The sequence below is a fragment of the Hemiscyllium ocellatum genome, chromosome 6 (genome assembly GCF_020745735.1).
Source record: "Hemiscyllium ocellatum isolate sHemOce1 chromosome 6, sHemOce1.pat.X.cur, whole genome shotgun sequence".
In the NCBI taxonomy this organism is placed as follows: Eukaryota; Metazoa; Chordata; class Chondrichthyes; order Orectolobiformes; family Hemiscylliidae; genus Hemiscyllium; species Hemiscyllium ocellatum.
This window is the reverse complement of record NC_083406.1, coordinates 72,625,893-72,770,071: the sequence shown is the minus strand read 5'-3', so window position 1 is coordinate 72,770,071 and position 144,179 is coordinate 72,625,893. Positions and strand designations below refer to the sequence as shown.

The window sequence follows — 144,179 nt, the reverse complement described above, 5'->3', positions numbered from 1 at the left end:
TCTTGAAGCATCTGCAGCAGCACCTAACTTCCTTTTCACCAGCTTGTGGGACAACCATAAGTGAATTCTATATCTATTTACAGGCGCATGCAATGATGGTGTGGTTAACTTTAAAAATATCTGAACTATTTTACCTATCCCACACGAGCTCAGACAGTGATTAGGACATTCATTCGCTCAGCTCCTCAACAACAGTTTCAATTGTCCCATCTGAAAAAAATTGATTGTTTTTTTTGTCTTCATATTATGCAACAAAAACTAAGATGACTTTCCTTACCATTTCTTTTCTCAATCATCTTGCGCAATTTGTTCCCACTCAACCCATCTGAAAAAGGAAACACATTTAAGAGACCTAAGAGCCATGGACTGGAATTAATTGTTTTAAAAATGACAACTATGGACCTAAAATGGCTACCCTAATCATCTGACCATAAGTTGAGACAACTCCAGTGGACCCATGTGGAAAATAACGAAAATAACACTGAAATTACCATTTTATATAAAGAAATTGAAACCAGACAAAAGAATCAGCATCAAGAATCTGCCATCTCCTGTTTTTATATATATATTCATATTTTTATTTCACATATTTGGAGATGAAACTCCTGCCTTCCAGTCAGCCAGCTTGGAAAGACAATGTAGCCAGGTTATGACTTGTGCAAATCAAACATATTTCAGCAGCTATTTTTGAGCCGTAGAATAGAGAGGGAATGATGCATTTGTGACAGAAGCTGAAACTGTCTCTCTCCCTATTTGCCACACAGTTTCTGAATTTCACACCTGGTGAGAAAGCAACCTGGGGAAACAATTAAGGACTAAAAGATATTTAGAAACCTCACCATGCTGAGGATACCAGTCAGCAGTTAAACAGTCGTGCTCTCAGATTAAAGACCCAACACCTTAAGAATCCTAAGAAATTTCAAGTTGTGTAGTCTTTAGCCTTTCTGTCTTTATGGGACATTCTCTCCTTTTTAAAACGCATCTATATTTAATTATCAGAGTTAGGAAATAACAAAATACTTTACTCTTTCACTCAAGAAACAGCAAAGCAAAATCTCCCTCCTCGCAAGACAATTAAAATTGAAGAAAAAAAACCAAGCCAGCCCAGGGTGTTCTTAGAATGCTTTCCTATAAAGTACATGACAGTTTAAAAGTTACTTAATTAGGATAATTGTTTTAGACTTTTGTGATTTTGAGAAATCAAAGTGTTATATGTTTCCCAGGAAAATGTAGGCCAACACCGGAAAGAGTAGACAGTATTAATAACTCATCCATAAGCAAGAAAGGCCATCAATACTAAACAAGTTTCTTAACCCAATTAAGGCCCAGGCGCTTAAGACATCTACATTCTCCTTCCTTAATTGAGCAAGGATTGAGCAAGAGGGGAGGTGAAAGCTCAGTGATATTATTGCTGGGACTGTTAATCCAGAGACTCAGATTATGTTCTGGGAATCAGGGTTTGATGGTGGAATTTGAATCCAATGAAAAATAAAACAGGAATTAAAAGTCTAATGATGACCATGAATCCATTGTTGACTGTCAGAAGAAAATCCATCTGGTTCATTAATGTTCTTTAGTGAAGGAAACTGCCATCCTTACTTATGGCTCCAGACCCATAGCAATGTGGTTGACTCCCAACTGCCCTCTGGGCAATCAGGGATAGGCAATAAATGCTTCCTAGCCAGCGATGCCCTAATCCCGTCAATGAATAAAGGAAGAAACCTTAATGCTTTCTTTCTGCAATTAGAAGACATGGATGCAAGCTGCGTAAAGTATGACAAAACAACAAGCTGTGGGCAGCACAGTGGATCACTAGTTAGCACTGCTGCTTCACAGAGCCAGGGACCTGGGTTCAATTCCAACCATGGGTGGCTGTGTGGAGTTTGTACATTCTTCCTGTTTCTGCTAGGCGCTTCTGTTTCCTCCCACAGTCTAAAGCTGTGCAGGTTAAGTGGATTGATCATGGTAAAGGTGGGGTTACAGGGGTAGAATGGGGGGGAATATCTGTTAGGATAGGGGGTTATTGTTTCAGGTTCATTTTAGATTTGTTTTTCAAGTTATATCAAGATGTCTGGAAGTTGCTTTATATGTCTCTTTAGGTGGCTTTTCAACTTTGAAATAGAGATGAAGGTTAATAGGTCGCAACATTTTAGGTGGAAGAAATAACTTGTTGCCTAGGGTTGCAGGACCAGAACAATCCAGAATGTCAATGAGGGTGTGGCTGTGTTAAAGATTGGAGGCTGAAGTGTTAAGCTATCCAGTGTATTCTCGAAACATTAGCTCATTTTCTCTCCATGGACGCTGCCTGACCCATTGTGATCGCCAATATTTTTTGTTTTCAGTTCACATTCCAGCATCTGCAGTAATTTGCTCTGACTGGAAACTGAGTTTGAAATACATGTGTTTGCTCTGAAGTTAAAGTAACAGTGAGATTGTGTTAGGTATTCTGGGGAGAGATACGAGCTTCTAATAGATGTAAAAAAGGTTGCCAAAAAGGAAATTGGTTACAGCTATGACAACCTGAATGTGAGGCCTTAATGTGAAGATAATGATGACTTGCTGACGTTTGACTGATGGTAAGGATATTGTTGGGATAACACAATACTGGGGATTTGATTTTCTTTTTGCTCTGGTTTGCAATGATATCTTTCCAAACTTTTGTCCAGTGTAATGTATTTATTGTGCTTGCCCTTGATTAAAAAAAAATGCGTCATCCATTTTGTGTTAAAGGTACAGTGGCAGCCTCTGCTAAATGTGGTCAATAACCAACTTCCATGGTTCCAAACCAAATCAAAGTTAGATCTATCAAGACAGGTTTCATTTTGGGATCTGACTGGTTCAGAATCAACAATCAGCTAGGATCATAACAATGCCGCAAAATAAATAAATAACAGTACAGTACAAATATGATATGACTCTCAAAATGATGAATTTAAAATACTCTACACAGTATAAACTTGAATTTAAGCTTGGTTGACTTTTCTCCTCATTGTAGAGATAGGCAAATATTATATTGTGCATTAATTCATTCCAAATTCTTGAATCTATCCAGTGCAAAACAAAATACTATACAAATTAAGTGAATGAAAAATTTGAAATTCCATGGAAACATCTCATTGAACTTCTTTTGCCTACCTGGGAATGTTAAAATCACCAGGAGCACAGAAATAATCACAAGAGAAAATCGGAAGAACTGGAGAGACATCGTTTCAAATGAACGCTCACGATGGCTAAAAGAGAAGAGAATAATAATGAGACACAGCGATTACTGATCCAGTTAGCCTTGGTCTAGAAAACTGTTTAAACAATACCTGTGGTAAGCCTTATTATAAACTTCCACCACAACAGAAAATACTTCGCTATGTCTTATAATAACATAGAAGATAGGAGAAGGAGTAGGCCATTTGACCCCTTGAGCCTGCTCCACCATTCAAAGTAAACTTGCTGTAATTACGCTACACAGCAGAATGCAATTAAAGAAATACGTAATCATTTCGAAGAACTATATAGATTTGTGTTGATTTCCTTAGCAGAGACCTATGAATAAACAAAGATTAAAATTTTGTGGGACAAATTTCAATTGTTACACTTACAATGTCATGGTTAACATTGAACAAAGATTCATGATAGTATAGGTAATATCATTCTTAAGGAATTCCTTGTTATCAGGGATGCCCTCCTTCTACTGTGGCTTGATCAGTTCCAAGATGGCTAAGAGTTCAAAGTGTGATCTTCAGATTTGGCCACATGTCAAATAGATAGTGACTGATGGGTTGGGTAAGTAGGTTTAGATCAGACTAGATTCCCTACAGTGTGGAAACAGTCCCTTTAGCCTAACCAGTCCACACCGACCCTCCAAAGAGTTACCCACCCAGAACCATTTCCCTCTGACTAATTGACTTAACACTATGGGGCAATTTAGCACAACCAATTCACCTGATCTGCACATCTTTGGACTATGGAAGGAAATCCACACAGACACTGGGAGAAAGTGCAAACTCCACACAGACAGTCACCCGAGGCTGGAATCGAACCTGGTGCTATGAGGCAGCTGTGCTAACCATTGAGCCACTCTGGTTGTTGTGGCAAGTTATTTACAAGTTAATCCCAGGAGCTCTGAAGGACAAGTCAACTATTGTTTATTGAGCCAACAGTGGGAGAATCAACTCCAGAAATTATTCTGAGGGAGTGCCCTAACTTGACGAGGGTTCATCAGATATTTATACATTGCAAGTCATGTAGACTGTACATTACTCAAATTCTGAAATGGTCTGTTTTAGAGAAACACTTTGTTGTTCACACTTTCCAAACATGGCAAGGTGTCTGTTTATCCCAAGTCTCACCATTCCCTATCTTCTCAGGTGCCATCCTACCATCTCTCTGAGGCTGGTACTTCATTCTTATCTTTGACCGAACCCATTGCTTTGTCTTTCTTGGCATTTCACAGGGTCATCCTGACATTCCATTTCCAAATAAGGCCTTAGGGTTAATGCTGGTTCAGACACGTTAACCTTTCACAGAAACTGCTGCAATAGCATCTGAGCATATTTATACAGTTAAAGTAATTTTCTTTTTAATCTGACTACTTCCTTGAATAAGAATAAATGGAATCTTAAATGACTATGATTACGAAGTTAACTAAACTCGCTGCCTGATTCTAACCTCATTTCAAACTTCATGTGGATTTACAGGTTAAGTCGTGTCACATCCAAATTGTCCCATAACACATTCTCATCAATGATTTGACTCTGCCTCTGCTCATTTCCAAACTCTTCTGATATTTTCATCACATTGTTGAATGACCCTTCTCCACCTTGATTAGTCATGAGCCAGGGTGTGGTGTTACATTTGCCTCCTTCAGGGATGCTTTAAGGACGTCCCACAAGTGTTCCACTTGACTCCTGGGAGTTTCCTGCCCAACTGAGTCTCAAATGGACTAGTTGCTTTGGGACTCTGTAGTCATGCAAGTAATGACATGGTGTGTCCAGGGGAGCTGGTTATGAATGAGTAAGTAGCTTGATGCTGAGAAAGTTGGCGTTGGAGGGGAAGCTGCTGTTAGCTTCCCTTTCCTGCCACTGGATTGGAGGATCTTGTCAAGACATTGTTTTTATTCTCCAGTGTTTTGAGAAGGCTGTTGTAGATTGTGCAAGACTCCAAAGCATGGAGGATGGCCAGGGACCACTGCTGCCTGGTAAACCAGGGCCTTGATCTCAGAGAAATGTATGACTTAGGAGCAGCAGTAGGCTACTTATTCCTAGAGCTTGCTTCATCACCTTAGAAGGTCATAGCTGATCTGATTACTCCACCCATCTCGAACACCACTTCTCCACTTTGCCTTCAATATATCTGAAGACTCGGGAAGTCTCTTCTTCAAAAGGTTGTGAAAGCAAAGACTCTTGGACCTCTGGAAAAATATTGTCTCAGAAATGTGACCCTTCTTTTTAAGGAGAGACCCCTAGTTTTACATTCTGCCACAAGAAAAACATCATTTCCACATTGACCATATGAAGATCCCTCAGGATCTTGGGTTTCAATAAGTAACCTCTTGTTTTTCTAAATTCCACTGAGTACAGGCCTAGCCTGTCAAACATTTCCACCATTGCAGATATTTGTCTCAAACTTTCTCTAAACTTCCAATGTAATTATATCATTCCTTAAATAAAGGATACAAATACTCTAGGAGTAGCCCTATATAACTGAGGCATAACGCTCCAGATTTTGTATTCAATTTCCCTCGCAAAGTTGAGATTCATGCACTAAGATACCCAGATCCCACTGCATTTCAGAACTCCATGTTCTCTCAACATTTAGTTAATATTCTTCTTTTGTAATCTTCCAAAATAACAATTTCATATTTCCCAAATTATGCTTTTGTTGCCAGATTTTTGCTCAGTCACTTGAATGATTATATCCTTCTATAACCTTCTTGTCTCTATTTCACAATTTACTGTTGCACCTACATTGTGTCACCAGTAATCATATCTTCAGTCCCATCATCAAAGTCACTTATACAGGTAGACAATCTTTATCCGAAATTCCAAAATCCGAAAAGCTCCGAAATCCGAAGTTTATTTCCTGAAGTTTTTTTTCTCATTAACAAGGTTGTTTGCCATGCAGTTAACACAACTCCACATCCGCTCAACCCAAGTCACTCAGATGTGATGTAGGGGCGTGGCCCAGCATGGCCAATGTCAATTCTGTCTTAACACTCATAGTAATCACAGGGTCTGCTGTTCGGTAACTTTTAAAAAAAATAATTATGAAAATGCTATTTAATCCTTTATCCGAAAAATTCCAAAATCTGAAAGGCAGCTGGTTCTGAGGATTTCAGATAAAGGACTGTCTTACTTGTATAAAAATTATAAAAATGTAAGACTCCCAATGGCACAGTATTTGTTACACCTTGCCAATCAGAAATTTACCCATTCCTGTTTCCAGTTTACAGCCAATCTTCTGTCCATACTCATATTTTACTCCCTATCCCATGAGCATTTATTATCCGCAATAACCTTTGATATCACAACATATCAAAGGCCTCTGGAAATCTATATGCAGAATATTCATCAGCTCCTTTACCCATAATACATTACTTCCTTAAAAAGAGAGTTAAATTTGACCTCCTTTGCACAACAATGTTGACTCTGGCTGAATGCCTTGAGCTTTTCTACGTGTCCTGCTATAATTTTAATAGCAGCTTCTAATATCTTCCATTTGACAGATGTTTGGCTAACTGGTCTGTAGTTTTTCTGCTTTCTGTCTTCCTCCCTTTTTGAGTGAAGGAATTGCACTCACAATTTTCCAATCTATTGGAATGTTTCCTGAGTCTAAGGTTTTTTTGGGGACAATTAAAATCAACATATCAATCACCTTACCAGTCACTTCTTTTGAGATATAGGAGCAGAATTAGGCCATTTGGCCCATCGAGTCTGCTCCATCAAGACACTCTAATAAGGTCCATCAAGACCTTTTCAGCCCACACCTCCAATAATTTACTTGGCCCCATTTCCCCAGTGATTCTAATTTTCCTCAGTTCCTCCACCCGCCCTTCTCCTTCCTGATTTACAGCTATTTCTGGGGTGTTTCATGTATTCTCTGTAGGGCAGATGGATGCAAAATACCTAGTTCAATTCCTGCTATTCCTTATTTTCTATTAGCTCCCCAGATGAACATTTTATAGGACTATTGCTGACATTGTTAACTCTAATTTTAAATACCCATAGAAACTCTTGTGCTTCTATATTTCTACCCAGCTTTCCTTTGTACTTTAATTTTTCCTTCATTATTAATCTTTTAGTCATGTTTCACTGTTAATGTTCTGTCCAATCGTGGGATTGAGATCCCAGTCCTGTTTTCAGTCAGCCAAAAGCTGAGCTAGTATTTTTGAGGTGATTACAAATTTTGACTAAATCTGCCTTCATCAAAAGAAGGCTCCCTCAGGTAAAAAGGTAAAGTCACCGCAATTCTATTCTCTCATGAGAAGGAGACAACTGGTGGTTTAACTTGAGGGTCACCATATCACATGTGAGGGTAAAGATCAAGAGGGGAGACCTTCGTGGTAACCCCCACCAATGCAGGAATTGAACCCTTGCTGTTGGTATCACTCTGCATCACAAACCAGTCATCCAGCCATCTGATACGGAAAATGCTTCACATTATCCAAGATATCACTGTTCATTTTAACCAGTATTGGATGGTAAGGAATGTATTTTGTTGTGATAACTGCTTGCAAGGGAACTTTCATTTTCCAGTTATGTGAAAGGTGCATTTTCTCACAGGCTTCAGAGAAAGAGCTCACAATTAACCTGGAGCTCAATTTCTTAGCGAACAAACAGTTGCACACACACATACATACAAGAATCATTGCACACTCAAGTTCATTAATAAAGATTGGAGGAATTTGAGCTTTGGTTTGAAGGTGGCATAGATTGAACAGTTTTGTAAAATATCTCCATACCAGTGTGGAAATGGTTGGATGTGAGGTATAATGCATTCAGCAAGGAAAATATACAAAGGGGGTTGGTGCAAAGCCAAACCCTCTTTGACTGCAGTTATCCCTGAGAAAGGGTTTGTGGTGGTTCAGTATGGTGAGGATCATGGCTTGCATATCATCTTAGTCAAAGGATGGTGGCAGATTTCAGGGCAGCCAAATTTGAGGATAAAAATTGTATAATTCTTTACGATTGACGAAGGTATTATGGTTGGTAATGTTTTGATAAGGAGAGTCAATGTTTCGGGCATGAGCCCTTCTTCAGGAAGCCCTTCCTGAAGAAGGGCTCATGCCCGAAACGTCGACTCTCCTGCTCCTTGGATGCTGCCTGACATGCTGCGCTTTTCCAGCAACACATTTTCAGCTCTGATCTCCAGCATCTGCAGTCCTTACTTTCTCCTAGAATGTTTTGATAAGCATACTTCACAGTTGGGTTGATTAGCTCAATTGCATAACTGACTGATTTGCAATGCAAATAGCATCGGTTCAATTTCCACTGTGGCTGCGAGTAACAGAGACTCTCTTCCTCAACCTCTACCCTTGCCTGAGACATAGTCACCCTCGGGTTAGATTGCAGTCAGTCATCTTTCTAATGGGAGCACAGCCCTATCATCTTCTAGAGACTACCTTAAACTGCACAGTACAGATCATGTCTATTGTGCCATGAGATGGACAAAAGCTCTCCTGCAATTCTGGAAAGAATTGTTCTGCCACTAGGTGGTGATAGTTGTAATGATCTTCCTTGTGACTGGAAGTCTCCTACATAGTTACTATAAGGGGACTGACCCCTTTTTTGAATGTCTTCTGAGGAGCTTCTTAAAAAACACATATTAATTTCAGTTTATCCTTGTAAATTCCTTGGAAAATCTAGAATATTAATAGAAATGGGCCTGAATTGAGATCAAAATAATTTGTCTCAGTGCTACCATCAGGAAGCACTGTGCTGCCATCTGTTCATATTTAAACAGAAGTAATTGTTTAAATTAAGTTCCACTTGAAGAATGAATAGAATTAAGTGTGATTTCAGAAAATGCAATCTTAGTTAGAGGCGATGTTTAAAAAAGCACAACCAATTACTGTAATTGCAATCATTATCTTTTAAAGCTTGTTAAAACTGGTGCAAATGTCAAAATAATTGTTTCATGAGTTCCAGATTGCAAAACTTACAGAACCTCAGAATGACCCAATTTCAGCAATTAGACACTGCAAGCATTTTTGCAGCCTGCTCGGAACACTGGTGACAGAATTTTTATTAAGTAGCGATTCCACTTTCCTTTAAAAAGGTTCATTTTTTCAGGTGCCCACAGCTAAAGCATGCTTCAAGAGAATGCTCAATCCAGGGTCCTCATTTGCTTGAAAACTGCAATTAGAAAGAACTTTCCTGTGCGGTCCTACCAGGACAGAAAAGTTATTTTACAACCATACACATAAGTCCGTCATAAAGGCCATAATCTCATTCACTGGTATCTTCAAGTCAGCAAGTCTCTGAAATACTAAAGTAATGGAAATTAATGTAAACTGGGGTGAGTTTACAGAATACTAGATACAACAAAGGGGTGAAATGAGATACGCATCAAGAATTCAAGACGCATGCACTCTAATGTAGAGCTTAATGGCTGTAATAGGAAATCTTCCACAAATGCCACAACATTAACTATTCAGTATGTGTGCATAGCTACTATATATCACTACATAATCACTTTCTTCATTAATCTGGAAGCGAAAGACTGTATTTTGGATTATATGTACTGGGAAGAAAGAGGAGAAATGTAGATCTCAAAAATCGATTGTGTAATGGAGTGTCTTGAAGCAGTTGCTGAGGTAAAAACACTGACTGCAGATGCTGGAAACCAAATTCGGGATGAGTGGTGCTGGAAGAGCACAGCAGTTCAGGCAGCATCCAAAGTGCAGCGAAATCGACGTTTCGGGCAAAAGCTCTTCATCAGGAATAAAGGCAGTGAGCCTGAAGAGTAGAGAGATAAGCTAGAGGAGGGTGGGGGTAGGGAGAAAGTAGCATAGAGTACAATAGGTGAGTGGGGAGGTGATGAAGGTGATAGATCAGGGAGGAGAGGGTGGAGTGGATAGGTGGAAAAGGAGATAGGCAGGTAGGACAGGTCCAGACAAGTCATGGAGATAGTGCTGAGCTGGAAGTTTGGAACTAGGGTGAGGTGGGGGAAGGGGAAATGAGGAAACTGTTGAAGTTCACATTGATGTCCTGGGGTTGAAGTGTTCCGAGGCGGAAGATGAGGAGTTCTTGCTCCAGGCGTCTGGTGGTGAGGGAGTGACAGTGAAGGAGGCCCAGGACCTCCATGTCCTTGGCAGAGTGGGAGGGGGAGTTGAAATGTTGGGCCATGGGGCGGTGTGGTTGATTGGTGTAGGTGTCCCGGAGATGTTCCGTAAAGCGCTCTGCTAGGAGGCGCCCAGTCTCCCCAATGTAGAGGAGACCGCATCGGGAGCAACGGAAACAATAAATGATATTAGTGGATGTGCAGGTAAAACCTTAATGGATGTGGAAGGCTCCTTTAGGGCCATGGATAGAGGTGAGGGAGGAGGTGTGGGCACAGGCTTTACAATTCCTGCGGTGGCAGGGGAAAGTGCCAGGATGGGAGGGTGGGTTGTAGGGGGGACGTGGACCTGACCAGGTAGTCACAGAGGGAACGGTCTTTGCGGAAGGCACATTCTCCCTATGTCTGTGTGGGTTTCCTCCAGGTGCTCTGGTTTCTCCCACAGTCCAAAGATATGCAGGTCAAGAAAATCGGCCATGCTAAATTGCCCATAGTGTTAAGTACATTAGTCAGTGGGAAGTGGGTCTGGATGGGTTACTCGTTGGAGGCTTGGTGTGGATTTGTTGGGCCAATTGCCCTGTTTCCACACTGTAAGGAATCTAAAAATAAGGTAAAAAAAAATATTTGTTAGAAGAGTGACTTAAACTTGCACATTATCTGGTTCAGCTTGAACAAGCTTTTGGGGAAAGGTTTGGGTCAGCTGCTAAGAATACTTGATGGGAGTCAAACAGAATAACAGGAAACATTTTGTCCAAATGAAAGAAATGCTGTTTTATCCAGACTTATTATTGGCATAATAGTTAGATAGCAGAAAAAAAAGTGGTAAAGTTGAAGGGTTGCTGTCTGAGAATCAGAACTGCATGTTAATACCATGAGGATTTCATCAGCTTTACCAAATGGAATTTACCTGGATGAGCGCAGTTCCAAAAACATCTAAGGAGCTTGACGCCAACCAGAACAGAGTAGCCTGCGTGATTAGCATCCCATCCTGCCATCTTCAACATTCAGTCCCTTCACCATTGATGCATACTAGCAGCATCAAGATACCTTCAGCAAGACACAGTGAAGTAACTCCATTCAGCAGCACCTTCCAAATACATGAGGCTCTACTTAAAAGGACAAGGACAGTCGATACATGGGAATACCTCCACTTGCAAGATCCCTTCTCACCTGTAGCAATGTTCCCTCGTTGTTATGAAATCAAAATCCTGGAGCAATGTGGGAGTACCCACAGAGTCTGGATTACAATGGTTCATGGCTAGCTCACCACCGCCCTCTCCTGGCAATTCAGGATGGATAATAAAAGCTGGCATGACTAGTGATGCCCACATTCCCGCCAAAATTGAAAAAAAACTTGCAATAAACACCTCCTTTTCAGATGGTATATCTTGATATGGATCATATTAGCTGATTGTTGAGGTGACCAATTCTTGGGAGGTAGATTCTACTGGCAAGTGCTCACCTGAAACAATTGAGTATTGTGCGTTGTCAGTTTCTACCATTGGTTTAGAGTCATAGAGTCATAGAGATGTACAGCATGGAAACAGACCCTTCAGTCCAACTTGTCCATGCCGACCAGATATCCCAACCCAATCTAGTCCTACCTGCCAGCATCTTGGTTCTGTTGATGAGCTCCATAACCACTGATCACCATTGTGGTGCACACCAACTACAGAGGTATTGCCATTTCCCTCTGATTCCCAATTGTGATAAGCAATATCCAGGGACTTCATGTCATGCCTACAAGTGTCCTTGAAGCAAAAGTGAGCATCTTATCGGTTGCGTGGCTTATGTCACCTCACCATACAGTAATATGTGGCTGCCTTATATCCTGCAAATCCGCCCACACCAACAAAGTTACTTTTGTTTCATGAATGCTAACAGATGTGGGAGCTTTACCTCTGAGAGGACTGCTGAGTGATTTTGTTCTGCTGGACTATACATACAATGTACTGTAGACAGTGTTGTTGGAAATTGTTGAGCTTAATTTCTTCATATCTGCATGTTGTCCAGGTTTCACAACCATACAACGTGTTGAGTATACAGGACTTATAAACATTTTAAGGATTCAAATACATGATCAATATGCAGTAAAAAGTAAAGTATAACCAATTGAAATATCACAAATGGGTTACAACTGCAAGTATATCAAAGATTTGTTTCTTGTGATTTGAAAGGAAATACAAATCTTTGAATCACACCATTCTCTGATAAGTAATTAATCTAGGTCATCATTTGAACTTGTTAGATCCTTCTATCCAACCCTCTGTAAAAGGCTCATTACTTAAAGGCTAATGAACCCAGCTCAGAACCAGTGGGGAATTATGAGACAGCTATTGAATAAGCTGCAGGAAATGCAGACACATTCAAGGCTCTGGAAAATATAAATAAAACCCAAACAAACTAGCTGCAGTCTGTCTAAAACTAAAGCATCAAAATATAAATGTTTAACAATATTTTGGGTCATGATATTCTTATCCCAATGCTCAATTTAAATGGCATCACAATTTCTGTTGAATGGATTATTTGAAACAGAATTTTACAGTCTATTGTTAAATACTTTCACCATACTGACAAATTCTTGTTGTTTCTTCTTGTACTAACTTGGTCTAAACCACATACAAAGTTCTTCCAGTCAGAAATTCTTAACATTGGATATTCATTTGCAGCAGAATGCATAAGTGGAGCTGCTTGTGACTCAAGGTGTACACTTCATTGTTCAGTGTCTCTCAGAACTGCTGAACTGTTTTCTGATCTCACTGGATTGTATACCTTACCTCAGAATAATCTAATTATCATCCACCACTTGACAAATCAGAGATGTGGCAGGGTGATGGATTGAAAGCAGCAATGAAGGTTTTCTTTCCTAAAGGGGTCCCAACAATGGTAGCAGAGCACACATAGGAAGGTGGAGTTTAAAAAGTAGGAAAGAGCTGTAGTAAGAATTATAGACACAGACTGCCTCCTGGCTTATGGCATGACCCCAGAAATGGTTTTAGAAGCAATCAGACCATTCGGAGAGGTCCTCTTCCCTGAGGAAAGCACGATGACAGCAGCTCGCCTCACCAAGCAGGTAGAGCTGCAAATAGCCAAGGTGTGGCTACTAGAAACTGGATTCCATGCCATTGAACTGTCACTTATATTGATCAATGTCACTGTGTTGCACTATTCAGAAATTCAATGATCTCTTGATACATCTTACCTTGTCATCTATAAAATCTTCTCCCTCCTGCTTCTTCCTCAAAACATTCATTTCATCAGACATTATTTATAGTTAACTTAATGCTCCCTTGCTCTCATTCCTCAGTGACACTCCATAAATATTTACTGTCGAACAGCCACCTAACATTTCACACTCCCAACTCTCTGCCTATTCTCCTCGCAGGTGAAGACACTCCACAATCCACGACCAGACAAAGAAGCAGGATTGAAGCTGAAGTCTTGAACACAATGACGTTGATGGAGGAAGAACTCCTATTGGAAATATTGGTATGACAGTGCAGGTCATTGTCTATGTAGATTTGGGTGGCTCAGAGAGATCTTGATGGTATGTTCTATCACATTGCTGTTGGCATTGAACTATCACTCATATTGATCAATGTCACTGTGTTGCATTATTCAGAAGCTTCAAAGAAGCTTCCCAAGAATTCTGTGCCTTTTTACTGGGTATCTTTTATCCTTCCTGACTAACAATGGCTTTTAAATGATATAAGAGTTTTTGGGATAAAAGTACCAAACTCCTCAGAGCTCCTGAATTTATAACCAAAAGTGAAAATGCTGGAAAATCTCAGCAGGTCTGACAGCATCTGTAAGGAGAGAAAAGAGCTGTCGTTTCGAGTCTAACTGACCCTTTGTCAAAAGCTTTGACAAAAGGTCAGTTAGACTCGAAACGTCAGCTCTTTTCTCTCCTTACAGATGCTGTCAGACCTGCTGAGATTTTCCAGCATTTTCTCTTTTGGTTTCAGATTCCAGCTTCCGCAGTCATTTGCTTTTATCCTTAATTTATAATAATGGGATTCTTAGTTGAGCTCAACCAATGTATGAATAGCCAGTATTCAAATTAAGTCAAAGTTATGAAACAAATGTTTACATATACTTAACAGAAAACAGCAATTTATAAAATCATGAGGGAGCACAGCTAAAGTGGAACTGCAAAGGTCTTTTCCATGGGGTGAGGGAGTTCAAAACTAGTGCATAATTTTAAGGTGAGAGGAGGAAGATTCAAAAAAGATGTGAGGGGCAACTTTTGCGGAATGAATTGCCAGAGGAAGTGGTAGATGTGGGTGCAGTTATAACATTCAAAAGACATTTGGACAGGTATGAAAAGGAAAGGTATAGAGGGATACAGGTCAAAATGCAGGCAAGTGGAACTAGTTTAGTTTGGGAAAATTGGTTGGCATAGACGCATGGGACTGAAGGGTCTGTTTCTGTCCTGAATGATTCTCTGGCAGTGAAGACAGCATGTCAGTTTCTTATCCTTGAGGCTCAGGAAAATACTGCCATAAAGCAACTCAACTGGACAAATAACTAAAAATGTTTACATTTTATTTACTAGAAAAATATATTATTCCCTCTTTAATTTTTCAAATATTCCAATTTTGAAAAATGATTAAAATGACAGAAAATAATTTAATACAAAAATAAGCATAAAGTCCAGGTGTAAATACAGCTTACATGTTAAATTCTTGACATTTACTTTAAAATATATAAAGCCCACTTCTAATTACAGTGAGGCACAATTTCCAGTATTTTTCTGCAAATTGAAACAAAAATCATTTAAAAGGTTTAAAAGTGCAACCTTTAATGTTCTTGTGCCAAAAGAACTAGATTTTTTTTTAAAAAAGCATCCCATAAGATCTCAAACCAGAGCAATTCGTGGAAAAGTTCAATTATGAGTGATTTAATCTGTGGGGAGAATCTCCACCCAGTGTAGCTTTTATTAAGAACTATTACAAAGGACTGCAGAAATTCAAATTATGTTGTATGTAATTTGGACTTCAGTTCTGCAATCTTCTTTTAGTAGACAACAATGCAATTGGATGAAATCTCCAGCTCTAAATGTTTAAAATTTGAATGCTTATCTCACAAATGCTAAATAAATGAAGCCCTTCACATCTTAAGCAATGTCATACACACAACCAGGTTTTAAACCAAATACTAATTAATCCAGTAAAACTAACAATTAACTTTATATTCTCAACATGAATTTTACTGAGTCTCCACAAGGATTTAACGTGAACTATATCTAACAATCCTTTGAATTCATAAAGGCAGGCTGTTTTTTGGTAATAACAAGTTTCCTTGAATATCTAAGTAAATGGCATGGAGAGAGTAAATGGCATTCATTAGGCAAATGCAATTTCAGTAAATTTCCAACCCTTATTTAAATAGTTGAACAATATTAGTAGCACAATATAAAATGAAGAACTGCAGAAGTTTGAGAAACTCAGAAGGAAGAGAGAGAAAGAAAGAGTGAAGCAAAGAAAGGGATTGTTGATAGTAAGCCAAAGAAGAAGAGAAGCTAGATCAGTGATAATCGATCTATGTGGAGTAAAAAGTCGCTTGGCTGGTTAAAGTACTGAATACCATTTCCGTGGAGGACCTGGGGTCATAGGGGTAGTTAGTGAACATAAGGAAGGTGTTCATATTTTGAAACTGTTAAGCTCAATATTGAGTCATGAAGGCTGTTAGGTACCTAAGCCAAAGATGGGGTGTTGATTCTTCAGTATGCATTAAGCCTTGCTGAAGCACTACAATAGGCATGGGAAAATTAATGCCATGCTAATTTGAATTTCAGACTCATTTTAAGTTTGCTTTGGTACCATCGCCCAAGCCAGAACCTCTGGGTTTGAGGACCAATGTAAGGACTTGGTGACCCAAAAGATGCATTCATATATGGCCATGCAAGTTGCGTATCAAGACTGCAATACATCAATGGCAGGTGTCAAGGAACAGGAAGGAGACCTGGTCAGCTACGCTTGATGTGAAGTGGCACACATTATGCCACAACTCTAGCCTGGTCCCAGAAAAACTAGCCATAGAAACAGCCCTACGTATATACTTTGCCTGCCTTGTGTGCCTTTAGACATGGGAAAGGTTTAAGTCTACGGCTGCTTCACATCAGGACCCTGTGCAAAGTAGCCATTCTTAGCTAAATGAGGTTTCTTTTTCCATAAATCTTAGTAAATTCACATTGTGGATGAATAATATTTATTAGCTTTCTCTACTTAGAGGAAAGTTTGTTTGCACAAGGATGGATTTACCTTCACAAATGCGAAGATAAAATACTTTTTGTAAAGTAATGTATTCTGGGATATAGTCACTGTAGTAGCAACTATCCTTTGATTCACCATCATAAATATCCTTAACTTGTCATCCTGAATTACCATCTACAGGACCTGCATGTCAGAATTAAAGACAAGTGCAACCCAATCTAGTATTTAAACATATTCTGTCTGGCAGATTGGCAAGTTCTAGACACGGTGTTGAGGATTGTACAAGCTTAGTACAATTGCCACAATGGAGAAAAGGCTAATCTGAAAGGTCCTAGAGCACTGTCTGGAACTTGTGTGAAACATCTTGGGCTGTACATTTGACATGAAATGAATGTTGTAAATAAATAAAATAAAATGGTTGCAGCATCTCAGAGTGCCACATGCTACATAGGAATAAATTGATCTTGCTTGTACATTTTAGGTTTAAAATGCATGTTCTTTCAACACTGATTCTTGTCTACTATTTAGAAGCAAAACTATTGACTAAACTTTTCTCTCTGTAACTTACAAAGGACTTTAGGATGTTACATTTTAGTTTTTTTCTCCAGTGATGTCATTTAGTTGTTGAGGGACCGTAGTGGGGTAAGGTGCGAGAGCAGAACTAGAAGGTAAGAAGTTTAACCATGAAAGAATCCTTTCTAACCACTATGTCATCTTCAAATTCTTTTCAAGGTCTTTAACAGAAGCTGTTGCTTTCTAACGTTTTGCTGAATTCTCTCATAATCTCAAATTCGAAACTCTTGTATTCCCCAAATAATTTTCACATATTACACGTCACTTTAATGACATTAAACAATAAATGACATTCTCCATTGGTGAGAGTTTGTTGTCTCATTATTACCCATTGCCTTTGGTCACCCCACAGCAAACAGTGAACTTTGTCAGTTTTCTTCACATTTATCAATTATCAAGTTTCACAGGACTGTTCTTGCTGTGTTTCCCTTCCATCCTTTATATCTAGTGTCACAACCATATAGTTATAATGTTGTATATTTTATCAAGGCTAGCCTGGCATTTGAAATTGATAAAAGATCAAAAAACTGTTGCCGGAAGTCACCCGTTGATTTCTGTTTATTCATGTCAGTGAGAGGCTGATATGTAATTTCAAAAAAGGAAATGATTTAAAACTTAATTATTGTTTTGCCAACACAACAGGTCATAGTCAGTCATACAACACAGAAACAGACCCTTTGGTCCAACTCCATGCTGACCAGACATCCCAATCTGACCCAATCCCATTTGCCAGCTTTTTGCCCATATCCCTCTATACCCATCCTATTCATATACCATTCCAGATGCCTTTTAAATGTTATAATCGTAGCTGCCTCCACCATTTCCTCTGACAAATCATTCCACACTGTCACCACCCTCTGCAAGAAAAAGTTATTCCTCAGGCCTTTTAAAATATTTTCCCTCTCACCTTAAACCTACACCCTCTAGTTTTGGACCTGCCCAACCCTGGGAAAAAGACCTTAGCTATTCACCCTAATCATGCTGACATTTTACATACCTCTATAAGGCAACCCATCAGCGTCTGATGCTTCAGGAAAAAAGCCATGGCATATTCAGTCTGTTTCTATAATCAAACCTGCAAGGTCCTTCTAGGCTTGAGAATCAAATGGTTGAATTTTGCAGACCAACCCAAAAGCTTTAGAAGGGCGGGTGAGGAAATTAATTGAGCAGGAGGGAAATTCTCTGTTTCCTGAGCGTGGGTTAAACTTTTTTTAGTTTTCAGAAGGTGTCCAGGCTGCTCAGACAGAGTTAGGAACCACTTTTCTCATTCATCAGCATGTCATGAATACTCCAACACTCCAGCCCAATGAAATTACATGCATGGGCACAAACTTTATGGCCTAAAACTAGAAATACATATTCACAAACATTTCTATATAAATGACGTGTGTACCTGTAGTGTTTGTCTTCTTGTTCCAAGTTCTGGTGAATTCAAACACCTTCTCTAATTTGGCTCCTTTAGAAACAAATCATATTGTACACAAACACTTACCGTATTAGGGCTGAAGCCATTCCGTGCTCAATAGCTGATGAGAAATTTCATTCATATGCAATTCTCACCCGATACAACAATTTACTCGTCTGCAGGGAGCTGGAACTCACTCTACCTTTTCTTAACTGCCTGGCCGATGATGCTGAGAGCCTGGTGCACCTCTGGCCCACACAGTGCAGTCACCTACAGATGCAGCCCCTGGGACTTCATGTCTCAGATTCTGTTATTTTCTTTCCTTTTTCCTCAGTCTTAGTAAAGTGAAGACAATTGCTGGCTTAGCTAGATCAAATATCTGGCATGGATGTACTCATTTCTCAGTACGTATCAATAGGAGATGGAAGCATGACTATAGAAGCTGTCACATTGATCCATCACCTCCTGCAGATAGACAGTTAGTCAGCTGGGGAGGAAGCATGATGTTAGTGGTAATGAAGATCTGGCATGTAACTTTCCGGCCACTGACTCAACCAGGGACATTTGTTGCATCTGCTGATTAACATCTGCAGTGCATTCAGGGATTCCATGATGCCTCTTACACAAAAGCAATAGTGTACCCAGTTCATCATGGCCCCAGAGAGCCAAGGTGCCCAAGGCAATCAGATTTACAGTAATAGCTAAGTTCCTTCAGATACAAGGGGCCATTGATTTCCTGCATGTGATATTAAGAACTCCATGGCACCATCCAGCCAGATTCCTAAACAGGAAGGAATTTCACCCTCTCTATATCCATCTCATTTGTGACCACAAGCAACTCCTGCTGGAGTGTGATTGCCACCCAAGGAGCTATCACAACACTCAGATTCTGGACAGATTCTATATAGCTCAAATGTTTTCCCCCTGCATCATCTTCAGGGCTAGCTTGTGACTGACAAGGGTACCCCCAGCAGGCACAGCTAATGATCCCAGTCACCATTCTAAAGTCAAATCATTCATCCACTTGGAATATCATTGAACAGACAATTGGTCAGATGATGCTCAGGAGGAATGCTCCATCATTCATTGGACAGGATCTCCAAAACAATGATTGTGCAGTATGACGGGGTGTGCTTTTAGAAAAGTGGGAGATGAACCAATTGTCTGTCTTCTCAGATGAGGAAGAAGAAAGTCCTTGATAGAGATGCTGAGGAAGCCAAGGCTGATCACGAGAATGTAGAAGAATTCAGGGCAGTACTGAAACAGGCCTGAGAGAATCTGGTAGCAGTTGGATTTAAGGGGGTATGACTTTGCGTGAATATTTGGATACTCAGAAGTAAGAGTCAGTTGTGATGCAGAGGTATTCCTGTGCTCAAGGAATACCTCTGTTACAACTGTTAAATTTAACTGGAACCTGGAGGCCACAGAAAGAAAACAAAACAAAGTTTTTTTTAGTGTGGTGAGGCACTACCCTTACCCAAGGTCTCAATAAAACTTTGGTTCTTCACATGTGACTAGAAAGATTGAATAATTATGAGCTTCCACTTGGCACAGATACATTCCCCATGCTCCTGTAATCCCTTATTCAAAAGTAGTAAGAACCGTTTTGTTAGACATCCAACCCGCAGTGCCCCCAAACCCCTCTATGCATGCTCTTGCAGCATCTTCTCCTGAAGGAGAGAAGCATTGTGTGACATTAGCGTGGGTACACAAGCACAATGTCTGCATTGATAGAAACAGATAGTGATGTGAATACCCAAAGCTTGCACACATGATTGCACATAATACCTGTAAGAAAAACGCAATATAGGGGAAGTTCTGAGTGCAAGGGTCCTGAATGTAAGGCCTTTCATTATGGTCAAAGAGCTAGAGATGATAAAAATCAATAAAGCTTCATAAAATATGTATGCCCCCTACTTCTTTGAGGAGTTGATCCTGAAGCCACTTCTTGTGGTTCATCTGATCACTAATACTCTTTAAGAAAGGAAATCTGACAACCTACATGAAACTGCAGAGCCATAGACATAGATGATATGTAGCCTCTGAAATAGCAGTCAATCTATTCAGTGCAAGGGATTAGGGATGGGCAACAATAAGTGTCTAGACATAGTCAGCAGATTGTCTTCCCTAGAAGAGATTTATGAGCTAAATGCAATCTTACAAGATCAGGAAATTTCTGAGTCATCAGTACTTTTTTCCTCAGATTTAATTGATTGCACTTAAAATTTCCCAGCAACCACTTTGCCCTGTTTTATTAGCTCTGTAAGATTGTGACCATACTGTTACACTTACAGCTAGCATATCCACACCAACACTCAACAGTCTTTGAATTGTCCAAAGTTCACCTTCCTCCTGGTTCCATTATGGCTTACATTAGCATACCATTCCATAATGGACAATTCCTAAAATACACATACTTAAATCTCTCTAAGCGTCATCCAACTTTATCTCCTCAGAATCTTCTAGTCCGACATGTTACCCCAGCCTCCCCACTCTAAGCTTTCACTTCCAAACACATTTGTTGCTCAATGAATCCTCTGTATTCTTACCATTGACAGAACGTTTTGCTGCCAGACATCTGATCTCTCACAAAGTTACATGTTGCTGGGTCATAGATTTCGACAGGGTAGAAAGTAGGGAGGTTTAAGAAAGTATGCCATGACCCAGATCTGCTCCTGTACTCAATATTCATAGCAGCCATTTTTGCCCATCCTACCATCTAAACAAAGCTAAATAAAAGAAAACTATTGTGCAGAACATTGAAGCGATTGCGTGCCCAGACCAGTTTGAATCTTACAAATCACCATCAGATTTGGGTGAATTTAGATACAAGCTGACTATTGTTTCAATAAACCAAAGTGTAAGTCGAACAGAAACACCTGTACAGGAGACCAACTACAGTTCCTGACAGAAAAATCTGAAATGAGTAGAATTCACTGGAACAATGCCACCTCATCTATTTAAGATGCATTTCAACCACAAGTGAAGGGGAATCTTCACATACTGTTACAATCAAAAGGATATAGCATACATTCGGATATGTGTAATACAAAGAGAATGTGAATACAGAAAGTAATTTAATTGTAATATTATGTATGCTTGTAGCCTTTCAAGTTTCAGCAAGGAATTATGATTGTAAGGAAATTGATTAGTAGAGTTACATATTTTTATTAGAAATTAGAAAGGAAATTTATAAAGATAACAGGCTGTGGTAGTGAGCCATATAAATCAAGCCAACAGGTTATGTCCCTGGTTTACAATGGATGGCTGCCCCTTTATGATAGCAATTATATCTACTGACAGGTCAGGTATTGGCGGGGTGGGGGGGGGGGGGGGGTGCTTTTCTCTGACTCATTGACTACGAACTCCTGCTAGAAACTACACATATTGAAATCTACTGAACACAGGATCATAGTATCATACACACAAAGAATGGTTATGACATGCTGCAAGTGCTATTGATAGTACTTCAATATCCACAGGAGAAAACTAAAGAAAAAATATTAAATCAGTGATCTAAAAAGGCATTACTTCATTAGAATTAGAAAACACTGAGAATAACTTGAGAAGAAACAGGTTAAAAAAAAAGAATAGAGATGATAGAATGATTGAAGTACAAACTAGAACAGTATTTCCAAATAAATTGGATGGATGATCAAACCAAACTGGGATATAAAAATATGTGGAAACAGCATGGGCATTTGGGATTAGGACATATGCTCAGCACTGAACAGTATGGATTAATTGAGCTACTAAGTCTGTTTCAATGTTTCATCTCTCTAATTCAATGCAACTTCATTATCAATTATTTCATCACTTCCTGTTTGAAACCTGCAGAGTATGGCCACCACATTATCCACAACATGTTAATTGACGACGACTTTCTGTTTCTCATGTTCCTTCACCTCTCCATTGCTTTCTTTATTATCACCTTTTCTATTCAGCCCAATTTCTCAGTTCATTTTTGCAGCTCAGTTCCCTTAGTTTCATCATCTGTTGTACTGTTAAAAATGGCTAGAGTCACACGTTTTCAGTTTGTGTTAACATACCCAAGGTTTTATCCTTCGTCAAATCACATGCAAGCTGGCCACAAGACACTTCCAAACTATCTTGAACATGTATCCACTTCCTCCTTAAATAACAGAAATATATGATACCCAGTAAGTAGGCCAGACATTACAATAATGTGAGCTATGCTGGCACCATCAACATAAGATGGCACAACCCACCTCAAACCCAAAAGCTTCTTATCCATCACTGCCAATAGGGAATACTTTAGATTAGATTCCTACAGTGTGGAAACAGGCCCTTCGGCCCAATAAGTCTACACCGACTCTCCGAAGAGTAACCCACCCAGATCCATTTCCCTCTGACTAATGCACCTAACATTATGGGCAATTTAGCATGGTCAATTCATGTAACCTGCGCATCTTTAGACTTATACTGTGGGAGGAAACCCATGCAGACATGGGGAGGATATGCAAACTGCACACACACACAATCACCTAAGGCTGGAATTGAACCTGGCTCCCTGGCTCTGAGGCAGTAGTGCTAATCACTGAGCTACCATGAAATATTCAGAAGGAACAGAAGATTAAGATGGAAGTCATGCAAGATGCAATACCACAGAAAAGAACATATCGATGTAAACTGACATTTCATATCACAAAATAAAAGAGGTTATGAAGTCATTAAAATATAGTGAATTAAGACATCATTTAATTGGTTAGTGTACCTAAATGTAATTAACTTATTCCCCATCTCAATCTTAAGCTATCTTTTCACTCAATGTTTGGTTTATCTAGTATCACAAAACTTTGCACACAGCAGATAGATAAATAGCTGTTATAGAGTCATGGTGTCATACAGATATACAGCACAGAAACAGATCCTTTGGTCTAACTCATCCATGCCGACCAGTTTTCCTAAATAAATCTCGTCCCATTTGTCAGCATTTGACCCATATTCCTCTCAACCCTTCCTATTCATATACCCATCCAGACACTTTTTAACTATTGTAATTGTACCAGCTTCCTCTGGCAGCTCAATCCTTGAACTTTGAAAACTTAACTTTGGAAAAATTGCAACTTCCCTTTAATTTTAGCTTATCCCTGTTGCACAGTTATATTTCATGCTTTGAGTGTCCTGTCAATCTGAAAGCCAATATACGAATGCAAATTCTTGATCTTTTGCTGCTTTATTAGACACATATGCTAACTTTAGAAAAATAGAATGATATTCTCTCAACTGTAGATTCCACTCCAGACTTTGAAAGAAGTCAATATAAACAAGATTTAATACACAAAAAAAAAACTAATATTATATTCAGCTGCTGTTAGCTTCTGGAAATAATTTAATTGCACACTAACATTACAAACATACCAATTCTATATCTTGACATGTATATTTTGGAGCTGGATTTATTTAATCAAAATATTATCCCAACTAAAAGAAAAACAATCATGTTTGGCAAATTTGCAGCTGGGTCTTTTCGAATCAACTCAGTACAATGGTTCTTTTTACCCAAGTATTAGTTAAGAAAACCCATGAAGAATTAAGATTCAGCTGAGGTCAAATTTGAGTATAATATTTTTTATCATGCAATTTGAAGATATATTGTTAAACAATAGTGCATGTATGGATTTTTAAAAAAAATGACTCACAACCTCACAAAAGCAGAAAGGTAACGTATAAAGCTTTAGAACATTCAAGTCCTAGGGTTTTAGAATAACACTTCTATCTTCTGTATAAGTTTGCTACTGGTCTACCAGCTTTCTTGAAAGTGCAGCACACAGTATTTATCCCCAACAGATCATATTCTTTGTGATCTAAATAGAAGATAACTACACAACTCCATTACAGACAGAAAAAAAGAAAACAGACCACTGGTAAACTTAAATTACTAAAATCATCTTTGTTCTTCAATTCATTCAATTTACCTTGAGCAAAATAAATATTCTTTCTTTTCCCTTCCAAGTGTGTGGGGGAGAAAAATCAGATTATTCAGTCCACAGCAAAATCAAATATCCCTTATTTTGTAAAGCAGGGTCGAAGACAGCTTAGCCTGGCCTAACTTTGCAAGCAGATGCAGAAGTGAGCACTATCCAGATGCAGAACAAAGATTCAACAGTTGAATAAGTTAAACTAAAGATGAGTCACATAGAATGGAACTTCTGTTAGTCATCTAAGAAGTCTGATGTTAGGCTGTTGACAACAAGTATTAAAAAAGTCTGACAGAATTGCGAATGTTTTTAATTTAAACAGGGTACTTTGCAAGCTCCACTAGATTGCAAACAGATGTTTGTGTGATGTGAGCGATAAAGAATTTAATAACCCAACTGATGGTTTCCATTAAGCAAAATCATTGACGGATTTGCAATGTGAAACATATTTTCACTGAACATTTTAATTTCAGAAAAGTATTCAGTGTTTTATTACCAACTTTGTTGAACTGATGTCTTTCATTAACATTCATCGAAAAACACAGTTGCCTAAAAGTGCAGCTACATCAAGTTAAACACATGGGAAGAATATTTGTTCAAGAAGCAGCCAATGAACATATTTTCTCTTTTAACAGTCTGCACCTCTAATTCAACTTATCTAATAATTCAATTTTAACCTAGTTTCCATTTAGTCACAAAATGACTTTGCATTATCACGCATTAGCTCAAGTCAGAAAGCTATTTATTCATGTGATATTACTTTGAACAGAGAAGTCTCCAGCTTCTCAGGAAATGGAACATGCAAAATCTAATGCTTAATCAGCACTATAGATCAGAAGGTAATATGTTCATTCTTGTCACTAGGGTAACAACTTAACTGTAACAATTTAAGTTGGGTTAATTAGTATATCTTGTGTATTTAATAGACAAGTTGCAAAGATAGATAACTATTTCATAGGGTTTGGATTTTGTTGCTAATTAATATAGAATTAACTGGCTGCAGAATACAGCTACATTCGAAGATATGTTTTCACCATGTAGGAAGAGAAAAAGACTATATGTGATGCTTTTCAATTATGGTAATGTATATTTCTATAGCATTTTATCTGCAAACAGACTGTTAATATATATTTAAAAGTCAGGCATGACCACAGTAAAAAGAATGACATTTTGGCTTAATATGTTTGCTTTAGATTTAGAAATACATGAAAAAAATTAATAGAATAATTCACAAAAATGTTATGCACACATAATGCAACTACACACCTTATTGATTTAAACACAAGCAATGTATTGTGAAAGTGGGAAATCTGATTAAAACTGTGAATGTGGAAGCGTTCAGCAAGCATTATGGCATCTTTGGAAACTGAAACCAAATTAATATTTCAGGCCAATAATCTTGCATCAGAACTGGTAAAAGTTAGAGATGTAACAAGTTTTGGCCAAAACAGAGGGGTGAGAAGGAGAGGAAAGATCAAAAGAGAAGATCTATAATAGGATGAAAAACAAGGAGATTTAACATCGAAAAGGATCATGGTACAATGAGTAAATGATGCAGTAATGAGACAAGAAGCTAAATAGAGGTCTGTAGAGTCTTTATTAATTTCTTCTAATATTTCAACTTCCTCCACCCTCTTGTCTATCCTTGTATGTCTTTGAGAAGAATAAAGTATTCATTGATGACTGTGTTTATAACTTCTCATTCCATACACAGATTGCTTCAATAGTTCCTAATGCGCTCTGCTCTTTCCCTAATTATCCTCTTGCTCTTTATATATATTAAAATAGCCCTTTTGGGTTTTCCTTTATTCTACTCACTAATGCTCTCTCATACTTGCTACTGGCTTTCCTACTTTATCCTTTTTAAGATGCCCCCTGCACTTTTTATACTCACTTTGCCATATTGCGCTTTAGAAAGGAACTGACCTGGTTAGAGTTCCCAACCAGGTTGTGCTTACTCAGATCCTATGTGAACTAGCTGGTGGGGAGTATTCGGAGACATCTTTAACTTTTCCTTACCCCAAAGTGAGTTTCCACCTGCTTCAAGAAGACTACGATCACCCCGGTGCCAAAGAAAAATCAGGCAATGTGCCTCAATGACTAATGCCCAATGGCTCTGACATCCATCATTATGAAGTTATGAGAGGTTAGAAATGGCACACAGCAACTCCAGTCTCCCAGATTGGCTGATCCACTACAATTTGCCTACCACTGGAATCAGTCCACAGCAGATGCCATCTCCTTCACCCTACAACTTATCCCTGAAATATGTTGATAACAAGGACACCAAAGTCAAACTCCTATTTATTGACTTTAGCTCCCCCTTCAACACCGTAATTCCAAATGAACATATCTTCAAACTCCAAGAACCAGAACTCTGTTCCCCCCTCTGCAACTGGATCCTCAACTTCCTGATCTGCAGACCACAATCAATAAGAGTAGGTGACAAGACCTCCTCCATCCTCAGCACCAGTGCCCCACAAGGCTATATACTGAGCCTCTTACGAGACTCCTTATACACTCATGACTGTGTGGCCAAATTCATCTCTAATTCCATTTACAAATTTGCCGCTGACACTACTGTTGTGAGTTGGATCTCAAACAACAATGAGACAGAGTACAGGAAAGAGATACAGATCTTAGTAGCATGGTGTAAACACAACATTCTCTCACTCAATGTGAACAAAATTAAGGAGCTGGTCGTCAACTTCAAGAAGTGGAGTGGAGGACATGGCCCTGCCTGTATCAATAGTGCTGAGGTGGAGGTGGTCAAGACCTTCAAGTACCTAGTAGTAAATATCACTAACAATCTGTTCTGGTCTTTTCATGTTAACACTAGAGTCAAGAAAACACCCCAACATCCCTACTTACTCAGAAAGCAAAGGAAATTCAGTCTGTCCACAATGAGTCTTAACAATTTTTATAGATGCGCCATAGAAAGCATCCTTCTTGGATGCATCACAGCTTGAAATGGAAATTCCTCTGTCCAAGACTGCAATAAATTACAAAGAGTTGTGAATGTGGCCCAGTCTATCACTCAAACCAGCCTTCCTTCCAGTACTCTATCTTCACTTCTGCAGCCTCAGGAAAGCAGCCAACATAATCAAAGACACCTCCCACACTGGTTATACTCTCTTCGATCCTCTTTCATCAGGCTGAAGGTACAAAAAAATTAAAACGTGTGCCAACAGATTCAAGAACAGCTTCTTCCCTGCAGTTATCAGAGTTATAAATGGACTTCTCATATGTTAGAGTTGATCTTCATCTGCATCTTCTCTGTAGCTGTAAAACAATATTCTGCATTCTGTTCTATTACCTTAATGTACTTACATAAAGTATGAAATGTTGGGATAGCATGCAAAACAATACTTTTCATTGTACCTCAGTACCTGTGACAAAAATAATATCAAATCAAAAACAAAATCCCTACCTAACTCCCTAAGTCTGTTTCCAAGACCTCATTTCTCTTACTCACTGTACCATTGGTTCTAAAATGGACCACGACGTTTGCTGTTCATCCTCTCCATTCTGAATGCCTGCAGCTGCTCTCTGACGTCTTTGATCTTGGTACCAAGGATGCAGCATACCATCATGTTTAAAGGCACAAATGCACATGTCTACTTCCCTTAGTAATGAATACCCAACAATTGGTCCTGTTCCTCACATCTCCCTCCCTCCCCTGAGCAGCTGGACCACACACACAGTATCATGGACTTGGCTCGGGCTGGTTCCCACAGAGGTGCAGCCATTGTCTCCACTTCCAAGGCTGGAAAGTGGAAAGTGAAAGAGATGCACTTGTGTGATTCTCCCACTACCTGCCTAGTTCTCATTGTCTCTCTATGATTACCCAGTCCCTTTCTATCTACACGTCTTTAAGCTGCAGGGTGATCACATCCTGAAATATGTGATCCATGAACTTTGCAGTTTTATAAATGCACTCTGGAATATTCGGACTATGCTGCCACACCAGTAAACCCCATAGTTTGAGTTACTCCAGCCAGAGGCACTTTCTGCACTGACAGTCATCCAGATCAGCAAGAGTGTCTAGGATTTCCCACAGAGTGCAGGTTGTAACCAGTGTCCTTCTGTGTACTATTGTCTCTCACCCTTATATGGTAAGTTGCTCCACCCACTTTTTCACAACTTCTGTCTCCTCAGTACCTCAGCATGCTGCCTCCAGTCCCTACAGCTGACCTCCCCAGGTTTCTTACCACAGCAATGACCTCTGATAAATCTTTTGACTGAATTGAGCTGACCCCATAACTGACCATGGCTCATCACCCTGACTGACTTGGATAGACATCATTGACTGCTGAGTGACTAGAACCCAGATTGATCTCTGTGTAGTTCCCGCAATGAATCCCTGACTGGGCTTGCAGGGCTGCCATGGCCACTCCCCAAACTGTGATGATGCAGAACTCCTGATCCTTTACACCTTAAACAGCTGACTGACCATATCAAACCTCTGACTGAGATCAGATGTTGGCCCTGATGGATTGTGGTAAGATATCTACTGACAACAATCCCACTTGACTTAAGTGAGTATTCATCCCCATAGACTTGGAGACACGGTCATTTGGTTGAAGCACCTTCAGTGAATGAGCTGCAGTCATAGGCTTTGGTGTGAGATTGATTCAGCACCATACCATACAACAACATCCACCCATTTGACTGAAGACTAATGACAAACATGATAAGCTGTCCCAGCTAAATGGCATGGCAACACAGAAACATCATGACTCTTTAATTTCTGAATGAGGTGGCAAAACCTCACAAGAAGATCAGGTGAGGTGCCGGACGACTGGACGTTGGCTAACGTGGTGCCACTGTTTAAGAAGGGTAGTAAGACAAGCCAGGGAACTATAGACCAGTGAGCCTGACCTCGGTGATGGATAAGTTGTTGGAGAGAATCCTGAGGGACAGAATATACATGTATTTGGAGAGGCAAGGACTGATTCGGGATAGTCAACATGGCTTTGTGCGTGGGAAATCGTGTCTCACAAACTTGATTGAGTTTTTTGAAGAAGTAACAAAAGAAGATTGATGAGGGCAGAGCAGTAGATGTGAACTATATGGATTTCAGTAAGGCGTTCGACAAGGTTCCCCATGGGAGACTGATTAACAAGGTTAGATATCATGGAATACTGGGAGAACTAGCCATTTGGATACAGAACTGGCTCAAAGGTAGAAGACAGAGGGTGGTAGTGGAGGGTTGTTTTTCAGACTGGAGGCCTGTGATCAGTGGAGTGCCACAAGGATCAGTGCTGGGTCCGCTACTTTTTGTCATTTACATAAATGATTTGGATGCGAGCATAAGAGGTACAGTTAGTAGGTTTGCAGATGACACCAAAATTGGAGATGTAGTGGACAGCGAAGAAGGTTACCTCAGATTACAACAGGATCTTGATCAGATGGGTCAATGGGCTGAGAAGTGGCAGATGGAGTTTAATTCAGATAAATACAAGTTGCTGCATTTTGGGAAAGCAAATCTGAGCAGGACTTATACACTTAATAGTAAGGTCATGGGGAGTGTTGCTGAGTGTTGTTGGAGTGCAGGTTCATAGGTCCTTGAAAGTAGAGTCGCAGGTAGATAGGATAGTGAAGAAGGCATTTGGTTTGCTTTCCTTTATTGGTCAGAGTATTGAGTACAGGAGTTGGGAGGTCATATTGCGGCTGAACAGGACATTGGTTAGGCCACTGTTGGAATATTGTGTGCAATTCTGGTCTCAATTTGGAAAGATGTTGTGAACCTTGAAAGGGTTCAGAAAAGATTTACAAGGATGTTGCCAGGGTTGGAGGATTTGAGCTTATAGGAGGAGGCTGAACAGGCTGGGGCTGTTTTCCCTGGAGCGTCGGAGGCTGAGGAGTGACCTTATAGAAGTTTACAAAATTATGAGGGGCATGGATAAGGTAAATAGGCAAGGTCTTTGCCCTGGGGTCGGAGAGTCCAGAACTAGAGGTCATAGGTTTAGGATGAGAGGGGAAAGATATAAGAGACTTAAGGGGCAACTTTTTCACACAGTGGGTATGGAATGAGCTGCCAGAGGAAGTGGTGGAGGCTGGTACAATTGCAATATTCAAGAGGCATTTGGATGGATATATGAATAGGAAGGGTTTGGAGGGATATGGGCTAGGTGCTGGCAGGTGGGACTAGATTGGGTTGGGATATCTGGTCGGCATGGACGGGTTGGACCGAAGGTTCTGTTTCCATGCTGTCCATCTCTATGACTCTAAGATGAGGGAAGGAAAGGTAAAGGCACTGTAAGCATCCAAACATCTGCAAAGTGAGATTTGGGCTGAGGAAAAGCAAGGAGATTTGAGATGCACTCTGATCCAATCCATGATGTGGCTGTGTGTCACTGTGCACAAATCTGGCCTAGCAGCAGCATTACAATGAAAAGTACATTTGTGCTCCACAGTGCAGGACTGGATTCTACAGGAGTTAGTGTGACATGGTGAGGGGGCAGGGGCTGCATGTCTGATGCCAACCTCCATAAGTGGGATTGCATGCAGTCACTGCCCATGGAGTATACCCTGAGATCTTGGGGACAAGATGAGACCTCAAGGAACAAGCAGTGAGTTGGGGCCACCAGGTACCTACTCTGACTTTCATGTTGAGAATTCTCATTTACTTTCCATCTGGCATGTGAGAAAATAGGAAACTGCACTTAAATGAGATTAGATTTGATAACGCTTGCAAGTAGGCCTTGCTGCTGTTCAGTGAAATTATTCTCTCGCCATTCAAATGTGGTAGAAAAATCTGACTTCCTTTTCTACGTCAAGCATCTCATTTTTCTGAATTTGTCATATTTTCCTAATGGATTTGCCATTGCCCACATTGTCCAGAATATGGGAAACTTCCATCCTATGTCTACCTAGTCAATGTAACTTGCACCCATTGCTGTCATGAAATAAATTATCTCTTGGTGTCTAAGACAACTGTCTCTTCTTGATAAAACTTATTCATGGTTAATCCTTTACCACCAATAATTGGTAGGTCCTCAGATACAGTTTACAGACAGCGGTCTGTGGGGGGTATCATCGTGCTTGACTGCCTGCCCCTTTGCCATGGTTACATCCACATCCAGGGTGACAGGAAGCATACGGTGCCCACCAGCATGACAGATGGCTTTAGAGAACAATGGGCACCATAAGGACTGGCATGTATCATCACCCTGATAACGTCACTTTGTTGCTAAAAGTAGAGAATAATAGATGAATAAAGATATTGATCAGAAATAAAAAGGAGGCAAATGTTAGGTATACACAACTGGGACCAAGTGAATCTCTTTAAGTGTGTAAGGTATACACAGGGGAATCTCAATTATCCGAACATGATGGGTGGGCACTATTTCATTTGGGTAATCGATTATTCGGTTAATCGGTTAAATGCCTTTCCTCTGGGGCTCAGAGTTTCTAAAGTCTGCTCCTTGTTCAAGAGACTGCAGCAGCACACAGCAAGGCTCCCCCCCCCCCCCCCCCCCCCCCCCCACCCACCCCCCCAACCTCATGCAACACCGCCCCAACCCCGTCCAATACTGCCCCCCCACCCCCAAAACTGCCGTCCCCACTCCTGTGCAACACCACGCCCCCCCACCCTAACACCATTCCCAACACACCCGCCCTTAACCCTGTGCAACACTGCCCCACCCCTAACCCCATACAACACCGCCCCCTGTCCCCAACACCACCCCTACCCCCAAACCTGTCCAACACCGCCCCTGCCCCAACACCCCCCACCCCCAACCCCATCCAAGACCACACCCCTGTCCCCAAAACCATCCCCACCCCAAACCCTATCCAACACCGCCCCCCTGCCCCCAACCCCGTCACCCCCAACACTCCCCCATCCCCAACCCAGTCAAACACTGCCTGTCCCCCAACCCATCCACCCCTGCCCCCTCTCTGGGGCAGCCGGACTGTATACCAACAAGACTGCTGCAGTGAGGTAAGTCTCCAAATAGCGCACACACACACGCAGTCACAGCCACACACACAACTTTTTACTGTAACTTTTTGACAGGTTCCACCTTTGCCCTCTACAGGACAATTTGGAGAGATTATCTGGGGAAGGGGGGTTTAAGGCACATTCCTGTGTAAAACTCCAGGGAAAGTGTGGTGAGAGAGAGCGAGGGCGGGAGGTCAGTCATTTGGAGACGGTGCCTGTTTAATCACTGTAAACAAAAGATGCGATCCCTGTTGGAAACACGTCTTTGATGTAATGTTTCCATTGGAACCTCGAGATCTCCTTTGGATAATCCAATTTTCAGATAATTGGTATTCAGATAATCGAGGTTCCTCTGTAGGGACATTCTTAAGAGAGAAATCAGGAGGGCTAAAAGGGGATATGAGGTACCCTTGGCAGATAAGGTTAAAAATAATGCAAAGAGAACCTCTAAGTACAATAAGAGCAAAAGAGCAACTAGGGAGAGCATCGGGTGCATTAAAGATCAATTAGGTCATCTATGTCTGGAACTGCGGGAGGTGGGAGAGATACTAAAGAAACATGTCATGTTAGGTTTTATTGTGGGAAAGACATGGAGGATAGGGAACTAGAAATAAATATTGATGTCAATTCAATTAAGCCACTAATAGATTTTTCTAGCTGACTTTTTGTTTTGCAATTGAGGATATTATTATTGAACATCTTGAATCTTTTTTTAAATGATGACCATTTGGTTATTTACAGCCAAACCTTTTATTCTACTTAAACAAATAAACCTGACTCAGGCCTCATCTCATCTCCACGTAATTTATTTTGTTTAAGGTTAGGATTCTTATTTGCAATTGGAGTACATCTCTTTCAAATGTAACGTGGAATTCAATACAAGGTAAAATGCACCACTTCACAAAATTTATATACATAGAACACAAAAACATATTTCCTCAAATCCTGATCGGTGGAGGATTGGAGGAAATCTGGTTTATGCACACATCCAGGTTTTCAGTAAATCTTTTGCTGCCGTATTGGCCACCAAGTCGAGGAACCCCGAGGAACTTCGCAACTGCTAAATTTGCCAAGTTCAAAAGTACAAATTCCCTTTACATTCTGAAAGTTAATGACGGTTTTGTTTAGCTCCTCTCATTATTCAATGTCCCTAATATATGCGCAGAGCTAAACCCCAAGTGGAATTGAAATAGTAAGGATTTGAAGAAATGACAGAAAATTAAACTATCAACTGGTGAAAGAAGAATTATAGCTGAGAAAATAAAGAGATCAATTTGACCAGTCTCACTGCCTGCTGATGCTGTCAAAGCTCATTGAACTTTTGTACAATAAAGCCTTTACCAAACATAAAAGTTAACATTTTGTGTATATGACGTCAGCTTTGCACAACTAGAAATATATTTTCAAACTTCCAGGTGTGGATGAATCCTATCATTTGTTAGGTGCTTCAGAATTCAACTTGACACACTTCTAAATCAATGTGTGCGTTCATAGAATCCTTACAGTGTGGAAGCGGCAATATGGCCCAACGAGTCCACCCCAACCCACACCATCTTTGTTACTCTGCATTTCCCACAGCTAATCCACCTCACCTGCACAACCCGGGATGCCACAACTTGCACATCTTGGACTGAGAGCGCAAACCAGAGCATCCAGAAGAACTCCACGTAGACCCAGGGGAAAATTTGCAAACTCCACACAGACGGTTGCCTGATGATGGATTCAAACCTGGCGCTAAGAGCCACAACACCACCCAGATCGTAAATTAGCTTTTTGAAAATGGAAACTTACTCCCAGATGAAAAATGCATTTGTGTTCCCACAGACATAAAAAAACGTCCTTGCTTTACAGATTTTTCCAATATAAAATATAGTTTAGGAGTTGCAGATAATTACCGTTTTGCAGGGTTTTGTTGCATTTTTCTATCCAAGGTTTAATTTTAGGTCTTGTCTTAATAAGCAATACGGTTGCTATTAAAAGAATGTAACAAAGTCCTGATTCAGATTCCCTAGTCTAAGAGAAAGTAAGATGTAAACCTGACACCTCAGTGCAGAATAACTCAATGTGTACTGAATTGGGAATTGGCAAGGCAACCCAGGAAGAGTGGAGGAGCTGCAGGCTTCCAAGGTGGGCAGGGTGGAAGCCTGCAAGGGCACGCCAGCATTGTGTTCAAAGTTTAAAAATAAGGACTAACATCCACATACGACATCCATCCTGCCATCACCCTTGCTCTCCAGGTGCCATCCAGTTTAGTCCATGCCAATTTATATATGCTATCCACCCTCATGGCCCCTTCACAGTGCACGGTAACCTGTGCCCATGTAGTATCCCATGGCCCTTTTCAACCCACACGCCAACCTATTGTCATCTACTTATCTTCCTGTTAACCTCATCTCACCCAATTTGATCCACTCATCTCCCCTTGTGTTCCCTTTCATCCCCACAGCCACTTATAGCCCTACGGCAGCACATTAAACTCAGGAACAACTCCTCTCCGTCCCCATGTCTTCCTATGCCCACCACCATCCAAGGCACTTACAATACCATGTCAATCCCATCTAGCATCCAGTATGGGCATACCTCAGGAGGCTTGCTGACAAACAGTAACTGTCTGTCTATTGATGATGTCTCTACTGAAAAAAGTACTCTTGTTGATACATTAAAAATTATTACATTGAAATCCTTGTAAATAACAAACAATTTATTTAATTACTTAAGCCCTTTTTTCACAATATTTCTATTCTATAGCAGTTGGAGCTGTCCATCAAAATATTCACTTGCTAGACACCCATTATGAAAATAATTGTTTGGGGGATGTCACAGTCATGCAGCTCAAATCATATCATGGATTCTGCCAACAGAAATGCTGAATACCCAACACTTTATTTTTAAAGTGACATATTCTTTCAGACATTGTTATTAAGTGACATTTGCTCAGTAATAACTTGCTCACTGACGCTCAGCTTGTATTTCACGAGGGCTTTACAGCCCCTGACCTCAGTACTTCAGGAGATCTAATGGGCCGCACGGTGGCTCAGTGGTTAGCACTATCTCATAGCACCAGGGTCCCTGGTTCAATTCCAGCCTCAGGTCACTGACTGCGTGGGATTCCTCTGGGTACTCTGGTTTCCTCCCACAGTCCAAAGATGTGCAGATCAGGTGAATTGGCCAAGCTAAATTGCCCATAGTGTTAGGTGCATTAGTCAAAGGGAAATGGGTCTGGGTGGGTTACTCTTTGGAGGGTTGGTGTGGACTGGTTGGGCTGAAAAGGCCTATTTCCACACTGTAGGGAACCTCATCTAATCTAATCTAATCTCCTGTGCCAAACATGGACAAAAATGCTCATTTTGAACAGTAAGAGTGAATGTCCTCAACTTGAAGGCAGCATTTGACTGAATGAGACATCAAATAAACACAGCACAAATGAAAACAACAGCAATCATGAGGAAAGTCAAAGAAAAGGAAGATGTTTGTGGTTACTGAAGGTCATTATCTCAGTTCCAGGAAGCATTGCCAAAATCCAGGCTGTTGTCTCCTCGGTGCACCAATTTAGCACTTCGAGTCTAATCATTTCCAAGCTATCAGAATTAGTTAAATAACCTGGGACATTTTGCTGGCCCAAACATATGTTAATTTTGAATTTTACTGAACTGCTCAAATTACAAGTTGTGTGAGATCATTTTGGCATTCACATTGCCAATGTATTATCCAGCAACTCATGTCCAATCTGCCTCATTACTTCATAGCTCTGTGATTCCTTGGGTGATTATTCCCTCCGCACAGAGTTAATAAAAAGAAATTACATTTTTGTAAGTCTATTTTCAGCTGAATGATTTTAGGAGCAAAATGAAGATGAACTATATTATGTGCTGTTTCTAAATACACTTTACATACATATTTAATATTTGTGTGTGTGTGTAATCTAAACTAACATCAGTACTGCAGTTTAGAAAAATGAGAGGCGATTTTATTGCTGAATATAAGCGCTTGAGAGGATATGACAGAATGATCCTGAAATATTCCCTTGTGGGACAGACAACTACGGGATACAAATTCAAAATGAGGGGATCTCCCATTTAAGTTGTAGATAAGGAGAATGTATTTCTCTCAGTGTCATTGATTTGTGGTAATCTCTTCCCCAGACGGCAAAGTGAATTGGGTTGATGAACATTTTTAAGGCTGCGTTAAATTTCTGATTGAAAAGCACAGCAAGGGTATAGAAGGTAGACAGGAGCATGGAGTGGAGGCCACAAGCAGATCAGCCATGAGCTTTTGAAATGGTGGTGCAGGCTCAAGGGACAGAATAGGGTATTTCTGCTCCTAAATTCTATATTCGTATGTACTTACGTTGTACAATCCCCTTCTGAGTGGAAAAGGGCACATTAACCTCCTTTAAAAATTGGGTCAAACAATGATGACTCCTACTTAAATCAATTGCTTGCAGAGTTTAAGGATCAATTTCAAAATTCATTAGTGTTTCTATTTATTATTACATTTCAGATATATACTATTACTCTTTCTTGCTTACCCTAGATATTCTCTGCATATGGCTGTTTTCTCTGTTTACCTAAGTCCAAGGGTAATAGACTTGAAAGGATGTGGCACAACCAATTGGTATAGACATCCATTGACTGATTAACGAGTCATGATTTGGAGATGCCGGTGTTGGACTGGGGTGTACAAAGTTAAAAATCACACAACACCAGGTTATAGTCCAACAGGTTTAATTGGAAGCACACTAGCTTTCGGAGTGATGCTCCTTCATCAGGTGATTGTGGAGGGCTCGATCGTAACACAGAATTTATAGCAAAAATTCTCGGGTTAGCTACTAACAATGGTGATACCTACCGAGAATGCAACTTTAAAAAGGGCTTTGTGATTTACACATGACAGAAGTGAAACTATCACTGTATTCTAACAGATGAAAGGCTTAACAATCAATTTTTCAATGTATAATTTCAGTTACATCACACTGCAAATTTTTGCTATAAATTCTGTGTTACGATCGAGCCCTCCACAATCACCTGATGAAGGAGCGTCACTCCGAAAGCTAGTGTGCTTCCAATTAAACCTGTTGGACTATACCCTGGTGTTGTGTGATTTTTAACTGATTAATTAGGACTAGTTAATTTACTACTGGATCCTACTCTGATCTGCTAAAACTGTTCCCAACTTAGGATCATCCCAAAATCTAGGGATGAACCCTATTTCCTTTGCTTGACTGTATCTTTGCTTCTTGAATCCTTTTGCACAATCCTCCACCACTGTCACTTCCAACTGAAGACGAAGGACCTCATGGACTGCTTTGTCACTGAGATCCAATGCAATATCCTTCCCTTTCACCAGCCCAACGTTCTTTAATGTTACACCATGCCCTTGCACTGAAATTCCTTTTCTCTAGTACTCGGTTACTCCTCCATTACTCTGAACTCATCTTATCCATGAGACCCAGTTCCTATGCCTTCAACCCTATTCTCATTAATCTGAGAAGCACTGAAGTTCTTTCCTGATCCCTATGTTTGCCGGTATTTATAAATTGTTCCCTCTCTTCAGATTTTGTCTCTCTCTTTTACATCAGTTGTCATCACTCCTCTAGAAAAATCAGTGTATGACTCCTCTGTCCTTGCAAACTATTCTCCTAATATTGGAGAAATCCAATCTCTTTCCTCTCCAAAATCCTCGTAACTCATCTCCCAAATCAATTGTCCAGAATTCCAAGTTGAATCTCTGAAACTTGAATCAGACTTCGGTCCTCCCACAGTACTGAAGCAGCTCTTATCGAAGTCACAAATGGCATGCTGTTGTGATGGTGAAATATCACATATTCTCTCATGTCCTTTCCAATCTGGCTGCAGCTTTGAGACACCATCCTACTTCACTGTTCCTCCACGAATGTCCAACTGTCTGGGACTACCTGCCATGCCTCCATTCTCATCCATCAAAACCTATGCAAGAAACCACTTGTTATGGCTTCTCCTGCTGCTCTAGCATTGTCACTTTTGATGATACCAAAGGATCGATTGTTGTCACCGTCCTACTTCTCATCTTGCCTCTTGGCAGAATCATCCAGAGGCATGGCATTAGTTTTTACATGTAACTGATTACACCCCATCTCCATCACAATCACATCCCTCACAACTATTACACTTTTGCTAAAGTATTTGACCACATATTCAAGATCTAGAACTCGATGAGCAGAAGTTTATTTGAAGCAGGTGCAGTGAGGACTAAAGGCATTGATTCTAGTCCATGCTGTGAACTCTGGTCAGGGGCTGGTACTGCATTCTCACAAGTTACATCTTAACATTTCTCATCTACAAAAGTGAATGTTGGCAGTGATAACTGTTGAGTTTAACCTGAAGGTCACCACATCCCAGGTGAAGGATGAAGTTGAAAAGGGACAGGTTCATAGTGCCCTTAGCCAATATGGGAGGTGAAACTGTGCTATTGGTGCCAGCCTGCATTACAAAGTGATGTTCAGCCAACTGAACTACCCAAAATAATTTCTACTCCCTGGCTTCCTGAACTTTGGTCATCTATCTCTATTGTGCTATTATCATAATTAATTAACAAAACCACCACTGCAACTTTTCTGTGCTTCCCGCCCTTCCTAAATGCCACGTAACACTCAATATTCAGGTTCTGACTTGTGTTAGCTTGCAGTCAGGTCTCTGTAATGGCGATCAATTTATAATTATTTGATGTGTTGGAATACACCCCTTCCTGTTCCTTTCCATTACAAATATCTACATATCTACCAACACAAACAATGCAACAGATTTCATTTTAAATACTGAATTAACAATGCTTTTCATGTATATATCTGAACATACCATCTATATTAATTGAACAGAAAGGATTTGTCAGAATCACTGTGTTCAGAGTATTTAAATCAGTTGTTTTCTCTTCAAAAGTATTCATTAATTTAAAGTGCATATGGTACATAATGATAGGTAGTCGAGAAAGGCTTATGCCCGAAACATTGATTCTCCTCCTCCTCAGATGTTGCCTAACCTGCTGTGCTTTTCCAGCACCATACTGTCGCTTCTGATTTCCAGCATCGGCTGTCCTCAATTCCTTCTCCATAATGATAGGTAGCACATAGCTAAACAGCATCAGACAGAATTGAATACATTCCATTGGAAATGCTTGAATTTGTTGTTGGAATTCATGTCACATTCCTAACAAAGCTCGTGGCTGTGTGCCAGATTGAGACATGGAGAGTGAAATTTAAGTGCAGATTAGCTTGATGGGCTTGTTTTCCGCTGAAACGTTTAATGTTAGATTGATTGATACCCTTCAGTTATATAATTCTGCATAATTTGGAAAAAGAATTAGTTGGGTGCTTCAGATATGAAATGATACACTTGCACTTACCCTTCAAAACATTCATCATTCTGATTCTGAAATTCACACTTACTGAATACAAGAAGAAAGTTGGAACCTTGTTTATAAGTTGCATTGGCATAGGTAGAGACCATTGAATGCATCAAACTTTTATGTTTGTATTATTTATTTAACTGAATTTTATTTGGCTTTGCACTCAAGCTTTAAAATTAGTATATTTTAACAATTCCAGCTATACTACTCCACATTTAGGAAATAAATTACTTTGGGGGTGGAATTTATTGCCCACCCCCAATTGTCTGGAGTAGATGTCGTGGAGCTACATGATTCAATGACACTCCAAAATGAATATACATTTTCACATCACGTTTCAGTAACACAAGCAGATTTCTCTTCCAAGGTTAATGGAAGATAACATGAAAGAATCTCAGTGCTGAATATTTTCCACTTTTGTAACACAACCAGAGGCACAGTAGAACTCATCTATTTGAGACTAAGCCACCCCCTCAGAACACTTACTGCATCACTATAATTGTTCCCAATTTCTGATGAGTCTTCATATTTTGCAATTTACTGTGTGACTACAAGTGCACAGTGAATAGCTTTGTGTTGTCAAAACAGTAGAAATTGAATGAAAATTGATCAAAAGTATTTAATGTTCTTCACACATTTGATTAAAAATAAACTTTCTGTACAGGATGGGTTAGAATTGTTGATGGTATTTGACAGACGCATGACCTGAATAAGTCCTGTGATGGGTGATTCACATTCCTCTATATTCCGAAGCCAGCATAATCAATTTGTTTTCCTGTACTTGCAGTTCTTCACGTTGTATAAGACAGAGAGCTTTGTTCCAAACTGTTGAACTTCCCCTCAGACCGGGATCATGAACGATGCCAGGAACAAACCTAAGCCTCCAGATAAGCAGTCAATCGAGCAGGCCCCGATGGACAGAAGGGCATGAGCCAGCAGCTTACTTGGCATACACTCTGCATGGGTAGCACACTAGCCAGCAATGTCTCAAATTTATAGGGGAGTACTCCTCACTGATGTTCACAGAGGAACCATCCATTGGGGGCACCAGCGCAGTCAGTCCAGAGCAACCTCAGAAACCAATCCAAGGTATTGGATACAGTTAAGCATCTGGTCAGGCTGTTCTCGGGTCTGGGGGAGGGGGTTCCATGCCTCTGTGGATCGTGGGGAGTCCTGTGCCCCCATTATAGCTAGTATGGAGTAGGGCTAATATGGCCTGGGACATGCACAGCAATCAGTCAGGGGTTTGGACACTTCTCACTTGGAGCAATCAGCTAGCTGGGCCACATCAGTCCATCAAGTCTATCCAACAAAATTAAGTTACAAATCACACAACACCAGGTTATAGTCCAACAAGTTTAATTGGAAGCACTAGCTCCTTCACCAGGTAGTTGTGGTGTGCATAATTGTAAGACACAGAATTTATAGCAAAAGTTTACTGATGTAACAAATTATACATTGAAAAATACCTTGACTGTTTGTCAAGTCTCTCATCTGTCAGAATGACCATGATAGCTTCACTTCTTTCATACGTAAGTCATAAAACGTTTTTTTAAAAGTTACATTCTCAGGTTAACTGTAACAATTGTAACAAGTACAGCAGATAAGATGTTGAGATGTTAGCCCCCTGTGTTCCCTGTCTGTGCCATAATGTTTAGACTGATTCTAATCTAAAAAGTGAGTGAACAGAGTCTTACATGGATTCATGCAGTTTTTGAGCAAAGTACATTGTAACTCTGCAAGTACAAATTCACCCCACAAATTATGTGTGTGTCTGCGTGTGTGTGTGTGTAAAGTGGTCTAAGTCTGTGAGAGGGTGCACGTGAGAGTGTGTGTGTGTGTCTGGGTGGGGGGTTGTGAGTGTCTGTGAGAGAGTGTGCATATGTGTGTGTGAGTGTAAAGTGTCTAAGTCTGTGAGAGGGTGCAGGTGAGAGTGTGGGAGTGTGTGTGTGCGACTTTGTACACCCCAGTCTAACACCGGCATCTCCAAGTCAAGGAGATCGCACACATCGACACAGACATCAAGTTTCTACAGAAATGCAGGCAAGCAGGAAAGATCCCAAAAGGATTACGGTTCACGAACCCGCTCAAGTTGACCTACAACACAGACTACGCAGAGAAACTCTGCCAATGCACCTCTCGTGAACTCCTCAATCATCTCGTGCACCAACTCTACAGCAGGCGCCACAATCTTGAAATTCAGACAGAGTCCACACACTCATCCTGCGCTCAGGATACAGCAGTACAATTATGCCAAACTGACAAAGCTACAAAATTACATCATTTACATGCAAACCAAGAACAAAAAACTGGAGATACTTGGCATTCTCACCAGTAGTAGCGAAGCCCACCCTGGCACCACAGTGGATAACATTATCACTGCGGGGATGTCAATTATCAACTTATCGATCCACACCCTTCGACTGTAAGAGACTGAAGTCCTGAGCAGGGGTCTCAACTTCTGCCCCAACACCAAAATGGACCCCTTGGTTCTTTCAGCAGACACGGAGGAGCTCATCAGATGAATGAGACTCTGGGAATTCTTTCAAGGTGCCAGCAGTGATCCCAACAAGCCCACTGATGAACTGGAACAGTCATCACAGGGATCCGTAGAGGAGCGACCAAAGAAGGAATCAACTTGGACCCCACCGGAGATCCAAGATGGCAGCGACCCAGCAAGTCTGAGTTTATAGTCCTCCTCCCAAGACTTGGGCATTGTGGGCCACCCACCTCCACCACACTTACCAAATCATTTAGTTTTTACTTAATGTAATTAGTTGCTCAGTACTAAATTTAAACAGTCTAGTTTCCTGTAAAAATGACTAGGAGGAAAGGAGCCCACAGTTCTCAGCAGGCAGGAACCCCTCCCCCACCCTCCCCAGCTGCAGCAGAGGTGTCCGCAGCCGCCCCGGGGGACTTACCTACGATGGCGAACCTCATGGAAGTAATCTCCAAACTTGATGCGAAGATCGACGCCTTCATCGAAGAGTCCTGGAACAGATGGAATTCACTCTCAGCCACGCTACAAAAGCACGACAGAGACATCGAGGAAATCGAGTGCCGAGTCGGAGGGGCGGAGCTAAAGGCCGCAACCTCCGAGACTATAGCAGAATTGGCCGTAGACCGGGTCCGGATTCTCGAACAGCGAGTCTGGACCTTAGAAAATCACATCGACGACCTCGAGAATCGAGGTTGTCGAAAAAATATTCATTTGCTGGGCCTTCCCGAACGGGAAGAGGAAGGGCAACTTAAGCGTTCCTTGAGCAGGGGTTTCCACAGCTGTCAAATCTGGAGGCTGGATCAGGCCAGGTAAGGGTGGAATGGGCCTAACGGGTTGCAATACGCGGGCCCGGTTCGAACCAGCGCCCCCACCCGGTCCTGTTCCAGTCACAGAGCTACAAGGAGAGGCAGGTGCTCTTGGAAGCTTCCAGAAATCTTGGGAAAGATCCCCAAGCCATGATTTACAAAGGATCCAAGATTATGATATTCCAGGACTTTTCCCCAGCTTTGGTCCGAAAGAGGAAGGCGTTTGATGAAGCAAAGCAGCGTTTAAGGGACTTAAACATTCAGTCCTTCTTGCACTACCCAGCCACGCTATGCTTTAGCCATGAAGGGTCCGTGTACAACTTCGGATTGCCGAAGAAGGCCAAGGAATTTTTGGAGTCTCTTAGATAAATTGTAAGAGTTAATTGATGTTGCTTTGCCCTCCCCCCAACCTGGTTTAACCCCTTTTTTTTCCTTTCATGATCTTACTGTTTAATATTATCTTTGGGGGGGGGGGGGGGGGGGGGGGGGCGGAGATGGGTTTATTTATTTGTTCTTCACTTAGCGATTTTCTCCCCCTTTTAAAAAATATATACATAGGCTGGGGGGTCTAGTTAATGCAGATGGGGGGGGGGGGAAGGCTGTTACTTATCCTATTTTATCTCTGTCTTTTGGAGCAGGGTTGTTTTCCCCTGTTACTTTGTATTACTATATTTAATTATTATTTGTTGAGACTGTAATTTTATAGTCATATGTTCATATATGGTATTAATATTACCAAATATATCCTGGTGTTGGTGTGGGTGGGTGGGGGTAGGGGGCAGGTGAGGAGTAGGGTACTCACTGTTAACTTTAGCTCAGTAGTATATTTGAATTTTCTTTATCCTATCGAGGGGTGGCTGGGTCAAGGGTGGGGCACTAGTTGGGAGAGGATATGATGGGCTTTTGGAAAGGAAGCGATGCCCCCTGGGAACAAGGGGGAAAATCTCCGTTTAAATACGTTTTATATTTTTTTATTTAGAAATAGTTTTTTATTATATTGATTGGAGTGCATTAAAGAGCTTTTCTTTTTGTGAATTTTATATGCTCTATGCTCGGGATGTTCTGGATAGGGTTTCTTCTTCCAAGGGGTCTTGGACTTGCCCGGACAATTATGGTTAATCAGTCGATTACCTGGAATGTCAAGGGGAGTAATTCACTAATCAAAAGGAAGAAAATATTATCAACATCAAGAAAGAAAGGGTTGATGTAGCTCTCCTACAGGAGACACACTTATTGGATAAAGAACACTTGAAATTACGTCAGGGAAGAGATTATTTTCCATTATCTCTTTCTGTGCGAGGAAAAATATTTTGGTAAACTGGGTAGCTGCAGGCCCTTATGGACTTTCAAATTGGCACAGACTAATTATGGAATATTTTCCCCCTGACTTCCTTACAAATATGGTGCACCAAAAAACCGAATTATCCCATAAAATATCTTGAATTACACAAATGTTTGGTCATCCTAACAAGGACTTTTATTTAATTGAGATAGCGAACCTGCCTGGTCCGGGGATCCTTGGGAGAGGAATCCCGCACGAATATGGGACTTGTTAAGATCTGATGTTAACACATTCCAAGCATGTATTTCACTACTCAATTTCTGTGTTATCTGTCGTTTTTTTCTTGAATAATATAAGAGATTTAATCATACACTCTGCTTAGTTGTAGGTTAGATGAGTAGCTAGTTGAGTTTTGTCTTTTTTTTCTCTTGGTATCTTTTTTCTGTTTGATAGATTTTGGTTATTATTTATTTAAGATTTCATTGTATATCAATATTTATACTTGGGTTTTTTTGTAAACTTGTAAAAACATGTTAAATTTTCAATAAAAATATCTATTTAAAAAAAACTTGGAACCCACCAGAGGACCACTGCCCTGGGCTTGACATGTATGCTCAAACCATCAGGAAATATATAAATGCCAGGTTCATCAGCTGTACCCACAAGGTAGAGCAAAACATCAAGTGGACAGGGTTGTTAAGAAAGCATATGGTGTTTTGACTTTCATTAACAGGGCATTGAGTTTAAGAGCCGTGAGATCTTGTTGCAGCTCTATAAAACTTTGGTGAGACCGCAGTTGGAATACTGTGTTCAGTTCTGGTCGCCCTATTATAGGAAAGACGTGGATGCTGTGGAGAGGGTTCAGAGAAGGTTTACCAGGATGCTGCCTGGAATGGAGGGCTTATTTTACGGAGAGAGGTTAACTGAGCTCAGACTTTTTTCATTGGAAAAAAGAAGGAAGAGAGGGAACCTAATTGAGGTGTACAAGAAAATGAGAGGCATAGATAGAGTTGATAGGCAGAGACTTTTTCCCAGGGCAGAAATTGTTAACATGAGGAGTCATAGTTTTAAGCTGTTTGGTGGAAAGTATAGAGGGGATGTCAGAGGTGGGTTCTTTACGCAGAGAGTTGAGCGAGCATGGAATGTGTTGCCAACAGCAGTCGTGGAAGCGAGGTCATTGGGGATATTTAAGAGACTGCTGGACATGCATATGGTCACAGAAATTTGAGGGTTCGTACATTAGGTTTACCATACATGAGGATCAATGGTCGGCACAACATTGTGGGCTGAAAGGCCTGTTCTGTGCTGTACTGTTCTATGTTCTATCACCCGTTCACAACGCAACACCATCCATGCTCTCAAAACCAATCACAACATTGTCATCAAACCAGCAGATAAAGGAGGAGCCATCGTCATTCAGAATAGAACAAATTACTGCAAGGAAGTGTACTGACAACTGAACAACACTGAACAACCAGGAACACTACAGGCAACTACTAGCTGATCCGACCAAAGAACATACCTGTGAACTAAATGCATTGATCAGGACTTTGGATCCAGTCCTTCAGAGTTCCCTACTTGCCCTCATCCTATGTACTTCTCGTGTAGGCGACTTCTACTGCCTTCTAAAGATACACAAAGCCAATACACCAGGACGTTCAATCCTATCAGGCAATGGGACCCTGTGCCAGAATCTCTCCAGTTATGTTGAAGGCACCTCGAAACCCATTGTACAAGGGATCCCCAGCTTCTGTCGTGACACTACAAATTTCTTACAGAAACTCAGCACCCATGGACCAGTCGAACCGGGAACATTCCTCATTGGTGGGATGCAACTATCATGGTCATTCTAACAGATGAGAGACTTAACAAACAACCGAGGAATTTGTCAATGTATAATTTCAGTTACATCACATTGTAAACTTTTGCTGTAAATTCTGTGTCTTACAGAATTGTGCACGCCACAACCACCCGATGAAGGAGCGACGCTCCGAAAGCTAGTGCTTCCAATTAAACCTGTTGGACTATAACCTGGTGTTGTGTGATTTGTAACTTTGTACACCCCAGTCCAACACTGGCATCTCCAAATCACTGAAATTAAGGGGAAGTGAAGATGCGGGGGACAAGGGGTGGGGACGGGAGGTTCTGCTCGGGAAGTAGACTCCATTGCCGACTTTTCAGGATGGAGGTTGCATTCTGAGGAAGAGAAGACAATTGTGAAGGAGGCAGCTGTATTTGTAAGAGTACGGGAATTATGGAGCAGTTTTCTTGTTAAATCCATATTTCATTTGTGGTTCACTCAAACCAGAAATAAAACACAAGGTAGACAGTGGGTAAACCTGGACAGAATGTTATTTTCCATCCTCTCAGCTTCACAGTTGACCTTAGATTGCCCCTCGAGCTCCTGCTTTTGGGTCACCTGACCCACTCTTTTAAAGGGCAACACACAACCAAGTAATTCCCAAGTCCACCTTAACTGGAACAGGGCTCATTTTCTATTGGTGTTAATTTGTTCCAAATGCAAGTTGAAGTGAGCGAACCGGCCCACAAAACAATGTGGAAGCTTACTTAGACCGTAAAAGCTCTTGATAGTGTCATCTTTGAGTGTAAGTTTGATCGACATTCTTGATAAGCCAGTGACTACTCTTCTGGATCTGAAGCAGGAAAGTTAATTACACCTTCCACAACCCCAGGTACTGCAATGAGTGCTAATAACAGCCAGTCCAAGGTCTCGTCATTGAATTATCCAGTATATTGATAGCATGAACACCACTGTTGGATTACTAGTATTGCACCTGCTTGTTACCCTTAGCCACTGTTCTGCATTTCTTTGGGCACAAGTTCCAATGCCAAAGGGTTCAGAAATAGACAAGCATACAATTAATCCAGATTCTGGATTAGTGGTGCTGGAAGAGCACAGCTGTTCAGGCAGCATCCGAAAAGCAGTAAAATCGATGTTTCGGGAAAAAGCCCTTCATCAGGAATAAAGGCAGAGAGCCTGAAAGGTGGAGAGATAAGCTAGAGGCTTATCATTTTAAAATACAGTTGTGTCTTTGAATAAAAGCTGTGTCCCCTCAAAAGCATTTTCACATTTGTCAGCCCCAAGTTTATATTAATTTGAACCTAGTTGTACGATTCTGATGCTATTTTACCCTTTTTTTGTTAAATCAACGTTTTGGTTACTCTTAATAGGAGTGTTTTCGAAACCAACATTTAAACCAATTCTTTTTGCCTAATATTGTCCGTAACCTTCAGCAGAAAACACAGATGGATCTCTTTTGCTAACTTTTTGCTTTTCCATAGAATGCATTTTTGTTGAATATTTGGAAATTTTTCTTTAAAACATTTTGACTGTTATCATTTTGTCAATCTACCACAGGAACCTTAGCCATATCTCCCTTTATACTGTGGTATGGAGACTTAAATAGTTTTCACTTTTTTTGTACAAAATACAGGTGACAAAGATTACTATTCTATTTTAAATCTATGCAATTGGCTTTAAGATTCTTGTTTAAGACTGGCATGCACTCCATAGACATACAATTGTATAATGGCCAATATTTCTCAGATGTTTTATAGTAAAATTATTAATTAAACCCTTCCTCACTACACAATACTAGGTCTAAAATATCTGCTATTTGGTTTCATGATGTATTGCTCCAGGAAACAAAAGGATTCTACAAGCTCATCTTTCAGGTTGGACCAGTTGCAATGGAAGTCACAATTACTATGTTGTCTTTGTCACAGCAAAAATATTTTATTGTTCAATGCTCTGTACACGGGTATAATGATTGTTCGAGTGCCTACAAATTACGATCAATAATGTTCTGACAGTTGCTGATCAATTTTTGATCTTCAGGGCCAAGGTCCTTTCTCATTAATATTCCTTTGTAATTCTGTACTATCAAGGCAATTTTCCATTATTGTTTTATCTTTTCAAAACATATAGTACCTGGAACATTTATCTCCTAATGTTGTTTACTTTGCAACCATGTTTCTGCAATGCTGATTAGACCTAAACAATTCACCTCTGTGCAAGTAACTCCCCTTTCTTATGACAGTTTCTTAAGACACTTTATTGAAATGTATTAAAATTTTAAATCATTATTCCCTGCATGGACCGTAATCACTCATGATTTTTGTTAAAGTCTCTATTCATTTCTGTCCCACTCTACCAACTTTCTACACTATTCTATTACATAAGACCATTAAACATAGAAGGCCTTTCAGCCCATCAAGTCTGCTCCAACATGCAATGAGATCCTGCCCTTTTCCCATTACCATTAATTTTCTTACAGATTTAAAATCTGTCCATTTAGTCTTGAACATACGAATGACCCAGCCTCTACTGCCCTCTTTAATAAAGAAATCTTTAGATTCATTACTGTCAGAAAAAAGAATCCACATTAGTCTTAAATGGGCGATGTCTTACTCAGATTATGCCCTCTGATTCTAGCCTCTCCCTAAAAGAGAAACAGTCTTTCCACATCGACTGTCAAGTCTCCAAAGGATCTTGTTCATTTTAGTCAGGTCACCTCTCGTTCTTCTAAACTCCAATAAGCACAGGTCCAATTTACTGAATCTCACGTCATATGACAACTCCATTCCCAGGAACACCCTTGAGCACTTTCTCTGGACTGCTTCCAATGCTTGTATATCTTTCCTTAGATAAGGGGACCAAAATTCTTCACAGCAATCCAGGTGTGGTTTAACTAGCCCCTTGTATAATTTTAGCTCGATTTCCTTATTTTTCAACTCCACTCCTTTTTAATTAAAGGCCAAGACTCCTCTGTGTTTTCCCTTTGGATTCCTAAATCTTCCTGCACCTGAATTCCCTCAAGCCTGTGGTTTAAAGCTCTATCCATAGCCCTAGTCTTACAAATTATCACAACACTAGTCCCAGTTTAAGTGGAGCTGAAAATGTGTTGCTGGAAAAGCGCAGGTCAGGCAGCAGTATCCAAGGAGCAGGAGAATCGACGTTTCGGACATGAGCCTGAAGAAGGGCTCATGCCCGAAACGTCAATTCTCCTGCTCCTTGGATGCTGCCTGACCTGCTGTGCTTTTCCAGCAACACATTTTCAGCTCTGATCTCCAGCACCTGCAGTCCTCACTTTCTCCTAGTTTAAGTGGAGCCCATCTAAACAGCACAATTCCTGTTTTCTCCAATAATGTGCCACAGCCCATTAATCAAACCTTTTCCTTCCCATTTCACACACTGAGCCACATATTTACTTCTCATTTGATGCATGGCTTAAGAAATCATCCAGAGTTATCAGCTTTGATATTCAGCATTTTGACTAGGATCCCAAATCAAATCTTCTTTGCTGTAGATCATTCCTGGTTCTTCCTTTGTTGCAAGCTCCTACATTACAACTGGACCCTCCCTTTCCAAGTTTAGCTCCAGTCACAAGAAGTCCTTAATCCAGGTATCATATAGGTAACATAAGCTTCCAGTCAGAGCAGCTGAGACCAGTATCCATTCTTGATTGTATTGTCCTTCATCACTACTCACTTCCTTTGTATCTCATCAACTCCATCACTTGATTGGTTTAGTGGACCATGGCCAGTCTCCTCAACCACTCTGCGTCCTTGATCTCTGCCATACTGCAAGCAAGAAAAATGGATAACCGCTACTTCCTGGTGATTTCTGTTCACAGGGTTGCTTAATTAGCTTGCAGTTTTAAAAATTTAAACTTGTGTCTTTTAATCTAGATTACAGTTAGAAAAATAGTTAAGCGAGATCCCATCTGCATTAACTTTACCATGCAGCACTCAGTTCATGAAACATTCTGTTCTTTGATCACCATGTTTCCTCATTTTTTGCACCATTGTGACAAAATTAAGTACAACAATATAATGCTTCAAGTAGCAACAATGCTTTGCTCCAAGAATTCTTTTTATTTTTACAATGATCAAAAATCCAGCTGGAATCTCGGAACATATTGGTGATAAATGAAAACTGTTTGAACAATTTATCACATTAAATATGTTTTTTTAAGTAAAGCAAGTGTCAAAAGTTTTAAACTGCTGGATGAATGCATTTTACTTCAATTTATCTTTAAATATGAATGATACAGTCATGCAGCAGCTCAGATCTTTTGGGGGAATGGAAAAGAAGCAAAGTTAAGAACAGAGATAATCACACGTGCAAGTCTGTAGAGGACTGCTCCGAAAAACAGCATGATCTGAAATTCAAGAGATGACTCATAATCAAACTACTCAGAGGGTAGTTAACTTTCTGAAAAGGACAGCCTTCAATCAGTAAGTTTGAGGCATTTTCCACTGATTTACAATTCTAGGATGTAGTTAGTTATCAACAAAAATAAATCAATACATTCTCAAATTTTAATCTTTTCTTTTTTCACTTTCGACAGATAGTCCATTGATCTTTATGCTATTCGTAAGTAGTTAACAAAGGGGATTTTTGTCACAAAAATTGCAAATGTGTTCCTCTTCTGAGATATAACAAATTGCTGTAAGATACAACAGATCAATACTAGACCTAGCTACAAACTGAGAATTTACATTTCAGTTGTGCATGGAGAATTTTAAGTCACCTCAAAATATGAACTACAGAATACATTGAACCTGGACAACTCAAATTATTGTTGAAGATGCCTACCTGAGACTTGCTGGTATAGTTCCTGTTGAAATTTGAGCATTTCTCTACCTCTTGCACAGGATACATAAAAGACGCATCTTGTTTTTTGAACATATTCATTACCATTCCAATTGGTTTCTGACCCACTAACTTTGTCATTTATTTTGTTCTGCATTTCAATTTACCAAAATTCTTTCCTTATGATTATCTTTCTCTATTACACTCAAACTAGTTAATTGTTAGCTTTCCTCCATTCTGAAGTCATCGACTTGAAAGGTTATCGCTGTATGTCTCAACTAAACTGCTGAATAATTTGGCAATTTCTATCACTTTCAATTTTTCAGCAGTCTTATAACTTTGCTTTTGTAGATAAACATCAACACTAACTTGATAACCTTCTGTCTGTCATAATCTGCACCATTTGCTTTTGCCTAGTTTATACACAAAAATAATCATTAACAAAGTTCTGCTACAAGTATTCTTTGTGCACATCAATACATTCTTAGTGTCATGGAGTCATACAGTACAGAAACACACCCTTTGGTCCAATTAGTTCACGCCGAACATAATCCCAAATTAAATTAATCCCACCTGTCTGCTCCTGGCCCATACCTCTCCAAACCTTTCCTATTCATGTACTTATCCAAATGTCTTTTAAACAGTGTAATTGTACCCACATCCACCACTTCCTCAAGAAGTTTATTCCATATGCGGACTACTCTCTGTGTAAAAAAGATTGCCTCTCATGTGTTTTAAGTCTCTCTTCTCTCACCTGAAAAATATGCCCCCTAGTCTTGAAAACCCCCATCTTAGGGAGAAGACAACTACTATTAACACTGTCTATACCCTCATCATGTTATAAATTTCTATAAGATCGCCTCTCAACCTCCTATGCTCCAGTGAAAGAAGTCCCAGCTTTACAGCCTGTCCTTATAACTGAAATCTTCCATACTGTGGAACATCCTGGTAAATCTCTGCTGAACCCTCTCCAGCTTAATAGTATCCTTCCTATAACTGGACAACTAGAATTTGATACAGTATTCCAGACGAGGCCTCACCAATGCCCTGTACAACCTCAACATGACTTGCTGACTCCTATACTCAAAGCAGTGAGCAATGAAGGTAAGTGTGCTAAATGCCTTTTTAACCATGTCTATATGCGATTCAAACATCAAACAGTTATGTATCTTAACCACTTGGTCCCTCTGTTCAACTACACTACCCAAGCCCTACCCTTGCTTGTTGTACCAAAATGCAATACCTTGCATTTGTCCAGATTGAACTCTATCTGCCATTTTCAACCCAACAATCCATTTGATCAAGATCCCTTTATAATCTTAGAAAATCATCTTCACTGTCTACTATGCCACCTATTTTGGTGTCATTTGCAAACTTAGTAACCATGCCTTCTATATTTGCATCCAAATCATTTATATAAATGACAAATAAAAGAGGGCCCAGAACCAATCCCTGTGTAACACCACTGGTGACTGGCCTCCAGTTCAAACAACAACCCTCTATCACCACTGTCTGCCACCTGCTATTAAGCCAATTGTGTATCCAATTGGAAAGTAAATTCAAAGGCTGGAATAGTGGGTCTGCATTGACTTGAATAAAGAAATTGGCTTAACGACAGAAAACAACAATCTACGATAAACAGTTGTTCTTCAGACAGGAGAACGGTAGTCAGCGATGATCTCCAAGGTTTAGTCCAAGACCACTTTTTAAAAATGTATATAAATGGCTTGGATATTGGAAGACAGGATAAAGTTTTAAAAACTGCCAATAACACTAAACTTGAAAGTCTGGCAATGTGAAGATTATACCATTAAATTATAACAGGACACAGATAAACTAGCAGAATAGACAATTAAGTGAAAAATGATAGGTAGATTTTAAAAAGTAATGCATCTTGACAGAATCATAGAATTCCTACAGTGTGGAGGCAGGCCCTTCAGCCCATCAAGTTCACATCGATCCTCTGACCCAACCCCTACCTTATCCCTGTAACCCTGCATTTCGCACAGCTAACCCACCTAGCCTGCACAGTCCTGGACACCATGTGCAATTTATTATGGCCAATCCACCTAATCAGAGCAACAAAGGAACCCCACGCTGATGGGGGACATTGTGCAGACAACATCCAGACAGTCGTCCAAGGGTGGAATCAAACCTGCATCCCTGGCACTGAGAGGCAGAAGCACTGACCATAGTGCCACCATGCCAGATAAGAAAAGTCAATGCAAATTTAAAAAGTCAACGCAACTTAAATGGTAATGGTCTAAAATGTGCACGGTGACAAAGGGACTTCAGCTTATATGTATTAATCTTTGAAAGTGGAAGGATATAGTGTAAGAGTAGGTTTGTCATATTGGTCACCATACCTTTGAAGTCTTTGAGGGGGTTTTGGAGAAATTTACCAAAATGTGTAAGGTGGGATTATAGCTACAACACTGGAGAAGCAGGATTTGCTCTCCTTTGAGCAAAAGAGATTGAGGGGACATTTAATATAGTTGCACAAGATGACGACAGATTTGGAAAATGTAGACAGACAGAAGCTAATGGCACAAAGACTAGGAAACACAGATTCAAAGTTCGAGCAAGAAAGGGAGAGGATACCCGAATAAGAACTATGGGGATGATGCAAGCAAAAATGATGAATGAAAAATAAAATGGAGAACTAGAATTGCAGGACTATAGAGATAGAGTGAAAGAATGGGACTGACTGGATTGATCTAGCTGGACTTATTGGTCTACTGGCCTCCTTCAGTAATGTCAGAACTATAACTCAACCTAGTCAATACATCTCAATTTTCTTAATTCATCTCTTCTCCAACTTTAACAATCACAGCTTATTACCAATTGTAGACCTTCACCTATTTCTTGCAAGTGATTGTTTAATACATAGCATGCAGAGATTTTAATAATTTTTCTTCAAATTGTAAGTTCCAAATAACTGAAGAAGGTGGACCAAGATTAGGCTGATTGTTTTATTGTCAAATACTTCCGAACAAAGATCCCCTATGAATTTTAAAAAATATTGTCAAGTTGTATGCGACTGGCTACCTTGTGCTTCTAAAGATGGGTGCAGAAATGATTTTTTTTTAAATCAGACACAATTATGTTTCTATGCATTTGCATTAAACATGAAGCCAGCCATATCGCAGCTTAAAAATTTAAAAACAGTGCTGAAAGTATATTTTTGTGATAAAATTCTGTTCTTATTCATGATCTTCCTTTTCATTTTTGAAATGCAGAAAATGGTGCTCTTCAATATTAAGCCAAGGCTGTGATTTACTTCCTTTCTCTTTCCAAAAAGAGAAAAGAAATCATAAATGGGCAGATCGTACCCTCACCTAACCTCCACAAGCATACGTGTAGTATTGTGGAGTGTGAACCGCAACCCCTACGTACTCTTAAGGATCAATGAATCAACAGTAAAATCATATTTGTGACCGTCATTTTAATTCAGTCAGTAATTCCAAAAAAAAAGGTATCAGACGTGGTCCACATAGTTCAGCGAGTTACTGGATTAAATTTGCTGAATTATTGAGGCAGTCCTGAAATACTATCAAATGAGATGCTGTCTAGACTGCAAGGGTCTGAGGAATTGGATAAGCTCGGTTCGTTTTCCTTAGAAAAGGAAAAGGTTGAGAGAGGACCTGATGGAGCTGTGTAAGATTATTAATGGCATTGATAGGATTGATAGTCATAGAATTGTACAGCATGGAAACAGACTCTTCAGTCCAACTCGTCCATGTCAACCAGATATCCTAAATTAATCTAGTCCCATTTTCCAGCATTTGACCTATATCCCTCTGAACCCAATAGATGCCTTTTAAATGTTATAATTGTACCCACCTCCACCACTTCCTCTGCATCTCATTCCATACATGTAACACCCTTTGCATGAAAAGGATGCGCCTAAGATCCCTCTCCCTGAAATCCATGTGCTCTAGTTTTGGCTTCTCCTACCCTGGAAAAATGACCTTGACTATTCACTGTATCCATGCTCGTCATAATTTTATAAACCTCTGAGGCCAAAACCTCAGCCTCTAAAACTCTAGGGGGAAAATAAAATCCCCAAACTATTCAGCCTCTCCCCACAGCTCAAACCTTCCAACCACAGCAATTTCCTTGTAAATTTTTTCTGAACCTTTTCAAGTTTAACAACATTTTCCGATAGCAGGGAGACCAGGATTGAATGTAGTATTCTAAACATGACCTAACCAATGTCCTGTACAACCAAAACCTGACATCCCAACCCTATATTCAATGCAGTGACCAATAAAGACCAAATATCAAATGTTTTCCTCACTATCCTGTCTACCTGTGACTCTACTTTCAAGGAGCTATGAACCTGTACCCTAAGGTCTCTTTGTTCAACAACACATTCCAGGACATTACCATTAAGTGTCCAGTTCCAGCCTGATTTGCCTTACCAAAATGCAACACCTCACATTTGTCTAAATTAAAATCTACCTGCCACTCCTCAGACCATCTGATCAAGGCTCTGTTATATTCTGAGATAAGCTGTCCACTGCATCACTAATTTTGGAGCCATCTGCAAACTTACTCCTCTATGCACATCCAGTCAACAACTAGGAGTATGGCCTTCCACCTCACACTAAATCCAAGAGGAGAATTGAGAATTCACTTCACATAGAGGGTGACGAGAGTCTGGAACTCACTGCCTGAAAGTCATTAAGTCAGAAACTCTTGTAACATTTTAGTATTTAGATATTCATTTGCATTGTCATAGCCTCAGCCAAAGTGGGAAAACAGAATTAGTGTAGTCAGACCCTGTTGACTGCAAAGACATGATGGCCACCTTCTGTGCTGTAAATGTCTAGGAGTCTTGAGGAAATAACTGTTTGGAACTACAAGACTACTACTGTTGTAGTATCAAATCCTCTGCTGAGCTAAACTGAAATAAAATAGAGTATAATTTTACATTTTACTGTTCAAGACACCACACCCATAACTACTGAAATGTGGCCATCAGTTCATTTTGGATTTAATCCCTTTAACCAGTATTTCCACGTTTCTACACTATAATACATTTTTGTTAGATAGATCATTTATTGAATCAATTTCATGTGACAGGCTAGACAATTCTGTAAAAATATATATACAAAAGAGAAGTACACATGAACCTTGGGAATATGGAAAGTATTCTTCCCCCAAAAAGTATCTCTGGGGAAGTACAGACATAAATTCAGAAGGGGTATCAAATCTTTGAGATTCACATTGAAATTTGTCGGAAGACCCCAGTTCAATAATAAATGCACAACTGTGTGATAAAATGACACAAATCAGTTTTGGTAAATTAAAATAGAATAAAATTAATTTAAAAACAAACTACTTCTTACTATCTTCATCCAAAGGGTCCAATCTCTTCAGCTGGCTTGTGATGCTTGAAATCAATATACTGGGTCCTTATTACAAATTTTAAAAGCAACAATAAAAACACAACCTCAAGTGGAAACTATGAACTGCAGTTTGTTTAACATACTTCACAATAGGCTGACCATTAGACAAAGAAAATAAGCAACTTTACATAGTCAGTCAGTACAAAAATGCATATTGTGTGTGCAACTACACAACTGCATTATTAAAACAAGTTTTGTCATCATAAAATCGACATTAACTCATTTAACGATAATACTTTTATCTAGCTAACCAGCATTTTTCAGTACATTAAAGAGCACTCAATAAGTTCATGTTGTGTAAATATAGTGTGTAGAAAAATTCACAAATTACACGTTTAATGCCAGTAACCCCAAAATTATCAGTTTTATTAACCTCAATTATTAGTGTCAATGACCTGCTACATATTATGGTGAGAATTAAATATTTATTGTTTACTTGAAACAAGCATAAGGGCGCAAGAAACAAGCATGAGAGTGTCAGAGCTGTCTGCACAGGTAACATTGCCAAACATTCAACCTCACATTACGGACACCTGATTTCCATTGATCCAAAAAGTGTGTATTCTCCATTAGCTGCAAATTACAGATCAAAATTTGCTATACTGTTATTTCTACAATTTTATCATGGCAGTCTACTAAATTAAGTGTTAGCAGTTCCATTAGTGTACTCTTTGCATAAAATTTAAAAAAGTTTATATATCAGAATACAGTTTAGAGTACTTCTAGATTCTAGGAAATCTCCTCAACTACTTGGTAAGCAAAACTCTTACTGCCACATTTGTTATATCTACTTTTCTCTTAATTAGCTGTAGCTTCAGTGCATTTAAACTGTGCCCAATGTCTTTGTCAAAAGGAAAATAATTAGTGAGTATTTTAACTGGAATAATTAACACTGCATTTTCAAGGACAAAATCCCCCAATCATCCATAACTTCTAGCTAATTAAATGTACATCGGGGAAGTTCTAGCCCAAGCAAGTGCTAAAGTGATCACTGAGAAAAAGGTTCAACCTAATCTTCAGAAGGCAATGCAAATGTAATAAAAGACAGACAGGCAAAAGAACAAAAATAACAAGACAAAATATAAAGGGGAAAAATAATTAAAGACACACAACAGAGCAACAAATCTGTAGAGAATGAAGAAATTATCAGGTTCCCTTAACATTTTTGCTCTGCATTATTGTTCAGATCTAAGGCTTTTCTCCTCATCAAACCTGGTCATTTCCAGGTCTATAGCCTGCATCACTGCAAGGGTTTGATTAAATACAACTTCTCTCCATGTTCACTTGTGAAGATAGGTGCCTTTTTGTAGTGTTCTACCAATTCATCCATGGTGTTAAATCGACGTTGCCCAATACAGTACACTCCATCTACTAGTTGAACCTTGAAATGTTTGTTCTTCCCTGATGCTTTCAGTGATATTGAGAGGTCACTAGGCTGAAAGAAAAATAATTGACTATAAATATATTGATAATAGGAACAATCTTAAAATATTTATTTCAGTAAAAAGCTCAATTCTTTGCATCACAGTTACACTATTAAAACCTGATAAATTCATATACAATTACATAGAAATCTCTGTCGCGTGGAGATACAAAATGGACAGTACATTGCTGGTCCGTTATATGCAATATTCAGTTCCATCGCAGTTATTTACTCAATAGAAATTAATCTTCATTGCATGTAGGATCAATATTATGTAACAATTACAAGCTAATTTAATAATTATAAGCCCTTGGCATCAGTGTAAATTGTGCTAAACTTTGCACCTTTTCAGAGCATGAGCTCTTAATAAAAGTCTTATTTGGTTCAGTACACTGTTAACTCAAAAGTTCAGACATCTCAGAAATTATTTTTGCATGTTTGTAAATGTATACATTTGGGAAGCTGATCAAGCCAGGTTGTAACTGTCAGAGATAAGGTTTGAAAGTCAAAATTCAGAAGTCAAGCAAATATTGTACACTGTACTTTAGAAATTGTAACTAAGAACACATTTAAGATATTGAATTGTATTGCTGAGAAAAGACATTTTGTCAAAGCTTTTTACTAGTCAGAATAGTCCCAGAATACCAATGAAAATAATTCTTTGTACTGTAATAGAACAGCACCCTGATTGTTTGGTGCGTGCAATCTAATTGCCATGATAAACACACCAATAGATAATGACTGATAATTCACTATCAAGCTTCATTTGAATTAGACAGGTTGTCCATAATTGATCAAGGTATTGCCCTGAAGAATGAACCAGAGAATTGTGGTCATTTATGTTAAGTTAAAACATTTGTAATATGACTAAATATTCTCTCAGCAAAGAACAGCATTCAGGTGTATCGATTTATATGGCTTCCATGAGTGCAAGTGCACCACATTGCTAGTCCAAGTGATATTTTAAATTGGTGGTGAACATAATTATTACTCAGGATTATTTAGCAAATATTGTCCAATCTCAGCACCATATTTAATGTTGGACTGTTTTGATTTTTACAATCATGGGCTCATTAGGTGTGCTCAGTAACTTACCTTACAGTTGAAGGTAAGTTTAATATAATCTAGAAGTCTTTATGATATACATCTTACATACTTATCATCACACCAACAGTGAAATCCATATACCACATTACACACTTGTGTGATTCGTAGAACCTTACTGACTTGACAGCAACATTCTGCTAGTGATGAACATGACTCATATTGCTCCTGCATAGTAGCAGAGTGAAAGAGCTCACTTCACTTGTTCTCCATGTTTTTGAGATACTTTCCTTTCAGGTGTAAGCTGAGGTCGACCAGGTGCTTTTCAGGATCAAAAGTGGCAGCCGAGGGCCTGAACTGTCTGACCAAAGTTTTGTTTTGCACATTGTGTCAATATTGGTTAGCATGTCAAACAGGAAGAAGTACTTTCTGAATTTGAACTCCTTTAACATTGACTTTATCACCAAACACCAACAAACAATGAAGATATTGAATACTTAAAAGTGTACTAGCTAGTCTAGTGCATGTATATTGCAGGATTTCAAATTACCTGTCCAGTGTTTTATGTACAGTGCAAATACCCAGCCATATTGAGATCTCATGGTCAACTCAATCTCTCACATCTGTGACCTCAGCAAAAGGATGGGAATATTCATCCTTAATTGGTGTGACTATTCCAAGAAAGTGCATGCTTCCTTTGTGATGGGTCCAAATTCATGCTCATTGAATCTGTTACCCAGTTTAAACGGAAAGCCTTGTTAAAAAGTGGGCTAGGTACAGGTTCCCCTGGACACACAAAAGTAATGTCCCTTTGCATCCCATCTAATTGATGACAGATTTTGCACACAAACTGGCCAAGTGGTTGGACCATTTGTTGTAATCGATTTTGAACAAGCTTTCTACATACATGGTGAAGAATTCTTTCATCCTTCTGAAGACCATTTAGGACCAGCATATCAATAACAATGCTGTGTTCATGTGCTCATTTGACATTTCTAGCTATTCACCAAGGTAGACCTTGGGGAAACCATAGATACTTGCACTGCAGTACAATATCATGGTGATCTAGATTTGCTATCACTGTGTGAAGCAGTATTCATTGAAGGCATGAACTCAGCAACTTGAGCAGTTGAGTTTATTTTAACAACACCATGTATACCCACATAGATGTGGTTGGCATAGGATTCCCTTCAGGCTCAGCTCTTACAAACATCTATGTTTGTTTCCCTGAGGAACATCTCTGTGATGGAATAACACCTAACTTCCTAACCCTTGCATATTTCCAATGTACAGAATAACTTCCAAGCTTTGTTTTAATTTATTGTCAGTCACCCTCTTGGACAAAGCAGGCTGGTTGACTGGCACCAAATCCACTCCTCCTATCACTGATGTTCAGTAGCAGCAGTGTGTAACATCTAAAAAACACACTGCAGAAATTCACCAAGGCTCATTCGTCAGCACCTTTCAAACCCATGATTATTACTATCTAGAAGGCCAAGAGAAGACGACACATAGGAATACCGCCACCAGAGAGTTCCCCTCCAATCATCTCACCATTCAGAATTGGAAATATATTTCCATTGCTTCAATGTTATTGGATGAAGAATCTGGAACTCCCTTTCTAACAGCATTATGGGTCTACCTACAGCAAATGTACTGAAGGGGCACAAGAAGGCAGCTCACCAATACATTCTCAAGGGCATTGTTGCTGGCCCAGGCTAGTGAATGATTAAAAAACTACCATCTGGTGTATTCCATGTAAATTTATAATCCACTTGGCAATCAATGAGGATTCTCTCCATTTACATTTGTCTCCTTACAAATGCCATGGTGACTGCAAGACAGAAAAGCCTCCACAAAACGTCTTTTTTCAGCAATATTCACATTCTGAACCATAAGTTACTTTGAATGGTCATAAACTATCCATGCAAGTAGATATTTCCAGAGAAATCCATCATTTAAAATCCAGCTCAGAGGGAAACCCATGCTTTCCCCAACAAAACTTGCTACTTCATGAGCCTTTAAAGTGAAGTTTTGATTAAAAATCTCAATCTGGTGACAAAGGCTTGAATTTAATTCTAGTAACACAATTCATATAGCTTGACCGAGTCACAAAAAGGCGATCCTTTAACTTAATAGGCATTGCATGGTGTTCAAAAGAAGCATTCCTAAACAATTTTCACAAACAAGTAATCCAAAGTTAAAAGTTTCAAATAATATTTGTACATGCAAGTTTATCCAAAATCCTCGGAATTTACAAAATAGAATTCCCTTGAAGAACAACTCAACTAGAAATGTGGTCCAGTCGGGGTTAACAAGTTAAAGAGGTATAATGTTGTCAAAAGGGAAACCTAAAGATTGAGAGGGTTTTAGCATTCAGCAATGGGCAACTAATAAATAGACAAAAGAACAGAATATGACAGTAAACGTGGTAGACATATAAAAGCAGACTGTAAAAGCTTTATGTATGTAGAAGAAAGAGAGATTCCAAAAAGTAAGCATGGATCCCTTAAAGGCAGACAGGAAAAATTATAACTTTGCATTTGTCTTCACAGTAGAAAACACAACAGACAGTTTAAAAATAGTTAAGGCGGCTCTAGCGAGACTGGGGAATTTATGGTACTGGATAAATGGAACTAGATTTTCCAGTACTGAGGGTCTATATTTGAGGATTTTAGAGTATTACAAAGCTGCTGGAAGCATTGATTCTGATCATTTGGATCTTCTTAGATTTTCAAATAATCATAGTGAATTTCAAGGAAGGAAACACAACACTGCTATTCAACAATGAACAAAGAAAACAAAGAACATTAGGCTAGCTAACCTGTTATCAGTAGTATGGAAGATAGTATAATTTATCATTAATGTGCATTTAGAAAACTATCATGTGATTAAGCAAAGTCAATATGGATTTAAGAAATGGAAAATCTACTGTGGAGATCTTTCTTGAGTTGTTACCAGGAGGTCAGATAATGGAGAGCCAGTTGATACAGCAGTGTATTTGGATTTTCAAAAAACATTATACATGCCAAGTAAGTGCTTACTGTGTGCAAACTCAGGTACACGAATTGAGGGAAGGTTAGCAGTTTAATCTTTACAAGTGTGCTGACAATACAAAGTTACGTGGATAAATTAATCTGAGGACTCCAGGAGACTGCAAAGGAACACTTTTAGGTTAATTGAGCAAGTAAGAACATGGAAAATAATGCAGAAAAGTGTGATGTTATTTACTTTGATGGAAAATATTTCCTTAATCAAATCATTCGATAGATTTTTTGTCCATATCCAAGCTTTCTTCTCTACGAATGACAGAAAGGCTTAATATCATCATAGCAGGATTTTTATGGAAAGTGTAGCAGTTTATGTAATCAAAGGACAAAAGGAAAGTGAATGTCAGGTGGAAGATAAGCCACAATCCTATTCAATGGAGGGGAAAGCTTATTTCAATTTCTAAATCTTGTGTGGAAATTGTTGGCAACAAGAATAAAATGCAATTTAGGAAGAGACATAGAACAGTCATTATTGATGTTCGAATGATTTTATAGAGTTAAGCTGTTTAGCAGACTGGGAAAATGTAAGAAATAGGAGAATGAGTACATTCAGTACTTCAAGCCTACCCACCGTTCAACGAGATCACAACTGATCTTTCTACATCGACAGAATTCTGCCACATTCTTCCCATATCCATTGATTTTTTTTAAAAAGTAGAAATCCAACCATTTCAGAAAGGAACATCTTGTCCATACTCAACCACAGAGCCTCCAAAATCTTCTGGGGCAAAGCATTCCAAATATTCACACTGAGTGAAGAAATTCTTCCTCATCCAAATTAAATTAGATTACTTACAGTGTGGAAACAGGCCCTTCGGCCCAACAAGTCCACACCGACCCGCCGAAGCGCAACCCACCCATACCCCTACATTTACCTCTTACCTAAGACTACGGGCAATTTAGCATGGCCAATTCACCTGACCCGCACATCTTTGGACTGTGGGAGGAAACCGGAGCACCCGGAGGAAACCCACGCAGACACGGGGAGAACGTGCAAACTCCACACAGTCAGTCGCCTGAGACGGGAATTGAACACAGGTCTCTGGCGCTGTGAGGCAGCAGTGCTAACCACTGTGCCATCGTGCCGCCCATAATGGCCAGCACCCTTATTGTGAAACTTTGTCCTCTAGTTTTAGACCTTGCTAGCCAGGAGAAACACAGTTCCTGCATTAACCTGATTGATCCTGCAAGAATTGTGCATGTTTTAATGAGACCATCTCACGTTCTTCTAAGCTCCATTGAGAAAAGGCATAGTCTACTTAACCGTCCCTTGCAGGAAAATCCCTTCATCCCAGAAATTAGGTGAGTGAACTTTCACTGCACTCTTACTATAACAAGTACACTTTTCCATAGGAAAGTAGACCAAAATTGCATGTGGTCCGAGCAAGGTTCTATACAATTGCAATAAGAAATCTTCAACCACATTCTCAAATCTTATTGGAATAAAGGTCAACATACCATTGGACTTAATTGTTGCTGTACCTGCAATTTAATGTTAAGTGACTTGAGAACACAGACATCCAAGTAATTCAGTGATGTTCCCAGCACATTTCCTAGTCTCTCACCATTAAAAAACATTTGCCGTTTCTTCTTCCAGTTGATAAACTGGTACAGAATGAGATTTTATTGTCACCACTAGTGAAAGCAAATATGCAATCAAAAAACTAAAACTTCCTATTAACTTGAAATGGAAACCTCTGCATTTGTTAGGTATTATTAAGGATATATTGTGAATGCTGCTCCTTAGTCAAACCTTGGGATTTCCTAAATCTTAATTTATGCTCTCAATCTATTATCTCTTCCCTGAAATCCAGTAGCAAAAGTTTATTACACATAAAAGAATTGAGGAAGCAAAGAGCAACAAACAGATTTGTCAAATGCACAAAGCAGTTTTTGCATAACAGTTAACTGAGTTCAGTTCCAAATGGGCTTAAATTTATTTAGGTACTGAAATAGGAAATTAATTATTTTAATGGAGCTGCTTCCAAGTCAGAATTAATTAGATCTATAGGTACAAATAACAGATGTAATCTCAAAAGCATAGGTACACGTACATGAGTTTTGCTATCTGTGGTGCCTACTTAAACTACAAGGCCTTAAATGTAGCCTGAAAAGCCTCAGCATAATAAAGAACAAAGCCAAGGAACAACAGCAATATTGTTCTTCTACAGTGATATTGTTCTTCTACAGTGATTCTACAAATCTTCTACAGTGAATGCAAAGAGGAGAGGGGTGAATTGCTGTGACTCACAGATTCAAACTCTGAGTAAATCTGGAAGAGCAAATCTCATTTATTTCTTCAAAATTGCAACTTTTTCGATGGGGAATATTTATTGCGGCTAATACGAAGTGCAGAGATATGGTACTAACTAAATAACTCTTTCAAATAGCTTCTAAAAGAATGGACTGAGTGTGCTCCTTCTGATGCTGTATCACATCAAGAAACTGGGAAAAGGCCAGTTAATTTAAGTTTTCATGGCAACAAGTGGAAAAGTACATCCAAAGATGGAGGAGAAAGTAGAGCCAATATTTGCTTAAAAAATGAATAAAAGGAAATTACTAACAAAAGCAACACAACGTGATTTCTTATGAAGGTGCAAACATTTTATTCCCTGGACAGCGTTCCTTAAGGCAAAACTCAACATTCTTTTTTCTGGGAGAAAAACATTTTAAGTAAGTAATATGGTAAAATGCATATTTAAAAAAACATGCTACATTTTAGTGAGGGGAAGTAAAATAGTACTGGAACTTGCATACAAACTGTTACACAGTGCCATCTCTTGGCAGATACTGGCTGAATAATAACTTTTAAAAGCATACAAAGTTTTAAATTTAAAATAAAGAAATTATATCAGGAAAGGGATCCGTATTCACACTGGAAGTGCAGCTTTGGTATATGATTCATTTGTGTGCAGTTCAAATAACCAAAGTATGAAGATCATGCAAATAATAGTGTAAGTCTGATGGGATGAAGCCAAGACAATACAGGAAAAAGCGAAATCTGGGTTCATCATGCAAATCTACAACAAACCACGAACATATTTCAAGGAAGTTGGAAATGATCACCCTATGCCTTATTATATTAATATACGTAATAGCCACTTCTAGAAGATATTTCTGTATGTGCACTTAGGATTTGATCATTGCAAAAATTTGAGTTAGTGATACATAATGGGTGCGTACATAGAAAACCCATAAATTCCAATTACGTAGCTTTCAATGTTTGAGGAGTTATAATAGGACAGTAATAAAATATGGAATGTCAATGTAAAATTGGAACAATGTCAAAGGGAACTCATTTTGTATCTGCAAAAATGATAGCCGAAACATTACCAATCAACAAGCATTAAAAGAAAGTTTATGCAAAGGATAATTTGAAAACTAGACAATTAAATTTGTTAAAATAGTACAATTTATGAAATGATTCTTTTTAGCCAAACTGACAATCACCAAAACGACAGAGCAGAGTGTTTGATAAAATACTATATTTGACACTGACTTTTTTTGAATGAATAAACAGTAGCGATTAGCACAAGCAATTTTAGTATCCATTTATTATCTATAAATGTCTTCACTTATATGCATCTCCCATTAATCATCTCAGTTTCAATATACTATTAAGTTATTCCTTTGCAATGGTAAAAGCTATGCCAAAATTTAACATTGCTGACTAGGTGCAATATGTTACTTACCGATGATTCACTATCTCGGACAAGAAAGTCACCATCAATTCCTCTTTCATTGAGAACCATTTCAGCCTGGTGTCTTGTTACACTACCATAGTACCACCCTTTTCCAGCAAACTTTCCTGTTGAAGATGGGCCAGTATAGCTTATTTGAGGTGCATGTGAACTGCTCACAGCAGGTCCGTCATTTAAGATAACTACATAGTTTTTCGGAACAAGGCCAATTTGCCCTTTAGAATTTTGACACTTCCACCATTCTGGATCATTCTCTGGTTTCTCAATGACATCCATAATTTCTCCCTTTTCAAAATTTAGTTCTTCCTCTGTGACAGAGCTGAATGGGTAAAGAGTCTGCACAATATGGAGGATTTTTGTAGTTTGCCCATTACTCACTGCTGCTCCAAGTCTGGAATTGAAGAAGCTAGGTGAATCTGCAGTTGCTTCGTCAACTTCTTCCACCACATAATTAGATGGAAACCAACCAACCTGTCCATTGTAGCCGCCTCTCCACCAACCATCACTACATTTTTCCATAACAGTAACACGTGACCCCTTCACAAGAGACAGCTCATCATCTCTCTCTGCCACGTATGCAAATTTAACATATGCTGGAATATTTAAGTCGTATATACGGTCAGAACTTCCACCATTTGATGAGAATTCTGCATCTGTACTTGGTGTAGGGGAAGCATCTCTTGCACAGGTTTTCCTTTTTGTTTTACCCAGACCTATGTAAAAATAGAAGGGGATTAAAAAAAATAAAACTGCAACATGTAACAATGTGGTAAACAATATTCAAAGAGCAATGTAAAATTAAGTATTTTAAGAAAAGTCAAATCATATGTTTAACAGAAAAAAAGGTGAGAAGCTGGCAATCAGTGAATTCTCAGAAACTTCACACATAATCCAAGTACTGAAAATTACTATTACAGTTGAAAGGACTACAATGTTAAAAAGTCCAGTCACTACCGAATACAATATACTGCTTACATTGCTTCCACAATCTGTCTTAATTTTAATTTTTGGTTTAGGTTCCTCTTTGGTTTTCAGATGTTTATTGAAAAACAATGCTAGTTCTTCATTCGCATGCAGTAATTCAACAATTTTACTTTTGTTCATTCATGGGACGTGGTGGCTGGCCCACCCCTAGTTACCCTCAAGGTGGTGATGGTGAGCTGCCTTTGTGAACCGCTGCAGTCTGTGTGCTGTAGGAATACCTGCATGTCTCTAGGGAGGGAATTCCAGGATTTGCACTGAGTGACACAGAAGAAATGGTGATTTATTTCCGAGTTGGATTGGTGAGTGGCTTGGAGGGGAATTTAAGAGGGGTGGCGTCCTCATGAACCTGCTGCTCCTGCCCGCCTAGATGCAAGTGGGCATACGTTTAGAAGGTACCATTTAAGGAGCCTTGGTGAATTTCCACAGTTCTTCTTTTGGATGGTACACATTGCTGCTACTCAGTGTCGACTGTGAAGGGAATGGATGTTGTGGATGTGGTGCCATCAAGCAGTATACACTACATCTGCAAACATCCAATCCAGCGACCATCAACACTTATAAAAAATTCCTATCACATGCTTAAGAATATATTTAATTTCAGGATCTGAGCATTAAACAATGCTTTAGTAAAATGCTAATTGTATTAAAGATTTATTTTCAAGTATTCCTTAAAAGAACATTTCCTTCTAACAAAGCATCTGGCAAACTACGTTTCTTCCTGTCCCAGTCACAAAAATTACTTTCTTTTCATAGCCCTGATTAAGTGGATTATCACACAACTGCAATGCAATAAATGTTCTTGCAAGAATTAATCCAAAAATCCCCTGTATTAACTTGGTTAGATTTATGATGTTAGAGGACCAATTCAATCAGCCAACTAATTTACTTCAGATTGTACAATAACGTGCATAAAATGTAGAACAATGAAATATATAGAAGATTCTAGATCTCAAGATCAAATATTGGAAATATGACTTCTCCTCTTAACTCAAACTATGGATCAAATTATATTATTTTTAGAACAGATAATCTGTAAAGTATATGCTTAAGAGCAAAAGGACAGCATAAAATAAAGCAATTTACAAACAAAATTCTTCCTTACAGAGAAGAGATGCCGAGGTTTGGCATGTCAGTAAAAAAATCTTTTTTCGGAAATGTTCTATAATTTAAACAATGGCTTTATCTTCCTAAACACCATTGTTGTGGGGAAGAACACCTGTCTTGAAGTCAGAATCGGGGTTCAATGACAGTGTTTATTGCACAAGGAAATACTGGAGCTCCAGGAAGAGAAAGACACCACCAACACAGTAGTCAGCTGCGAGTCTTCTCTCGAAACTGGAGCACATGTCAAGAAACTCTTATACATCTTGTGATACAATAGATCGGTGATGAGATTACTGGCTTTGCAATGTGGTTTGTTATGGCAATCATTGCAGAATTGTTGATAGTTTTGATACAGTCTTTGTCAGTTCCAGCGCAGCCTTTGTTAATTTCCGTGTGGTTGTTGTCAGTTTCAGTGTGGACATTGTCATTTTCAATGTCTGCATGGAAATCCATTGCTGTAGTAATGGGTACTAATTGCTCTTCCTGAGAAGGGCGAATACTGCAGCCCTGGCTATTAGCATTTCATATCGAGTCTGTGTCAAGCTGTTAGCATTTCTGTAAGAGGTGTTGGCTAGACCCAGACACTTTGACAGACACGGTTTGGTACTCATGAGTATTCTCTTCCCCCACCCGCCTTGAACGAATCAACTGAGTTGACAGTGCATTGAGCTGGCATTCTACTGGCCTCAGGCAGTATCTGTATCTACTCTGTTTCTCTCCATATTGTGATCTGGCAGCCATCTTACGTGTCAAGTTAGCCAACTGCTGGCTCAGCGGCCATCTTATGTGTCTGTGTGCCTAGTGTCACACTGCCCTGTGCCATCCCTCTCTTCACCAGCAAAACCATCACCATCTCTCATTTCTGTGGTACGACCAAAAACTCAAAAGATCATCCAGACTGGCAAATGACACTTCTCTCTCCAGCAACTTGGAATGTGATTGGTCATATAGTCTTTCAGCCCTGATGGTTGATGTGTTAAGTAACTTATCCATATTGTCGTTCTTAAATCAAGATTTTCCTAGTTTCCTCCACTACTTTTGTTCTGAATGGCAACAGCACCACTCCCCAAATAAGTCACCAACCAACCGAATACAATACCTAAATAGAATGGGAAAGAGGCCTTACGAGATTTCCTGAACCTACAATGCATTGTATTGCAAGTTTTTAGTTACCAGTCGCAGAAGCATTCAATGTTTTAGAATACTATTTGAAAATATTTTGGTGTTAACAACATAAAACAGAATGAAAGATATAGGGAATATTCCTCCGATCACCTAGAAATATCAGAAAGAACTCACAAAGCTAAAATAACAACAGTTATCATAGTTTAAGAGGTAATTGTGAAGTTTGAGAATTTCATTAAAACAAAATGCCACTTCAGCACACAAATGTTCTCAAAGTACTGTACTTAATTATGCCAGTTAACATTGTTGTTCTACACATTAGTGATTATGGCTGTTAGTTTGTAATACAACAGCATAAAAAGACTGCTGTTGCTGCTTCTGATACAATCATCGGAAACAGCTATAAATATCTTTGAATACATCCCAAAAGGAAACTGGCACAAATTCAATTATTTGATGGAGCTGAGAGAAAGGTCAAAAATCAAAATTAAAAACAATAAGCTAATTTGTTTTGCACACAAAGAATGAACAACGTTTGTGACTTACCTTTCATTATTAAATGACAACGTTAGTTTCCATCACTGGTATCTACAGAATTTACTACACATACCATCAAGAACATGAAAAACGTTAAGATACTGTGAGCTGAGAATTTAAATGTGTAATGAAATTGTGCAAGTTTTGATCATGGCCTTCAGCTTTAATGTTGTGTTCCTGCTCTTTCACATCTTTTTATCTTATCTAATTTCATGTTACTCATAACGACTGAAGACACTTACACTATTACCTCACATTTTCACTGTACTTTAAATACAGAAACGTTAATCCATATTAATGCTATTTTAAAAATATGTAACAGGAAAAGTAAGGATAATAAAATGAAAACTGCAATGTACATAAGCGCAAATTACTTCAAAAGTATGTTTGTGCAAAGGATATGCATTTTGTGTTCTAAAAGATTAGTTGACATCTTCATTATCTCCCAGTTGTCTAGTCAGGCACAGCACATCTTTAAATCCCTGCAACCTCCTCAATCCTCATGTATGAACCCTTAACTGCACAGGTGATTATTTTAAAACTCACAGTGGCCATTCTTTCTGCAAAAAGTAACATGGATTGGCACTAAACTGTCCAAATATGGAAAGTTGAAGCTGCTGAAAATCCAAGTGGGACTGCCAACCACATTTTATAACGAACTGTTATATACAATGAAGCAGCACTTTTGGTCCAATAATCTAGTCCAGGATTCAAACACAGATCCTAAAACTTAACTGGTCAGCCTCAGATTTACAGTTGTTGACCTCAATTTTTAAATCAATTTGGTCCCTTGAATTTTTCCAGGTGACTGCTACAACATCTCTCCAATTATAGTATTAAATCTATGCATTTTGTTTGTACATTTATTCACAAATGGTAATAATAACCTTCACAATACCCACGTACTGCTAACAGGAATAAGCATATAAAAATTTACCCGCCAGTGTGAAACCATCTGTGTCAAAACATTTTGGTTTAGTTATAGCGTCCTAGAGACATACAGCACGGAAACAGACCCTTCGGTCCAACACTTCCATGCCGACCAAATATTCCAACCCAATCTAGTCCCACCTTGCCAGCACCTGACCCACATCCCTCCAAACACTTCCTATTCATATACCCATATCTAGATGCCTTTTAAACTTTGTAATTGTACTAACCTCCACCACTTCCCCTGGCAACTCATTCCATATATGTATCACGCTCTACATGAAAAAGTTACACCTTAGGTCTCTTTTATATCTTTCCCTTCTCACCCTAAATCTATGCCCGCTAGTTCTGGACTCCCCCACCCAGGGAAAAGACTTGGTATATTTATCCCATCCACGCGACTCACGATTTTATAAACCTCAGCCTCAGACGGTCCAGGGAAAACAGCCCCAGCCTATTCAACCTCTCCGTTTGGCTCAAATCCTCCAACCCTGGCAACATCTTTGTAAATCTTTTCTGAACCCTTTCAAGTTTCACAACATCTTTCCAAAAGGAAGGAGACCAAAATTGCACACAATATTCCAGAAGTGGCCTAACCAATGCCCTGTACAGCTACAACATGACCTCCCAACTCCTATACTCAATACTCTGGCCAATAAAGGAAAACATATCAACAGCTTCTTCACTATCCTATCTACCTGCGGCTCCACTTTCAAGGAGCTATAAACTTGCATGCCAAGGTCTCTTTATTCAGCAACACCACCTAGGACCTTACCATTAAGTATATAAGTCCTGCTAAGATTTGCTTTCCTAAAATGAAGCACCTTGCTTTTATCTAAATTAAACTCCATCTGCCACTTCTCAGCCCATTGGCCCATCTGATCAAGATCCCTTTGTAATCGGAGGTAACCTTCTTCACTGTCCACAACACCTCCAATTTTGGTGTCATCTGCAAACTTATTAGCTATACCTCTAATGCTCACATCCAAATCATTTATGTAAACAATGAAAAGTAGTGGACCCAGCACCAATCCTTGTGTCCATATAGATCGCACTGACTACTCCGCCGTCATCATTCCTCTTTGTTACTTCTTCAAAAAGCTCAATCAAGTTTGTAAGACATAATTTCCCACGCACAAAGCCATATTGACTATCCCTAATCAGTCCTTGCCTTTCCAAATACATGTATGTTCTGTCCCTCAGGATTCCGTCCACGACTTGCTCACCACCAAGATCAGGCTCACTGGTCTATAGTTCCCTGCCTTGTCCTTACCATTTTTCTTAAACCATGGCACCATGTTAGCCAACCTCCAGTCTTCCGGCACCTCACCTGTGACTATTGATGATACAAATATCTCAGCAAGAGGCCCAGCAATCACTTCTCTAGTTTCCCACAGAGTTCTAGGTTACATCTGATCAGGTCATAGAGATGTACAACATGGAAACAGAGCCTTCAGTCCAACCCATCCATGCTGACTAGATATCCCAACCCAATCTAGTCCCACCTGCCAGCACCCTATATCCTTCCAAACACTTCCTATTCATATACCCATCCAAATTCCTCTTAAATGTTGCAATTGTACCAGCCTCCATACATCCTCTGGCAGCTCATTCCATACACATACCACCCTCTGCGTGAAAAAGCTGCCCCGTAGTTCTCTTTTATATCTTTCCCTTCTCACCCTAAACCTATGCCCTCTAGTTCTGGACTCCAGCACCCCAGGGAAAAGACTTAAGTAGACTTAAAAGTCTACTTATCCTAACCATGCCCCTCATAATTTTGTAAACCTCAATAAGGTCAATCCTCAGCCTCCGACGCTCCAGGGACCTGGGGATTTATCCATTTTTATGCATTTCAAGACATCAGCACTTCCTCCCCTATAATATGGACATTTTTCAAGGCGTCACCATCTATTTCCCTACACTCTATATCATCCATGCCCTTTTCCACAGTAAATACTAATGCAAAATACTCATTTAATATCTCTCCCATCTCCTGCAACTCCTCACAAAAGCTACCTTGCTGATCTTTGAGGGGCCCTATTTTCTCCCTAGTTATCCTTTTGTCCTTAATGTATTTGTAAAATCATTTGGATTCTCCTTAATTCTATTTGCCAAAGCTATCTCCTGTTCTCTTTTTGCCCTCCTGATTTCCCTCTTAAGTATACTCCTACTTTCTTTATACTCTTCTAAAGATTCACTCGATCTATCCTGTCTATACCTGACATATGCTTCCTTCTTTTTCTTAACCAAACCCTCAATTTCTTTAGTCATCAGCATTCTCTACAGCTACCAGCCTTTTTTTTCACCTTAACAGCACCGTCTCTTGACTCTCATTATCTCACATCTGAAGGCTTCCCATTTTCCAGTCGTCCCTTTATCTGCGAACATTTGCCCCCAATCAGCTTTTGGCCTTTCTCCAATTTTGAACTTCAACTTTTAGATCTGGTCTATCCTTCTCCATCACTGTTTTAAACTAATAGAATTATGGTCGCTGGACCCAAAGTGCTTCCCTTCTGACACCTGAGTCACCTGCCCTGCCTTATTTCCCAACAGTAGGTACATCCTCTTGAAGAAAAAAATAATCAGCAGTGGAAGACTTCCTTGCTCTGGTGAAGGAAAAAACACATGCATTGCTAGCAGGTGTGTATAGCCCACAAAGAAAATGAATGCTTCATATTTCATTCTGAGTGAGCCGTACAACGAAGCAACGAGAGTATAAAAACACTAACAGAGACCAAGACATTAGGCTCACAACTTTTAGATTAGATTACTTACAGTGTGGAAACAGGCCCTTCGGCCCAACAAGTCCACACCGACCCACCAAAGAGCAACCCACCCAGACCCATTCCCCTACGTTTACCCCTGCCCCTAACACTACGGGCAATTTAGCATGGCCAATTCACTAACCTGCACATTTCGGACTGTGGGAGGAAACCGGAGCACCGGGAGGAAACGCACGCAGACATGGGGAGTATGTACAAACTCCACACTGTCAGTGAATTGAACCCGGGTCGCTGGCACTGTGAGGCAGCAGTGCTAACCACTGTGCCACCATGCCGCACACAACTTTCTGTTGTTATAGTTTAATTTCCTGACAGGGGAACAATTTTAGTAAACATCTAGCTGTGTTGATTACAAGAAATTTGCATCCATTTTAATACCTATTTTAAAATCTTCCAGTTCATAATGTATCTTTCACGTCTCGATAAGCAAATTTATTTTTCAGTTAACGGCAAATGCACAGTACACCTCTAAATATCAGAAGGGCAGGGTTCTATATTCCAATTGTCCATTAATTGCCATTGAAAGATCATCTCTGGGTCCATTTCATTTGACAAAGTCATAATATGTTGCAAATACAATTATTCTAGATTGATTTCAAAGCACAAATGTCAATCTGAGATTTCAATTTGATAAAACCCTAATTACCATGCAAGGAGATTACATCAGATTCTGGGAGAGGGGTTTGAAAGATTATATTAACCAACACAATTAAACTTACTTAGAAAATCACACATGCAATTTCAAACTTCATCATTAACACCTATTAAAAACTTTGCACATTGGATGGGATAATTAATGATTCTTTATATCTTAAGTTTAATTAACTTGGTGAACTCCAGCAAATTGATCTGAACAAGAACTCAATACAGACATAATAAGCTGAGTAATTAAAATATTTAGTGATTACTTGATAAAATGTCTCTGTCAAGAATTATTACACTGAGGGGCATGCAATACACTAAAGTCACAACATATTTGTGTGTGCAAAGATAGAGGTGAGGATTTTTAAACTACTATGCTTAATTCAAAAACAAAATCAGATAGAAATGGCAATTTTGCTGAGTACTGTATAAAGATTAGATTTTAGATTAGATTAGATTACTTACAGTGTGGAAACAGGCCCTTCGGCCCAACAAATCCACACCGATCCGCCGAAGCGCAACCCACCCAAACCCCTACATTTACCCCTTACCTAACACTACAGGCAATTTAGCATGGCCAATTCACATGACCCGCACATCTTTGGACTGTGGGAGGAAACCGGAGCACCCGGAGGAAACCCACGCAGACACGGGGAGAACGTGCAAACTCCACACAGTCAGTTGCCTGAGTCGGGAATTGAACCCGGGTCTCAGGCGCTGTGAGGCAGCAGTGCTAACCACTGTGCCGCCCATAAAGTGGATATTTGGAATGATTGATAAAATTTGTTTGCTAAAAATAACTTCAGAAGAAACATGTTTGTAAATGTTGTTAGTGAGAATTTAATCTATCACTAGTTGCAGAAGTACTAGAGTGCAAATGTCTGCAGACAGAATAAATTCAACCGCAACAATTTATAGAGATGTACAGCTCAGTCCAACTTGTTTCCAAATACATTCTTATGCTGCCACTACAAAAATAGGTGATCCAGCAAAACATATTCATGTCAACTATGCCACTCGTGTGGTGGCGACCAAATCAGCGGGCAATATCAATTCACAAACTGGCTATACACCAGCACCCATAGAGATGACTCCTGGAGCAGTAATAACCCTCGATATATCACTTCTGGAACAGACCTGAAGTCCAGACAGGTTCCTGTTGTATATCCAGAGCACCCTTGGTCAAACAATTTAAAGCATCAATTTGCTATTTTTTTCCTTGCAAAGACCAAAGTAATATTTAGTTTCCTTCATCCATTTCATAAAGCCACAGAGTGCAAGTGTTGATTGTACTTAATTCTTACATTGACTGGTTCAGCATTCAAGAAGCTCTTTGTTGTCTATTGTATTGTTGAGGAACTTCAGTGTTAAATTTTTCATTCTCAGTTAAATTATGTTCTTGTACCACACCCAAAGGATGAATTATTTCTTTAACTATAATCACATCTTAGAGAAAGTTCAATCACACGCTCCTATTAAATGGTTAATTAGTCAGACTACATACCTAACAAATGTCTGAATGCAGTCCAGATAAACCCCAAGATTGCTTTCTAGTTACTGTTACCAGCGGAACAAAAAGGAATTAAATAAACATTCACAGCAACTAGTAATCCATGGATGACCAGAAAGATATTCCATTACAAAGAAGGCAAGGCCACTAATAGATTACTTGCAGTGTGGAAACAGGCACTTCGGCCCAACAAGTCCACACCGACCCTCCGAACAACAATCCACCCAGACCCATTCCCCTACATTTACCCCCTTCACCTAACACTACAGGCAATTTAGCATGGCCAATTCACCTAACCTGCACATTTTTGGACTGTGGGAGGAAACCAGAGCACCCGGAGGAAACCAACGCAGACACGGGGAGAATGTGCAAACTCCACACAGACAGTTGCCTGAGGTGGGAAATGAACCCAGGTCTCTGGCGCTGTGAGGCAGCAGTGCTAACCATGTGCCACCATGCCGCCCATAATAGTTAATAGAATGATTGTGAAGATCAGAGACTGACACTAATTTAATTTCTCAATGGATATAGGAATGCAATTTTTGCAACGGTCATTGAATCATGCAGTACAGAAGAGGCCCTTTGAAACATTGAGTCTGTACCACCAAAAATACACTACTAGAGTCATAGAGATGTACAACATGGAAACAGACTCTTCGGAGCAACCCATCCATGCTGACCAGATATCCCAACCCAATCTAGTCCCACCTGCCAGCACCCGGCCCATATCCCTCCAAACCTTTCCTATTCATATACCCATCCAAATGCCTCTTAAATGTTGCAATTGTACCAACCTCCACCACATCCTCTGGCTGCTCATTCCATACACGTACCACCCTCTGCATGAATAAGTTACCCCTTAGGTCTGTTTTTATATTTTTCCCCTCTCACCCTAAACTTACGCCCTCTAGTTCTGGACTCCCCAACACCAGGGAAAAGACTTTGTCTATTTATCCTATTCATGCTCCTCATAATTTTGTAAACCTCTATTAGGTCACCCCTCAGCCTCCGACGCTTCAGGGAAAACAGCCCCAGCCTGTTCAGCCTCTCCCGTAGTTCAAATCCTCCAACCCTGGCAACATCCTTGTAAATCTTTTCTGAACCCTTCCACGTTTCACAACATCTTTCCCATAGGAAGACCAAAATTGCATGCAATATTCCAACAGTGGCCCAACCAATGTCCTGTACAGCCACAACATGACCTCCCAACTCCTGTACTCAATACTCTGACCAATAAAGGAAAGCATACCAAATGCCTTCTTCACTATCCTATCTACCTGCAACTCCACTTTCAAGGATCTATGAACCTGCACTCCAAGGTCCCTTTGTTCAGCAACACTCCCTAGGACCTTACCATTAATTGTAAAGGCCTGCTAAGACTTGCTTTCTCAAAATGCAGCACCTTGCATTTATCTGAATTAAATTCCATCTGCCACTTCTCAGCCCATTGGCCCATCTGGCCCAATGTAATCTGAGGTAACCCTCTTCGATATCCACTACACCTCCAATTTTGGTGTCATCTGCAAACTTACTAACTTGTACCTCTTATGCTCGCATCCAAATCATTTATGTAAATAACAAAAGGTAGAGGGCCCAGCACCGATCTTTGTGGCACTCCACTGGTCACAGGCCTCCAGTTTGAAAAACAACCCTCCACCACCACCCTCTGTCTTCTAACTTTGAGCCAGTTCTGGATCCAAATGGCTAGTTCACCCTGTATTATATGAGTTCTAACCTTGCTAATCAGTCTCCCATGTGGAATTTTGTTGAATACCTTAGTGAAGTCCATATAGATCACATCTACTGCTCTGCCCTCATCAATAAACTCAATCAAGTTTGTGAGACATGATTTTCCATGCACAAAGCTACGTTGACTATCCCAAATCAGTCCTTGTCCTTCCAAACACATGTACATCCTGTCCCTCAGGATTCCCTCCAACAACTTGCCCACCATCAAGGTCAGGCTCACTGGTCTATAGTTCCCTGGCTTGTCCTTACCACCCTTCTTAAATAGTGGCACTATGTTTGCCAACCACCAGTCATCTGGCACCTCACCTGTGACTATACAAATATCTCAGCAAGAGGCCCAGCAATCACTTCTCTAGCTTCCCACAGAGTTCTCGGGTACACCTGATCAGGTCCTGGGGATTTATCCACCTTTAACCATTTCAAGACATCCAGCACTTCCTCCTCTGTAATCTGGACATTTTGCAAGATGTCATCATCTATTTCCCTACAGTCTGTATCTTCCATATCTTTTTCCACAGTAAATACAGATGCAAAATATTCATTTAGTATCTCCCCCATTTTCTGTGGCTCCACACAAAGGCCACCTTGATCTTCTCCGAGGGGCCCTATTCTCTCCCTAGTTACCCTTTTGTCCTTAATATATTTGTAAAATCCCTTTGGATTCTCCTTAATACTATTTGCCAAAGCTATCTCATGTCCCTGTTTTGCCCTCCTGATTTCCCTCTTAAGTATACTCCTATTTTCTTTATACTCTAAGGATTCACTCGATCTATCCTGTCTATACCTGACATATGCATTCTTTTTTTCTTAAGCAAACCCTGAATTTCTTTAGTCATCCAGCATTCCCTATACCTACCAGCCTTCCCTTTCACCCTGATAGGAATATACTTTCCCTGAATTCTTGTTATCTCATTTCCGAAGGCTTCCCATTTTCCAGCCGTCCCTTTACCTGTGAACATCTGCCTCCAATCAGCTTTCGAAAGTTCTAACCATACTGATTCCACTTTCCCACACTAGGCCCATAGCCTTGAATGTTATGACAGTGTTCATGTAAGTACTTTTTAAAGTTTGAGAGTTTTTCCACCTCAACTATCCACTCAGGTAGTGCATTACAGATTCCACTACACTCTGGGTGAAAAAACTTCTTCTGAAATTCCATCTAAATTGCCTGCCTTTTACTTTAAAGTTATGCTCTCTTTGGCAAAAGGGAACAGCTATTTTCTATTCACTCTGTCATTGAACATCAATCTTATGCACCTCTATCAGGTTCGGCTTCAATATTATCTGCTCCAAAGAAAATAACCCGAGCCTATGCATTCTTTCTTCATTGCTAAAGTGCTCCTGGTGATTCTCCTTTGCACCCCATCCATTGCAATCGCATCGCTCCTGAAGCACAGAGGAATGCATACAGTAGTCCAGCTGTGACCTAATAGAAGTTCTATACAACTCCAACGCAAGTTCCCTGCTCTTATAATGCATGCCATAATTGATAAAGGCAAGCATCCTGAATGCTTACGTAACTGCCCTAAGGTGTTATTTGGGTTGAACTCAGAAATAAGAAATGGATGATCACCTTATTGGGATAGTATTATAGACTCCCTAACAGTAAGCAGGAAATTGAAAAACAAATTTTTAAGGAGATTTTCGTTATTTGTAAGAATAAAAGGGTAGTTATGGTAGTGGATTTTAACTTTCCAAATACCGACTGGGACTGCCATAACGTTAAGGGTTTTAATGGAAAGGAATTTCTTAAGTGAACAAGAGAATTTTCTGATTCAGTATGTGGATGTACCTACTAGAGAAGGTTTAAACTTGTCCTACTCTTGGGAAATAAAGCAGGGCAGGTGACTGAGGTGTCACTGGGGGAGCACTTTGGGCCAGCGACCATAATTCTATTAGTTTCAAAACAGTGATGGAAAAGGATGTTCCTGTTCGGGTGAAAGGAAAGATTGGTAGGTGTTGGGAATGCTGGATGAGAAATTGAGGTTTTGGTTAAGAAAAAGGAAGCAGGCATTTATCAGGTACAGACAGCAGAGATCGAGTGAATCCTAAGAGTATAAAGGCAGTAGGAGTATATTTAAGAGGGAAATCTAGAGGGCAAAAAGAAGACATGAGAGCATTTTGGCAAATAGGGCTAAGGGGAATCCAAATGGATTTTATAAATAAAAGGCAAAAGGGTAATTAGGGATACAATAGGGCCCAAAATTGCCTGATGAAGGAATATTGCCCAAAACATCGATTCCCCTACTCCTTGGATGCTACCTGACCTGCTGTGCTTTTCCAGCACCAAACTCTCAACAGAATAGGGCCTTGCAAAGATCAGCAAGGCAGCCTTTGTGTGGAGCCGCAAGAGGTGGGGGAGATACTAAATGAGTAATTTGCAATAGTGTTTACTGTGGAGAAGGACATGGAAGATATAGAACGTGGGGAAATAGATGGTGACATCTTGAAAAATGTTCATTTAACAGAGGAGGTGGTGACAGATGTCATGAAATGCTTAAGTGGAAAAATCCCCAGGACCGGATCAGGTGTACCCTAGAACTCTGAGAAACGAGGGAAATGATTGCTGTGTCCCTTGCTGGGATATATGTATCAGCGACGGTCACAGGTGAGGTGCCAAAATACTGGAGGTTGGCAAACTTAAGAAAGGTGGTAAGGAAAAGCTAGGGAACTATCGACTGATGAGCTTGACATCGATGGTGGGCAAGTTGTTGGAGGAAATCCTGATTGACCGGATTTCCATGTATTTGGAAAGGCAAGGACTGATTAGGGATAGTCAGCATGATTGTGTGTGAGGGAAACCATGTCTCATGAACTTAATTGAGTTATTTGAAGTAACAAAGAGGATTTATGAGGATAGAGGTGTGGACGTGGTCTATATGGACCTCACTAAGCGTTCGACAAAGTTCCTTATGGTAGTCTGGTTAGCAAGTTTAGATCTCATGAATACAGAGAGAACTAGCCATTTGGATGCAGAACCGAGTTCGAAGGTAGAAGACAGAGAGTGGTGGTGAAGAGTTACTTTTCAGAGCAGGACTTATACACTTAGTGGTAAACTATTGGGGAGTGTTGCTGAACAAAGAGAACTTGGCATTCAGGTTCATAGCCCTTTGAAAGTGGAGTCACAGATAGATAGGATAGTGAAGGTGTTTGATATGCTTTCCTTTATTGGTCAGAACATTGAGTATAGGAGTTGGGAGGTCATGTTGCAGCTGTAAGGATATTGGTTAGGCTACTTTTGGAATATTGCATGCAATTCTGGTCTCCTTCCTATCAGAAGGATGGTGTCAAACTTGAAAGGGTTCAGAAAAGATTTACAAGGATGTTGCCAGGGTTGGAGGATTTAAGCTACAGGGAGAGGCTGAATAGACTGGGGCTGTTTTCCCTGGAGCATCAGAGGCTGAGGGGTAACCTTATGGAGGTTTTAAAAAATCATGAGGGGCATGGATATGATAAATAGACAAGGTCTTTTCCTTGGGGTGGGGGAGTCCAGAACTCAAGGACATAGGTTTAGGCTGAAAGGGGAAAGATTTGAAAGGGACCTGGAGATGTTAAAAGGTTAATTTGGTCTGCTGACATGTAAGAAATTTGATGCCCCGGGTTTGAGTAGGGTGGGTGGTGTTCTGTCTTACAGGCAGGATGTGACAATCTAATCATACTCTGTAACTACTGTTTTAAGGAATAATCTAATCTCACACAGTTTTAAGGAATAACCTAATCATACATTAGATTATTCCCAGAAATTATCACTTTACATTGTTTTTAGGTGGCATGTGACTATGGGGGAGTGGCAGGGGGTTGTGTCTTGCATGTATGACTGACAGCGATGTATAAAAAAAGGACAGTTCCCTTGTTCAGAAAACCTCGCAAGCATCGCAAAGAGCTTTAAGTGATCCTCCAAAAGCTTGTACTTGCTGAAATATACCTTGGCTGTTCACAGAAATTGGTATATTGCAGTTGCATCAAGCGTGAAGAATCTCAAGAGGATGGGATTCCAATATATATGGAACTTCTTGGCGGACTGAGTAAGTAATCACTTGCATGATAGTAATGTGAGACGGATGGGCCCATTAGGTAAGAATTTACCTTGATCTCTCTCACTAACCTATCACTCAGTCGACTCGGTCATCCTCAGGACTTTGTAGTGATGGAATTTCTGAGATAACTTATGCACTTGTACACCGACAAGTTTGTCCTAGGGAGGTTTGAATCCCCCTGGAATTCTAAGGTTAGAGTCCTCAGAGATAAAAGTTCTTGGAAAGGGAGGCTGGAGTTCCTGTAGAATTCGGAGGTTAGAGTACTCTAATAGCAGGAATTGAGGCCCCGGAACACAGTACATAAGATAAAGGATAACTACTGTCTGCCTCAATCACCCTGCCTTAGACCAGTAAGAAAGAGAGGAAATCCTCCACGCGAAGGTCAGGACCCTGAAGTGGGTGTGGAGACTGAGGACACTGAACTAGTATATAGAGATAAGTTAGGAAGCTGAGACTTTTTAAAAAAATGAGACAGATGTTGAATAAGTCAGGTGTTAGAACCCGTTTGCATCGGTTATGTCAGGCTGACCCCCAAAATGAGGAATGGTTCAGACGTCTGTCAGGATGCTTAAATTTTTTAAAATGGTAAATGAAATTAGGCTGATAGGAGTAACTTGAGACATAGATAAATGTTTAAAAGCAGAGGAGGCAATTTGGAAACGTAATATGGGAACTAAATGGAAAACTTTAATATCCACGTGGAGAAAGATTGCTGAGGAAATTATGAATAAATTGAAACTGGCCAGCTGGGAGAATAGCGTACATCAAAGAGGGTTTCATGTGTGTGATCATGAGGAAAACACTAAGTCTTGGGAGGTGCTGAACAGTCAATGTGAGGAGTACGATATGAGTAGAGAAAAACAGGAAAAATTGAGAAAGGGGAGGTAAAAAGAAAAGGCTCAAGGTTGAAACATCAAGCCGGACTATCAGGTGGGAATAAAATGGAGGTACCTACTAACATGTCTGGTCTGCCAATAATGTTTCAAAATAATGACACTGATGACCAGCTACGGGCACAATGCAGATTTCTTCAGAACTCACTATGCCCAAAATCTCCTCCTCCCCAAGCAACTGGCCATAATCAAATGTGCTGCCCATGTCATAGACAATATAGGCATCAACGCTAGCAATGCCAGAGCTGGTCGAGCTGCTAAAGATGCGACAAAAGCCTGTAATTCAATGGTGTCCTCTCTGAACCAGCAGGCGCTAAATTGATCACCTGTCTCAAAAGCAACGGGCGTACCAGACATGGTCACTTTGCAGCGTTTAGAGGGGGTCACCCTTGATCCAGAAAAACAAATATGAAGATGCATGGATGTCTCACTTGACACGCTCGGCAAGCATTGCAGAGTGTTAAGTGATCCCACCAAAGCTTGTACTAGCTAAAATAACTCATGGCTATTCAGAGAAATTGGCGTACTACAGTTGCATCAAGCATGTAAAAATCTGAAGAAGTGAACCTCACAATGTAAGGGGCAATTTTTTTCATGCAGAAGGTGGTGCACATATGGAAAGAGTATGAATTACAGGCTGATACAATTATATTTAAAAGGCATTTGGATGGGTACACGAATTGCAATAGTTTAGAGGGATTTGGGCCAAGTGCTGGCAAATAGGACTAGATTAGGTTAGGCTATCTGGTCAGCATGGATGAGTTAGTCCGAAGGGTCTGTTTCTGTGCTGTGCATCTCTATGACTCTATAACCTATCCTGCCATCTTCAGGGATCAGTGAACAAGACCCCAAGATCCCTGTTCCTCTGAGTTTCTTATGTCCTATCATTCATTGAATACTCCTGTGTCTTAATCTTCCTTCCAAAGTGCATCACCTAATTTATCAGGGTTAATATCCATTTGCCACTGATCTGCCCATCTGTTCAATCCATCAATATCCTCCTGTTATCTAACATCATCTTCCTCACTGTCAACCACTGGCTGGCCAATCTTTGTGTATCTGCATATTTATCTCGCCCTCCCCCCGCCGCTGACTCCATTATCTCATCTTCATCATTTATGAATACCACAGTAAAACAAAGGGGAGAAGTACACTGTACACAGGGCTCCAGTCACACTAACAACCATCTAGCCCACAGCCCGACCAGCACTGACAGATGGCTCGCAGAGCAGGGCTAGCCCCAGGTGTACCACTTTTGGAGCAGACTTGGAGTCCAGACAGGCTCCCATTGTACACTTAGAGCAAGACCAGCTCCAGAAAGATTACTCCTGGAGTACACCCAGAACCATTACGAATACCCAGACAGATTACTCTTGGAGTAAACCTGAGTAGGGCCAGCATCATTAATTTCCTTAGAATGTTTCCTGTGCTGATAGTCATTATAGTTATTTCCTCTCCCGCATTTGCCCTCAATTATTTAGTACTTTTGGAGCAACCAGCCCATATGGCATGCTCATTATAAATTTAACAGCTGTAACTGTTAACTTGATTAGGTTAGTCTCATCTAGAACATCATTGTGCAGGCTTTTGTTTGACCATTTCCTGTAGCAATAGCAGAGTTATATCACATTAATCATGTTACAGAATTTGGAATCAAGATAGCCAGACCAGAGGAGTTAAAGATCATTTAATTTAGTTCTCTGCAAACAAACTTCATGCCAGTTATTACAGATTCAGTACATTCCACACCATCCCCTGTCAGCCTCACATGTTTCTTTGGCTCAGTTATTTGTTTATGTACATCATTTCCCATTTAAATCAAGTGTCATACTTTTATGGAAACAATAAGTAAGTGGGATAAAATTGCTTAAACAATCTCCTTCGCAAGGGCAGTTGAAGGATGAATGATAAATCTCAGCCAGCCAGTGATGTCCATATCTGATTAATTTATTTCTAAATATCTTTAAAAGAAAAATGTGACTTTCTGAATGGTCATTTCGATTTTCTTAAATAATGGTATTACATTTACAATCTAAATAGATAAATCCCTGATTTGAGGGGCAAGTGGAAGTAACACAAGTACCAGGCAATGGCCATCTCCAACGAGAGAATTTAACCACCTCACCTCGAGATTCAGTAGCGTTACAATAATGGAACTGTTGTCTATCAACATTCTGTCGGCTATCATTGACCAGAAACAATTGAACTAGCCACATAAATATAAAAGGTTACAAAAGCAGGTCAGAGGCTGCTTTTGTACCTATCCACGTACCTATCCAACTGCTGCTTAAAGGTCACCAATGATTCCGACTCTGCCGCTCCATGCCCCCACCACTCTCTGGGTAAAGAACCTACCTCTGACATCCCCCCCATACCTTCCATCCTTCACCTTAAATTTATGTCCCCTTGTAACACTGTTGTAACCAGGAAAAACGTCTCTGACTGTCTACTCTATCTATTCCCCTGATCATCTTATAAACCTCTATCAAGTCACCCCTCATCCTTCGCCGTTCCAATGAGAAAAGGCCTAGCACTCTCAACCTATCCTCGTACGACCTATTCTCCATTCCAGACAACATCCTGGTAAATCTCCTCTGCACCCTCTCCAAAGCTTCCACATCTTTCCTAAAATGAGGCGACCCAGAACTGCACACAGTACTCCAAATGTGGCCTTATCAAGGTCCTATACAGCTGCATCACCACCTCACGACTCTGGAATTCAATCCCTCTGCTAATGAACGTGAATACACCATAGGCCTTCTTACAAGCTCTATCCACCTGAGTGGTAACTTTCAAAGATCTATGAACATAGACCTCAAGATCCCTCTGCCCCTCCACCTTACTAAGAACCCTACCATTAACCCGCATTCCGCATTCTTATTTGTCCATTCAAAATGGACAACCTCACACTTGACAGGGTTGAACTCCATCTGCCGCCACTCAGCCCAGCTGTGCATTATATCTAAGTCCCTTTGCAGCCGACAACAGCCCTCCTCACTATCCACAACTCCACCAATCCTCATATCGTCTGCAAATTTACTGACCCACCCTTCGACTCCCTCTTCCAAGTCATTAATAAAATTTACAAACAACAGAGGACCTAGAACTGATCCCTGTGGAACTCCACGCTGAATATTTACATCTACCACCACTCTCTGACTTCGACTGGTTAGCCAGTTCTCTATCCAACTGGCTAAACTTCCCACTATCCCATGTCTCCTGACTTTCCGCATAAGCCTACCATGGGGAACCTTATCAAATGCCTTACTAAAATCCATGTACACTACATCCACTGCTCTACCCTCATCCACATGCTTGGTCACCTCATCAAAGAATTCAATAAGACTTGTAAGGCAAGACCTACCCCTCACAAATCTGCGCTGACTGTCCCTAATCAAGCAGTGTCTTTCCAGATACTCATAAATCCTATCCCTCAGTACCCTTTCCATTACTTTGCCTACCACCGAAGTAAGACCAACTGGCCTGTAATTCCTGGGGTTATCCCTATTCCTTTTGAACAGGGGCACAACATTCGCCATTCTGCAGTCCCCTGGCACCACCCCCATTGACAGTGAAGACAAAAAGATCATTGCCAACGGTTCTGCAATTTCCTCTCTTGCTTCCCACATAATCCTAGGATACATCCCGTCAGGCCAAGGGGACTTGTCCATCCTCAAGTTTTTCAAAATGCCCAACACATCTTCCTTCCTAACAAGTATTTCCTCTAGCTTACCAGTCCATTTCATACTCTCCTCTTCAACAATACGGTCCCTCTCATTTGTAAATACTGAAGAAAAGTACTCATTCAAGACCTCTCCTATCTCTTCCGACTCAATACACAGTCTCCCACTACTGTCCTTGATCGGACCTACCCTCGTTCTCGTCATTCTCACATTTCTCATATACGCATTAAAGGCCTTGGGGTTATCCTTGATCCTACCCGCCAAAGATTTTTCATGCCCTCTCTTAGCTCTCTTAATCCCTTTCTTCAGCTCCCTCCTGGCTATCCTGTATCCCTCCAACGCTCTGTCTGAACCTTGTTTCCTCAACCTTATGTAAGCCTCCTTCTTCCTTCTTACAAGACAGTCAACCTCTCTCGTCAACCAAGGTCCCCTCACACGACCATCTCTTTCCTGCCCGACAGGTACATATATATCAAGGACATGTCGTATCTGTTCCTTGACGAAGTTCCACATTTCAACGACATCCTTCCCTGACAGCCTGTGCTCCCAATTTATGCTCCTCAGATCCTGTCTTGCAACATCGTATTTACCCTTCCCCCAAGTGTAAAACCTGCCCTGTTGCATGCACCTATCTCTCTCCATAATCAAGGTGAAAGTCACAGAATTGTGATCACCATCACCAAAATGCTCACCCACTAACAAGCTCGTCACTTGTCCTGGTTCGTTATCAAGTACCAAATCCAATATGGCCTCCCCTCTGGTCAGACAATCTACATACGGAGTTAGAAAAGCATCCTGGACACACTGCACAAACACCGCCACGTCCAATCTACTTGATCTAAAGAGCTTCCAATCAATATTTGGGAAGTTGAAATCACCCATGCCTACTACCCTGTGACTTCTGCACCTTTCCAAAATTTGTTTCCCAACTTGTCCATGCTGACCAGATATCCCAACCCAATCTAGTCCCACCTGCCAGCACCCGGCCATATCCCTCCAAACCCTTCCTATTCATATATCCATCCAAATACCTCTTAAATGTTGCAATTGTACCTGCCTCCACCACAACCTCTGGCAGCTCATTCCATACATGTACCACCCGCTGTGTGAAAACGTTGCCCTTAGATCTCTTTTATATCTTTCCCCTCTCACCCTAAACCTATGCCCTCTAGTTCTGGACTCCCGGACCCCAGGGAAAAGACTTTGTCTATTTATCCTATCCATGCTCCTCATAATTTTGTAAACCTCTATTAGGTACCCCTCAGCCTCCGATGCTCCAGGGAAAACAGCCCCAGCCTGTTCAGCCTCTCCCTGTAGCTCAAATCCTCCAACCCTGGCAACATCCTTTTCAATCTTTTCTGAACCCTTTCAAGTTTCACAGCATCTTTCCATTTTCCAAATTGTCCGTTTGTCCTAGATTCCCCAGCCGGGAACTTTGTACTATCTACTCCATCAAGTCTATTTCAGAATCTTGTATGTTTCAACAAAATCATCTTTTATTCTTATAAACTGCAGAGAATACTGAAACAATGTACTCATCCTCTCGTCAGTGACAACCTCAACCCACAAACTGATTTATTGCTATACCACATCCAAGTAAAATCGAAAACTGTTAAACCAAGTATGGTCTCACTACAGCCCCATACAATTGCTGCAAGATTTCCTTTTACATATACTCCATTACACTTGAAACAAAAGCCAACATACCATTTGCAATTGCGACTTCACACTATATGCCATTACAAAAAACATTAAACAATTTGTACAGGTAGCTTGTCCCTTCAAGATTTGTCCTTACCAATTAAAATGTTAAATTAAAATGTTAAATTATAAAGTTATAAAACTCTTTCAATTTCTTTGCAGCAATTTAGCACACAAACCAAAAGAAAAACGCTGATCTCCACAATTGCTTTTAAAAATTGTATTTGTAATAACGTTCCTGTACACAATCAATGGAATCTAATATTGTTCAGATCTTTAAGCTGCATCTGCAATACATTTTGTGTATTACATAATAGTATGTGTAGCAGATGAAGGAATGAAGAAGAGAGAATTAATTGAGGAGCGACAAAGAATCGGGGTACTGCTACGTAGACACATTTCTATTTTCTAGAACTGTCAAAATTTATATGATGTATGTTCAGTCACCATGTTGTTAAGGAGGGAGTATTTTGACTTTGTGAGACTGAAGAAACTGCAGTATATTTCCAAGTCAGCGTGGGAGATTCTTGGAGAGGAACTTTCAAGTGGTGGTGTTTTTAGATAACTGTTGCCCTTTTCTATATACATGGTTCAGTTCATGAGCTTTGCAAATGTCTGCACTGCACTTTGTAGAAGATTCACACTCCTGCTACTGAGTGTCAGTGGTGAAGTGAGTGAATCTTAGTGGATGACAATCACCCAGGCAAGTGAAAGTATTCCATCATACTCCTGAATTGTTTCTTGTTGGATGGTGGACAGGTTTTTGGAAAACGGGAGGTAAGTTTACTGTTGCAGGATTCCTAGCCTTTGACATGTTCTAGTAGCCATTGTATTAATCTAGCTAGATCAGCTCATATCTGGTCAATGGCAACACCCAAAATACGAATTGTGGAGATTCAGCCAGGTTGCATTGTCCTATTTTTGTATACAGTATATATCTATGCAATTTTCCATTATTGGGGAAATGCCAATGCTGTAGCTGTTCTGGAAATAGCTTGGCTAAAGGTATGGCAAGTTCTAGACCTGATGCTTTAAGAACTAGTACTTGAAATGTTGTCAGGGCCCATAACCTTGTAATATCCTGTGCCTCCAGCCATTTCTTGATATCACATGGAGTGAACTGAATTGACTGAATTGGCATCTGTGATGTTGGGGACTTCTGCAAAAGACAGAGATAGATCATTCACTTGGTACTTATGGTTTAAGATTGTCGCAAATGCACCAGCCTTATCTTTTGCCCTGATGTGAAAGGCTCCATCATTATTGGGAATAGTTTTAATTGTGTAACCTCTTCCTCTAGTGTGTTGTTTAATTGACTACCAGCATTCACAACTGTAGGTGGCAGGACAGCAGTTGATCTGTTGGTCATGCAATCACTTAGGTCTGTTTATTAGTTGTTACTAACACCACTTGATACACTAATAGTTCTATGTTGTAGCTTCACAAGGCTGACATTACTTCTGGGTGCCTGGTTCTGCTCCTGGAATATTCTCCTACACTCTTCACCGAACCAGGGTTGATCCTAAGCTTGATATTAATGGTAGAGTGAAGGATATGCTGTGCCATTAGGTTACAGATTATATTCTGATGCTGCTGACCTACGATGCCTTAGTTTTCACTTGCTGAACCTTTTCTAAATCTATCCCATTTGTACGGTGATGGGGTCAGTGAATTTAGTTGGCTGGACAACTGGTTTGTGATGTAGAATCACAACATCAACAGCATGGGTTAACACAATTCCCACTTTGGCCAAGATTACCAAGAGGCTGTGTTTTCTCAATTTTGCCCCTCACCAGAGGCAAAATTTTAATATCTAAATTTCAACTCACCACCAGTCAACTCTAATAACACAAGTCATTGGATGTATACAACAATAGGATTTTGTCTCCTCAAGGACTGTGCAGTGAACACTCTTATCAATACTGTCATACACAGATACACCTGGTGCAAGCAGACTGAGGAGAATGAGAGCAAATATGTTGTTCCCTCACCATCTGCTAATGACCCATTTTAGTAGCTATATCCTTTAGGCCAAAGCCAGCTTGGCTAGTAGTCATGCTACTAGTGATGGATATTGAAATACCCCACCCAGAGTACATCTGCCACAACTGACATTCTTGGTGCCTCCTCAAATGACGTGCAACATGAAGGACTACTGATTCACCAAGCCGAGCGTTTACGTGCAGGAAGTTTCCATGTAGCAGATGGGCACCACAAGACTTCATGGGATCTGGAGTCAATGTTGAAGACTCCTAGAGTAACTTCTTCTCAAATGCATACCACTGTGCAGCCACTCCACCTGGGTCTGTACTACTAATGGAAAATAGTGAACGCAGGTATGGTAATGTTGTTATCTGGGACATTGTTTCCAAGGCTTGATTCTGAGAATATTATGATGTCAGACAATTGCTCGACTAGACTTAGATGACTATTACAATTTTGGCACTTGTTCCCAGGTGTTAGTAAGGAGAACTTTGCAGGCTCAACAGAACAATGTGTAATTGAATGTGGAAGACCAGCCAGTTGTAAATTTTAGTAGACAACCAGATGTAACAAATGCATCGTTAAGGGCTTCATCAGCAAATGAGCTAAATAAATACATTGAATGTTATTTTTTCAGCAATGTATTTTTGATAAGCAATTATACCTCATGTTAAAAATTGTCAACTATCACTCAATGAGTAAAAAATGAGGTCTGCAGATGCTGGAGATCACAGCTGCAAATGTGTTGCTGGTCAAAGCACAGCAGGCCAGGCAGCATCTCAGGAATAGAGAATTCGACGTTTCGAGCATAAGCCCTTCATCAGGAATAAGAGAGAGAGAGAGCCAAGCAGGCTAAGATAAAGGGTAGGGAGGAGGGACTAGGGGGAGGGGCGATGGAGGTGGGATAGGTGGAAGGAGGTCAAGGTGAGGGTGATAGGCCGGAGTGGGGTGGGGGCGGAGAGGTCAGGAAGAGGATTGCAGGTTAGGAGGGCGGTGCTGAGTTGAGGGAACCGACTGAGACAAGGTGGGGGGAGGGGAAATGAGGAAACTGGAGAAATCTGAATTCATACCGGCAAACTGAGCTAGAAGGTCAGGAATTCAAGACTCACTTCAAGAGAATTGAATAATTAATTTAGGCTAAGTCTGCAATGCAATGGTGAGGGAACGCTGCACTATTGGAAGTGCTGTCTCCAGGATGAGGTGTGAATCTCAAGTAGTAGCTGTCTTCTCTGATGGATCCTCAAGATGACAAAGGGGTGTTCTTCTAAAACCTTTGGGAAGTATTTATCCTTCATTCAATAATAGTCAAAATAATTGATCTGGTCATGATTACACATTACTGTTTTACAGAAGCTTACCGCTTGCAGATTGACTTTTGCACTCTCTGCTTTACAATAGTGGTGTCAAAAGTGTTGAATTGAATTTGAAGTGCTTTGTGATGCACTGAAATCACACAATGAATACAAGTCTTTTTTTTTGGATGATATTTGTAATAGGGTAAGTCTAATAAAGTTAGGGGGAAAAGACTAAATTGAAAATCATTCTTGTTTGGTTATTGGGAGATGCAACCTGCAATTGTTATCGAAATTCATCCTATTAGTAAAGGAAAAGCATGTTTGTTCCATTACTCCATCAATACTTGAAAAGGTTAATTTCAAAAAATTGAGGATCATATCAGTGAGGCTGTTTGGGTCAGATCCACAATTCTTTGGGGATCAGAGTGGAGAAATATCCTGATCGATCGGGTTAATGAATCCTTAATTTAAGATTTTATACTTGCCTAATGTATCTTTGATGTTCTTTACAAGTGACCCTTTCTTTAAGCTGTTTTTCCTTTCTACATAGTTTGATGGAACATATCCAGTTTTGTTTGATGTGTTTCTTACTCTCCACCAAGTTTTAGAGTCATCAAGCAGCCACAATCGCTCATTTTTCTTGATGTCAAGTTCTTGATCCTGCTGTGCTGTGTAATCCCACTTTGCTATTACAATAACTTCTTCGGTCATTTTTCATGGAGTCCTTCCTGTCAGAGACAACATAGTTTAGCATTAAACAATGCATCATTCATCATTCAACACAATATCTCACCTTTGCCAATTCAATATTGAGAATCCATGTTCTAGCCAATAACTACTCCTCTGCTTTTCAAATAATACAGAATGAAAATAAAAAAATCATTTTTTAAGAACTCTTTTCTTAACACTGTCTTTTGGACTATTGTGAAAAAAACTAACATTAAACCTCACATCAAAACAAAAGCACTGATCTAATCTTGAATCTGTTTTTTCACTATTTTAATGCAACTCAGGTGAAATGCAAGGAGTTTTCGCTACTTTTTAACCATAGTGTAACTTTGAGTTGTACAGATTAACTAAGCAAGTTTCCTCAAAATTTAACCAGTTTGAAAATAAAACAATTTAACTTATATTGAGTCTGATCTGATTAAATGGTTTTTCCAACACCTTCTTCTGAAAGGCTAAAAGAGATTAAAAAAAAGAGAAAATGAATATCCAATTCCGATCTAAAGAAAATACTACTGTTACACAATTTGTTGACGGAATGATTCTATATAGGGTGGCATGCGCAGTACACAGATTGACTATGGCTGTGGCCAATACTTTACACAATATTAATGGTAAAATCATATTTTAAAATCCACCATTCAGTGTCCTGTGGTACAGGACAACGACTATAGCTGGCACTTCCATTGAGCAAATTGCTTAAGGTGGCATGAAAGTTGAGAAAGCGTTAGAATGAACTACAGAATTCTGGACTTTAGAGTACAATAGCAAAGAAATAATGATGAATGCTAAAAAAGTGATTCAGCTTTAACAGGAATGATTTGTCCAATCCTGGGCACCAGGCTTTAAAAAACACAGGAAGATGTTAGAGAAGAAGAAGAAAACATCATTGTTTTAGGGATAATGGACATCAGTCATGCGGATAGACTGCCAGAGTCATTCACGTCAAAGAAGACTGAGCTATGATTTGATGGAGGCTAGACAATCATTTGTGGCGAGACAAAGCAGATATAGGGAAATTGCTCCCATTGACAAAAATGGCTAAAAAAAAATCAGAGGATTGCAGCTTTTAAATGATTAACACAGAATCAAAGGTGAGGCAAAGAAAATTTTAATTATGTAGCAAAGAATTACAGTCTTAAATGATGTTCCCAAAAGGATGATAGAGGCAGATTTAATTTTGGCTTTCAAAGGAAATTAGATGAACAGATTAAAGGAAAAACCTTGCAGGGCAGATGAGAGGAACAAGGGTTGGCAGAAGGTTGGCACAGGTTCAATGAACGCAATGTGCTCCTTTTCTGCTGTAATCATTCTGTGATTTAATAAGGTACTGTTCAAAGCAAGACATAACACTAAGGGCAGCGTGACAGTACAGTCGTCAGACCTTACACCATGCACAAGTCACTCTAATAACTTCCGAAAGCTGGAGTCGCATTACAGATGCGCATGAACCTTGCGCACTGACACATTTTGGCTTTTGGATATTAAAAGAAAGACGTCCTGCCGGTATTATTTTTAAAAATACTTTAACTACACCACAATCTTTCATAAAGCAATCCATAAACAATCAACCTATCTCAAATCAACTTCAAAAGTAAAGAAATATTTTCTTCAATATTATCAGTCATTAAGGAAACCTTTCTCCTATTTTCAAATACATTCGAGTATTTTTAAAAAATCAAGTATGTTAGATTTTGTTGATAGGCCAGTGGTCACTATTTTGTAAAACTAATTAAACTGATGTTATAAATTTTTATTTTAAGCATTGAAAAGAGCAGCATGATGTCAAATTACATATTCTCATTATCCTTCCTTCATCCACCTGAATATACTAATATCCTAAATAGTTTCCATCATTTTTATCATGCCCATAGAGTCTAGAGTTTCAGTTCACTTTATTTAGATTTGCCATAAACCATGTTTCTGACTCCATTAAAAAATGACTTTTTTTGATCTCACTGAGTGTAAGTAATACTTATGTACACAAACAGCTCAGAAAATGAATACTGAAGACAAACATTTCCATTTTCCTCAATCGTTTTTTCAAACCTTATTTCCTTTTCTGTCACCTCTTTCCCTTTCACCAGTTTCTTAAAAGTCCAAACCAAACCAAGACAATTTTAAGAATTCCTTCCAGACTGAAACCCAACATACACAGTTCTTATAATAAAACATTTCACGCAACACATCCTTCTTGACATCATCCAAAAACATCAGACAATAAGAAGAAACCCAGCAGGACTGAAGAAGAATTAACTGTATTCAAAATATCAACTCTGTTTATCTCTCCACAGATGATGCCAGACCTGATGAGCTTCAGAAGCATTTTTGTTTTTCTTCTCATGGTTTCACTTGTTCCTACATCTACCACCTCTGATGCCCGGTAACACCCCAGAATTTTGTTTCTCTAGCTCGGACTTCTTGCTCATCCTTCCTGCTCTCCCTTCGTCCCACCAGTTCGAAATGCATTTTAAGAAATTTTCTTCTTAAAAACCCTCAGTTACTGACCTCCTCAATTAAGTTGCTGCTTAAACCCAACATTTTCAGCCAAGTATTTGGTCATGACTCCTTCAGCTTAGCATCCATTTTTATAGTTTACCTTTGGGATTTCTCTGTTTTAAATATGGTCTATAAATGTAAAGTGCCACAAATGTACCAAAATCAGTTTAATTTTATCAAATAGACCAATTTCTTTCTGCAAGGGGGTTTTAACAAACACAATTCAGCAATGAAAAGAATGCCTCAAGTCATTTAATTCTCCTAGAATCTTCTGGCTTTTAAAATACAAGTTTGGCTTAATATCCTTCACTGCTGTATACTTTTTTCCATTCTTTTCAAACTTGATTAGATTAGATTACCTACAGTGTGGAAACAGGCCCTTTGGCCCAACAAGTCCACACCAACCCTCCGAAGAGAAACCCACCCCCCTATATTTACCCCTGACTAATCCACCTAACACTACGGGCAATTTAGCATAGCCAATTCACCTAACCTGCACATCTTTGGACTGCGGAAGGAAACCGGAGCACCCACAGGAAACCCACGCAGACACGGGGAGAATGTGCAAACTCCACACAGACCGTTGCCTGAGGCAGGAATTGAACCTGGGTCTCTGCGCTGTGAGGCAGCAGTGCTAACCACTGAGCCACAGTGCGGTCCCTAATGATGTACCACAATATGTGCCTTAGCCTATTATCTTGATTCCTAACTTTAAAAAATAACATGGGTCTGAATAAAATTAGATAACATGAATTAGAATGATGGATATATAAACAATAGAAAGAAAGACTTGCATTTAAACATTGCCTTTCATAACTGCTGAATGTCTCAAAATGCTTTGTAATCAACTGCAATTACCATTGTATTTCTGCAATTCCTACATTACTTCTGACATTCAGGGTTACTGAACGTATGTGAAACAATATAAACAAGCAATGAATGAGACAGTGCATTTGTTAGCCTATGACCACACACACTTAAGTTCCTCTCCACCTAAACTTTCAACACTATGGCAGTCCCAGAAAGGTAAAATCCCGACCATTACCACCCTATTATTCTTACAGATAACTGAGATCTTCATACAAATTTATTTCTCAATTTCCCACTGACTATTTAGGGTTCTATATTACAGTTCCGATAAGGTAATTACCTCTTCCTTATTTCTCAGTTTCACCCAAATAACTTTCCTGGACATATTCCAGAAATATCCTCCCTAAGTACAGCCATAATGTTATCCCTTATCAAGGACACCACTTCCTCTCCTCTCTTGCCCCCACTTCTATCATTCCGAAACAGTTGAAAAATGTATTACTTTTCACCCTACACACCATTCTCTGCAGGACTTTATTTATTTGTCTAAATCCACACAGTTCAGGACAGATTCACAGAGTCAAAGCCTATGATCTCCAAGTCATAGAGTCATAGTGTCATAGAGATGTACATTATGGAAACAGCCCTTTCAGTCTAACTCATCCATGCCGACCAGATATCCTAAACTAATCTACTGCTATTTGCCAGCACTTGGCCCATATCCCTTTAAACCCTTCCTATTCATATACCTATCCAAAGGCCTTTCAATTGTATCAGTCTCCACCACTTCCTCTGGGAGGTCATTCCATATACACCATTCCACTCATTCTGCACCATCCTCTGCATGAAAAAGTTGCCCCTTAGGTCCCTTTTAAATTTTTCCCCTCACCCTAAACCTATGTTCTCTAGTTCTGGACTCCCGCAGAGTAACTATCTTGCTGAAGTTTAATCAGGAAATACAAAGTCTGACTGCAGAGCCCAAGTAGACCGTCTGCTTGTTGTCTAACCAGAATGACTAGATTTTTTTCATGGCATAGGTTCAAAAGCCAAATGTAGAAATGAGGATAAAGTTCCAGCCTCCAGCGCCAGCTTCTGTCAGTAAGCCAGACTGACTGATGAATCAGAAGTGGTCTGCATCATTGTCACTCTGCCTCACTCAGCTCTTTAGATTACAAAGTCTACTATAGAAGGTTGCCTTGGTCCAAACATCTAAAACCAGACATTTGAAATCTTGGAGGAGAAAGTGAGGACTGCAGATGCTGGAGATCAGAGCTGAAAATGTGTTGCTGGAAAAGCGCAGGTCAGGCAACATCCAAGGAGCACGAGAATCGACGTTTCGGGCATAAGCCCTTCTTTAGTTTCCTGAAGAAGGGCTTATGCCTGAAACGTCGATTCTCCTGCTCCTTGGATGCTGCCTGACTTGCTGAGCTTTTCCAGCAACACATTTTCAGCATTTGAAATCTTGGAGTCAGTTCAATCATGACAAGATGCTAATTATCTCTTCTGCCTTCAAGTATGAAAGATGTTTGATCTTCTAATAAGCAAAATGAGCTGCTGCATAATTAAACACAAGTAAGGAGCTTTCCTCCTTCTGATTGTAGGATAGATACATATCACACATCAGCACTTTCAGATGCAGGGCTTCAGTCACAGAAGCTTCTCTTTGGAACCTACACAAGCAATGCACTCGGATGTATGAGTGCATATTCTAATTCCTGACCTGCAAATATCTTTTCCCAGTAGCCGTCATCAGTTACCCATTTTTAGTGTGCAGGGACTAACACAAACCAGTCTGTGACATGCTAGCAACAATTATGCTCTGAATGTCCAAGTTCAATGCAACATAGCAGGTTTATCATTGACAGGTCACCTTTAGATAGAAAACTCAAAATCCATTCTGGACCTTAGAACTCAAGAGAGAACATCTGCCCTGTATGTGGATCCAAAGCATGCTCTAGGCATGTCTTCAGTGAACAAATAAAATGAAAATACAACTAGCCTTTAAGGTGTGTAAAACGGTGGAGTAAAGTTATTTTTAACTTGCAATTAAACGATAATTTTAGTCTTGATTCACCAAAGGGCAATAGCTGTCTCAAGATTTCACAAAGGCTAAAACTCTAGGACCATGGGTTCAAATCTCCCTACAGATGATGCTGAAATGCAATCTTATGGAAACATGCAAGATTTTGAGGGGGTTTGACTGAGTAGATGTTAAGAGGTTTCCACTAGTGGGGGAATCTCAAATTAGGCAGCATATTCTCAGAATAAGGAACATTTAGTTAAAACAGAGATGCAAAGGAATTTTCTTTTTCTCACAGCCATGAATGTCTGGAATGTTCTACCCCAGAGAGGCATGAGGTTAGATTATTGAAAGTATTTCAAGAGGAAGTAGATAGATTTTTGAAATGTTGAGGATTGAGAATTATGGAGATCAGGCATCAAGGAGGGGTTGAAGCATGGGGCAGATTAGCCATGATCTAATGGAATGGCTGGAAAGGTTCAAGGATTGGAGGGACTACGACTGCTCCTATTTCTTGAGGAGATCAGGAGCTCAGAGGCATCAGTAGCTGTTATGGAACTCTGATCAAGTTTAACAGTTGCAAGGAAATTTTGCTTCCTCAACTTTCTCCCCCTATGACACTATTTCAAGGCTGGAAAATCGTCACAGCCCAATGAGTGAGGGGAGAGGAGAACCTATGAGAGCAGGGGAGAGATGGTAGGAGTTTGGCTATTGCTGCCTATGGACACATTACTCCAAAATTTCACCTTGTAATCCCACATAAAGACCAGAGCCCTATTTTGAGAAGTTTCTATTTTAATTCTCACTCACTGTTCAAACTGTGGATGTGAGCCAAACAACACAACCTCAATTCCTGAATTGATTCCTCAAGAAGGGCTTATGCCTGAAACGTCGATTCTCCTGTTCCTTTGATGCTGCCTGACCTGATGCGCTTTTCCAGCTACACATTTTTAAACACAACCTCAAGACAAGCCTTTTTCAGCAAACGTGGACTTAACACACTAATAAAAACCACAAAAGCAAAATTTACTACTCTCGCTCCTCATTCAACCCTGCTGTTGCAGATCTCCTCCCCCTCCCAACACTACTCTTACAGGTCTGACTGCTTCCCCTGCTGCACCCACCCTTTCTACACTCTTACAGTTCTTATTGAAGGGTCATGACAATTTTCCTGGTTTGAAATAGGGTCCCAGTAGAAAAAATGCTTGGGAACATCTGTTTTTCTAATAAGAGTCCCAAACTTTTGACTATATGTTATTAATACATAGCTACAAGAGCAGCAAAATTAAACTGAGTAAATTAATGAAGTTCTGATTCATTCATTCATTGGAAAATGCACTTATCTTCTTTAACAGTAAAATTTCTTCCTGACTTTACAAATGCATCTAGTACATGGTGTTCTCCCCAGAAACTTAGTGAAGCACCATGGCCAATCTACTGTTTGATCATTTGGACACATATTATTAGTTTTGAAGAAATTAACTCACTTCATATATTCTAATATAATTGTGACTTCTGCAAAATATCAAGAATGAAAACATTAGTTAACAATAAATGTATCAAATGTACATTCATCTGAAAACAAAGGGCACTTAATGGGGGAAATTATAGTCATCTAAAGAACAATTGTCAGGTTTATCATGTACAGAACAAACTCAATTATCCGAACATCAATTATCTAAACAAGATCTCAAGATCCCATGAAAATGCTATCCAGTATCCGAACGATCCATTATCTGAACTCCTCGAATATTCCCCACCCATCTCAGACGATCGAGGTTGTTCTGTATATTTTACCCGAACCGGTTCTCCATTAAATGCTTCAATAAAATTGCAACTTTTAATACAAGCTAATGCTACATCTGCAACATTTTGCCTCAGAATTTCACAGCACATAATTAAAACTATGCAGTTATTTTGTACTGTGGGAACCATTAATTGCTTTGAGATATAATTCAAACTTTTGTCACAAGATGATGGTGGCAATGTTACACAATTTATAACTGCTGGCTGAAATACATGAAAAAGTATAAATTTAAACAAGGAGGGCCTTTACTTTTAAAATAAATTTCGTACGAAATAATCAAAAGCAGATATTTATGTATTCCTGATCATCTTGCTCTTCGAAAGCAGCAAGTGAGAAAAGGGTAGAAAATTATGAGCACATAAAAAGCTCCTAGGTCTCTGCAAGTTAAAGGCATAAGCCAAAGGAGTTACAGATAATGGCTACCAAAAGTAGATTAACCAAAAAATCTATAACCAATTTCTACATTATTAGCTTGCAATCAAGTTAACTAGAATTAACAGATAAATTGACAGGTAAATAGTTTGTGCATTTAAAATATACTGCAGAATACAACAAATTCACAGTCAATATTTGAGAGTTTGCTCAGAGAGTTTTTTTTTGCCACAGGGAGAGTCTAGAAGCAGAGAGCACAGTCTCAGAATGAAAGAGGTGCCTAGCTTAGTCTGACATGAGGAGGAATTTCTTCCCGCAGAGGATTGAGTGTCTTTGGAACTCCTTGCCACAGAGAGCTGTGGTGCAGATTGCTTGTGTAAATTTAAAGCTGCGATAGACAGATTCTTGATCAGTAGGGATATACAGGAAAAGGGCAGGAAGGTGGACATGAATGGCCTACTCCTGTTCTGTTTCTTATGATCTTAAAACCAATGATTTTTGGACAAAATAATAATCTCCAATCCCTCCCCTCCAAACAAAACCTTGCATTTCTAATTTTCTCTTTTAAGTTGCTAACTCATACTAGTCTTTAGCTCCCCAGACAATTCCATGGTATCTGACCCAAGTGCAATTCTTAACAGGACAGCCATCAGAATTGAACCTGTTTCTGTCCTTGACGGTTGACCCTGACATACAACTTCTAAAGAGAAACTGTAAAGCTGACTGATTGATAGCAACACTCTGACCACCAGCTATCCCGCACAACATTATCCAGCCAGCAGGTTGAGACATTGAGGTCAATTACTACCTTTCTGTTTTCTCTAACCTTGACCAGTTATTTCAGCTCAGAACAGAGACTGAAACAGGGTCCTTTCTGATCTGAACGGAAAAGCTTAGCACCATCAGATACATGTAGCTACTGACTTATCAGATGTTCAAAAAAATCCTGTCCCGGATAAAAGAATAATTACAATGAAGAATAGTAGCAATAGGTTTTACAGTAGTGAAAATGCAATGGCAAAATAGCACTTCAGGTTGAACAGTAGTCCATTTATCACTTTTTTAAAAATCAGACTTGACTGATAAGATAAGTGACTGAGAACTACTTTTAGTATAATTAAAGAAACAGGCACAATTCCAATTCTGTATTATGTGTTAATGCATGATAGTCTAAATACCTCACCATGTCCATAAACTGACTGATTACTGAGGCAAAACAGCAACATAAGCAGTTCAAGAACTGCACTAAGCGCAAGATTTTAAAATCTCTATTACAAAATATTGTTTCCTGGCATGGAGTTTCTAAAATTACTTTCTGCAAACATCTGTGATCAAGGGAAATCTGGCCAACTTTGCTTTGGGTCAAGGCTAGTTTAGTTGACCTTGCTGACTAGTTGCTTTAAAAGAATTCTAACAGAGGTAAATTAAAGAAAACACATGGCAATGAATGAAATATAAGCCAGGAGATTGTTTTTATTGCTAGATTTCAATTTTTTATTCATTTCAATACCTACTTTGCACAGGAAAACTAGTGTCAGCGCCAACACTGCAGGTTGGCAGCTCACAGTCAGGCTGATTGGAAGATCACTGTTATAATCCCCTTGCTCAAGAAAGAATCAAGACAAAAGATGGAAAATTACAGGCCAATTAGCCTAACCTCAGTTGTTGGTAATTCTAGAATCCATCATTAAGGAGGAGGTTTCTAAATTCTTGGAAGAGCAGGGTCAGATTAGAACAAGTCAACATGGATTTAGTAAGGGGAGGCCGTGCCTGACAAACCTGTTGGAATTCTTTGAAGAGGCGACAAGTAGGTTAGACCAGGGAAACCCAATGGATTTGGTCTATCGAGACTTCCAAAAGGCCTTTGATAAGGTGCCACATGGGAGGCTGCTGAACAAGGTGAGGGCCCATGGTGTTTGACGTGAGCTACTGATATGGATTGAGGATTGGCTGTCTGACAGAAGGCAGAGAGTTGGGATAAAAGGTACTTTATCGGAATGGCAGCCGGTGACAAGCGGTGTCCAGCAGGGTTCAGTGTTGGGGCCGCAGCTGTTCACGTTGTATATTAATGATCTGGATGAAGGGACTGGGGACATTCTAGCGAAGTTTGCCGATGATACGAAGTTAGGTGGACAGGTAGGTAGTACTGAGGAAGTGGGGAGGCTGCAGAAGGATCTAGACAGTTTGGGAGAGTGGTCTAGGAAATGGCTGATGGAATTCAATGTGAGCAAATGCGAGGTCTTGCACTTTGGAAAAAAGAATACAAGCATGGACTACTTTCTAAAAGGTGAGAAAAAGCCAAAGTACAGAGGGATCTGGGAATGCTAGTCGAGGATTCTCTAAAGGTAAACATGCAGGTTGAGTCCGTGATTAAGAAAGCGAATGCAATGTTGTCATTTATCTCAAGAGGGTTGGAATATAAAAGCACCATTGTGCTACTGAGACTTTATAAAGCTCTGGTTAGGCCCCATTTGGAGTAGTGTCCAGTTCTGGTCCCCACACCTCAGGAACGATATACTGGCACTGGAGTGTGTCCAGCGGAGATTCACACGGATAATTCCTGGAATGGTAGGTCTAACATACGAGGAACGGCTGAGGATCTTGGGATTGTGTTCATTGGAGTTTAGAAGATTAAGGGGAGATCTAATAAAATCTTACAAGATAATACATGGCTTGGAAAGGGTGGACGCTAGGAAATTGTTTCCGTTAGGCGAGGAGACTAAGACCTGTGGACACAGCCTGAGAATTAGAGGGGATAAATTCAGAACAGAAATGCGGAGACATTTCTTCAGCCAGAGAGTGGTGGGCCTGTGGAATTCATTGTCGCCGGATGCAGTGGAGGCCGGGACGCTAAATGTCTTCAAGACAGAGATTTATAAATTCTAGATGTCACGAGGAATTAAGGGCTACGGGGAGAATGTGTTAAGCTGAGTTGAAATGCCCATCAGCCATGATTGAATGGCGGAGTGGACTCGATGGGCCGAATGCCCTTACTTCCACTCCTATGTCTTATGGTCCCTTATAAAATCTAGGATCATGTTTTACGACGGCAACTTGCAACCCTGAACAGGTAGTTGGTTACCCGTGCTCCAATTCAGCGATAAGACTCAACGAATCATATTTTTCTCCTCCTTAAATAACACATTCCACTGTCAATGAAAAGTACATTTATTCTTTGTCTTCAATCCCAGACAGAAACTCTATTTCATAATCACTGAATTATCTTCTCCCTGGCAACTAACTGAGGCCGCTTCAGATCGTTTGCAACTCAATGTCATATTTGACCCCTGGATAAGGTTCCAATCATGTGTGTGCCTCACTAAGACTGCCTATTTACTTATCATCTGACTCAGTCAATGCCTCAAGCCATATCCTTATCCAAGCATTGACTAATTCTAGACTTGACATTTTCCAATACTCTCCAGGTAGCGTCCCATGTATCCTCCGTAAACATGAGGTCATCCAGAATTCTGATGTCCATTCCCTCATTTGAACTTGGTTCTGTTCACTGAACACCCTGTAAATTGTTCAAAGCAAGGGCAACAATGGATGGGCAATAAATGCTGACACAAACCAGCAACACATTCAATCCCATGAGTGAATTTTAAAATGCAATGCTTCAATTTTAACATTTCAATCTTGTTCTCAAAGCTCATCAAAAGTAGCCTACGTACTACTAACTGAGACAGAAGCTGAAGAAAGTATCAAATGGAAATAAGAAATACATTCAGTGTATAAAAAAAGGAATACATTGAAACAATTATTCAAAAGGACAACACGAATAAAAACTAGCAACGTCAGTAACGCCTGGGTGAAACCCAGTGGACTTGATTGAGTAACTGTAAATTAACAGGCTTTGCACTAGACCTTTCTTGCAAACTTTCAAATATTTCACAAAAAGAAATCATGCAACTTCAGTTTAAATAGACTTACCACACCATTCCCCACCAGAATACAATGGACATGACTCAGAATCCATCATTTAAACAGGGGAAGCTAGACACAACTCAATCTTAAATTCGCCAATAAAAATTCATTGAAAGTATGTCGAAAAACAGGAGTACTGTATCAGACACGGCTCTTTGACTGTCCACAGTAGGCAGCACACTATCTGCATTCAACAAGCTCGTGCTTGCAACTCACAGTGTCCAACCTCAGATGTAATTCTGCTATTAAATGCTTTCTAAATAACCCACGGTACGATAGTAAGTATTCCAGAAACAAATTTAAGGTCAGAATCACAGAATGATTTATTTCCACTTTTACTCATGCAGAAGGACCTTCTTTCCAGGCAAAAGTAATATGCCCACACACTGTACCCTTTATATTGAGTCAGAGGTTGTGAAGAGAGCCTATCCCTGCTCATCATGGGAACACCCTCAATCAAAGTCCGCTAGCCTGATTCGAATTGAATCAGTTAATTAAGACAGTTAATAGCTCTTCCTGCATCTCCACACCAACAACAGTCCAACCAATAAAAGCCACATTTTCTCACTGTGTATAAATTGTGGGCTCCTTTTCAAAACTGTTATCTTCCATTTCAGTCGTTACCACTGCAAGACTAAAATCCTTGAATTTTGCAAGGTTTGTAGTTCAGGTTGAGGTTTAGGGTGTAGGCTTGCTCGCTGAGCTGTAGGTTTGATATCCAGACGTTTCATTACCTGGCTCGATAACATCATCAGTGGCGACCTCCAAGTGAAGCGAAGCTGTTGTCTCCTGCTTTCTATTTATATCTTTCTCCTGGATGGGGTTCCTGGGGTCTGGATATCAAACCTTGATTTTATGTCTTTTTTTTAAACAATGTTCTGAATGATGAGCAAGAGGGTGAATTAGAGCAGATCAACAGAAGAAGAAAGAGGAAGAAAGTTACATTACATTACTAACAGTATGCATTGTTCATACACATTTTGGCCCAATAACAAAGATAAACCAAGGAGTAAGAACATTAATCACAGACCAAAAGAAGAGAATGATAATAGAACATGCTTTTCTTCCAGTGGCCAAGAAACAGTTAATTACATACTCATTGACTTCTTATAGAACTTTGCTTTAGATTTTACTGCAACTCAAAACCATTTCAGCACAGAACTGATAGGGCATCTGACTCATGTGAATGGAGACAGGCAAGCAAGCATATGTGTATTACCTTAAAAGAGCAGATGGAATAATCACAGAATCTGTATGAGGAAGTCGCAAGACTATTTAATTCAATGGCATACCAAGTACAGACATCAAAATAAAAGAGAATGGAAGATTATGGGATGAAGGGAGAAAGTTATGTAACATAAAACACAACTTCCAAAAATATGAAACTGCAACAATCATTAAAATGTGAAGGAATTAAATTGCATGCTGTAAAAGTAAATTTTGAGTGCCAGAAAGATTTTTTTTGTTACATTATTAAAAACGTACTATGAAAGGAACAGAGATATCCTAATTTTTCTTGTAAATTTACAGAGAAATTTATATAAAGACACAATGGTGGAGTAGGTATTATAGAATGTAATAACAAAATACATGCTAAAAATAAACCATGTGTTATGTAAGACTTAGTAATGAATAGCAAATTAGAATCAGTTAACAATCTGACCAGGGATAATCTTGCGAATAACAGCCACAATTTGATTTTAGGCATTGAGTGGGGAATAAAGAATGGGTAAGCACAATGTAATGAGAAGTTAACTTATCACAATAAACTGGATGAAAGTGTTATCCAAGATAAAATTACAAGCAGTGGGAAACATTTAAATTAGTATCTGAAACCAGTACAACCCCAAAGTGTCAGAAAATATTCAGTCATGTAACTGTGAGCAACAAACACAATAAAAAAGATTCACACAAAATGTAGGAAAGTGTATATGCACTTTGGTCAAACTGAACTTTGGGAGTAATAAAAACAATAAAGAGACATAAAGAAAAAGGCACAAATGGCGAATGAAGAAAAACTTGGTGAACAGATGAAAGCTTGCAGTAAAATTTCTTTGTAAATGTATTGACAAAGTTCAAGTAGAAATGTTCGGGTAAACTTAATGAATAATTTGCATCCATTTTCTGAATGGAGAAAGAAAGATCACAATACCAGTGACCAAATGATGTACAATCAAGTCCTCGAGGAAGTACTGGAATCCAACCTGGATGTATTTTCAGTTTCCACATCAAGGTTTTAATGGAAACAATTAATAAACAGGAGGGTCAATTGTCATAATTTACCAAGGTTTAGAAACTGACTGCTTAGACTGGAAAATTAAAAATGTCATTCTACTTAAAAGAGAAGGAAAAGCGAAACCAGGAAATTCTAGACCTGACATTTTAACACTGATTAACTTCAGAGAAAGTTACTGGAATCTATCAAGGACAGAGTGACTCAGTGTCTGAAGATGTGAGATAAACCAAAGATAGGATACAAAGATAAATTAGGTAGATGTCATTTGACTAATATAGTTGAATTTTCTTGGGACAGTTAAATGTCTATGGTTCTTGTCTGTGGTGAGTATTGCTCTCTCAAAGAATTGAAGGATGGAGGTGTGAACAAGAAAGTGGACTTGAAGATCCACATCAGTATTGAGTTGAGGAACGGGCCTGATGGGTTACTGCACCTGCTCCAATTTTGCATTACTTTGATATTGAGGTCTAACAATTCCACCATTTGAAGTGATCTAAACCACTTTAATTCTTGTCACACAAACTTTTCTGACATCTTTGTCTTCACTGACTAATTTTTAGACCTCCATATCTTTGGCTCGTTCAATTGCGGTTGTTCTCACTCTTAAATTGTAAACGTGACTTTAAACCATGTGCTTTTTAATGAAATGGCCTGACTTCCACAGATTTGCAGTACGTGCTTCTATGTGCTACAGCTTTTCAAAATGCAAAGCACACGAGCAGTGGTTACAGCAGAGAAGGAAAAAGTAACCAAAATGACCTCTGCAGTTCAGCATTCAATGCACTAGTGCATAAAATGCAGATTGAAGTCTATACTAACACCAGAACATGACGTTCCTGGAATACATAGATATGAATTGCAGCAAAGGACTTCATACAACAGTACTTTGCAAACCATTTTCCAATGCGATACTATTTTAGCTCTTCTTTCTCAAAGACGATGAGAGTTGGCAATTAGTGAGGGAATGAGGGGTTACAAATGATAAAATGTCTGATATCCTTCGCAAAGCCATCCCTTACCATATAAATAGTATCTGATCTTCTAATGCGTTCAGTGATCCTATCCTTGACTGGAGGTTTTCATCCTTGAAAAGGAATTCTCAATAAAATGACATGCATTCTTTAAAAAGGTGTTCACTACTAAATCATTGGAAGCTCGCCCGAGCTGGTATCATTATGTCAATGACATACCAGAATTGGAACTAGGGCTGGGGTCTCAAAGCTTTTAGGATTGATTGTGATTTGTCGAACAACATACAAAATACAACAGAAATTTTGATAATTAATAAAAGAAAAAGGTATGAATTTATGAAGCCATGCCACCATGACACAATTGGCTCATACTCCACTGCAGCCCAACCACTATCACCCCTGTCCCAGACATGCTGAATTCCAGCTCTACTGCTCCCCACCTAGTCCAACTTCACCCAGGTGCGCTGAACCAGAACTTAATTATTCTTTCCAAACCTTGTGTACTTTCCTGTTGCACCCGAGCACAGATTTGCCCCTTAATCATGTCCCACTCCTAGGGAACCCCAAATACTATTTCCATTACATCTTCAATACTCCAATCTAAGTGTGCTGATCCCTTGACCCTTCTGCTTCCTTTGATCTTGGGTTCACTGAACACCAGCTCTGCTGCTCTGTCTTGCTAAACGCTTTAGGACAGGATGACCACCTTCTGGACCACAACAACTCAGTGACTCTATCCCTCTTCCACAATGCCTGGTCTGCTGGACCCAGCGTTCTCTGCTCCCTCCCCTTATCTGGTCCACCCACCCCATTACATTGCCATCCACATCTTCTGAATTTATGCTCCCATTCATCCACCAGTACCAATTCCTACAACCACGGTAACACTAAGTGATGATCCCAAAAACAAAAGATTCACTCAACTGGTTCCTGGAAAAAAGGGGGGCCTATTTAATAAGGGAAGATTGAGCAGGTCAGCCATGATGTCCTATTTAGGCCTTGAGGTTCGTGGGAGGTGGGATGGGATGATTTCTGGTAGTTGCAAATCAACAGTCATCAAACATCAAAAAAAAATGGAACCTCTTGTCGTGTGGACTTTGCAGAGACCAGATGCTACTTGACCTTGACAATCCGCATGGCTTATTGACATTGACATTTTAGCCCTTGTTGAGATGAGCAACATGGGTGGTTGGCTCCATAAGTGTTAGACCTCAGTATGAACTGGCACTTTTTGGAGAACATAGGAAATAGGAGCAGGCAACATTCCCTTGAAGCTGGTGGGCACATGCTTATGCAGCTGCTCCAACATTCCACACACACACTGATTAGTGCCAGCAAGTCAATTACAGCAGCCTTCCGGAAGTTACTGCTGTGCATGTGTGACTTCACTGGACATCTGTTAAGAAAATTAGAGGGAATTTTGGAAGCAGGAGTTGGCCAGTAAACCCCTTGAAGCTGTTCTTTCATTCAACAAGATCATGACTGATCATCTACTTCTCCTGTTCTGTCCCTGTATTCCTAGATATCTTTAATATCTAGAAATGCAATGACCCATTACTTGATCATATTCGTGACAAAGTGTCCACATCCCTCTGGGGTTGAGGATTTCCAAGATTTATCATCCTAATTCTAGACTAGCAAAGATCTTTTTCCAAGGGTAGGGGAGTCCAAAGCTGGTGTGCATATATTTAAGGTGGGGGGGGAGAAGATTTGAAAGGGACCTGAGGAGCAACATCTTCACACAGAGGGTGATGCATATATGGGGCAAACTGCCAGGGAAGTCGCAGTGGCAAATACAATTACAACTACAACATTTAAATGACATTTGGACAGGTACATGGATAGGAAAGGTTTAGAGGGAAATGGGCCAAATGCAGGCAAATGGGATGAGTTCAATTTAGGATACCTGGTCAAGCATGGACAAGTTGGGCTGAAGGACCTGTTTCCATGCTGTATGACTCTATAAATTACATGTGGATTCTTCCGCTTCCACATCACAATCAACAGAATGATGATGGATCCAAGAGAAAGGAGTTTAGTGACAGCTCGCCTGGGACGGACAGTAAGCAGAAAGAATACAAAGGACAGAATGTGGTTTTCCATGTGTCAAAATTTCATAAATTTTGGAAATGTTTGATGTCTGGAATAGTAAAATGGATCAAGTGGAAGTTATGAATTTAAGACTGATAAAAACATCATATTAAAGTTGTAATAAGATCTGCCATAATTGCAAGATAAACTAGAAATGAATTCCAACAGTACATATTACTATCCAGGCTATCACAAAAGGCTGAAAGATCTTGACTTAAAGAACTAAAAACCTGTCAGTTTATCCAGGTTAAATGCTAATCCTGATGAATAAAGTTAGCAAACCTTTTAAAATTAAGTCACCTGAACATTTGAATTCGAGCCTGTATTTCTCTGTGCATTACTTATCATAATAATGACTATTGAGCAGAATTCTGAATCAGCAAGAATTTAGACATAACAGATTTTCTTTAGTATCAATAACTAAACTATACAAGTAGAGTCAATAATCAACATAGCATTCTTCTAGACTGACTGTAATCACATCTTTTACAATTCTTAACAGGGAATAATGCCAAGACAAGCGCAGAGTAAAATTCTTTGAGGTCTCAAATCAACAAAATAATAACTAAGCTGCACAAGGGTAACATTATGAAACCAATTAAAATAAATTGTTTCAGATGCATTTGCAGAAAATTCTAATCTACCAATCTTCAGTCAACATATTTTGGTCTACCTTACTGTACAATGTGGATCTTTGAAGTCACTTCAACATGGTGAATGCTGGTGTGTTGACTTCAAAAAATGAGTTAATTCAAAATATTCAGGAAGACTAAAGACTAATTTATCATGATATTGAACACACTGCCAGGATACAAATATTGTAACTGTATGAAACTTAGCATCAGAGGGTGAATTTATACAATTGTATGCAAAAGGTATGGCACAGATCATTTACAGTATATTGTACAAGTTTACATCCAAACCGTATCAAAGCAAAATATATTTTAGTATAAATGTAATGGTGGATATGGAGTGACAAATGTCTTGTCAAGAGGGAAGAGAATGGATTACGATTAGTATCTCTTTCCATTTTGTAGCATCTCTTTCTATTTTGTTTAACATTTTCTGTGTTAAAAGAATACTTCAGATCCTGAGCAAGTGGTGGATGCAGGTAAAATTACAACATTTAAATTTACAACATCTGGATAGATACATAAATAGGAAAAGTTTGGAGGTATATGGGTCAGGAGCTAGCAGGTGGGATTAGTTTAGTTTGGGATTATGCTCAGCATGAGCTAGTTGGACCAGAGGGTCTGTTTCAAAAAAAAATTCAGGATTACATGCAGACATAAATGGCGGTTAAGTGCCAAACAAAAAAAGAAGTTGCAACTACCAGAGAAATTGGAGAACTAACTGGTAACTTCCCTATAAATAATAATAAAGGACTAAATCTAATAAATCTAAATCTAATATACCTTTATAATTCTAAAAGTTGATCAGGTCAACAAAGCATAGAATGCTCTTTGAAAGAGTGATCCAATTCATGTCATTCTGCTGTCTTTTCAGAAATAGCGGAAAAACACAAAAAAGTCACTATCAAGGAACATAAGTAGATTAGTTCAAAACAAGTCCAGTTATTTTTCTTTCAATTTGAAATTATAAAAAGCATTACATATTGAAAGACATTAAACATATTTTATAATACATGGATTTAATTTGTCATTCCTCCAGAAAGTATAAATATTTTTACAATAAAACAAATCAAATTTGTATTTCATCTAGATTAGTCTCTCTTTAGATCAACTACAGAGACAGGTACAATAACCTGTGCATCATGTTTCCCTCAACAACACATACTGCCTGATAACTGGATCAGACTAGAAGCAGGGGAGAATATATAGAGAAACACAGTCTGTTCACAGCATAAACGGCTGTTTTAAAGGTTAACAGAAGCACTGGTGTCTTTCAAAATTTTTATTTTAACGCTTTAAATGCACATACTTACTGAAAGTATATAATCATTAATATATTCATAATTTTACTTTCAACAAAGTACAAAGGAAAAAACAGAAAATTATGTAGAGAGCTGAGGTTTCAGAAACAATAAACACTTGCGTTCCAGCAATATTAATCAACCATATGAGAGGTAGCAGTCTTTTAAAATAATGTTTAATTTGTCATTGTCTGCAGCACTATTAAAGCAACTCACAAAACAACTGCTGATAATAACCTAAATATTTTGCCATTGTTATCCTCCATTTCTTTCTGAGGTTACTCCAATCCCTGCAAAGTAAATCCTTTACTTGCGAAGAACATTAATAACCTTATGAAAATGAATACATCTAGTGAAGTTTGAAGAAACCTGGTATCGACTTGCATAATTGTATATTAATGACATATTTGAACTTGAAGGTCAATATTTCTGCTACTGCTCAATGGGAAACTCAGCGAAAAGTTTGGGATTTACTGATTTGAGACTCTGTGGCAAGAGACATACTGCCTGGTTTTTCTCTCTCTCTCTCTCTCTCTCTCTCTCTCTCTCTCTGTCATAATGAATGCACTGGTGAAAAACTATTGATTGCCATGTTGTTGTGGTCCCTGAAAATTGAGGCAAGAAAATTAACACAGCTTGGTCTAATTCAAAGCCAGCTGGTGAAGGATGATACTTCAGCCAATCATTATTCAGGCTTACAGTTATTTACAAAGTGAACCATCAGAAGAATAAATCTAACTCAACCACAACCAGTTTCACAGAATTTTTCTTGACAAGTGCTTAAGCGAAACTACAATTACTAAACATTAAAGTGATATACAATTAATATAGTTGACACATTGACTGAGGCTAACAGTCTTGCAGCAGGAACTCTAATCTGCCAAGAAAATGTCACACATGACCTGGAACTACCTACTCAACTAATATCAGCCTCTGAAAATAATGCTCCTCATTGGATTACGAAGGCACTCTTCAAGATGTCAAACTAATGGCACTATAGTCAGCATCCTTCTTCTGTGGCATCTCCTGTGCCATATCCAGAAAGCTGTCACTTTTCATAACCTAAGTATAAGGAAATCATAAATGGTTTCCTATTCTGCAGATCTCTTCATCCAGTAGACAACATTCCAGAAACCATTTACCAGTACATTCTGAAGCCAAGAGAAATCAGGCAAACTTGAGTGATGCAAAGAGAAATTTCTGCAAAGAGTTGTTTGATCTCCTTTAAAATACTGTACTGTTCAGATGCTGCCTTTGAAACCTCAACATCCACCTTGTTTGAGGGTTTCCACATTATGACCAAGGCTAATGAATGCAAGTAAAGCTGGCTTGGAGCAATTGTGGCGCCATGGTCCCCATTTGTATGTCCTTTTCAACAGAACCCCACCCATGTACAGAATCCTAACCCAAGAAGAAACTTGCAACTTCAATATCTCAAATAACCTAACTTCTCAGTAATAACATTAGCCCTACATAAAATTAGTTGTAATGTTTCTGCTTGATAATTCATGCAGAGAAATGAAATTCCTTTGAATACGTGTTTAGTGTAAGACTATTTCTCTGCAATTAAAGGAATTCACAGCTTGTTTACCTACCTTGCAGGAGTAATCTTCAAGGTTTATCCTATCTGTCCTATTAATAATTTTGTATGCATCAAAAAGTCTCCCTTTTCTTTAATGTATATTTTAAATCTTCTCATAGTTGGTCCTTTGGGTACAGCCACCTCAATATTTCCACGTCTGATTGAATTGAATTCAATATTCCAAATATATGCTGAACTGTCCATGGTAGATCTCCATCATAACTTTTGCAAACACATACTTCACTGGTTATATACCTCAATGTTCATTTGAGCACATTACATTCAGTGTTTCTGTAATGTGGCAATGAACAAAGCACGTTTTTCAGGTCCTCAACTTATAAATCCTCTGCTGCATCTTGTACTTTGAAGCTTTTCAGGTTGATTTGCATCAAACTGCAGAAATTGACATTAGTTTCTAGATTTGGTCACATCATTAGAATTCTGATGGACCAACAGTCAACTTCTGACATTCAACATTTTGACTTTATTAAATTTATTAGTTACAAAACCAGTACACAACTAGTCACTTTTTTTTAAACAATATTTGATCAAAGGGATCACATCCTTTGAATACCACTTCAAAGCAGAAAGAAAGCTGATGTCATCTTTAAGTGATGAGAAGCAGCTGTCTATCTAAAGGTAGTGGCTATAGGATGTAAACCAAAAGTAAAGTCATCTTAGTCCCACAGGACCATTGGACTCCTCTCTCATCAACAAGACACAACTGGTAGTGGTTTATCCTGAGGGTCACCATACCACAGGCAAAGTAAGAGGTTAAGGAGAATCCTTTATGGTTGTAGGAATTGAACTCATGCAGTTGGCATCACTACATTGCAAACCAGCTGCCCAACCAACACTGCATGAGATGCAGTGACATAATCAGAAGCAGATGTTACCTGCAATCTCTCCTCTCCGATGAAGTCACTGGCCACACTGGAAGTACAATGCCATTTTGTATCACAAATAACCAGATGATCAAAGCCTACATGATCCCCCAGGACAAGCATCCTCGGGGTCACCGCTGACCTGATAAATACTGTGGCTAAAAGAATATGTCAGTGGCTAGGAAGCCTACAGCGAGAAATTCACCTTCTGACTCGCCAAAGCCTGACCACAAGGCACAAGTCAGGGATGAGATAGAATGCTTCCTACTTGTCAGGATGAGTGCTGATCCAATAATGCTTAAGAAGCTTGAAACCAATCAGGCCAAAGAGCTTGCATGAGTGGCACCACATCCACAAAAAATTACTCCCTCCTCCACTGATGCTCAATAGCAGTTCTGTGTACGACGACAGGATGCATTACAAAAGCATCTTCCTAACCAACAGCCACTTCCATCTAGAAGGACAAGATACATGAGAACACTACCACCTGTTAATTTCCCCTCTCAAGACACTCACCATCCTGTGTTGGAAACAAATTTCCCTTCCTTCAGTCTTGCTGGGTCAAATTCCTAGAACTCCCTTCTTAATGGTATTTGGGAATGTCTATACTAAATGGACTGCAGCAATTCAAGAAGGCAGCTCACCTTCTCAAGGGAAACAGATACTAGGCCAGTGGAGAACGCCCACATGCCATAAAGGAACTTTTCTAAAAATTACCCAGATTTCTGAAATTTTTGATTTGAAAACTTCTGTGAAATTTACGAACTACATTAATCATCCACATTCATAATTATAACTAGCTAATGGTTAAGCCAGGTCACTTAATTTGTCACATAATAACCAGGTAAAAAATATTTTATTTTTCACAACTATTTATGACTGAATCACAATGTAAGCTAGAAGAAGTCCTAAAAAAATGTATTTTGTTTTACAAAGCACTTAATAGCTATGTAACATGGCAAAAAAATTCTTTGATTAGGTCTTCCCTATATCACAATTTGCTGCAATGCTTGCTAAAATATAATCTTCCAAAGTGGAGAACTGGAAACGCATATACTTTATCAATGGCTGCTCATTGCATCTCAGTCTTTAAAAATTGTGGTATTGTGAAATTGTTCTCTCCTAAGGATCTGATAAGGAGCAATAATTTTATATGAATTTCATTATAGGAAACAGCATTCACGTAAGATTTTCAGTTAAAGATCCTCTCAAAGTTCACGGTTGTCAACCTTGGCTCAGTGGTGGCATCAGAGGGTTGAGGGCTGAAACCTGCTCCAAAGACTGGAGCAAATAGTCTGGACTGGCATTTCATGAATGTAGCATTCAAGTGACTGAAAGCATTCGTAAATCATTACTAGGTTGTCTGACTTCTACAATTAGAATAAGCTCAACAAAAACCTGCTTGCATTCTATTTGAGAGTAAATTCCCTTTAAACTTTAGTGTGTACAATCTCCGTACATTGCACTCTGTTATGCTTCTTTGGAAGGGATACCTACACAGAAGTGCATAAGTTGGCAAGTAAGAAAATGAGAAGTGATGAAGAGTAAAACCGTGCAAGTGAGAAAGAAAAAAGGAGCAATTGAAATGAGTCTCAAGTTCGCATGGGAAGGAGGCACAAAATGAGTGTAATGCATACAATGGGTATAAGGTAACTTTATTATTCTTTCACAGAAGGTAAGTGTTACTGGTGAGGCCAGCATTTGTTGCCTATTCTTAAAGTGGTGGTGAACTGTTTAATTGTGCGCCTAAAGCCTATCAGGTGTAACAATGCTGTTTGCGTTCCAGGTTTTTCACCTAGCAACAGTGAAGGTGATATTGTCCCAAGGCAGGGTGTGCTTGGCTAGGATGCTTACATGTAATAGTGTTTCCTTTCCTTAAAAATGGTAGAGGCCACTGCTGTGAAAGATACAGTAGAAGGCTTGGCAAGTTACTACAGTGAATCTTAGCTGCCAATGTGCTAGAACAAGTGCCAGTCTAAGATGATGGATAGACTGCCAATTAGACTTTATTCTGGACAGTATTGAGCTTCTTGAATATGGTTGGAGCAGCATTCATCCAATTAAGTGGAGAACATTCCATTTCATTCCTGATTTGAGCCTTGTAGATGCTTGGCAAAATTTTCATAGTCAAGTGGCTAGTTAATTGCTACAAAATTCCTAATCTGTTTTTGTAGCCACCATATTTATACAATTGTTAAAGTTCAGGTTTTTATCAATAGTAACTCCCAAAGTGTGGATAGTTGGGAAATTAGAATTGGCATCATCATTGAATGTCATGGGTGGATAGTTTGATTCCATCTTGTTGGAAACTATCATCGCATGGCACTTGTCCAAAATAAATCTTGCTCGCCACTTACCAGTCCAAGCCTTAATACTGTCATGTTTCTGCTGCATACGGACACAGATGGATTCAGTACAAGTAATTCTCCTATAACGCCGTAGTTGTGTTCCAGTGAAACCTCGCTTAATAGACATAATGGGGCCTATAGGAAAAGTGAGGTTGGGGCTGACCTGTAAAAAATATCACTCACAATCACACAAAAATCACCCAGAAGTCTCATACAAAGTATAGCACAACTTGAAAGAAGGTTGAAATAATATTTATTAATGAAACAAAAGTAAATTTAACACAGTACATTTAATAAATGTAAGAAAGCTGCTTTCAGTACAGTATCTCTCACAGAAAGCTGCTCTGTCCAACACTGCACATGCACAGAACGGCATGAAGACAGACGCAGGTATCGTGCATGTTCAGGATGGCACAAAGATCAGCACCAAGATTGTGCATGCATGGAATGGCACAGACACGGCACATGCGCAGAACAGCACGGACATCAGTGCATGCACAGAACGGTATGGAGATTTCGGTACGGACATTGGCACATGTGCACAACCAAGTGCATGAATCAATCTCAGCTGGAATCATACTAATGCTAACGGAAGTAAGCGCTCTCAAAAAATACCACAATTCTTCAGCGATATTATAGCCAAATCACGCTGCCGAAACTCATGTGTTCTCTAGAACTACTTGTGTCTGATGAGTTCTGAATGGTTTTGAACATTCTGCAACCATGAGTGAATATGCTATATCTGACCTTTCATCAATGGGAATGTTACTGATTAAACAGCAGAAGATGATTGGGCCCAGGAACGACCCAGCGGAATTCCTGCAGAGATGTCCTGGAACTGAAGCAATTGGCCTACAACAACACAATGACTGTACAGACTTCTTACCCCAAAGCACACCAACCTGATTCCCAATGATTTCAATTTTGCTCAGGATTCCTGATATCAAAAAGTATTAAATTCTGTCTTGATGTCAGGCAGTCACTCTCACCTCTCCTTTTGAGGTTAGCCCTTACATCTGCGTTTGGACCAAAGCTGTAATGAGATAAGTGTCCCTGGCAGAATCCAAACTGAACACTGGTGAGGTTATTGGTGTGTTAGTGCCACTTGCTAACATTACACCATTTTGAAATACATACAAGACAACCAATGCCAATTGTCATGTTAATTAAAAACTGATGACACCACCATAGTCAGTCTATTCTCAGATGGTGACATAATTGACTACAGACAGAAAGTCGAAGACCTGGAAAAAAGTGCACGGGGAACAATCTAACTCTCAATGTCAGCAAAACCAAGGAACTCATCATTGACTTTTGGTGGGATATTACTCATTCCCCCCTAGACATTAACAGTGCAGAGGTGGAATGAGTAGAGTGTCAAACTACCAGGAGTGGTCATCCACAACAAGCTTTTTTGGACTCTTCCTATGGATGCACTGGTTACAAAGGCCCAACAACGTCTCTTCTTCCTCAGGCAGTTGAGGAACTTTGGCATGATGCCGAATACCCTTGCCAACTTTAATAGATGCGCCATCATGAGCATTCTGTCTGGATGCATTGCTACCTGGTTTGGCAACTGTACCATTCAAGATCAGAGACGGTTACAGAGAGTGGTGAACTTGGCCCGGACAATCACAAAGGCCAACCTCTCATCTACAGAATCCATCTACCAGGCCCGCTGTCAAGAAAAGATTGCCAGCATTCTCAAAAGATCCATCTCACCCTGGCAATGTTTTTCTACAACTTCTACCATCGGGGAGAAGGTACAGAAGCCTGAATACACGCACCAGCCAGTTTCGAAATAATTTCTACCCTACTGTTGTTGGAATACTGAAGGCTCTCAAACTCTTAACATTCGTCTGTATGCGTGTTTGTGTTTTTGCTGCTGTTTACATATTACTTACTTAACTATGCTACTTAACTATGTGATCTGCCTGTATTGCTCACAAGACAAAGCTTTTCACTGTGCTTCAGTACACGTGACAATAAATTCAATTCAATTTGCACTATTAATAATTGAATTCCATCATTCAATGTTGTGTCTGTAATCTTCTCTGCGGTGGCAAATTATAAAGTAAAAGAATTTACAAACTTTGGTGCCATCACCCAGAGGGTGGAGAGAGGGGAATGATACACCCTTCCTCACCTGGTCATAAAACATCATAGAATATAAACACAGCACAGATAAAATAATGAGAAATGGAAGGTCAGAGATACATGCAGGCCATCATGGTGTAGAAAGTATTTGCACGAAAATTAGTAAAAGAATGAAAGAAGAGGCATAAATTGTTACTTATAATACAATAAAAGTGGAGAGATAATATCATATTGCAAGAGTCCATGAAGACTGTTAAACATTTCCAGGGTGTAGTAGGAAAACAAAAGGTTGAGAGTTAACTGAAGCACCATAACTGGTGTCAGAATACTGGGCTATGGAAGAAAAACTATTTTGCATGGGTCTCGATTTTCACCTATTAATTCTTGCTAAAAAGCAAGTTTACATAGATATCAAGTAGAAGTAATATCAGATTAAACTGTGATGCTCCCTATAACTACCAATTTTCACTGTTGTAGACATTGCCAGTCCCCACAGAAGTATGCTCTAATAAGAGTCAGTCTTGCAGAAGAGGATAAAAAGTTTCAATTATTCATATTCTTAATATTTAAAGGTATTCAAGATGTTTTAGATGTGCATTTAGGATGCTGACGCATACAAGGATAATGGCCAAGTGCTGGAAAATTGGAATAAGTGTTTGCTATTGACTGAAAAGGGTTTTTTAATCTGTGCCTCCATGACTTTGTACCTCGTATCTCTAACTGCAGCTTCATAGAGGAATTGAAATGTATAAAATGTTACTAATTATTGCCTCCCGAAGTAGAATACAATTGCCACAGTCATAAAAGATCTACAGCACAGAAAAAGGTCCTTCAGTTCACTACATCCATACCAGTCAAAAACAACTCCCAAACTATTCTCATCAGATTTTACAGGTCCATACCAGAACTCTGGGACACCATTCATGCCTCTATATTTTTATACCTATTTTCTTTTCAAATAACAGACAAATCTCGAATAAACTTACTTTCACACTGTGCAAATCTATTTCCACTTTCAAGTACAGCAGTCACCACCACTGATTCATGACCAAACATATCTTTGGATAATTGTTTAAAATGTGTCAAAATGTCAACACTGGCAGAAAACTGGCATATGGAGACATGCGAGTGTGAGTGAGAGAACTTGAGAGAGCAGAAAGAAGAGAGAACGAGCGAGAGCATGAATTCGTCTGTGTGATTGACTCATAAATGACACCTTCAAAGGCTGAGGCTTTGTTAGCTATGCTAGCATTATGCCCATTCATTCTAAGTGAGAGGGAGTGTGTGGCAGGGAGGTTGGGAGACCATGCAAGGGATGGGGTAGTCAGCTGTACAAAAGATGGGCAGGCTACTTGGAGTACTTGCAAATGTCTGTCTACACTTTGGCAGCAGAATATGAATGAGTGATCATAGGCTAATAAAATGAATTTAAACTAGTAATTGTAAACTACAAACATTGGGAAATGCTTCCAACAGTATCACTGGATCCACAGTTGTCATTATTAAGGATGACCTTAACTCTTGTTTTCTCCCCTGAATTTCAAGCTACTACAATAGTTTAAACGTTCCTCTGTAACTCAGAGGGTAAGGAACCATGCAGAGGTGGTTAGGCGAATGTCTAGTATCTTACAGCCATGAAAGGTCTTTTTATATACAAAATTCCAAGCTTTTAACTGCACGTTGGCTATACTATTTGCAATTTTATAACATGTCCATCACAGCAAGAAATTTGGCAGCGAGAGCATGCATTTAAGCAAAGCTGTCTATCCTCAAAGTGACCAATTCATGCCAGAAAACAATTTTCTGAAGTTGCTCAGACAGGCACATTGGCTAGGACACCAAAAATGCCTTCTCTTCAAATACTGTCATGGAATATTTTGCTTCTACTTTGATTACCAAAACACAAAATTAATTCTGGTTTCACATTTCATTTGAAAGATGCAAGTTCCTAACTTTGGAAATATCTTGCCATTCTTTCACTGTCAATGGGTCAAAATCCTGGAATTCCTTCCCTAACGGGTCAAGCCACAGCATGTGGACTGCAGCAGTTCAAGAAGGTAGCTCATCACACCTTCACAAAGACAACTAGGGACAGGCAGTAAAAATGCTTGCTGGCCAGCGACACCCACGTCCCATGAATGAAGTTTAAAAACAGATATTTTTGACAAAGCAGAACTCTCTGGACATTCTACTTCAGTGCTCTCTAGGTTAAGCATTAATTAGAATTGCATAAGATACAGAGTTATCTGATACAGCTGGTCACTTCAGTCAATTGACCAAAGCACCTTATATTCAGGATTGAGTCCATAATGCCCAAATTCCCATTTCTAAAACTATGTTTGTAGAGAAACCTATTGTCATGTTAATTTATTATTCTGAGCTGTTATTATGTCTTTCACTTACCTGAACCTTCTAAGATAAACTGCCATGAAATGTCAAAGACACTTCATTAAACTAACAGCAGGTGAACATACAGAGCAACTGTCAAAGCAAATCACTCAATACCATCTCACTGCTCAAAAACAAATAAATAATTAACCATGCATCTTCTCTCTTTAGTGGCTTGACTTGTTATTGAGATTCCCTTTCTGTCAAACTGTGAAACTGATCACCTTCTATTCTGGGCCTCTGATCTATACCTTGCTATTGCTAGTTTAAAACCAAATCATCCATTGCCCTTTCATTCTCAGCTGCATACTGTGGTACATATTTCCTTCCATCAACATAAAATGTCTACTTCACATTCCTCTTGATTTCAAAGAAAACAACTGATTTGGATCTCAAAACTGATAAGGTCTATCCTTAATTATGAGTCGAAATCAGCCATCAGCTTATCTAGGTTTCAGACAACTGTGCAAATTCTCTATTTTAGAATAACACTTTTTCAGTCATTAAAGTCCCAAATTCCTTTCTGTAAAGGAGCATTAGTAAATAGCCCAAAATATGACAGCACTGAAGTCCTGCACTGACTCAGCTGAAACTGTTTCCAACTGTCACTTCAAAAATCTAAACTTCACAGCGCATTTTCCAGCCAGCACCACTGAAAAAAATACACATACTCATTAAAACAACTAATGCTCACCGGAATACTGGAAAATTTACAATTTTACTATCATCTGAATATTCGAAGCAAACATAAATGAGAATGTTCTTGACCTTGATTTTTGTTCACAGATAAACTTGAACTTCATGAGGTTGATTTAAAAGGCCTAGATTGTGCAGTGGCAGTGATGGTATAACTGTCAGTGTTCACCATGATTACTCAACTGAAGCTGACAGGAAACTCCCGGGTCCACAAAGACAAAGAATAAGGCAGAAAAACAGAGCTCAATGTTCTTATTGAATTCTTTTCAGTTAGTGCACTGTTGAGCTCACCACACGTTCCCCCAAAATGAAATGACAACTATTCATTTAACCTAGAATAGTTTTTTGTAAAGGAATAAGACGGTGCTATTTTCTGGGTCTGTAGATCGTGAAGGAGCAAAAATGGCTTTCAGTAGAGTGATATGGTCTTCTTGTCGGATGTGGGCGTTTAGGGAGAGTTTACGGGTTACTGAGAATAAAATCTGCAATAAATGCCGTTGGTTGCGAATCCTATCAGATCGAATGGATTGGTTGGAGACACAGTTAGAGGCAATGAGGAATTTACAAGAGTAAGGGGACGTGATGGATGCCAATTATAGGAAGGGGGAAAAGTCACAGATACAGTCACATAGATGGGTTAACTTCAGGAAAGGTAAGAGAGGTAGGCAGTTAGTGCACAAGTCTTCTGTGGCTATTCCCATTTCAAACAAGGCTGTTTTGGATGATGGATTCTTAGGACACGAACGTAGCACAAACAGCCAAGTTTCGGGTATTGACACTGGCTCTAGCGCAATGAGGAGTATGTCAGGTTTCAAGAGATCATTTGTGTTACGGGACTCTCTAGTCCAAGGTGCAGACAGACGTTTCTGTGGCCAGCAGCGAAAAATCAGAATGGTGAGCGGTTTCCCTAGTGCCAGAATCAAGGATGTCTCAGAGAGGGTGCAGAATGCTCTCAAGGAGGAGAGGGGCCAGCAGTATGCCATTGTACACATTGGAACTAACGACATAGGAACAGAGAAGAATGAGATTTTGAAGAGAGATTACAGAGTTAAGCAGGAATTTTTAAAAAAAGGTCCTTCAGAGCAGTCATATCTGGATTATTGCTGGTGCTACAAGCTGGTGAGGGCAGGAATAGGAGGATAGAGCAGATGAATGCATGGCTAAGGAGCTGGTGTTTTGGAGAAGGATTCACATTTTTGGATCAAATGGAATCTCTTCTGGGTAAAAGTGACCTGTACAAAAAGGACGGATTGCACCTAAATTGGAAGCGGACTAGTATACTGGCAGGGAGATTTGCTAGAGATGCTCGGGAGGATTTAAAATAGTAAGATGGGGGGGACCCAGGGAGATAGTGAGAAAAGAGATCAGTCTGAGACTGTACAGTTGAGAAAAGAAGTGAGTCAAACAGTCAGGACAGGCACGGACAAAGCAGAGAACAAGATAAGACTGATAAATTAAACTGCATTTATTTCAAAGCAAGAGGCCTAACAGGGAAGGCAGATGAACTCAGGGCATGGTTAGGAACATGGGACTGGGATATCATTGCAATTACAGAAACATGGCTTAGGGATGGGCGGGACTGGCAGCTTAATGTTCCAGGATACAAATGCTACAGGAAGGACAGAAAGGGAGGCAAGAGGAGGAGGATGAGTGGCGTTTTAGATATGGGATAGCATTACAGCTGTGCTGAAGAAGGAAATACATCCAGGGAAGTTATTTGAGTGGAACTGAGAAATAAGAAAGGGATCATCACCTTATTAGAACATAGAACACTACAGCACAGAACAGGCCCTTCAGCCCACGATGTTGTGCCGACCATTGATCCTCATGTATGCACCCTCAAATTTCTGTGACCATATGCATGTCCAGCAGTCTCTTAAATGTCCCCAATGACCTTGCTTCCACAACTGCTGCTGGCAATGCATTCCATGCTCTCACAACTCTGTGTAAAGAACCCGCCTCTGACATCCCCTCTATACTTTCCTCCAACCAACTTAAAACTATGACACCTCGTGTTAGCCATTTCTGCCCTGGGAAATAGTCTCTGGCTCTCGACTCTACCTATGCCTCTCATTATCTTGTACATCTCAATTAGGTCCTCTCTCTTCCTCCTTTTCTCCAATGAAAAAAGTCCGAGCTCAGTCAACCTCTCTTCGTAAGATAAGCCCTCCAGTCCAGGCAGTATCCCGGTAAACCTCCTCTGAACCCTCTCCAAAGCATCCACATCTTTCCTATAATAGGGCGACCAGAAATGAATGCAGTATTCCAAGTGCGGTCTAACCAAAGTTTTATACAGCTACAACAACATCTCATGACTCTTAAACTCAAGACCCCTGTTAATGAAAGCCAAAACCCTGTGGCCATTTTAAGGGATCTATGTACCTGCACACCAAGATCCCTCTGTTCCTCCACACTGCCAAGAATTCTATCCTTAATCCTGTACTCAGCTTTCAAATTCGACCTTCCAAAATGCATCACCTCGCATTTATCCAGGTTGAACTCCATCTGCCACCTCTCAGCCCATCTCTGCATCCTGTCAATGTCCCACTACAGCCTACAACAGCCCTCTATACTGTCAACAACACCTCCAACCTTTGTGTCGCCTGCAATCTTGCTGACCCATCCTTCAATCCCCTCATCCAAGTCATTAATAAAAGTTACAAACAGTAGAGGGCCAAGGACAGAGCCCTGTGGAACACCACTCACCACTGACTTCCAAGCAGAATAATTTCCTTCTACTACCACTTGCCGTCTTCTGTTGGCCAGCCAATTCTGTATCCAGACAGCTAAGTTCCCCTGTATCCCATTCTTCCTGACCTTCTGAATGAGCCTATCATGGGGAACCTTATCAAATGCCTTGCTGAAGTCCATATACACCACATCCACAGCTCAACCCTCATCAACTTTTCTTAGTCACATCCTCAAAGAACTCGATAAGGTTTGTGAGGCATGACCTGCCCCTCACAAAGTATTGGGATTGTATTATAGACGTCGCCTAATAATCAGAGGGAAATTGAGAAACAAATTTGTAAGGAGATCTCAGCCATCTGGAAGAATAATAGGGTGGTTATAGTAGGGGATTTTAACTTACCAAACATAGACTGGGACTGCCATAGTGTTGAGGGTTTAGATGGAGAGGAATTTGTTAAATGCGTACAACAAAATTTTCTGATTCAGTCTATGGATGTACCTACCAGAGAAGGTGCAAAACTTGACCTACTCTTAGGAAATAAGGCAGGGCAAATGACTGAGGTGTCAATAGGGGAGCACTTTGGAGCCTGAAACCATAATTCTATTAGTTTTAAAATAGTGATGGAAAAGGATAGATCAGATCTAAAAGCTGAAATTCTAAATTGGAGAAATTTTGATGGTATTAGGCAAGAACTTTCAAAAGCTCACTGGGGCAGATGTTCGCAGGTAAAGGAATGTCTGGAAAATAGGAAGCCTTCAGAAAGAAATAAGAATCCAGAGGAAGTATATTCCTGTTAGGATGAAAGGAAAGGCTGATAGGTAAAGGGAATGCTGGATGACTAAGAAAGTTGAGGATTTGCTTAAGGAAAAAAGAAGCATGTGGCAGATATAGACAAGATAGATCGAGTGAATCCTTAGAAGAGTATAAAGGCAGTAGGAGTATACTTAAGAGGTAAATCAGGAGGGCAAAACGGGGACATGAGATAGCTTTGGCAAATAGAGTCAAGGAGAATCCAAAGGGTTATTACAAATACACTAAGGACAAAAGAGTAACTAGGGAGAGAATAGAGCCCCTCAAAGATCAGCAAGGCAACCTTTGCTGGGGGAGATACTAAACAAGTATTTTGCATTAATATTTCCTATGGAAAAGGGCATGGAAGATATAGAATGTAGGGAAATAGATGGTGACATCTTGGAAAATGTCCATATTACAGAGGAGGAAGTGCTGGATGTCTTAAAATGCATAAAAGTGGATAAATTCCCAGGACCTGATCAGGTGTACACAAAAGCTCTGTGGGAAGCTAGGGAAGTGATTGCAGGGCCTCTTGCTGAGATATTTGTATCATCAACAGTCACAGGTGAGGTGCCGGAGGACTGGAGGTTGGCTAACATGGTGCCACTGTTTAAGAAGGGTGGTAAGGACAAGCCAGGGGACTATAGACCAGTGAGCCTGACGTCATTGGTGGGCAGCTTGTGGGAGGGAATCCTGAAGGACAGGATGCACATGTATTTGGAAAGGCAAGGACTGATTCGGGATAGTCAACAAGGCATTGTGCGTGGGAAATCATGTCTCACAAACTTGATTGAGCTTTCTGAAGAAGTAACAAAGAGGACTGATCAGGGCAGAGCGGTAGATGTGATCTATATGGACTTCAGTAAAGCGTTTGACAAGGTTCCCCACAGGAAACGGGTTAGCAAGGTTAGATCTCATGGAATACAGGGAGAACTGGCCATTTGGATACAGAGCTGAAAATGTGTTGCTGGTTAAAGCGCAGCAGGTCAGGCAGCATCCAAGGAACAGGAAATTCGACGTTTCGGGCATTAGCCCTTCATCAAGCTTGTGCCCGAAACGCCGAATTTCCTGTTCCTTGGATGCTGCTTGACCTGCTACGCTTTAACCAGCAACACATTTTCAGCTCTGATCTCCAGCATCTGCAGACCTCAGAGGGTGGTGGTGGAGGGTTGTGTTTCAGACTGGAGGCCTGTGACCAGTGGAGTGCCACAAGGATGGGTGCTGGGTCCACTACTTTTCATCATTTACGTAAATGATTTGGATGCGAGCATAAGAGGTATAGTTAGTAAGTTTGCAGATGACACCGAAATTGGATGTGTTGTGGACAGCGAAGAAGGTTACCTCAGATTACAACAGGATCTTAATCAGATGGGCCAATGGGCTGAGAAGTGGCAGATGAAGTTTAATTCAGCTAAATGCAAGTTGCTTCATTTTAGGAAAGCAAATCTTAGCAGGACTTATACACTTAATGGTAAGGTCCTAGGGAGTGTTGCTAAATAAAGAGACCTTGGCGTGCAGGTTCAAAGCTCCTTAAAAGTAGAGTCACAGGTAGATAGGATAGTGAGGGTGGCGTGTGGTATGCTTGCTAGTATTGGTCAGAGTATTGAGTACAGGAGTTGGGAGGTCATGTTGCAACTGTAAGGGCATTGGTTAGGCCACTTTTGGAATAATGCATGCAATTCTGGTCTCCTTCCTATTAAAAAGGTTTTGTGAAATTTGAAAGGGTTCAGAAATGATTTACAAGGATGTTGCCAGGGTTCGAGGATTTGAGCTATAGGGAGAGGCTGAACAGGCTGGGGCTGTTTTCCCTGGAGCGTCAAAGGCTGAGGAGCGACCTTAAAGAGGTTTACAAAATCATGAGGGGCATGGATGGGATAAATAGACAGTCTTTTCCCTGGCTGAAAATGTGTTGCTGGAAAAGCGCAGCAGGTCAGGCAGCATCCAAGGAACAGGAAATTCAACGTTTCGGGCATAAGCCCTTCTTCAGGAAACGTCGAATTTCCTGTTCCTTGGATGCTGCCTGACCTGCTGCGCTTTTCCAGCAACACATTTTCAGCTCTGATCTCCAACATCTGCAGACCTCACTTTCTCCTCGAGTCTTTTCCCTGGGGTGGGGAAGTCCAGAACTACAGGGCATAGGTTTAGGGTCAGAGGGAAAAGGTACAAAAGAGACCCGAGGGGCAACCTTTTCACATAAAGGGTGTATGTGTATGGAATGAGCTGCCAGAGAGTGTGGTGGAGGCTAGTACAATTGCAACATTTAAAAGGCATTTGGATGAGTATACTAATTTTAAGGGTTTGGAGGGCGCTGGCAGATGGGACTAGATTGGGTTGGGATATCTGGTAGGCATGGACGGGTTGGATTGAAGGGTCTGTTTCCGTGCTGTACATCTCTATGACTCTTGCGCTGTTCATTTTGCTTTAAAATCCCTTGAAAATTTTAAATGTTCTGTAACTGAATGTTAACAGTGTACAGGCTTCACAATTAATGCTGAAGACCTCAAGACCATGAAAAATCAATTTTATATTTTGTGATTGCCTGCCTTAATCCAATCATAACAATTAATTTCATAATCTGAACATTAAAGTTAAAAACGAAAAGACATTAAGTACTTTAAACTTCTTGATTTGCTCTGTGAGAGTATTGGCTGCATCCTCACTCACTAAGATCACCACTGCAGCATGTTATAACTTTTGTCTGGATGGAGAGAAATACACCTCATAAATCTGCAAATTGTCCTGATCAGTTTTCTTAGAGGTCAGCAGCAACTGTCTTTGCCACTGACCACAAAATTCAAGTCAAAATGTCTCCATTAATATAAAACAGAACCACAGGGAAAGCATTCAAATTCAAATCAAAACAGTCTCTTCGACACAGCATGAACCATCAATAATTTGATACTGTTTATTCAGACCGGTGGGCTGAGTTAGCCCAACTGTTTAAGACATTCTTTTCAAGCACGCTCTCCTCAAAAATACGTTGGCACCATTGTTCTAAAATCATAAGAAGAACAACAGTTTCTATTTCTAAGCATTTTCATCCTCCTTCAGAGCAGGTGATGAAGGAGCAAATGGCATTTGATAGAATTGATTCTGAAGTGCCAAACCACTCATTTACAATTTATTCCTACTTACCAAATTCTGGGTTTTATTATAATTTAAGATGGGAAGGCAAGTAGTGAGAATGACACAATGAATCTGAAGAGGGATAGAGACAGATTAAGTGCGCAAAAACTTGACAGATGGAATACAATGTGAGAAAATGAAAGGTTATGCATGCTCGCAAGAAGAATAGAAGATCTGAATATTATTTAAATGGAGAAGTCTTTGGAAAGCTGCAGCACGCAGGGATTTTGTGGACCTTCTGCATGAATCACAAAACACTAGCATTCAAATTCAGTGGGTTAACCAGGAATGCAAATGGACTGACATCAGAGGTAGTATCGTTACTCAGAGAGTAGTAGGGTTGTGGATCGCACTGTCTGCAACAGTTGTAGACTTACCAACTTTACAAGCATTTAAATGGTAATTGAATAGGCACATAGATGAGAATGGAATAGTATAGGTTAGATGGGCTTCAGATTGATTTCACAAGGCAGCACAACATCAAGGGCCGAAGGGCCCTGTACAAACTGTAACGTTCTATGACTCTTAGCTTTTAGTTCAAGGTGAATGGAGTATAAAAATAGGGAGATCTGGCTTATAGTCTATACAAGGTACAAATCAGATCACACCAGGAATACTGAGAAGAGTTTTGAGCTCCTTATCTAAAGAATGATATAATGGCATTGGAGACAATCTGTAAGAGAGCGGAATAGAATTTGGCTGTTTTGCCCATCTTATCTAGTCATCCAGTCCACAAAGTTGATTCCAGGTATGTAGGGATTTTCTCATGAGGGATTAAGTCAGTTGGGCCTGTATATGTTAAAGTTAGAAGAATGAGAGAAGACCTTATTAAAACATATCAGATTTTTGGGGTGGGCTTGACAGGGTAGACGCAGAGAGGTTGTTTCCATTTCTGGGAGTCTAGACCAGAGGACTTAATCTCAGAGTAAAGGATTGCCCATTTAAGAGCGTAGACAATGTGTGTAATTCTTTACCATAGAGAGCTGTTGATGCTGGTTCACTTAGTATGTTCAAGTTCAAGATCTCTAATCAGGAAGGGAAGCAAGAGTTATGGGAATCAGGAGTCCAGGATCATCAGAATTTCACTGAATGGTGAAACAAAGTTAATGAGCCAATTATACCTCTACTTTTGTAACTTATGGTGTTACGAATGTATATTTTACCTATGAGAAATTCCTATCTCATTTGTCAAAATTGAATTTGTTCTTCCTGAGAAAAATGCACATTTCTTGGGAATTATTACAAATTCTCAAGTCTTGAAAATACCAAAAAAGATCTGCTCACTGGATATTGTGGCTAAGATTTTCCAGTGTGCTCATCAGCCCACAGTTTCCTGTGCACTAAAATATAGGAAAACATGGGCTGGTCAGCAAACAAGCCAAAAGCTGCAAGCTATTTCCAGAACCACTGGGAAATTTTACACAAAAATTATATGATTTTTAAAAAAATAAACTTCAACAAATGAACAAATGTATAGGAGGCAATCATTACGGCACTATCCATTAAAACAAACTTCAGGGAATTAACTGGATCAGGTTTTATTAGCCGAAGTATACTCAGTATAAAGAAATGAATTAGTTGGAAACATTAAAATTATTTTCCAAATTAAGTCTCAAGTCTGAAACCTATATTTTCAAAATATATTCACATATAGGCGCCATGCTAAATATGAATTTGTCACTTCAAATGTTAACCACAAACTGCAAGGAGAAAGTCAATTTTCTCCTTCACTATTGCTGTTATGTTGCAGCTTTCCAAGCCATTGCATATAATTCAATTAATTTTTCCAGACAGGGAGCTATGACAGAAATAGAACAAATCAAATATTCACATCACTTCCCTAAGTCAACAGTGACAGCATTTTCAATTCAAGATGGATTCAGGAGTATACTACATGAACTGTTCAATGAGTTTTCAGAAATGAACAAGACAGAAAGAGATTTAAGCATTTCTATTAAAAAGATGAAGAATTTCACACCATCTTCTGAACTGATGTAAATTCTTTAACTAAAAAACTTTCCAACTACATTTATTTCACCCATGTTAGCCCAATTCAGGAGTAGACTTTTTGTTTTTTTTTCCCCCCATTCTAGCCAAGGAATTGAGGTCAATTTTAAAAGTAGCATGACTTTAATACTGGGATGGCTACAAATTCAATTGTTTCCTTTATATTTCAATAATATATTTCATTTAATGACACTGCATGCCATTAAAAATCATTTGACATCGACAAATTTTTAACAAATGGCATTACTGTTTTGTCCAAGTTTGTTTTAGAAATATAGAAACATAGAAAATAGGAACAGGGTAGACCACTCGGCCTTTGAGCCTGTTCTGTCATTCAATATGATCATGGTTGATCATCCAACACAGTACCCATTCCTGCTTTCTCCCTGCACCCTTCGATCATTTTAAACCTAATAACTATATTGGATTCATTCTTGAAAACATTCATCATTTTGGCCTCAACTATCTTCTGTGGCAGAGAATTGCACAGAATCATCATACTCTGGGTAAAGAAATCTCTCCCCTTCGCAGTCCTAAAAGATCTATCTCATGTCCTTAAACTGTGACCACTGGTTCTGGATTCCCAGTTCATCGCTAAAAATCCTTTCTGCATTTACTCTGTCGAGTCCTGTTAGAATTGTATAGGTTTCTGAGATTCCCCTCATTCTTCTAAACGCCAACGAATACAGCCCTTATAGTTTCTTCACACATCAGTCCTGCTATTCTAGGAATCAGTCTGGTTAACCTTCAGGGCTTTTGCCCGAAACGTCGATTTTGCTGCACTTTGGATGCTACCTGAACTGCTGATCCATAACCTTCATTGCACTCCATCAATTACTAAATCATCCTTCCTCAGATACGGAGACCAAAATTGCAAACTGTACTCCAGTTTTGATTAGAACTTACTTATAATCTTAAGATAATGTTTCGTTATTGTACATCATTTAATTCACTTTTATTAGGTATGTTTATGTTTTCATAAATTGTCTGTTAAGCTTTATTTATGAGAAGTCATAGACCTGAAACCTCAACTCTGTCTCTCTCCACAAATGCTGCCAGGCCCGAGTATTTCCTGCGCTTTCTGTTTTACTATCAGATTTCCAGTAACCATACCCAAATGCAAAACTGCTAACAACCAATACAAACAAGCGAATGATATCTAGCAGCATTAGCTAATACCATTAACATTTAGATTTTGAAAGAACTATTCGCAATCAATAACGAACATAACATTAAGAAACAAATGCAGAATTTTTCCTTCCACTTCTTATGGGAACTGCTACTACCTGCTACCTTTTTAAAACAACTGGTTGCGAGAACAACTGCCATTACCCAAATAGAATAAAATAATTTTGCCATTAAATTTCTCTCTTCCTCCATCCTCCTCAATGAGAAATTTAACTAAAGTTAAGAACAACATAAGGCAAAGGTAACCAGTTATTTCAATTTAAGGTCATACAAAGAAAACATACATCTCCAACCCTAAATTATATGTACAGTTCTATCAACAACATGAAACCATGGCAAGCCATGCTCAGTTCAAGAGATTCAAAGAATTTCAGTAGATTCAAATATATAACAGACATAAGATTATAACAAATATACCAGATTATAAACAAACACAGCTTCAGTACAAGCACAGTGTAATCATTTGCAGTTCAAAACTGATTTTGGAAGATTCATTTGCAATAAAACACAAACAAAGGGCCTGGATTTTGCAGGACTAATGACAATGAAACCCTCAACGTTCCCGTATATTATTTTGTGAAACTAACAGCAACTTCTGTCATCTGTCCATGGAACACTACAATTAATTGTCTGTGATTGGATGCTCGTCCACAGGATGCATTGATGTAGTCTTTACAGATAGAAATCTTGGAGAAAATGTGATGCAACAGGAATTTGACCTAAAAAAATTATAACTTGTTTAATGAAGTATAACTGGGTCTTTAATTAGGACAAGTTACTATTTCTGATGAATGACCTCTCCAGTCCAGAAAACGAATTTTATGTTCGCAGAATAGAATGTCAAATGGGTCTTCAAAATAATAAAAAAAATGAATATACTTTAATAATAAATGTGACATTTGTCAAAGAATTAATTAAATAATAGTCCTTTCTAAGGTATAGGAAAATTGGAGAATTTTTTAAAAATATCAGAATAACCTGCATCACGATCATTCATTTTGTGTTGATTTATAATTCCCTATTCAAACAAAATTGCATGTTTAGCATATTGACACCTGTCCACTGGTTGACTAACAGTCCAGATGTTATGTGGATATTGAACCAAATCCCTTAGCTATTTTGCATTAAAATACTCTCAAACACATGACCATACCAATTGATAGGTCTTGAATAAATTAAAGTTGCCTTCGCGCAGAGGACTCTCAGATTGTTCTCCCATTAGAAAGAGACAACTGATTTAACTGGACGGTTACCGCACTTCAGGCAAGGCTGAGACCCTGCGACCTCAAAGTGACCTTTGCCAGCATGAGAAATGAACCCACACTGCTGGCATTACTCTGCACCACAAACAATCTGTCCAGCCAACTGAGTAACCAGATGCAGTGGTTAGATTTAGATACTTATTGAAACATTTCTACCCAATAACAAGGAAATAATAGAAAAGCTTTCAAATTAAAGAATAAATAATTGTCTGTCTGTGCATAGGACAGATGATTAGAATTATAAAATGATACAGCATAGACTGAAGTCATTCAGGCCATCATGCTCATACTGACTACAGTGCAGCTACCCACTTAATCCCAGCACTGTACTCTTTCAAAACAGCTTTGTTTTATCCTTTTTCTTGTGTTACTACTGTAACTGCTTCTGACCTTGTGGTACCTACCAGATCCAAACCGTTTACTCAAAAATTTTGTTGCAACACAAATCAAAAAGCACAATAATACAAATGCTGGAAATCTGATAGAAAACACATAGTCAGCGGGTCAGGAAGCACTCAGTGTGAGCCAAAATTTCAGGATTCCAACCTTTAATCAGGGACTAGAATAAGATAGAAACGTAATTAATTTTGAACAAGGGTGGTGGGACAAAGACAAAGGAAAAGCTTTGATAAACTGGAAGACATGACAGACTGATTGACAGAAGAGTCAATCTTACAGCCAAAGGAAATGGTGAAAGGATGTGCAAGTAAATAAAGAAACAAAAGATGTAGTGGGAGCAAATGCACTGCAGTCTGAAAGCAAAAAGCAGGTTTAGGTCTAAAAAAAAATTAAATTCAGTGTTGATTCCAAAAGATTAGAAAGTGACTAATCAAAAGATGAGCTGTTATTGCTCAAGGTTACACAGAATCACAGGATAGCAGGCATGGACAGAGATGTTACCTTGAGCGAAGGATAAAGAATTAACATAATGAGTCATTAAGAGCTTGGGATAACGCTTATATACTGAATGGAGGAGTTCCACATAGCAGCCACCCAATCTCTTCACGAGGGAGAAACAACATGAAGCAATCAATACACTAGACTGAACTGAAAGTAGCACACTTAATGGCTTTAACAGGAGGAGGAATGTTGGGACCTTGTATGGTGAGGAGAGAGCTGATTAAAGGGTAGCTGTTACACGTTCTGCATTTGCGTGGAAAGTTACCATGAATAGGGGACAAGGTGCTAGAAATAGACTGGGGGGTCCACATAAAGTCATAGAGATGCACAGCATGGAAACAACCCTTCGGTCCAACCCATCCATGCCGACCAGACATCCCAACCCAATCTAGTCCCACCTGCCAGCATCCAGGCCATATCCTTCCAAACCCTTCCTATTCAAATACCCATCCAAATGCCTCTTAAATGTTGTACCAGCCTCCACCACTTCCTCTGGCAGCTCATTCCACACACGTATCACCCTCTGTGTGAAAACATTGCCCCTTAGGTCCCTTTTATATCTTTTCCCGCTCACCCTAAACCTATGCCCTCTAGTTCTGGACTTCCCCCACCCCAGGAAAAATCCTTTGTCTATTTATCCTATCAACGCCCCTCATAATTTTGTAAACCTCTATAAGACAGAGAAGAGGGTTACCTCAGATTACAACAGGATCTGGACCAGATGGGCCAATGGGCTGAGAAGTGGCAGATGGACTTTAATTCAGGTAAATGCGAGGTGCTGCATTTTGGGAAAGCAAATCTTAGCAGCACTTTTATACTTAATGGTAAGGTCCTAGGGAGTGTTGCTAAACAAAGAGACCTTGGAATGCAGGTTCATAGCTCCTTGAAAGTGGAGTCGCAGGTAGATAGGATAGTGAAGACACTGTTTGGTATACTTTCCTTTATTGGTCACAGTATTGAGTACAGGAGTTGGGAGGTCATGTTGCGGCTGTACAGGACATTGGTTAGGCCACTATTGGAATATTGCGCGCAATTCTGGTCTCCTTCCTATCGGAAAGATGTTATGAAACTTGAAAGGGTTCAGAAAAGATTTACAAGGATGTTGCCAGGGTTGGAGGATTTAAGCTACAGGGAGCAGCTGAACAGGCTGGGCTGTTTTCCTTGGAGCGCTGGAGGCTAAGTGGTGACCTTATAGAGATTTACAAAATTATGAGGGGCATGGATAGGATAAATAGACAAAGTCTATTCCCTGGGGTCGGGGAGTCCAGAACTAGAGGGCATAGGTTTAGGATGAGAGGGGAAAGACATAAAAGAGACCTAGGGGGCAACTGTTTCATGCAGAGGGTGGTACATGTATGGAATGAGCTGCCAAAGGATGTGGTGGAGGCTGGTACAATTGCAACATTTAAGAGGCATTTGGATGGGTATATGAATAGGAAGGGTTTGGAGGGATATGGGCCAGGTGCTGGCAGGTGGGACAAATTGGGTTGGGATATCTGGTCAGCATGGACAGGTCAGACCGAAGGATTTGTTTCCATGCTGTACATCTCTATGACTCTAAGGTCACCCCTCAGCCTCATGGAGAAACAGTTACCATGATTCAGGAAAGGGGTGGTTGCAGCAGTGCACGAAATGTGGCAGGCATGTTCAAGTGTCTGTGAATCATGGTGGGAGGGAATTCTCAGTTAAGAAATAAATAAGACATCTCAAAAATGCTAGTGTATAAGGTTGCATTAAATCAGGTTCCTCTGCCTCCATCACTTCTGTTCCAGCCTGAGATTATAAGACATAGCAGCAGATGTAAGCCATTCTGCCCTTTGGGTCTACTCTGACATTCAGTAAGATCATGGCTGCACTTTCCTGCCTTTTCCCTATAACCAATTCCATTACTGATCAAAGGTCTGTCTTTTTCAGCCTTGAATATACTTTACAAAGCAGCTTCTACAGCTCTCTGAAAAAGAATTTGATGGATTCACTACCCTCAAAGAATAAACTCCTCCTTATCTCTGTCCTGATTAAGATTTTACCCTCTGGTCATAGACTCTCCAAAGGGAACGACTTTTCCACATCAACTCTATCAAATCCCCTAACAATTTTTAATGTTTCACAAGGTCAGCTCATATTCTTCTAAATTCCAATAAGTACAGACCCACACTACTCAATCTGTGCTCACAAGACAGTCCCTACATATCACTATTAGTCTAGTAAATCTTCTATAGACAGCCTTCAATGCCAATATATCTTTCCCTAGATAAGGCGCACGAACTGTTCACAGCATTTCAGCTGTGGTCTTAGTTGTGTCTTGTATAGTTTTAGCAAAACCTTTTACACTTCACTTCCATTGAAACAGAGGCCAACATTACATTTTACTTGTTGAAATTGGATACCAGCTTTTTGTGATTTACGCATGAGGACTCCTAATTCCTTCTATTCTGTAACTTTCTGCAGTCTTTCTCTACTTAAATAATAATCAGCTCCTCTTTTCTTCCTGCCAAAGTACATAGAATATTTGGGAAAATGTGAGGCTATCTGCCAAGTTTTTGCTTTACTTGTCTACAGATCCCTACAGTCTCTGTTACATGTTTATCATTTACCTTCCGATTTATTTTTGTGCCATCCACAAACTTAGTTATAGTGCACTCACAGTCACTAATGTACATTCTAAACAATTATTTCACCAGTAATGATCCCAGTGGCACTCCACCAATTACAGGCTGCCATTCTGAAAATGCCCTCCTTTTCCCAACTCTGCATTCTAGTAGGTAGTCTATCCTTTATCAATGCTAGTGCACTATAACAAACCCTAAGGGCTCTTACTATTAAGTAGACTGATGCATGATACCTTATTTATTGCCTTCTGAAAATACAAATATGTTACATCCACTGCTGCCCCTTTACCTACCCTGTTTGTTAGTTCCTCAAAGCCTTCTAGGAAATTTGCCAGGCATGTTATCCTCTTCATTAAGTCACGCTGACTCTGGTTTGTGAAGAAGCTAGTTCTTTTAATACCTAAGGATGCATCCCATCAAGTCCAGGAAACTTCTCAGTCTTTAGCCCCATTAGTTTCCCTAGCATTAAATATTGTATATTTTCCCACTCCTCATTTTGCTCCTTGGTTACTTAGTTTAATTCTACATTTAGTTCATGTTGCCTTGCCTGATTCTTTCTACCAACTTGCAGACTAAATTTGGAGTGAGCAAAATTACCTTATGAGGAAACGCAAGAAAGTCTATGCCTGTAGTCAGAGATAACTTAATTAAACCAAAGAAGATTCTCAGGATATGGAATGGATGTTTCCTCTTACAGGAAAATTCAGAACGGGGGCTTATTTTTGAAAATAAGGGATAGCCCATTTAAAACTGAGATGAAATATAGTTTATTTGCTCAGAGGTCAAGAGCCTTTGCAATTCCCTTCCTCAAAAGGCAGTGGATGCAGAATCTTTAAGTATTTTTTAAGGTAGGGCAGACTGACTCTTGATTACCAAGGGGATGAAAGATATTTGGAGATTATGCAGGGATTTAGAGCAGAGGTTAAAACCAGATCAAACAAGACCTTATTGAATGGTAGAGCAGTTTCCAAGTGACCTACTCCTGTTCCTTGTTCATATTTAAATCTTATTGATATCAATGAATTGTCAAGTGCTGTTTCATCTGCCCATTTTGAAATGGTGTCCAATAAACATAAGGCAAGTCTGTTAATTAGTCACCTAATGACAACCTCTGGCAAACACTCCATAAATCTCTACAATCTGAAAAGCAATAATTCACCAGCACACTCTACTTTCTGGCAGGATGTATATAAATTGGTTAAAGAACAGTATACATATAGTCCTATGGGTGCTCACTTTGCTAAGAAACCTATAATGTTGTACTCTGTCAAATGTCAAAGTCCAGAGACAAAATTTTCAACTCTTGAAGTTACTTCAAAGAACTCAATTAAATTAATCAAGCATGATTTGCCTTTTGAATATATCCATGCCAAGTTTCCCTTTATTATTTAATCAATACTTCTCCACATACAGATTGTTATCTTTAAAAAAATCTCCTCACATCAATCTTAGACTGACGATCCTATAGTTGCTTGGTTTATCCCTCTCACCTACCATAAAGAGAAAAATGCAATGTTTCTTAACTGCCTACATTGACTGACCACACAAAAATATTTCTATTGCAACCTTATGTGTCATTAAGATTCAAATTAGATTAAATTCCTTTTCTTTAATAAGCAAGTATATTAAAATTATCGGGATGCAGCCAATGCAGAGCCAATGTTAGTAAAATAATATCACATTAATAAAATAATTCTGCTTTTCCTGAGCAGTTTAGCGTACTTTTATTTAAATAAAGAGTTAAAGACAACTATGGTTGATACTACATTACTTCAGTTAGTATCTCACAATGACTGGTTAAACATTTCAACAAAATTATGGAAAAGCAAACAGTCAACCAGCTCCCACATATTTTCCAGTGGAGGTGTGATCAATCACAAGAAGCTGCAAGCGACCATAGCTTGTTTATAGATGTTCCTTACTGATCTGCGTTAGCTCCATTTGGCATTTTATATCGATAGCTCCTTACTAATTTGGACTATGCTAAATAGGGAAATCACGTAATAAACTTGCAGTCTACTGCTCAATAACAAAATGCACTGAAAGATCACTATTATAATCAACATGTAGTTAACTGAGCTGCAGCTATAACATATAGGTAGACATTAATGTTGGCACACTATCTCAAAACTCAAATTTAACTTCCAACAGAATTAAAAGGTAAATGTAATGGTGAGCACTCACTAAAATTGAATATTTGAGTTAAATTCACATAAACCCAGAAGGTTTTTTTCACATCTACTGACTAGTAAATCCTGCAACTAGGTCAATGATCATTAAATTTTTAATTTTCTACTGTAGTTACATTCACCATAACTAAAAAAATGGTTCTTCAATGCAAGATTCATCAAAATGTACATGGTGATTAACAAAATTTTTTGTACCTACTCGCCATTTTAAAAGATTTAAGCCCCAAAGTTTTACCTTCTGGAACACAGTACTTCCCTCACAGTTATCTTTACTTCTGCACGGAAACTTTCGACTGCTACAATATATCACTTTGAATAATTCACATACTGCTGTAATAATCAAAAATGAAAAACTCACGTTTTGATATCTACATTAAATACTCAATGTTTGTTTTAATTCGAAGAATGTAGAAGTGATTGTTTATATTCATCACGAACAGTCACTGAATGCTGGTTTTTCCATAGGTTATCATGATAACTAAATCAATGGGGCATAATTTCTTTGCTGCATATTGCACATTTTCTTTTATCCATTCACGGGATGCGAGCGTTACTGGTTAGGCCGGCATTTAATGCCCAGCCCGAATTATCAAAAGATCAATTAAGATTCAATCATTGCTGTGGGGCAGGAGGTACGTCTAGGCTAGTTTGGGTAAAGATGGCAGATTTCCTTCCTGAAAGGTCATGACTGAACCAGATGGGTTTTTACAACAATGGACAATGGCTACATGGTTGACAATAGATTAGCTTTCTTTCAAATTTCAGATTTTTAAAATTGAATTTGAATTCCAGTATCTACCATGGTAGGATTTGAACCTATGTTCAGACCACATTAATGACACTGCCTCTAAGCCATTACCTCTAAAGTCCTCTAAAACGCAAAAACTATAAATAGATTTAAAGAAAACAAGGTTAAACAATAATTTTAAATTTATTTCTAATTTTGCTCTGCTGTTGATAAAATTCCCATTTTTGGCTCTGGATTTTTCTGTGCAGCACAGGAAAATACTATCAAAACACCAGGCTTATCTGGCTTCACAATAATCCCCAAACAAGCAGTGAAGTGGAACTCTCTCATGTTAATGTTTCAGCGCAAGAATGAAATGATTAATATGTTCTAATACATAGCGTCTTAATTCAAGACATAGTTAGAAGTAGATTTGATTGTCATATGCACTAAAGTATAGAAATACATGAATACAGTGAAAAGTGCACAAAGTCACCATCTTGGTTCCCCATTTGTTTACAAAATTGGAATTAAAATGCAGAAATAAAAGAAACAAAGCCAAAAGGAATGAAAAACATCCAATATCAAAGTGCAGAGGACAATTTCAAAGTTTGCAGATGACAGGAAACTTGAAAAAATTTTAAAAAACAAAGACAGAAATCACTGGGGGAACTGAACAGACCCAGCAACATCCGCATCAAAATGTCAAATATGAGAAGTGCTGCTGCATACAGGTGTACAAAAAGACATTTCCACATTTCAGTTATTAAAGGAGCCAAAGTACCACCAAGAATAGGTGGCAATGCTTATTGATTCCTAATGGTCCAAACTAAGTTTCTTCCTAAAAAGGCTGCTGAATTATCCTTTCAACTGCAATTCAGAAAAACAAAATCAGAAGGAACATCTGGCACCTTCAACATTTGGAATTATTTTTGACTCAAAACATGTAGGATGACAAACAGAAACTAATACATGCATTCTTTCACTCTTGCTTATTGTTGTAAATGGGGCATTATGTTTTTTTTAAATAGGTGCTCACTCTTGTTCAGCTTTAGGAAACTGTATATATCAAGCCACGACAAATCTTGACAAAAGTATGTGATAGTTCAAGTTAGGCTCAGAATCCAAAAAAAAAGAAATTTAAGAAGTATCTTGAACCAAAGCTGAGGATACAGACATTTGAAATTCAGCCAATGCTTCAGCTAAATCAAAACTTCTAATTTAGAAATGAATAATATTTTATCATAATTTCCATAATGAAGCATAATGTAATTTTTATTATATTACTACTGGACATTAAAAGGCAAACAATTAGGATATGGCAATTATGGTCTTAGTCTGATTTAGACATAATTATTCCTACAGATTATTAATACACTCATCCTTCCTTATCTATGAAATGTAGTCATACAGATGTCCCCTGGATACCAAAAGAAATGCAGATACTATTCATATGTACCACAAAGGATCATAATCAATTTTTAAGGTATATTAGACAAGACAAACAGGAAAAATAAAAGGTGAAGTCGGAGACTGACATCTCAAGTATGTAGATCCATAGGCAACAAGTCAGTAGATAACAATCACTGAGTATATTCACTTAAGACTTTGTACAGATAACAACGTTGTAACTTTTTACAATCAGTTGAAAAGCATTTGCATTCACTGCAGATTTCAATAAAAACTGCCCACAAAGATCTAGTAAAATCTATGGCATGAATTTATTGTTTCCTGTCACCAGTTGATTCTGGTGCCAAGCCAAGGGGACTTCTAGGTGTCCAACAACAATTATGTCATCAAACAGAGTAAGCACCAAGTAGACTAATATTCTCACAGACAGCAAACTCGAGAATATACTATATGATTTTACTTTTAAATAACATTTTAGACTTCAAAATAAATGACTGGCCTAGAAACATCTGATCAAAATAGAAGATCAACTTTAACCATTCAATATACTTTTTAAAAAAGCAGAATGAAGAAATTTAACATTCCTCAATACAGAATTATTTTTCCCCCAGGGCCAAGTTGCTCAGCAGTTGTTATGAAGTAAACTATTGAAAACCCAGTTATACCTCATTCAAAAAGGTATAACATTTTATACTGAAACTAACAGCACATCAAAAAAATGATTTTGTTAAATTAGTGATTATTACTTGGTTACAACCTGGGATCTCATGTGTTCTACAGAGAAGCATTGTGTCACGGGCAGCAATTTTGAGATTCTTGTATTTAACTGCATATATACACACACACACACACACACACACACCAGAAGTTGTTACTTTCAATATTATTATTATACTAAATCTGGGACAATGCAATTGAAATATAATACATCATTTTCATAATGTGCCTACAAGCCTTTGGATCAGCAAATAGTATTATGATATAATCCCTGTTAGATTGAGTAAAATAAAACAATTTTTAGAAATTTAAGATTTTATTCCAAACGATCCCAGTTTTAAAACTATGCATTAATAGGAGTTGTTGTTATTTTGACTATATGCTTCTCATTAACACTCAGATAGCTTCATGAAATAGAATTAAGATAAAAAACAATGGCATGCCATATAAATCTATAACCTCAAAATGAAGCTTTGATATTTTTGAGTGTTATTTGACCAAACATCTGATGATGCTTTTAATAGAAATCAAAATAGCAAACCTCTCCACAAAACTGCATTGCTTCAATATCTTCAATTTGAATATTAAATCCTGAAGGCATGTACACTCACGGAACCCCCTCAGGCTATGAGTAAAAAGAAACTCCTAAGATATCAGCACTCCTAGACTGCAAGAGTTTTCAATTTCTGAAATGTAAAATCTTTTATAAGTGGTTTGAGGAACTACCTACACACAAAGCATTTAACTGTCAGATGTCTACAAAATCTTATGTATCTCTCAAGGTTCAGCACACAAAACCACTAATTTAGTTGTTTCACTGGCTGAGAATACAAAAGAGGAATGACCACACAAGTCTGTGCTTAAGCAAACAGCTACACAGACCGGGACTACACAGGCTGAAGATCCAGTCTCTATGGAATTCATTTCAAGCTATGTTGGGAAAGGCAAATAGGGAATCATTGTTTAAATGGAGGAATTTGCGAGCAATTAGAAGACCAAGGGTATTGCTTTGGACCCCTCTACAAACTCCCTTCCCTCATTACCAACTGAACTTCCCCCTCTTCGGCAAGTATCTGATGCTGAACCAGTATCGGGATCTGTGTCCTATTTAACCCCAAGCGATAACCTCTTCACCATCAAGGCCATTTTACATGTACCTCTGTAACTCCTGCCTCAGCCCACAGCATGAAATGCTTATCCATGGTTTTATTACCTGCAAGCTCAATTATTCCAACATTCTCATATCCTGTTGACATTCTACCTCTTACCATAAACTCTAGCTATTGATCATATCCATACTTGCATTAAATTCTAAATTTCCCATCATCTCAATGCTTATTGACCAACAGTTCAGAATTTTAAATTCTGATTATGTTCTGATCCCTTCAGAATCATGCCCCTCCCCAACCTCAGTAACTTCCACCAATTTGATAGTGCTCCAAGAATTTCAGGCTGTTTGAACACTTTCCCCATTGACTTCATTCCACTATCAATAGTAATGACCTCAACTGAATAAATACTGCTTTCAAATTCCCCCTGCAAACCTCTCACTCTTCTTTAAATCTCTCCATAAGATCTACTCGTCTTAATGTCTGTTCTGCTCCTGTAAAACACTTTGGGAGATAGAGAAATGCTACTACTGGTTTGTCGATGCTGGGTGAAGACTGCACTGAGCTACATTGAGAATGACAGTGACCAATGTGATATCTTGCCAACTATCAACATCCAAACACAAACTCAGGAGAGTTTACACAGGCACTTGTGAAATTAGCTGTATCTCACCAAGAGAAAATAAAAGGCTGAGAAGAGGAAATTAAAAATTTTTAAAAAGAAGAAAATAGAGTATGCATGTGGTTAAAGAGGTTACGGTGGTTTCAAAAATGTAAATACTGGTACCTTACTTTCTACCAAAGCTGCAATCTGGAATTTAAAGTGGGTAGTGTTTGATGTATCAAAAAATTGGAAATCGCAGCCCAATAAATAATTTTAGAGCTCCGTTTCGTCGGGAAAAAATAGAAGTGGTACATGTGAAGGAAGTTGTACTTTTTGGAGGTGGTGTGTTGCTTTTGTCTTTTTATCCCCTGAGGATGCTCCTTTTTGCTCTGCTCCGCACCTGAACGGTTACTGGAAAGCGGAGAAGCGAGGTGGCTCCAGGTTTGCTCGGTGACAGTTGCTGCCCACCGCTTCTCCATTGATCCCCGGGCCCTGCGCCATCGTGTACCCCCGGGGGGGGGGGGGGCAGGCCCTGACACCGAGAGGCCGCCACCGCAGCGACGGAGCCGGCAGCCCGCAACCGCCAACACTCACCTCCGGCCTCTCCCGTCCCGCTCCTCCTCTCCACCGACTAGATATATCGCCCGTCCCTTCTTCCACTATCTCCTTTTCCTGCTCCCGACGCCGAGCAGCCTCAATTCCCTCCTTCACCCCTTCCTCCTCCTCTTCTCTCAATACCGATCCCGATTCCCAACCCACTCTCCTCCCCGGGATCACAGCAAATGGACTGCGCCAGGAATGGTCGAGTGCGCAGGAGCATTGCCGTCTCTCCTCCCTCTCCGACTCTGGGCAGAGTGCGCAAGCGCTTTGCCGTCCTTTTGCCCAACACTTGAACAAAAGAGAGAAAATGTTAGGAGTCAGGGATTTGTCATTGATCATTACTTTTTCCTGGTTTTTTTCGCAAGCATTCCCTGTATTGACATATTCCTAATGTCTGTGTGTGGGAACGCCACGTGTTGACCAAAATTTCACCCAATTTTCTTCGACAGAATTCACAAATGCCAATTGAACAGCTCTTCTGAGTGTATCCTATATTATGAAAGTTAAATTAATGTGTTGAAAGAAGCAAATGCGAGGTGAGGGAATGAACGTTTTCACTTAGAGGCTTGGAAGTCACTGTCTGAAAGTGTGGTGGAGGCAGTTTCAGTTGCCATACTCAAGAGAATTGTTATCTAAGTGTAAATAAAGTGCAGAGCTATGGGGAAAAGGTAGGAGTTTGGCAGTAACCTAAAATGCTCAGAGAGCTGGTGCAGACTGGATAGGTTTGATTGCCCTCCTGAATGGCATCGATTCTGTAATTCTGAATTGGACTTGGATTTTGTGTTCCCCTTATATTGTATAAGATTCAAAGAAGTCTCATTTGAACAAAGTTAGAGCTTCACCTAAAGTTCACAGAGCAATTGACTTAACAGAATTTTTTTAAAATTCTGAAATTTGACTGTTAATACTCAGAATGTGGGGAAGCATCACCAATCTGCATATTAAATGTAGTAGAACTGCCCCTGGTGCCAAGGAAACTTCTGAACGATTTAATGTAAAAGTTCACAGCTATTTGTCAATGGCTCAATAGTTAAGTGAATTTGTTCTACTGGGAACATAGAAGCAGGATTTGACCAATTTGCCACCATCAGCCTGTCTACCATGCAATTTGCCCACCACGAATTTGCATCTTAAGTCTATTGACCTGCATGTTTTTATAATTCTAAATGTATTTTCCTAAGAAAATCTAGAAATTTCAGTTTTAAATTTTTAACTTAATCTAGAAGACCGCAATAACTTGCCTCTGTATTGATTTTTTATCACACCCCAATATTCAATTATTTTACTCTGCCATGAGCATTGCTATTTTCAATTTATTGTCAATCAAGACTACTGATCATTTTCATTGCCCCTCCAGAGTTTGTAACCTGCAATAGTTTAAAATAATCACATATTTAGGCACAATGTACTGCAGCTTTTTTTGGAGATATTTTAGCTGTTGCTGCTTGACATCTGTAGTATGGTAATGAATGATGTGGCATTCTGTATATACTTGCCCATAACAATTTGGTTGTTAATTCTTTATGAAAAATGTAAAAATATAACACATGAAATTCTTGGAAAGAAACAGCAATGTTCAAAATGAAGCAGAATTGCTCTTTGCGCTGGAGTTCCTTATTCTCCTTCTAGATTCTGTTTTTTGGTACATGTGTTGTAACCTTGAGTAGGCAAAATGCACAATGTAATTTTCAATACACTACATCCCTGCCTTTCTTATTAAATGACAATCTTTGCGTGTTTTGAATGGTTTGTTTACAGAATAGCAACCAATAACCTGAGCACAATATGAACTTTCAACTTTGATTAACATCTATAGCATCTTTTAACTTTTCTATTAATGTAGCAATGCTGTCAGTCTTAAGCAATGAGATTAAAGATTTATTCACCAACTGAAAATGATTCACTTTGTAACTTACCACTTAATTATGCATTTTTTCCAAAAATAGAATATCATCTAAAGTTAGATGTGGTCTCATTTAACTCTTGCTTTTTATCCGAGATGAGATTTGGAGGGATATGGGCCAGGTGCTGGCAAATGGGACTAGATTGGGTTGGGATATCTGGTCAGCATGGATTGGATCAAAGGGTCTGTTTCCGTGCTGTACACCTCTATGACTATGACTATGTTAATATCTAAATCGGAATCAATGCTTGCAAATAGTATTTTCAGTTCTTTGAAGATTGGCACATTTCATGGGATGATTTGCAAAACAGGCTTGTCAGTGACCATTAATCCTTTTATGTTGGCCACAACAAATGCCTGAACATCATAAAAAGTTTTGTGCTTTCCAATACGCCATCACATTTCACAAGCACTTTATCTCCTG

At 39.5% G+C, this 144,179-nt stretch overlaps 2 protein-coding genes across 4 annotated transcripts in view; both read right to left on the bottom strand.

Moving 5' to 3' along the window:
- Nucleotides 1-39,455, bottom strand: part of ecrg4a (ECRG4 augurin precursor a) — a 50,106-nt gene extending 10,651 nt beyond the window's left edge. Inside the window, exons 1-3 of one of the 3 annotated variants that reach the window (XM_060826658.1) lie at nucleotides 39,370-39,455; nucleotides 3,136-3,230; nucleotides 278-325 (exon numbers count right to left, since the gene is read on the bottom strand). In XM_060826658.1, coding sequence (XP_060682641.1) covers nucleotides 278-325; nucleotides 3,136-3,230; nucleotides 39,370-39,416 — 190 coding nt within the window. In that variant the 5' untranslated portion in view covers nucleotides 39,417-39,455. Of the gene's footprint in view, nucleotides 1-277; nucleotides 326-3,135; nucleotides 3,231-24,404; nucleotides 24,658-39,369 lie in introns of those variants that run through there. The other 2 variants (XM_060826657.1, XM_060826659.1) reach the window with 2 other exon arrangements.
- A 17,240-nt stretch (nucleotides 39,456-56,695) lies between these two features.
- Nucleotides 56,696-142,009, bottom strand: LOC132816747 (cytoplasmic protein NCK2). Its single transcript, XM_060826656.1, has 4 exons — nucleotides 141,847-142,009; nucleotides 91,019-91,261; nucleotides 65,566-66,287; nucleotides 56,696-57,791 (listed from the first exon to the last, which is right to left on the bottom strand). Exons 2-4 carry the CDS (start codon nucleotides 91,242-91,244, stop codon nucleotides 57,597-57,599), a joined length of 1,143 nt encoding a protein of 380 aa, XP_060682639.1. The 5' UTR covers nucleotides 91,245-91,261; nucleotides 141,847-142,009; the 3' UTR covers nucleotides 56,696-57,596.
- Between the last annotated feature and the right edge of the window lie 2,170 nt (nucleotides 142,010-144,179).

Excerpts from the sequence above, each read along its gene's own strand:
- LOC132816747 (XM_060826656.1), bottom strand. The coding sequence starts at position 91,244 with ATGACCGAAGAAGTTATTGTAATAGCAAAGTGGGATTACACAGCACAG. Across the intron at positions 66,288-91,018 it reads GAACATCAAAGATACATTAG|GTCTGGGTAAAACAAAAAGG; the intron begins GCAAGTATAAAA and ends ATTTTTACATAG. Across the intron at positions 57,792-65,565 it reads TCCGAGATAGTGAATCATCG|CCTAGTGACCTCTCAATATC; the intron begins GTAAGTAACATA and ends TTTTTCTTTCAG.